The 142,518-nt window shown below is 51.3% G+C and overlaps 7 protein-coding genes across 8 annotated transcripts in view; 4 read left to right on the top strand and 3 right to left on the bottom strand.

The window, feature by feature from the left end:
- lkaaear1 (LKAAEAR motif containing 1) overlaps positions 1 to 11,167 on the top strand; it is a 19,749-nt gene extending 8,582 nt beyond the window's left edge. The window contains exons 2-4 of one of the 2 annotated variants that reach the window (XM_031894696.1): positions 6,797 to 7,157; positions 10,228 to 10,350; positions 10,503 to 11,167. In XM_031894696.1, the coding sequence (XP_031750556.1) occupies positions 6,837 to 7,157; positions 10,228 to 10,350; positions 10,503 to 10,565 (507 nt within the window). In that variant the 5' untranslated portion in view covers positions 6,797 to 6,836 and the 3' untranslated portion in view covers positions 10,566 to 11,167. Of the gene's footprint in view, positions 1 to 6,757; positions 7,158 to 10,227; positions 10,351 to 10,502 lie in introns of both variants that reach the window. The other variant, XM_031894697.1, reaches the window with a different exon arrangement.
- A 21,164-nt stretch (positions 11,168 to 32,331) lies between these two features.
- On the top strand, positions 32,332 to 36,781 carry rgs19 (regulator of G-protein signaling 19; the record flags this gene model as incomplete). Its single annotated transcript, NM_001126653.1, is given in 5 exon segments — positions 32,332 to 32,450; positions 33,006 to 33,080; positions 33,630 to 33,864; positions 35,159 to 36,317; positions 36,631 to 36,781. Coding segments are annotated over 4 exon segments (618 nt in total), but the record flags the coding sequence as incomplete, so codon positions are not given.
- Positions 36,782 to 43,686: 6,905 nt separating this feature from the next.
- Positions 43,687 to 58,833, bottom strand: LOC100496194 (E3 ubiquitin/ISG15 ligase TRIM25). Its single transcript, XM_012952931.3, has 3 exons — positions 58,618 to 58,833; positions 50,078 to 50,640; positions 43,687 to 45,575 (listed from the first exon to the last, which is right to left on the bottom strand). Exons 2-3 carry the CDS (start codon positions 50,636 to 50,638, stop codon positions 43,815 to 43,817), a joined length of 2,322 nt encoding a protein of 773 aa, XP_012808385.2. The 5' UTR covers positions 50,639 to 50,640; positions 58,618 to 58,833; the 3' UTR covers positions 43,687 to 43,814.
- Positions 58,834 to 66,776: 7,943 nt separating this feature from the next.
- Positions 66,777 to 91,576, bottom strand: LOC105945218 (E3 ubiquitin-protein ligase TRIM39). The gene is made up of 4 exons (XM_031894577.1): positions 90,623 to 91,576; positions 89,507 to 89,954; positions 80,079 to 80,637; positions 66,777 to 66,897 (listed from the first exon to the last, which is right to left on the bottom strand). The coding sequence occupies exons 1-4, from the start codon at positions 91,556 to 91,558 to the stop codon at positions 66,777 to 66,779; spliced, it is 2,064 nt and encodes a 687-aa protein (XP_031750437.1). The 5' UTR covers positions 91,559 to 91,576.
- Positions 82,005 to 85,490, top strand: LOC100495885 (E3 ubiquitin/ISG15 ligase TRIM25-like). The gene is made up of 2 exons (XM_031894693.1): positions 82,005 to 82,037; positions 83,102 to 85,490. The coding sequence occupies exon 2, from the start codon at positions 83,560 to 83,562 to the stop codon at positions 85,360 to 85,362; it is 1,803 nt and encodes a 600-aa protein (XP_031750553.1). The 5' UTR covers positions 82,005 to 82,037; positions 83,102 to 83,559; the 3' UTR covers positions 85,363 to 85,490.
- Positions 91,577 to 97,229: 5,653 nt separating the features above from the next.
- tcea3 (transcription elongation factor A (SII), 3) lies at positions 97,230 to 110,030 on the bottom strand. The gene is given in 10 exon segments (NM_001016290.2): positions 97,230 to 97,417; positions 99,583 to 99,654; positions 99,828 to 99,974; positions 101,470 to 101,624; positions 101,736 to 101,792; positions 101,899 to 102,032; positions 105,984 to 106,047; positions 106,152 to 106,257; positions 106,958 to 107,020; positions 109,844 to 110,030. Coding segments are annotated over 10 exon segments (879 nt in total). The 5' UTR covers positions 109,916 to 110,030; the 3' UTR covers positions 97,230 to 97,408.
- Positions 110,031 to 136,499: 26,469 nt separating this feature from the next.
- sox18 (SRY-box 18) overlaps positions 136,500 to 142,518 on the top strand; it is a gene marked incomplete at its 3' end in the record, with an annotated part of 354,190 nt that continues 348,171 nt past the window's right edge. Inside the window, 2 exon segments of the mRNA NM_001129937.1 lie at positions 136,500 to 136,917; positions 140,717 to 142,518. The exon segment at positions 140,717 to 142,518 is cut by the window's right edge and continues 108 nt beyond it. Coding sequence (NP_001123409.1) covers positions 136,611 to 136,917; positions 140,717 to 141,498 — 1,089 coding nt within the window. The 5' untranslated portion in view covers positions 136,500 to 136,610.

The raw sequence follows: 142,518 nt of genomic DNA, 5'->3' as shown, positions 1-142,518 counted from the left end.
GGGATCCCCCCCCCTGAATCAGTGGTACTGGCAGATACATTAGATAGGTACAAGGAAGGGGAGTTACAGGGGGGCTGGGAAGTTGTGGGACCCCCCCCTGAATCAGTGGTACTGGCAGATACATTAGATAGGTACAAGGAAGGGGAGTTACAGGGGGGGCTGGGAAGTTGTGGGATCCCCCCCCCTGAATCAGTGGTACTGGCAGATACATTAGATAGGTACAAGGAAGGGGAGTTACCTTCGTCTTCTGACTCTTTGCAGCTTTCAAATGGGGGTCACTGACCCCGGCAGCCAAACCCTATTGCTCTGTGAGGCTCCAGTTTTATTGTTATTGTTTTGTTTTCTAACTTTCTGTTGTATTTAGTCCCTCTCCTATTCACATACGTGTCTCATCCAACCTCTCTGGTTGCTAAGGTAACTTTGACCCCAGCAACCAAATAGCTGATGAAGCTGGAGAGTTGCTGAACTGAAAATCAGTAACCACTTCCTCCCCAGGGTGTAACACATGGGGGTGCATCGCACTTACCGGCTCTCGCTCACCACTTCCCTGTGTGCCCCCCGCCCCCCCGCGCCAGTTGTATGTGGGTAAATCTGTGCGGTGACTTAGTGCTCCCACAATACACACCCATTAACCTCTTCCTGTGTGTGGGGGGGTCCCATTGCAGCAGGGCCTCCTCCCAGGGTAATACAGAGGGGGCAATAAAACCCAGTGTTAGATAATAATAAGCTCTGAGGTTTTAACTCTTTTACTGCCAAGCACGTATGGCATACGTGCTGGCAGTAAAAGGGCTTAAACGCCAACGACGTGTCTCATACGTCGTTGGCGTTTAAGCGCTGCGTCGTTGGCGTTTAAGGGCTTCTAACAATGACAGCCCCCCTGGGCAATGTGCCAGGGGGGCTGTCATCAGGGTCCTGCGAGCCGATCGCTCGCAGGACCCTCCAGGAAGCAGCAGACGCGATCGCATCGCATCTGCTGCTTCCTGCTTCCTCCCTCTCCCCCAGCGCCGGCCCAACTGAGCCAGGAGCGATCGGGTCTTCAGGAACAGGTAAGGAGTTTTTTTTTTATTGCTTTTACACACTTTTACACACTTATACACACATTTACATACATTTATACACACTTACATACATTTACACACACTTACAGCACACATTTTAGCATTTTTTTATTTATTTATTTATTTTTTTTTTCATTTTTCACACTTTTATACACTTATTTACACTCATATACACACTTACACACTATCACACAACTTTTACAAATGTACACACATGTATACACAAACACTTTTTTTTTTTTTTTTTTCATTTTACCACTTTGTTTTTATTTTCTTTTACCTAAAAACTGTTTATTTTGACAGCGTGACTATTGGATCAGATATTCTGGCCACTAATTACACTGTCATGTGACTTATTTTGTTGTTTCACTGATTTGCACAATTTTTGTGGTTTTATCACATTTTATCCCTATATAAGTATTCCTGATCTGTTTTTAGCGTAGCTTTGCCAGGTGTAACTTTGGTGTACAAAAATAACTTTACCTATTTTGAATTCATCAGAATGTGTACTTTCCAAAAATATATGGTTTTGTGGGGGATCTGTATAGTTAGGGGAAGTTTTGGCACATAATACACTGACAGGGGGATCTGTATAGTTAGGGGGGGTTACGGCACATAATACACTGACAGGGGGCTCTGTATAGTTAGGGGGGTTACGGCACATAATACACTGACAGGGGGCTCTGTATAGTTAGGGGGGGTTACGGCACATAATACACTGACAGGGGGCTCTGTATAGTTAGGGGGGTTACGGCACATAATACAGTGACAGGGGGCTCTGTATAGTTAGGGGGGGTTACGGCACATAATACACTGACAGGGGGCTCTGTATAGTTAGGGGGGTTACGGCACATAATACACTGACAGGGGGCTCTGTATAGTTAGGGGGGTTACGGCACATAATACGCTGACAGGGGGCTCTGTATAGTTAGGGGGGGTTACGGCACATAATACACTGACAGGGGGATCTGTATAGTTAGGGGGGGTTACGGCACATAATACACTGACAGGGGGCTCTGTGTGCAAAAGCTGAGCTGGCAGGCGAGAAATCCTTATGCGCTATTTTCATTTAGGGTTCAGTACATACTGCAGACTTTGGTATATCTATGCATATTGGGCATCAAACTGTTCAGTAGACCTCTGGTGTTCCTATTTGGGGTGACTTGCCTTTGTACGCAAGAAATTGTGTGAGATAAATGCGACAAATTGCAACATTTTTAGGCGATTTTCTGAAATGTCATAAAAACCAATAACTTTAGGAAAGCTCTGCAGATTGGTACTTTGGTGTAGAAAGGACTCTTTACCCTTGTTGGATTTGTCAGAATGTGTACTTTCCAAAAATATATGGTTTTGTGGGGGTCACTGTATGGTTAGGGGAAGTTTTGGCACATAATATGCTGACAGGGGGCTCTGTGTGCAAAAGCTGAGTTGGCAGGCGAGAAATCCTTATGCGCTATTTTCATTTTGGGGTCAGTACATACCGCAGACTTTGGTATATCTATGCATATTGGGCATCATACTGTTCAGTAGGCCTCTGGTGTTCCTATTTGGGGTGAGTTGTCTTTATCTGATCTTTATCAAGAAATTGTGAGAGATAAATGCGGCAAATTGCAACATTTTTATGCGATTTTCGAAATGTCATATAAATCTGCAAACTTAGGAAAGCTTTACAGCTTGGTACTTTGTAGCAATAAGAAATATTTACCCATTATAGATTCGGGGGGATGTGTATTTTCCAAAAATATATGGCTTTCTGGGGTGAATGTACTTTTTTTGTAGCATTATCCCACATAAAGGATGTAAATGTGTTGATTTTGCAGGAGCTGAAATGATAGATCATATGGGGGTATGTTCCCATTGGGGCCCCTACATGCCACATACTTAGCTAAACCTATACATATTGGGCATCAAACTGTTCAGTGGACCCCTGGCATTCATATTTAGGGGGTTTTATCTTGGTACCTAACACTATGTGGGAGATAAGATGCTGCAAAGTGGAAGCTTTGAGGGGATTTTTGGAAATGTCATCAAAATTGCTAACTTTAGAAAAGCTGTGCGGCTTGGTACTTTGGAGTAGAAAGACATGGGTACCCATTTTAGATTCGGGGGAATGTGTACTTTCCAAAAATATATGACTTTCTGGGGTGAGCATACTTTTTACTAGCTTTATCCCACATATAATGATGTAAATGTGTTGATTTTGCAGAAGCTGAAATGACAGAAATGACAGTTCATATGGGGTATGTTCACATTGGGGCCCCTACATGCCACATACTTAGCTAAACCTATACATATTGGGCATCAAACTGTTCAGGGGACCCCAGGCATTCATATTTAGGGTGTTTTATTTGGTTACTTTATGACCTGTAGGAGATAAGATACTATAGACTAGAAGCTTTGAAGCGATTTTTAAAAAAAATCACAAATTTTGATAAAAACCAATAACTTTAGGAAAGCATTGCGACTTGATAGTTTGGAGCAGACAGACAGTTGTGCCTATTCTGTATTCCCCAGAATCTGTTCTTTCCAAAAATGTACAATTTTCTGGGATAAACTCTCTGTTAGTGGAATTTTGGCCTTGAAATCCAAAGTATGCAGTTTTTTTGGAGCAGTGCTTTGGGAATTTGGTAGAGTACTGCTGGGAGTTTTTGACCTATACAAGTGAGAAATCTCCATAAAACTATATATATTTGGTATTGGCACGTTCAGGAGACATGGGACTTTCCAAATCAGTTGTATATTCGGGCATAAAATAATTTTTGTTTCTAGTATGTGTGTTTATATTATGGAAAATTTGATTTTTTTTGCATTTTTAGACATTTAGAAGCCTATATCTTGTTACAGAATTGGAATTACACAAAAATTCTACCATATTTTGAAAGCTTAGGTTGTTCTGAAAAAAACGATATATTGTTTTCCTTGGTAAACTAAAAGTCCCCCCGAGGAAAGGCCCCTAAAGTGAAACAGTGCAAAATGTTCAAAAACTGTCTGGCAGTACAAGTTCCGCTTTGACCAAAATGGCTGGCAGTAAAAGGGTTAAAGCTTAATTTCTCCTTTAATTATTCTCCTTATTTATTTCCTTGGAGTTTCTCCCTCTGTAACATTCTCCGTGGCTGCTAAGATGATTGGCCCTGGCAACCAGCAGACTGATTGTTACAGGATGGAATAAGTGCCGAATGGCCCCCATGTTGGATGGGAAGGCAGAATGACATGGAGTGGGCCACTCGGGGCCCATTAGTGGGAGTGGGGGGGAGGGGCAGGGCCGGGGGTTATTGATGAGTACCCGTTGCTATGCAGCCCATCACTAATTGATGTGGAGTTGAAGTTCTGTACAAACATTTAATTGGCCTCGGATTCTTTGCCCGTCACTGAGCTGCTAATTAGGCGCCTGTAGCTTCCGGGCCGCGTCTCCCAGCTTTAGCGCCTAATTAGGCAACAAATCAGCGCCCTTATCACTGGCCAATCGTCTCGCTGGGTGGGAAATTCCTTTTCTGCCTCCATGTGAGAGAACTATGGGGCTTATTCATAAGGGGGGGGTTTACACCCACACAGCACTACTTTGTGCCACCAGGATGTAACAGCGCCACCTGGGATTGAACCTCTTCCGGCACCTTCCCCCTGTGCCTCGGCCTCTACCAGCATCTTCCCCCTGTGCCTCGGCCTCCGCCTTCCCCCTGTGCCTCGGCCTCTACCAGCATCTTCCCCCTGTGCCTCGGCCTCCGCCTTCCCCCTGTGCCTCGGCCTCTACCAGCATCTTCCCCCTGTGCCTCGGCCTCTACCAGCATCTTCCCCCTGTGCCTCGGCCTCCGCCTTCCCCCTGTGCCTCGGCCTCTACCAGCACCTTCCCCCTGTGCCTCGGCCTCCACCAGCACCTTCCCCCTGTGCCTCGGCTTCCCCCCGCACCTTCCCCCTGTGCCTCGGCCTCCACCAGCACCTACCCCCTGTGCCTCGGATTCCCCGGCGCCTTCCCCCTGTGCCTCGGCCTCCCCCAGCGCCTTCCCCCGGCGCCTTCCCCCTGTGCCTCGGATTCCCCGGCGCCTTCCCCCTGTGCCTCAGCCTCCGCCGGCGCCTTCCCCCTGTGCCTCAGCCTCCGCCGGCGCCTTCCCCCTGTGCCTCGGATTCCCTGGCACCTCCCCCGGCGCCTTCCCCCTGTGCCTCGGCCTCCGCCGGCGCCTTCCCCCTGTGCCTCGGATTCCCTGGCGCCTTCCCCCTGTGCCTCGGATTCCCTGGCGCCTTCCCCCTGTGCCTCGGCCTCCGCCGGCGCCTTCCCCCTGTGCCTCAGGCTCCCCTGGCGCCTTCCCCCTGAGACCAATGGGGATGGAAGCCCAAAATGTCTGGAAACCATTGGCCGAGGATATCAGTGCAAAGTTTCTGACAGCGAATCACTTGCTGTGTCTTACCTGCTGGGGCAACTGGGGTGACTAACTGCCCCCCAATGGCCCCATCTGATGAGAAACAATGTCAGTAGTGGGGTCGTTTATCCAGATGTCACTGTAGCTCCAGCCTTTCCCACTAATATCTTCCTATAAACAAGTGTTTCCCTGTGCATGCTGGGAGTTGTAGTTCAGCAGAGCATTCAGTCACAGGGTCGTTAGTCGGACTAATTAGCCGAGCGACTGACATTAAAGGGAAATGAAACCCGTAGATATCGGCAGCCTCCCCCCCCCCCCCCGGGTTTCTCCATAGAGACAAATGAGGGGCAGAAGGGATGTTCCCTGGGGGCAGTTGATACGGAGCAGCCGGAGACCCCGAGGGACAGAGACAGTTGCTCTGATTCCTAACGATAACGATGAAACGAGACGGCGGAAATTAACTCTCGCTGCATCAGCCATTAATAACCACCCCCTCCCCCCCCCCCCCCCCCCCGAGTTACGAGAGCCACGGGGGCCACAGTCAATATACAGTTGGGGGGGTCACTGGGAATGAATCCGGGGGGGGCAAGTATTAGTAATGTGGGGGGGCAGATCTTACAGGCCCCTCCCTTATTCTAATCTCCGTCCTGTTCTGTTAGAGCCCTGGGGGGGGGGGATACAGGATTCTTTAACTCCCCCAATTCCTCCTGTCTCTTCCCACAGTGACTCCTCACGATGGGTTTCTCCTGTCTCTTCCCACAGTGACTCCTCACGATGGGTTTCTCCTGTCTCTTCCCACAGTGACTCCTCACGATGGGTTTCTCCTGTCTCTTCCCACAGTGACTCCTCACGATGGGTTTCTCCTGTCTCTTCCCACAGTGACTCCTCACGATGGGTTTCTCCTGTCTCTTCCCACAGTGACTCCTCACGATGGGTTTCTCCTGTCTCTTCCCACAGTGACTCCTCACGATGGGTTTCTCCTGTCTCTTCCCACAGTGACTCCTCACGATGGGTTTCTCCTGTCTCTTCCCACAGTGACTCCTCACGATGGGTTTCTCCTGTCTCTTCCCACAGTGACTCCTCACGATGGGTTTCTCCTGTCTCTTCCCACAGTGACTCCTCACGATGGGTTTCTCCTGTCTCTTCCCACAGTGACTCCTCACGATGGGTTTCTCCTGTCTCTTCCCACAGTGACTCCTCACGATGGGTTTCTCCTGTCTCTTCCCACAGTGACTCCTCACGATGGGTTTCTCCTGTCTCTTCCCACAGTGACTCCTCACGATGGGTTTCTCCTCTCTCTTCCCACAGTGACTCCTCACGATGGGTTTCTCCTGTCTCTTCCCACAGTGACTCCTCACGATGGGTTTCTCCTGTCTCTTCCAACAGTGACTCTACATGATGTTGTTCTGGTGCTGAGGATTTGAATATGGCGACAGGGGAAAAGCCTCGCAGAGAGAAGCAGGTTCCTAAGAACCCAAAGACCGTTACTCGGACGGAGCTGAAGAAGATGCCCCCCGTGCAGAGGGCCAGGCTATTGGCCTATGAGCAGCCCAGTAAAGACATGGCCGCCTCCCTGCAAATAACTCAGAGTCGGTTGAAGGAATTTGCTCAGAAATCTGTCGGAGATGTTCCCCAGATGGTGCCGGACCCAGAGGAAGAGAGGAAGATGAAGGTGATAGGGCAGCTGAAGGCTGCGGAGGCTCGGAGCCGTATCCGCCTCACCAGATTACGCTTTCAGTGTATGCGGGTAGGTCTCGCTTAGTAACCCCCCCAGCTCAGGACCTACCAGATAATGGCTGCTTGCACAACCAGTTTCTAAATACATAACAGTAGGGCAAGATGGAGACGGTAGGGCAAGATGGAGACGGTAGGGCAAGATGGAGACAGTAGGACAAGATGGAGACAGTAGGACAAGATGGAGACAGTAGGGCAAGATGGAGACAGTAGGGCAAGATGGAGACAGTAGGGCAAGATGGAGACAGTAGGGCAAGATGGAGACAGTAGGACAAGATGGAGACAGTAGGACAAGATGGAGACAGTAGGACAAGATGGTGACAGTAGGGCAAGATGGAGACAGTAGGGCAAGATGGAGACAGTAGGGCAAGATGGAGACAGTAGGGCAAGATGGAGACAGTAGGGCAAGATGGAGACAGTAGGGCAAGATGGAGACAGTAGGACAAGATGGAGACAGTAGGACAAGATGGAGACAGTAGGACAAGATGGTGACAGTAGGGCAAGATGGAGACAGTAGGGCAAGATAGAGAGAGTAGGGCAAGATGGAGACAGTAGGACAAGATGGAGACAGTAGGACAAGATGGTGACAGTAGGGCAAGATGGAGACAGTAGGGCAAGATGGAGACAGTAGGGCAAGATGGAGACAGTAGGGCAAGATGGAGACAGTAGGGCAAGATGGAGACAGTAGGGCAAGATGGAGACAGTAGGGCAAGATGGGGACAGTAGGGAAGATGGAGACAGTAGGGCAAGATGGGGACAGTAGGGCAAGATGGGGACAGTAGGGCAAGATGGAGACAGTAGAACAAGATGGGGACAGTAGGGCAAGATGGGGACAGTAGAACAAGATGGGGACAGTAGGGCAAGATGGAGACAGTAGGGCAAGATGGAGACAGTAGGGCAAGATGGGGACAGTAGGACAAGATGGAGACAGTAGGACAAGATGGAGACAGTAGGGCAAGATGGAGACAGTAGGGCAAGATGGAGAGAGTAGGGCAAGATGGGGACAGTAGGGCAAGATGGGGACAGTAGGACAAGATGGGGACAGTAGGGACAAGATGGGGACAGTAGGGCAAGATGGAGACAGTAGGACAAGATGGAGACAGTAGGACAAGATGGGGACAGTAGGGCAAGATGGAGACAGTAGGGCAAGATGGAGACAGTAGGGCAAGATGGAGACAGTAGGGCAAGATGGAGACACAGGGGACACAGTCCCAGTTCAGGCCCGTACAGCTCACAATCTCCCTTACGGACCCCCCTGTTTCTACATGTCGTGCTGGGGCCTGGGGGCAGTAAAGGGACACTTTGTATTAATGATTTCCAACCTGCCACAAAAAACATTGCTGGGATTAGCAGTTTCACAACTTCAGGATCAGAAACCAAAACCAATGAAAATGTTGACATAAAAGTCTCAGTTTGGAAGGAAGGAAGGAGCTGTTACGGCTCCGGCGCGGGACTGAGCTAAAGAGCCGCATTGTGCCGGGAGTCGGAGCTGCCAGTCAGCGCTCGGCGGAGCAGAATTATCTCTCTGTGACTGACATCTTCTTTCCTAGAGCTCCGCAATCAGCCGCTGGGTCTGCCCCGGCCGCCACCGCCACCTCTGTAACAGACACACAACCTTTTACTGTGTGTATCTTAGCTTGGATCAAACCAGCGCCGGGTAATTGATTGGTTACTGTGGGGATGGGGGGGCAAGAAGTGACTGCTGGGGGGGACATGGTCCCTGTCTGTGCATTCCTTCCATAGAATATTCAGTTCTCCCAGTACCCTCCGCTGATTCATTGCATTCCCAGAATTCCTATCTTTCTATTAGGTTTTTAAATCTGATGGCTGAATCCTGCTCTATATTGTATGGAAAGTGTATGGGCATCCATAGTTAGCATGCTGTGGGTATCTATGGTTAGAATGCTGTGGGTATCTATGGTTAGAATGCTGTGGGTATCTATGGTTAGCATGCTGTGGGTATCTATGGTTAGCATGCTGTGGGTATCTATGGTTAGCATGCTGTGGGTATCTATGGTTAGCATGCTGTGGGTATCTATGGTTAGCATGCTGTGGGTATCTGTGGTTAGCATGCTGTGGGAATCTATGGTTAGCATGCTGTGGGTATCTGTGGTTAGCATGCTGTGGGTATCTATGGTTAGCATGCTGTGGGTATCTATGGTTAGCATGCTGTGGGTATCTATGGTTAGCATGCTGTGGGTATCTATGGTTAGCATGCTGTGGGAATCTATGGTTAGCATGCTGTGGGTATCTGTGGTTAGCATGCTGTGGTATCTATGGTTAGCATGCTGTGGGTATCTATGGTTTAGCATGCTGTGGGAATCTATGGTTAGCATGCTGTGGGTATCTGTGGTTAGCATGCTGTGGGTATCTATGGTTAGCATGCTGTGGGTATCTATGGTTAGCATGCTGTGGGTATCTATGGTTAGCATGCTGTGGGAATCTATGGTTAGCATGCTGTGGGTATCTGTGGTTAGCATGCTGTGGGTATCTATGGTTAGCATGCTGTGGGAATCTATGGTTAGCATGCTGTGGGTATCTATGGTTAGCATGCTGTGGGTATCTATGGTTAGCATGCTGTGGGAATCTATGGTTAGCATGCTGTGGGTATCTATGGTTAGCATGCTGTGGGTATCTATGGTTAGCATGCTGTGGGTATCTATGGTTAGAATGCTGTGGGTATCTATGGTTAGCATGCTGTGGGTATCTATGGTTAGAATGCTGTGGGTATCTATGGTTAGCATGCTGTGGGTATCTATGGTTAGAATGCTGTGGGTATCTATGGTTAGCATGCTGTGGGTATCTATGGTTAGAATGCTGCCACCTCACCCCAAAGCCTCAGGGGCCCCCCATGTGTAACCCAAGGGGCTTATTCTCCCAATGCTTTATAACTTTTGGAAGTTTAAATAAATATTAAGTTTTGTAACAATATGATATTGATTGTGTCGGGGGGGGGGGGGGTACAGTCAGACTGATGCCCCCGGCAGTGAGTGGGAGCACATACGTGTGTATGTACCGGGCGTTACACGGCAGCGCCAGTATAGTGAGTGGGCGGGGCACTAATCTCCGCGCTTTGCCCACAGGCTCAGGAGTTGAACCACCTGATCGCTTGCCAACCGACTGCCCGCGATGCCATCCGGCTAGAGGTCTTCCTCCCCACTCGGCCTGCGACAGAACTTTCCCCTGACCCACTGGATCGGATCCAGGTAGGTTTGGATTAACCAGTGATTACCCCTGGGGCAGAAGGAATAGTCTCAGCTGTGGCTGTTAGGGTGGGGGTAGGGGGGTCCCCCCTATATCCATGGGGAAAGAGTCGGGGTGCAGGTGAGATAATAAACCTTGTTCCTTTGCGTTACAGAGAGCGCAGGTTGAGAGACTGCTGGAAGATGACGTTGGATATCTCACCAATCGCATTGCCTGACTCAGTTCTGTGACCAATCACATCGCCTCATTCTCATATCCCACCCCCATTGGACAGAAAGTGGCCCCTAGCAGCCTTGGCAGTCATGTTTCCCAGGCAGTTGCCCCTCTCGGTAAGAGTCACGTTGGCAGCCGGGCGCCACTCTCGCCAATGTGCCAATCAGCCTGCCCCGCCATTACTCACCCACCGTGCCCATCTGTTACACTAACATGTTGCTGCCAAGGCAGGATTGGTGCCCAGCTGGCATTAGCTCTCTGGCAACAGTTGTGCCATGTTAAACGTGACTGCACCTCTTACACTACAGGGTTAAACTTCCCACCACCTACCCCATGTGTCATAGCGACTGTAAGCGCCATTGTACTCGCTGGCACCGACCCACCGAGCCCCCCCCGACTGTACAGTCTTGGCTCATCCTGTACCAACTGTGCCCACTGCAGTCTTATAGTCTCCATAGGAATAGCCCCAACCTAACTCTGGGCTTGGGTGACACCTACTGGTCACTTATTTAATAGCAGCAAACCTGTTCCATTAACCTCTTCATTCCCACACGGATGAACAATGGGCACACCAGCCCCCCGATAATAAAATAGTAATGAAAGATATTGGTGTTGTGTATAGAATCCGACACACAATCCCCACACAAACTGCTGTGTCTGCGGGGTGGCACTTCCAGGGGTACCCAGGGCACAAATAAGCACTCACCCCAAATCCCCCCCCTAACTGGCCTTCAGGCTGGGCCCCCTTAGCCCATAACAAGGTTACAGATATATAGAAACATTGGGGTAACAGTCACCCCGCTATAGTTCCAGGGGTACCCAGGGCGACAGAATTAAGCAGCTCAGGCCAAATCCCCCTTCCCTAACGCTGGCCTCAGGCTGGGCCCCTTGTAGCCCAATAACAGGTGTTTAGCAGATTATAGAAACATTGTGGGTAACAGTCACCGCCGGCATGAGGTTTCCAGGGTACGCGGGCAAGGAACCAAATTATGAGGTCATTAGCAAGATGGTAGGATTTTGGCAGCCCAAATCCTCTCTAACTGGCTTACAGGCTGGTGCACCCATTAGGCACATATACAGGTTACAGGATATAATAGAACATGGGTAACAGTCACCCCGGCTATAGGTTCCCAATGGTGGTAACCCAGGGCACAAAATTAAGCACTCACGCGCCAAATACCGTAAGCCCTACCTGGGCCTTTCAGGCGGGTAACGCCTTTAGCCCATAACCAGAGGTACAGATATAGATAGAAAACATTGGGGGTAAAGTCACCAGCCGCTGATATAGTATTCCAGGGTAGGTCCTCAGGGTCACAAATAGAGCACGTCACCAAAGTCCCCCTAACTTGCCTTTCAGGCTGGCCCCCTTAGCCCATAACCAAGGTTAGGCGATAATAGAAAAGCATTGGGGTAACATGCACACTCTCTTATTAGTGTCCAGGGTTACCTCAGGCACAACTAAAGCACTCAAGCCTCCAAGACTCCCTCCTAACTGCTTGCAGGCTGGGCGCCCCTTAGCCATAACAAAGTTACCAGGATATAAGGGTAATGGAGAGAAACATTGGGGTAACAGTCAGCCGCCGCTATAACTGTCGTGCAGGGGTATCCAGTGGGCGAGCAAAAATAAGCACCCCGAAGTCCCCGCCTAGACTGGCCTTCAGGCTGGGGCCCGCCTTGTAAAGCCCATAACATGTTACAGATATAGTAGAAACATTGGGGTGAATGAGTCACCGCTCCGTCTAGTATTCCAGGGTAACCTAGGGCACCAATGTAAGCACTCACACTCCAAATCACCCCCCCTACTGGCCTTGTCAGGCTGGGCCCTCGCTAGCCCATAACAAAGGTTCGTATATAAGAATACATATGGGGTAATACTCACCTCCGCTATACGGTTCGCAGGGGTATAACCCAGGGCATCAAGTAGAGTCATCACCCAGAAGTCCCCCCCTATGACAGTGGCCTTCAGGCTGGGCCCCCCTAAGCTCCATTAAAAGGTTACAGATATATAGAAACCATGGGGGTATTACGGAAAAGTCGCACCCCGCTATTCTGTTCCAGGGGTACCGCCAGGGCACAAATAGCATCTCAGCCCAAATCCGCCTAGACCTGGCCTTCAGTGCTGGGCCCCCTTAGCTCGTATAAACAATGGTTATCTAGAATATATAGAAACATGCTGGGTAACAGTCACCCTGCTATAATGTTCCAGGGTGCCCCGGGGCCACAGAATAAGGTCAGCCCCAAATCCGCCCGCTTACAAGCTGGCCCTTCAGGCTTGGGCGCCCCTTAGCCATAACAGGTTAGCAGATAAGTCAGACAACCATTGGGGTATAGAGTCACTAGCCTGCGCTTATAGGTTCCAGGGTAGAACTCGGTACAGGAAAATAAGGCACGGTCAACGCCGAGAGATCCCTCCCTAACGTGGCCCCTTCGGCTGGCGCCGCTTAAGCCCATAACAGAGGTTACACGATATATAGAAGACATTGGTGCGTAACATGTGCACGCTCATAGTTACTACAGGGGTACCTGTGCAGGGCAAGAGCAAATAGCACTCACTCCAAAGTCCCGCCTTTACTGCCTTCAGGCTTGGGCCCCTTATCCATAACAAGGTTACACGATATATAGGAATAGCATTTGGGGTAGACTAGTGCACCGCTAATATGTTGCCAGGGGTACCGCAGCTGGCAAATTATAGGCACTCACTCTCCAAATCTCGCTACAGACGATCAAGAGCTTGGCAGCTTTCGGGAGCTAGTAATAACCGGGCCCGGAATGGCTGCGCAGTCGGAAGTAGCAAACAAGGGAGCAATGGGCAGTCGAGCGCAGTAATGAAACCGGCTGGGCTGGGCAGGGTCGGAGCACGGCTACAGGACTGGGCAGTACGGAGGCAGTAATGTAAGCGGTCCAGGCTGGCGGATTCGTGCAGCGTACAGATTCTGGCAAGTCGGAGCAGTAATGGAGAGCGTTCCGGTGCTGGGCAGTCGGAGCAGGCTGCACATGGAGCTGGCAGTCGAGCCAGTAATGAAAGGGCGGCGCTGGCAGTGTCGCGCATAATTAGGGTGTAACTCTTGAGCCGCTTATCAGGGCCCCTCACTACTATGTTTGCCGTGCTGAAGAAGAAGCTCTGGGAGGTCAGCAAAGTCACATTGGTTGGCCTGTGTCCCCTGTCAACTCAGGTCAAACGGTGATCGAACTGCGCACAAGTCCCCCCTGGTATGAAACGTGCCCCAAATACCCCCCGGATTAACGCTGTCCGCAATGCGCCCAGGGCCTTGGCTGCCCAATGGGATTCCTTTCCCAACATTGATTTTGTTTGGATTGTTATCTCGACCGACATTCAAATGAAGTTTCGATGATCCCGTGTCCCTCCCAGGTAACAGCCACAAAAACTAAACTTCACCCCCTTGAGACTCTGGGTGCGCTGGGTGGGCGCTCTAGGTGAAATCGTGGGGCAATATCTAAAACGAATCCACGCATGGGATGTTGAAAAGGGTAATCAGGAACGGAGTATAAATTTCTGTAAGCCTTACCGCGGTCCAAAAAGCGTTAGTTTCATTTCGATTTATTGGTGGGTGTATGTGGCTTTATCAGTCAGGCTTAGGGGGGCAGCACAAGCGTTTAATCGAGTCAGGCTTAGGGGGGCAGCAATCAGGTTTATCACAGTCAGTGTCTTAGGGTGGGCAGCAGAGTTTTATACAAGTTGGGGAAGTCAGGCTTAGGGGGGTCATGGCAGGACAGGTTTATCAGTCAGTTGGCTTAGGGTGGGCAGCAGCAGGTTTACAGTCGAGGCTTATGGGGGGAAGCACGAGGTTTATTGCCCGGGTCAGGCTAGGGGCAGCACAGGTTTATCAGTCAGGCTTAGGGGGGCAGCACAGGTTTATCAGTGGGAGTCAGGCTATTTATGGGGGGCAGACACAGGTTTATCAGTGCAGGTTGGGGGGCAAGCACAGGTTTATTCAGTCAGGCTTAGGTGGGGCAAGCACAGGGTTTTAATTCAGTGGGGAGGTCAGGCTAGGGGGGCTAGCACAGGTGTTAATCATCAGGCTTAGGGGGGCAGCAACGGGTTTGAGTCAGTCAGCTTTAAGGGGGTCTAGCAGCAGGTTTAACAGTGCAGGCTTTTAGGGGGCCAGGCAGCGGTTTAATCATGTGGGTAGTCAGGCTTAGGGGGGCACACAGTTTTCAGATCAGGCTTAGGGGGGCAAGCCACATGGGTTATCAGCAGGGCTTAGGGGGCAGTCACAGGTTTATTGCAGTGGAGATCAGGCTAGGGGGGGCAGCACATGGTTCTATAGTAGTTGCTTAGGGGGGCGGAGTCACAGGTTTTATCAGATCAAGAGCTTAGGGGGCAGCAACAGGTTTATCAGTCAGGGCTGTAGGGAATAGCACACGTTCTTACAGTCAGGCTGTAGGGGGGCAGCACGGTGTTATCAGGTGGGCAGTCAGGCTGTAGGGGGGCAGCTACAGGGTTTAATCAGTCGGTTGATAGGGGGCAAAGCACAGGTTTTTATCAGTCAGCGCTTAGGGGTGCAGCTACAGGTTGTATCAGTGGGAGTACAGGGCTTAGGGGGCATTGCACAGGTGTTTAGAAATCAGTACAGGCTTAGGCGGGGCAAGCAGGTTTATCAGTCAGGCTTAGGGGGGCAGCACAGGTTTATCAGTCAGGCTTAGGGGGGGCAGCAACAGTTTATCAGTGGGAGTCAGGCTTAGGGGGCGCAGCACAGGTTTATCAGTCAGCAGCTTAGGGGGCAGCACAGGTTTATCAGTCAGGCTTAGGGGGCAGCACAGGTTTATCAGGGTGGGGAGTCAGGCTTAGGGGGGCAGCACAGGTTTATCAGTCAGCTTAGGGGGCAGCACAGGTTTTAATCAGTCAGGCTTAGGGGCAGCACAGGTTTATCAGTTCAGGCTTAGGGGGGCAGCACAGGTTTATCAGTCAGGCTTAGGGGGCAGCACAGGTTTATCAGTCAGGCTTAGGGGGAGCACAGGTTTAGTCAGTCAGTGCTTAGGTGGGTGTGGGCAGGCATCAAGGTTTTATCATGTGGGATTCAGGCTTAGGGGCAGCACTGGTTTATTCAGTGGGAAGTCAGCTTAGGGGGGCATGCTATGGGTTGTATTCGAAGTCGGTCTTAGGGGCAAGCACTGGTGTTATCCAGTGGTAGTCAGTGCCTTAGGGCGGCAGCCACTGTTTAGTCAGTGCATGGTGCTTAGGGAGGCGAGCACAGAGGTTTTATGCATGTCGGCTTAGGGGGCAGCACAGTGTTTTCAAGTGGAGTCGCAGGCTTAGGGGGCCGCACTGGTTTATCAGTGGGAGTCAGGCTTAGGTGGGGCAGCGACCTGGTTTATCAGATGGGAGTCAGGCTAGGGCAAGCACTGGTGTTTGTGCAGTGGGAGTCTAGTGCTTAGGGGGTGCAGCATGTTGTTTAATCAGTGGGAGTTCGAGGCTTGGGGGCGAACATTGGTGTTGATCAGTGAGGAAGTCAGTGCTTGGGGGTGCATCAACTTGGTTCATTGAAGAAGATCTTTCCCTGAAGCAGGAATCCACAGGTAACGAGAGACTGTCAGCAAGTGGTAACGACAGCTGCGAGAAGCACAAAGAGGAACGTTTGTGAGATGTAACTGGAGTGCGAAGCCAACAGGACGGAAGTGAGAAAACCCGAAGGAGGAAACTAAAAGAGGGCACTTCAGCCCCCTGCCCCCCTCCCCCGTCCGGCTCTGCTGCTTAACTCTCTAACTCTCCTGGCGTCTGCCTCCATATCGCCAGCTATTCTGTGTCAGGGAAGAGTTACTAAATTACCCGCTTTTCTCCGTGCCCAATGCATGAGCATCATGCAAATCCCTCAGTACTGGGAGAATTAAATCTACAGAGTGGCAGCCTCTCCCCTTATGATGGGAAAGAGAAGTTGAGCGTTACGGAGGGAGGAGAGATTACTACGAGTTAATGGTAGGGTAGCCAGGAGAGAGATTAGGAGTTAAAAGGGGGGTAAATGGAATGAGGTACGTTGAGTTTAGGGATGGTAATACGGGGTAGAGTATTATGGAGTTAGTGGAGGGTTACAGAGAAGAGTATCTAGTGAGTTAGATGCGGAGGGTAACAGGGAGAGTGATAGGGAGTTTAAGGGGAAGGGTACAGGGAAGAGTCTAGGAGTTTAGGGTAGGGTACAGGGGGAGAGTACTTGAGTTAAGGGAGGTACAGCAGGGAGAGTTATAGAGGATGTTAAGGATGGGTAATCAGGTGAGAGTACTTATGGAACGTTAAGGGGGGGGGTACCTGGGGAGAGTACTAGGAGTTAAGGGAGGGTACAGGGGAGAGTACTAGGAGTTAGGAGAGGGTACAGGACAGAGTAACTAGGAATTAGGGGAGAGTACAAGAGAAGAAGAGGGTACAGGGGATAGTACTTGGAGTTAGGGGAAAAAGTACAGGGGGGAGTACTAGGAGTTAGGGGAGAGTTTGGGGAGTTAGGTGTGAAAGAAGTACTGGGAGGAGTATAAATGAGTGTAGGGGAGAGTACTTGGAGTTTAGAGGAAAGAGTACGAGGGGTGGAGTACTGATGGAGTTACGGGAGGGTAATGGGGAGAGTACTGAAAGGAGTTAGGAGAGAGTACTTAGGAATTGTAGGCGAGAGTACATGAAGGGAATGAAGAGGAGTTTACAGGGGATAGTTACTGAGGAGTTATGGGAGGTACATGGGGGAGTACTTTGGAGTTAGGGGAAGAGTACAAGGGGGGAGTTTTATCTAGGAGTTTGGAGAGAGTTACTAGGATTTGGGGATGAGTACAAGAGGGGAAGTAGAGGTGTATCAGAGGGGAGTAATGAGGAGTTGGTGGAAAGTTAGTACAGGGAAGTAGTTACTCAGGAGTTTTAGGGGAGGTACAGGGGAGTACTATGAGTTTAAGGGAGGGTATCTAGACACAGAGTCTAGGAGTTGGAGAGAGTAATCTGAAATTAGGGAGAAGTAACAAGGGAAGAAGAGGGTACAGGGGATAGTACTAGGAGTTATGGGAGAGTACGGGGGGAGTAACTAGGTAGTCAGGGGAGAAGTACAAGGGGGATACTTGGAGTTAGGGGAAAGGTACAGGGGGAGTACTTAAGGAGTTAGGTGAGAGTACAAGGGGGGATGTTGATGCTTGGAGTTAGGGGAGAGTCAAGGGTGGTAGTTACATAGGAGTAAGGGAGAGGATGACAGAGGGGGAGAGTATCTTGGAGTTAGGGGATAAAGAGTAAGGGGTTGAGTATAATGAGATTAGGAGAGTACAGGGGAGTACTAGGAGTAAGGGGAGGAGTACATGGGGAGGAGTACTTGGAGTTTTTAAGGGGAAAGATGTACAGGGGGAGTATAGGAGTTAGGTGAGAGTAACAGGGAGTACTAACGGAAGTAAGGGGAGGAGTTAACAGGGGAGAGTATTGGAGTAGGGGACAAGAGTACAAGACAGATGGGGGAGTTACTAGGAGTTAGAGAGGAGTAGTACAGGGTGGAGTACTGAAAGGAGTAAGGGGGAAGTAGTACAGGGGGAGTACGTGAGTACAGGGGGCAAAGAGTAACATGGAGGGGGAGTACTGAGGAGTTTTAGAAGGAGAGACTAGGAGTTTAGGAGAGAAGTACGAGGGGAAGAAATAGGAGTAAACAGGCATAGTACATGAGGTAGTTAGGGAGAGGATGACAGGGAGAGTCCTAGAAATTGATGAGGGGAGATACAGGGGATGAAAGGTACAGGGATAAGTAACTAAGAGATTATGAGAGAGCTTACCAGGGGGAGTACTAGGAGTTAGGGAGTGAGAGTATTAGGAGTTACGGGGAGTAGAGTACGAGTCGTAGAGGTACTTAGAGTTACTAGGGGGGAGAGTCCTATAAGGGGTCGGTAAGTACTCACGGAGTTAGTGGAAGAGTTACAGGGGCAGTACATTAGAGTTAGGTAGGAGAGTGCTAGGTAGTTAGGGGGGAGTAACTAGGAGTTTAGGGGATGGAAGTACAGGAAGAAGTACTGAAGGAGTTAGGGGAGAGTACAGGGGGAGTACTAGGAGTATAGGTGAGAGAGTACAGGGAAGGAGAGTGATACTTAAGAGTGTTAGGGGGTAGAAGTACAATGGGCGGGAGTACTAGAAGTAGGGGGACAGTACTAGGAAGTAGGGGAGGAGTACATATGAAGAAACATGGGGAAGTAACCCATAGAAGTAATATGATATAAAAAGACGAGTACGTAGGAGTTTTGATAGAGGAGAGATACAGGGGGAGTACTAGAGTTAGGGAGAGTACAGAATTGTGGGGAAGTAGACTTGAGAGTTACGGGGAGGAAATACTAGGAGTTAGAGGAGAGAAGTAAAGGGGAGAAGTACTAAAGTTAGAGGAGCGGTACAGGGGGGAGTATAGGAGTATGGGAAGAGTAACAGAGGGAGGTGCATAGGAGATTTTATGGAGGAAGAGTAACAAGAGGAGAGAAGTGAGGCTAGGAGTTTAGGGAGAAGTACAGGAGGGAGTACTAGGAGTAGGGGAGAAGTGGAATAGGAGTATATGGGAGAGTAGCATGGAGATGAGTAACTATAGGAAGTTAAGGAGGAGAGTACATAGGGGAGAGTACTAGGAGTTAGGGGAGAGTATCAGGGGAAGAGATACTATAAGAGAAGTTAGGGGGAGGGTACAGAGGGGTGAAGTACTTAGGCAGTTAGGAAGAGAGTCACGTAAGAGAATTAAGGGAGAGTACAGGGGGAAAGGAAGAGGATAGAAGGATAGAATGGAGTATATGGGAGAGTACTTCAGGAGATTAGGGGTGAGAAGGAGTACAGGGGTGGAGTTCACTTGAGAGAGATTAGGAAGAGAGTATAGGGAGAGAGTAATCGGGAGTTAGGGGAGAGTGAGAGAGATGAGTACTTCAGGAAGTGTAGGGGAGAGAGACAGTGAGGAGAGTGCAGATTAGGGGAGAACTACTATAGACAGGTTTAGGGGAGCAGTACTAGGGGATGATATGGGAGAGTACGAGGGTAAAGTTGCTAACGAGTTAAGGAGGGAAGAGTACAGGGGAGAGGTAACTATGAGTTGGGGAGAGTACTTAGGAGTTAAGTGGGAGAATTACAGGGGAAAGTGCTAGGATTTTGGAGGAGGAGGAGCTAACAATGGGAGGGAGGTAGTTAATAGGAAGTTAGGTGGAGAGTAAGCATGATGGAAGTTAGGGGAGGAGAGTACAGGGGAGGAGGTAGTAGAGTTAGATGGGTGAGGTATTACCAGGAGGGGGAAGTAGTAACAGGAGTTTAGAGGGAGAAGTACAAGGGAGAGCTATAGGGAAGTCTATACGGGAGGAGAGTAAAGGGGGAGGTACATGGAAGAGTTAGGAGGAGAGTTCAGGAGAGATACTAGGAGTTAGGGGAGACAGTACAGGAGGGAGAGGATGCTGAGGATTTAGGAGGAGAGTACTACGAGTTAATAGAGGAGAGTACTAGGAGATTATAAGAGGGAGAGTACAGGGAGAGTACAGAGTAAGTAGGGTGAGAGGATATCATGGGAGGGAGTAGCATTAAAGAGTTTAGGGGAGAGTACGGGGGAGGTAGTGAGGAGTTAGGGGTGGGAGGATGCGAGGGTAGAGTACTGAGGAATTTAGGGGGCAGATACAGGAGGAGAGTACATAAGAGTAAGTGATAGGAAGGAGAGTACTGATAAAGGAGTTAGGGAGGGAGGATTACAGGGGAAGAGTACTAGGGATATTAGGGGGGAGAGTAAGGGGGAGATAGTAGGGAGTTTTAAGGGGCGGAGGATACAAAGGCGGAAGGACGCTATAATGGATCTTAGGAGGGATAGATAGCAGGGGGAGGAGTACTAGGAGTTAGGAGAGAGTACAGGGAGAGTCTAAGGAGTTAGGTGGGGAGATGGGGAGAGTTAGTTAGGATTAGGGGGAGAGTACAGGGGGGGCTAGTAGCGAAGTGATAGGGGGAAGGATAAGCTGGGGGAAGTAGTAGGAGTTATGGGGAGAGTACAGGAGTATGTAGGGGAGAGGTACAAGAGGGGGGAAGTAGTAAGGAGTTTAAAGGAGGGGAGGATACAGGGAGAGTACTTAGTAGTATGGAGAGAGATACAGGGGAAGGAGTGTTAGGATTGTACGTAGGGGGGAGAGACATAAGGTGGATAGTAGGAGAGAGTTAGGGGGGCAGAGATACCAGGGGGGAGTAGATTAGGGAGTTAGGGGAGATTATCAAGGGAGAGATACTGAGGACGCTAGGGGGGAGGATAACAGGGGAGCAGTACTAGGATAAGTTTCTTAAAGGTAAGGGGGGAGGATAGCAGGAGGGGACGATAGTAGGAGTAGGGAGAGTACAGGGGGGAGTACTAGAGTAGTTATAAAGGGGAGATAGAAGATACAGGGGGTTAGAAGTAAGTTAGGAGTAGGGGGCAGAGTACAACAGGGTGAGATTACTAGAGTTTGAGGGGGAGAGTACAATTGGTGGTAGTAAGTAGGAGTTAGGGGAGATTACAGGGGAGAGTAATCTAAGGATTTAGGTGGGAAGGAATAACAGGGGAGAGTACTAAAGATTATTAAGGGGAGAGATACAAGGAGGGGAGTAAGTAAGGAGTTAAGGGGGAGGAATATAATGCAGGGGGGGAGTAGTAGGAAGTATTAGGAGGAGAGTACATGTGGTGGATACATAGAGTTAGGGGAGAGAGACTAGAGTTAAAACATAAAGAAAAGGGGGAGAAAGAGGTACAAACGGGAGAGTACTAGGAGTTAAAGGAGGGAAGAGTACAGGGATGAGTAATAAAAGGAAATTAGGGGGAGAGTAACAGGGGAGGAGTACTCGGAGTTGAAGGAGGAGGAGAGTACAGGGGAGTAGTAGGAGTTACGGGGGGAGAGTAGGGGAGGAGTACTAATAGATTGTGATCTAGGGGTAAGAGTTACAGGGCGGGGGAATACAGAGAAGGAGTATAAGTGGAGTGATGTACAGGAATCACAGAGTACTAAAAGTTGGAGATGAGTAATTAGGAAATAGGGGAAGGTCAGGGAAGAAGAGGGTTACAGGGGGTAGTACTCATGAGTTATATTGGAGAGTACTATGGACAAGTTTCGGAGGAGAGTACAGGGGGTATAGAGTATCGAGGAATGTAGGGGAGAGGATACAGGGAAGTACTAAATCCGAAGCGAGTTAGGAAGAGAGTACTTAGGATTAGGTAGAAGAGTACAGGGGGGAGTAACTTAGGAAGTATAGGGAGAAAGATCGGGAAGAAAGTACAGAGTAGTATAGGGGAGAAGTACAGAGAGGAGTGTGCTAAGGAGTTAGAGGGAAGAGTAAAAGGGGGAGTACAGAGGAGTTAAGGGGGAGAGTACAGGAAATGGGGGAGAGTACTAAGAGTGGGGGAGAGGTACATAGGGGAGTAACTAGGGTTAAGGGGGGAGAGATAAGGGGGAGTACTAAGGAGTATTAGGGGGAAAGAGTAACAGGAGGGAGTACTATAGTCGCATAGGTGGAGAAGATTAGCGGTGAGAGTACTAGAGAGAGTTAGGGGGGTAGAGAACAGGGTGAAGAGTAGTTAGGAGGTTAGGGGGATAGTAATCAGAGAAGGGAGTACGTAGGTAGTTTTTTTAAGGGGGGAGAGTACAGGGGGGAGTTTACTTAGGAGTTGCGGGGGAAGAGTTAAGGGGTGTGAGGTTACTAAGGTAGTTAAGGGCGAGATACTAGGAGTTAGGAGGGAGAGATTACAGGGGGGGGAAGTTACTAAGGAGTATAGGAGAGGAGAGTAACAGGGGGAGTAAACTGGAGTTAGGAGAAGTACAAGGGGGGAGTACTAAAAGTAGTTAAAGTGAAGGATGAGTACAGGTGAGAGTATTATAAGGAGTGTAGGGAGAGGGAGAAGTAATGGATGAGAGTACTAGGAGTTAGGGGGGAGAAAGTTCAGGCGGGAGTACGAGAACGTTAGGGGGGGAAGGCTATTAACAAGGGGGAGTACTAAAGGAGTATAGGGGGGAAGTACCGGGGAGTACTAGGCAGTTAGGGGGGAAGAGTACAGGAATGAGAGTACTAAAGAGTTAGGGGAGAGATATGGGGGGAGTTCTAGGAGTTAGTAGGGGAGAGTAACAGGGGGGAGTACTAAGGAGATTAGGTGGGGTAGTACAAGGAGGGGATAACATAGGATATAGGGGGAGAGTAAACGATACCAGGGGGAGTACTATGAGTTAGGCGGGGAGAGTACAAGGGGGAGTACTAGGAGTAGGGGGAGAGTTAACAGGGGGGGAGGTTATAAAGGAGTTAGGGAGAAGTACAGGGGGGAGTACTAGGAGTTAGGGGGGAGAGTTATATGGGGGGAGTACTAACAGGCATTAGGGGGGAGAGTACAGGGGGGTGAGTACTAGGGATTATTAGGGGGAGAGAGTAACCAGATGAGAGTACTAGAAGGAGTTAGGGGGGAGACGTAACGAAGGGGAGTACTGGAAGTTAGGGGAGAAGTACTAGGTGAGAGTAGCTGAGGAGTTAGGGGGGAGAGTAAAGAGGGGGAGTATCTTAGAAGTTAGGGGGGGAGAGTACAGGGGCAGTACTAGGAGTTAAGGACGGAGAAGGTACAGGTGATTAAAGGGGAGTTCCTTAGGGAGTTAGAGAGGGAAAGTTACAGGGGGGTGAGTGACTAGGAAGTTAGGGGGAGAGTAAGGTGAGTACTAGGAGTTTAGGAGGGGGAAGAGACTCTAGGTGAGGTACTTGAGGAGTATAAGGGGAGAGAGTAAGCGGGGGAGTACTTAGGAGATTAGGGGGAAGAGATCGCAAGGGAAGTACTAGGAGAGTTTAGAGGGGTGGCGAGAGTACAGGGGGGAGTAACTAGGAGTTAGGGGGGAGAGTACAGGGGGGAGACATTAGGATTAGGGGGAGAGTACATACGGGGGGAAAGTACTGGATTAGGGGGAAGAGTAATGGTTTGAAGAGAGCTAGGAGTTAGGTAGGGGAGAGTACAAAGGTGGGGAGTACATAGGAGGTTAAGGGGGAGACGTATCAGGGGGGGAGTACCTAGGAGAGTTAGGAGGGGAAGTACAGGGGGAGTGACTAGAAGGAGTTGGGGGGAGAGTTGAACTAGGGGAGTACTTAGGAAGAATTAGAGGGGAGTAACAAGGGGGGATACTGAGGAGTTAGGGGAAGGTAGGTGAGAGTACTACAGAAGTTAAGGACGAGGGAGATACAGAGTACATAAGCACAGACTAATATCTCAATATTCCCAGGCAAGGGCGCCTGGAACACACCGGGCTGAGCCTGACGTGGAGGCGCTGCAGGCAGGGAAGGGGCTGGGGGCGGGGAGCATGCGCAGTGGGGGCGGTGGCGGCTCAGTTACCCGGACGGTCCTCCAGATCATCCCCGGTGAGTCTACGGTTCGGACCTAACAGACCAGGGATGTGCAATTCAGGAGCGCCCGGGATCCGTACGTGGCTGCCGATGCCCGAGATCGTGAGTGAGCAAGCCCGGGGGGTACAGGAGAGGATGGGAAGCTTGGGGCACGGGGGGGAGGGAGAGACGCGGAAATTTGTGGATGATGATACCAATGTTAATCTTGTGTCTCGTGCTCATAATTGTATTCGCCGTGATACGTTGTGCGGCGGGGGTGAGGGACTGCACATGGAAGTGTACACTCGGGACTAATAAGGGATCTTTGTGTCGAGGGGAATTGGTGTGTAGAAGCAGCCGGGGGTAAAGATGGGGCATTCGCTGGCTGGGTGACTTTACTTACCCTTTAAAGTCAAACAAGTCTGCTCCCTAGGTAAATGACCATTGCACCGGTCGGGGTTGTTTAAACATTCAGTTGTTGCCCCACCCCCCAAGTAATGCTCTAGACTGCCTCAATAGTAATACCTACCCCAGGATACCAACCCTAAGTTATTAGCCCCAGGTTTTAGGATAAGTTATCCGGAGCGACGGCCTCTTGTAATATTCAATACTACTATTATTATATCAGCACCCCAGGGGCCCTACTATTAAGGTCGCCATCTGTCCACCCAACTTTATAAGAGGGCGCTCATCTTCCCTACGTATATGGCCCATCTCGCCCTATATAATGGCGCATCTTCCCACTAAACTGAATTAGGCTAGCCATCGTCCTCTCCTATATGGCGCGCATCTCTCAAGCCCCCTACTACTAGGAAGATCATCTCCCCTAAACATATAGGCTCACATCTCGCCCCTAACTTGAATAGGCGCCATCTCCCCCTATCTATAGGCGCCATCTCCCCCTACTGTAGGCGCCATCTCCCGCTACTATAAGGCGCGAAATTCCCACTCCCCTACTATAATTGGCGCCTAATCTCCCCTATCCTAATTAGACGACCATCTCTCCCGTACTATAAGGCAACCTATCTCCCCTACTATTAGCCTGCTATCCACAGCCCCAGATCCTTCCCGCAGGCTATTATCATCCCGAACTCGTTACTATAGGTCAAGACGATATCTCGCCTACTATACCTGCTAAATCAACCACAGCCCAGTCCCTTCCAGAGGCTATATAACTCCCGCACTGCTTAACTATCGGGCCATCTTCTCCTCACTATAACCTGCTAATCCAAAAACGCCAACGAGCCCCGCGTTCTCACTATCCGCAGGAGACTATTATCCCCGCCATACTGCTACTATAGGCAGAATATCTCCTACTATACCTGCTATCCACAGCCAGTCCTTCCCAGAGCATATTATTACCACCACTGCGACTATAGGGCACCATCTCTTCTCCTACTAACTGCTATCCTCACAGCCCAGTCATTCCCAAGAGGCTATTACGAGAGCGACTCCCCACTGTTTACTAGTAGCGCAGCATACTCTCCCTACGTATACCTGACTATCAACCACATGCCCAGTCCCTAGTACCGGGAGGCCCTATTATTCCCCAGGCTAACTTATACTAGGCACCATGCTCCCCTACATATACCTGCATCCCACCAGGCCCCAGTCCCTTCCCAGAGGCTATTATCCACTGCTACTATAGGCAACCATCTCTCCCTACAATATACCTGCTATCCCACAGCCCCCAGTCCCTTCCCAGAGGCTATTATCCCACTGCTACTATAGGCACCATCTCTCCCTACTATACCTGCTATCCCACAGCCCCAGTCCTGCTCTTTGTTGGGTTTAGTGGGAAAAACTTAGGGTTGCCCTGCTTTTATATTTGGGCAACTAAGGTTTCCTCCTGGAACCCCTTCTATGTTGACCCCCCCCCCACCACCTCTTTCTAATGGGGCACCAATGCCCCTCTGCCTCTGGGTCTTGTGCTTAAATTCTGGGGTTTTTAGAAACTTAGTTCTGCTCTTGGGCTGAACTTGCCAGGTCCCTGGGCACGTTGGCAGTGAGAGTTTCTCCATCTGTAGAGGATCTTCCAGACAGTGGATTGGTTGACATCCAGTTGTTTGGGGATCTGTTTAAATCCCTTTCTATTCTCCTACCCATTTGTATCCTTCTTCTCAAAGCCCCAGAGATCTCCTTCAGGCTCAGCACAATAATATCACTAATCAAGAACAACCAAACTCCAGTTCTGATGTTTAAACCAAGGTTCCTTCAAGATCTTCTCTAACGATCCAATCTCTGGCTCCTGATCTGCTGCACCTCATTCTAGTTGTAGAATTAGGAGCTACTCATCAATCTAGGGGGGCACGGAGCTTTCACATGGCTACTAAAGTAATAACCGCCATAGTGGCAGCCAAGTCTAGAGATCTAGAAAAGCCAAGTAAGGAAAGAGATTTGCTGTCGGTTGTTGTTATTAAGGTCCATTGTGATGGGGAAGTCGTCTTGTTGACTCCAGAGCTGGAGACACGGAGTGAGAAGGCTTTCTGGAAGGGCACAATGAGCGGTGGTGCCGGGTTTGTTGGTATGGGGTGGGGAAACACAAGGATTGAAGGCTTGTTGGCAGTAGAGGATGAGAGGCTGAAGGATGGGCCTATCGGAGGTTGAGAGATGGTTACATAGGACTCGCTCAGTGCAGTTTGAGAGATAGGGCAGAGGGTTTAGTGGTGGTGGATCTTGAGAGGTGTCTTGTTGTCTAGGGATGTTGAGATATGGGGAGAGAAGACCTTGGAAGTAGAGGGAGAAAGTTTGTTGGCAGTAGATGTTGTCTAAAAGGGACAGGGGGTTTGTTGGATTTGGATATAGAGATATGAGGATGAAAGGCTGAGAGCAGTGAGGGATGAGAAGCTGGGAAAGAAGCTGAAACAGAAGGTGGGATGAGAAGCTGGGAGAGAAGGTGGGATGAGAAGCTGGGAGAGAAGGTGGGATGAGAAGCTGGGAGAGAAGCTGGGATGAGAAGGTGGGATGAGAAGGTGGGATGAGAAGCTGGGAGAGAAGGTCGGATGAGAAGCTGGGATGAGAAGGTGGGAGAGAAGTTGGGATGAGAAGGTGGGATGAGAAGGTGGGATGAGAAGTTGGGATGAGAAGGTGGGAGAGAAGTTGGGATGAGAAGGTGGGAGAGAAGTTGGGATGAGAAGGTGGGATGAGAAGTTGGGATGAGAAGTTGGGATGAGAAGGTGGGAGAGAAGTTGGGATGAGAAGCTGGGAGAGAAGTTGGGATGAGAAGCTGGGAGAGAAGTTGGGATGAGAAGCTGGGAGAGAAGGTGGGATGAGAAGCTGGGAGAGAAGGTGGGATGAGAAGCTGGGAGAGAAGGTGGGATGAGAAGCTGGGAGAGAAGCTGGGATGAGAAGGTGGGATGAGAAGCTGGGAGAGAAGGTCGGATGAGAAGCTGGGATGAGAAGGTGGGAGAGAAGTTGGGATGAGAAGGTGGGAGAGAATATGGGAGAGAAGCATTATTGAAAAAGGAGACTGAGGTATGAGGTGCCAAGAGCCGGTAGCTACAGGGGTTCGGGGATGGTGACCTAGGACTTCTTAATATAAGAGTTCTGTAGGGTGTGAGGGGGCAGTTGGGTGGTAAGGCTGCCCGCGGTGGGGAAGGTTGGGTCAGTGGGACTGGGTGGAAAGGGGAGGTAGGGCAACTAGGTAATTAGACTTTAGCTCAGCACTTACATTGCTCATATAAAGTAGGCTGGGCTACAGAGCCACGTGGGGTGCACAGGAGGGGTGCTGAAGGGCAGGACTGGGGCAGGAGGTTGGGTGGGGTGCGCAGGAGGGGTGCTGAAGGGCAGCACTGGGGCAGGAGGTTGGGTGGGGTGCGCAGGAGGGGTGCTGAAGGGCAGGAGGTTGGGTGGGGTGCGCAGGAGGGGTGCTGGGGCAGGAGGTTGGGTGGGGTGCGCAGGAGGGGTGCTGAAGGGCAGGAGGTTGGGTGGGGTGCGCAGGAGGGGTGCTGGGGCAGGAGGTTGGGTGGGGTGCACAGGAGGGGTGCTGAAGGGCAGGACTGGGGCAGGAGGTTGGGTGGGATGCGCAGGAGGGGTGTTGGGGGGCTGGACTGGGGCAGGAGGTTGGGTGGGGGGCTGGACTGGGGCAGGAGGTTGGGTGGGGGGCTGGACTGGGGCAGGAGGTTGGGTGGGGGGCTGGACTGGGGCAGGAGGTTGGGTGGGGTGTGCAGGAGGGGTGCTGGGGGGCTGGACTGGGGCAGGAGGTTGGGTGGGGGGCTGGACTGGGGCAGGAGGTTGGGTGGGGTGTGCAGGAGGGGTGCTGGGGGGCAGGACTGGGCAGGAGGGGTGCTGGGGGGCTGGACTGGGGCAGGAGGTTGGGTGGGGGGCTGGACTGGGGCAGGAGGTTGGGTGGGGTGTGCAGGAGGGGTGCTGGGGGGCAGGACTGGGCAGGAGGGGTGCTGGGGGGCAGCAGGGGTGCTGGGGGGCTGGACTGGGGCAGGAGATTGGGTGGGGTGCGCAGGAGGGGTTTGGGGCTTATTTGCAGTTGTGTTGGGGAAGGAGACCAAGAGGTTGGGGGCGGAAACTCAGGGTTAGTGAGTATGGGGGGGGGGGGGGGGGGGGGGGGGGGTATGTAAGTTGAGTGAATTTGGCTTAGGAGATTGCACTTTTCCCAGATTGATCCCCCACCCCGGCCCCATGGCCTGATAGAGATGCTATGGGGGGGGGGGGTGCCAGGGTGCCACACACAGTGGGTGCTGGGGGGGGGCAGGGTGCCACACACAGTGGGTGCTGGGGGGGCAGGGTGCCAGGGTGGGTGCTGGGGGGGGGCAGGGTGCCAGGGTGGGTGCTGGGGGGGGCAGGGTGCCAGGGTGGGTGCTGGGGGGGGGGCAGGGTGCCAGGGTGGGTGCTGGGGGGGGTAGGGTGCCAGGGTGGGTGCTGGGGGGGGCAGGGTGCCACACACAGTGGGTGCTGGAGGGGGCAGGGTGCCAGGGTGGGTGCTGGGGGGCGCAGGGTGCCAGGGTGGGTGCTGGGGGGCGCAGGGTGCCAGGGTGGGTGCTGGGGGGGGGCAGGGTGCCAGGGTGGGTGCTGGGACTGAGCTTTGTGGTTTCGTGTCTCTTCCTGTTTTTTATTCATTGCACTTTTCTTCCTCTCCCCAAAGTGCAACATTAACCCCTGCAGTTCCGTTTTCTTTATTTCTTCCCATTAGACGTGATGGTGAGTGTGAGTGTGGGTGTGAGTGTGAGTGCGAGTGTACCTGTTGGGTGTGCTGTGGGGGATGGGTGAGTGTATTGGGGTATAACTGGCTGTTTGCCACACACCCAATGAGTCTGTAGGGGCAGGAACTGACAGTCGGGAGTTGCCCCCCCCCCACAGGACGTGACTGTGGCTGCGGAACTTGCTCAAGAGCTTGCACTTCATAACTGTAATCATTAACTCTTTGTGGGCATTTGGGGGGGGGGGGGGCTTTTTATACTTTAAGGGAGGGGCCAGACTCCCAGTGACCCCCGGCTGTGACTGGCCCCCCGCACTGATGGCTCTGGGTTTGGGGTACGGGCCCCTGGACTAGTGAGCGGACGCTTTGCAGCCGGAGTCAGGAAGTTACATTCTCACCGCAGGATGTCATAATCCCCCCCCCCTGCCCCCTCCTACCCCCCCCCCAGCCACTCCCATCCGTCAGCCAGAGGTGGCAGTGAGTGTGATCTCAAACTTCCATCCCTCACCTCCATGGGACTCCGAGACAGGGAGAAGCCGGGGGGCTTAGCGGCGAGACCCCTTGTAGGATGCACAGAAGGTGGGAATCTCTCCCCCGGAGCTCACACTCTAAACAACTCTCGGGTAGGTCTGGGGGTTCCACCCGCCCTCTGCCGCTGTCACTTGTACCTACAGGTCTCAGGCCGGTCGTCTGCGGTCTAAAGTGTGAGTGTAACTGTCTGTGAGACTGTCAGGTAATGTGTGCCCAGAGCATTCCTTCTCTGTATATTTGTATTTATACATATGGGTAGGGGGTGCCATAGTGTTTCCCTTAGACAGTACAGTATGGGGGTACAGCTTATTGTGTGCCCAGAACATTCCTTCTCTGTATATTTGTATTTATACATATGGGTAGGGGGTGCCATAGTGTTTCCCTTAGACAGTACAGTATGGGGGTACAGCTTATTGTGTGCCCAGAACATTCCCTCTCTGTATATTTGTATTTATACATATGGGTAGGGGTGCCATAGTGTTTCCCTTAGACAGTACAGTATGGGGGTACAGCTTATTGTGTGCCCAGAACATTCCTTCTCTGTATATTTGTATTTATACATATGGGTAGGGGGTGCCGTAGTGTTTCCCTTAGACAGTACAGTATGGGGGTACAGCTTATTGTGTGCCCAGAACATTCCTTCTCTGTATATTTGTATTTATACATATGGGTAGGGGGTGCCATAGTGTTTCCCTTAGACAGTACAGTATGGGGGGTACAGCTTATTGTGTGCCCAGAACATTCCTTCTCTGTATATTTGTATTTATACATATGGGTAGGGGGTGCCATAGTGTTTCCCTTAGACAGTACAGTATGGGGGTGGGGCTTATTGTGTGCCCAGAACATTCCTTCTCTGTATATTTGTATTTATACATATGGGTAGGGGGTGCCATAGTGTTTCCCTTAGACAGTACAGTATGGGGGTACAGCTTATTGTGTGCCCAGAACATTCCTTCTCTGAATATTTGTATTTATACATATGGGTAGGGGGTGCCATAGTGTTTCCCTTAGACAGTACAGTATGGGGGTACAGGTTTTTGTGCCGGAGGGACCCCTCGGAGTCAGTTTGGTCCCCAGTCGACACTTGGGCAGTTTTATCAGTTTATGGGACCCCCCCCCCCCCCCACACAGAGTTGCTCTCAGACTATTGTGTAACCCCCTCAGACAAAACAATAGCCCCCCCCCCCCCCCATCCTGTTAGTAAATGACTTGGAGTTTCCCAGTTTGTCACAAAGGCCGAGAGACATCCCTTCCGGCTCCCAGAAATACAATGAGGTTTGAGCCGAGAGCCTACACCTTTCTGGCCCCGCCCCCAGGGTCACATGCCCTTTGTGGGTGGAGCTGGATTTCCCTTATATGGTGTGAGGGGTCGGGGCTTTAATTGGGGGTTTATCTGGATTCTAGTCAGGGAGGCAACGAGCCGCCCCAACACCCCTGGGTTTCCCCTAGGGAACTGGTTGCCCTGCAGCTTAAGGGGGAAGCCACACGGAGCTACTTAGTAGCAGCTACAGAAACAGACAATGCTGATCATTTACTGATATTTGCCCCTATGTGGGTTTAGCAGAGGGAACTCTCAGTACTGTCTATGGCAGGGGCAATTCTCAGTACTGTCTATGGCAGGGGCAATTCCCAGTACTGTCTATGGCAGGGGCAATTCTCAGTACTGTCTATGGCAGGGGCAATTCCCAGTACTGTCTATGGCAGAGGCAATTCCCATTACTGTCTATGGCAGAGGCAATTCCCAGTACTGTCTATGGCAGGGGCAATTCCCAGTACTGTCTATGGCAGGGGCAATTCCCAGTACTGTCTATGGCAGAGGCAATTCTCAGTACTGTCTATGGCAGGGGCAATTCCCAGTACTGTCTATGGCAGGGGCAATTCCCAGTACTGTCTATGGCAGGGGCAATTCCCAGTACTGTCTATGGCAGAGGCAATTCCCATTACTGTCTATGGCAGGGGCAATTCCCAGTACTGTCTATGGCAGGGGCAATTCTCAGTACTGTCTATGGCAGGGGCAATTCTCAGTACTGTCTATGGCAGGGGCAATTCTCAGTACTTTCTATGGCAGGGGCAATTCTCAGTACTGTCTATGGCAGGGGCTATTCTCAGTACTGTCTATGGCAGGGGCAATTCTCAGTACTGTCTATGGCAGGGGCAATTCTCAGTACTTTCTATGGCAGGGGCAATTCTCAGTACTGTCTATGGCAGGGGCTATTCTCAGTACTGTCTATGGCAGGGGCAATTCTCAGTACTGTCTATGGCAGGGGCAATTCTCAGTACTGTCTATGGCAGGGGCAATTCTCAGTACTTTCTATGGCAGGGGCAATTCTCAGTACTTTCTATGGCAGGGGCAATTCTCAGTACTGTCTATGGCAGGGGCAATTCTCAGTACTGTCTATGGCAGGGGGTTTTCTCTCTCTCCTCTCTCCTCTCTCTCTCTGTCTCACAGCTCAGTAACCCCGGGGGCAGTCTCTTATTGCCTCTCCCGGCTGTTCCTGCCCCAGGGAGGGTATTACTAAAGGGGACAGTCTCTTATTGCCTCTCCCGGCTGTTCCTGCCCCAGGGAGGGTATTACTACAGGGGACAGAGCTCAGTAACCACATGTTTATTTTTTCTCTCTTGGAGGCAGGAAGGTGCCGCCCCCTGGTGGCAATTTTTATTAAAAACAAAATTCAGTTTTTTCTTGATGGGGAGAAATAGAGATTTCCTGTGCACCCCCAGCTAAACCATTGCCCCCCAATACCCCCGAGCCAACAGCCCCCCCCTAATGGTGCAAGTTCCCCCTCCTGTTCTAACCGTAGAACTGTCTCTCAGTACACAGGGCCCGATCTCAGCGAGTCTCCCATGTCACGATATGACAGGAACCAGCCCACCCGGAACCACCGGTCCAATCCCTGCTGTTTCTGCTGGTGCTGCTGCTGTAGCTGCTCATGGTGAGAGGGTTTTGGGGGGCTGCATGGGGTGGGGGGGCTGCATGGAGTAGGGGGGGCTGCATGGGGTGGGGGGGCTGCATGGGGTGGGGGGGCTGCATGGAGTAGGGGGGGCTGCATGGGGTGGGGGGGCATGTGGGACATAGAGCTTAAAGGTAAAGTTGCTCTTCTGAGCACTTTTGCAATTTTTTTTTTAATTTCTCGATATTTGCAGTTCAGACACTTCTAGTGTAACCGGCGCCCCCTGCTGGCTGCTGATTGGGCAGCAGAAAGGCAAAAGCTTATTGTACCGCACCCCAAGGTGTCTCTTGGCGCTTCCCTGCTCAGCTCCTACTGAATGGGCCGGGACAGAACCAGGATGGGATAGGACCGGCCCGGGAACCCACTTCTCTTGTGCCAAACAGCAGGGGGCGCCCCAGTTACACATTCAGGAAATTAATGTCCCTTTTAAATGGAAATACATTGGGGGGTTCCTCCCACTGTCGGTCACTTCCCTGGGGACCCCCCAATTTCTCTCCTCTTGTTGTTCTTGACTCTCCCCTTATTGTCGCCCCCCAGGAATGAAGACCGAAACAGACGCAGGAGACTTTCCCGGGACACCAAGTTGGAGATCGTCCCTCACTGTGAAGTTTGGTGAGTCCATAAAGGGGCCCCAATACCCCCCGATGGTCTAGGGGGGGGTCCCAGCAGGGAACGGGCATATGCTGTGGGGCCCTTGGGCCCCGTGAGAGAATTGACTATGTCATTATTAGTCTTTGGGGCCATTTAGTGACAGAGGCCACTGGGGGGTGAAGGAGGGGGTGCAACTTTCCCTTTACTTGTGCCTTCCCCCCCCCCATGTAGTTCCAAACCGAGCTCGGAGGGGGTGCAACTTTCCCTTTACTTGTGCCTTCCCCCCCCCCCCCCATGTAGTTCCAAACCGAGCTCGGAGGAGGTGCAACTTTCCCTTTACTTGTGCCTTCCCCCCCCCCCCCCATGTAGTTCCAAACCGAGCTCGGAGGAGGTGCAACTTTCCCTTTACTTGTGCCTTCCCCCCCCCCCATGTAGTTCCAAACCGAGCTCGGAGGAGGTGCAACTTTCCCTTTACTTGTGCCTTCCCCCCCCCCCCATGTAGTTCCAAACCGAGCTCGGAGGGGGTGCAACTTTACCTTTACTTGTGCCTTCCCCCCCCCCCCCATGTAGTTCCAAACCGAGCTCGGAGGAGATTCGCAGTTGGGCCGGTTCCTTTGAGAAGCTGATGAAGAGCCCGGCGGGTCGGAACGTGTTCCGCGAGTTCCTGCGCACGGAATACAGCGAGGAGAACATGCTGTTCTGGTTGGCCTGCGAGGAGCTGAAGAAGGAATACTGTCGGCCCAGCGTGGAGGAAAAGGCCCGGGGAATATACGAGGATTATATCTCCATTCTGTCCCCCAAAGAGGTAAATCTGCCCCCTGGGGGAGGGGCCGGTGTGCCCCCCGCTGGGCATTGAGAATAAACGTTGCCCCACGGCCCGGGCTCTGCCATCTGGTGTCAGTGGGTCCGAGTGGGACATTTGGGAAATTTAGTTCTGCCCCCGGGGGAGGCAATAGGATAATCAGGGTTATATTGGGAGGGGGAAGAGGAAGTGTCGGCCGGGGGGGGGGGGGGGCAACACCCTGAAGTTGCAGGAAGGGGAAGTGAGAACGTCCAGCAGTGATGGGTGCAACCCAATTGGGTGAAACTGTGGGAATAGAAACTGGGGGGGGGAACACGGAGCTGCCAGTTGATTATCTTGGTTGGTTATTGGCTTCTCAGTCTCCTCAATTCCTAAGGCTGCACTGCCATCTAGTGGCCAACCTGCCAACTGCCATTACCTTCTGCCTGAGTAGAACAGAAATGAGATCACGGCGCCCCCTGGTGTGGGGAAATGAGAGAGGGTTTGTGTTCCCTTTATTAAGGGGGGGTGGTGCCACCTAGTGGTGAGTCGGAGCAATTGCAGCTGTGATTCTATCCTGCACTTTCCCTTGGGGGGGGCACCTTCATATTTAACATTTAGTATATTATAGAATTTCTAGCAACTTTGCAAATGGTCTTCATTGTTTTATTTTATTTTTTTTTTTATAGTTTTTTTTTTTCCAGCTTTCAAATGGGGGTCACTGACCCCGGCAGCCAAAAAAAAACCGTAATCTCATTGAGGCTACAATTTTATATTTATTTTACTTTTTATCCCTTTTTTTCCCCCTTTCCTATTCATATTCCTGTCTCTCATTCACCCTGCTGCCTGGTTGCTAAGGTAAACAAGACCCTAGCAACCAGAGGGCCGCTGACATTCCAGAGCTGCTAAACTAAAATCAAATAACTGAAAATCTACAAAAAATAAAAGACCAATTGCAAATTGTCCCAGAATATCGCTGTCTCCAAGTTAATGTAGAATATAGTGACACACACAGGGAGTTCTTGTCCCAAGAGCTTATAATCCGCATATTGGTGCTAGATAGAAACTCCAAGCAGTTGAGCTACAGGTGTGAGGGTGACCCGACGGCATATAATAAGGATACGCAGGGCCCTGTCTCTTGCTGTAAGGGGGCCCCAAGTCTCTGGGGGGCGGGTCCAGTTGGAAGGCGGAGTAGTGGGGGTCATTCTGTAACCCATAAATGATTATTATTTATTTATAAAGCGCCAACCTATTCCGCCGCCCTGTACAATAAGAAGGGAATATTCCTTTGACCCTGTCCCTGTTGCGCCCCCTGCAGGTCAGTCTGGACTCGCGGGTCCGGGAGATGATTAACCGGCGGATGCAAGACCCCTCCCCCCACACGTTTGACGACGCCCAGTTGCAGATCTACACCCTGATGCACAGAGACTCCTTCCCGCGCTTCCTAAACTCAGGGATCTACAAGTCGCTGCTGCAGAACATCTCGCGCTCCAGCTCCGAGTCGTAGGGCCCCCGGCAGCGCGGGGGGGGGCCACAGCCCAAACGCACATTTTGATTCGCTGAGGGATCCCGAGGGGAGGAGCCTGTGTCTCTCTCTCCCACCTCATTCCTGAACCTGCCTGAGAGAGAGAAGCCGCACAGAGACTTGGGGGGCAGTTTGTGGGGCCCCCACTAAGCCACGCCCCTACAGTCACTCCCAACATAATCCTGCGCCGCCCCCTACAGACATTGGGGTGCAGGAACACTTTACCTCAGGCTAAATATACTACTGGATACTTCAGGATGTGCTACAGGCAAATGGGTTGGACTCCAGTGGTTCTGTGCCAGGGAGACCCGGGTTGGACTGGATCCGGTGGTTCTGTGCCAGGGAGACCCGGGTTGGACTGGATCCAGTGGTTCTGTCTCGGGGAGACCCGGCTTAGACTCGATCCAGTGGTTCTGTGCCAGGGAGACCCGGGTTGGACTCGATCCAGTGGTTCTGTCTCGGGGAGACCCGGCTTGGACTGGATCCAGGGGTTCTGTGCCAGGGAGACCCGGGTTGGACTGGATCCGGTGGTTCTGTGCCGGGGAGACCAGGGTTGGACTGGATCCGGTGGTTCTGTGCCGGGGAGACCAGGGTTGGACTGGATCCGGTGGTTCTGTGCCAGGGAGACCCGGGTTGGACTGGATCCGGTGGTTCTGTGCCGGGGAGACCCGGGTTGGACTGGATCCGGTGGTTCTGTGCCGGGGAGACCCGGGTTGGACTGGATCCGGTGGTTCTGTGCCGGGGAGACCCGGGTTGGACTGGATCCGGTGGTTCTGTGCCGGGGAGACCCGGGTTGGACCTACTGCAGTTGGACCGGATGTCTCCTTCTCTAGTGCCATTCTGAGCATCACTGACTGTATCTGAACCAGCACCGGCTGGGGGGCCTGGACCTTCTCCCATGGGGCATTTGTACGGGGCAATTACCTGCCCCATGGGGGGGTAATGAGTTTAGTGCCCTTGCCTACGGAGGGTGGGGTGAGTAGGTGCATGTGTAGGATTGGGACAGGGGGGTTCGGGGGTCCTTATAGAGTACAACAAGCCAGAGGCAGCTCCTTGGGGGGGGGTCACTTTTTACCTTTTGCCAAATTACACAAGCTCCGCCTTCTCGGTGCAACACTCACCTGGGCTGGGGGGGTCTGTTTACAGTGGAGATTTCTAAACCCCCCCTGGTTCTAATAATAATAGACTGCCCCGTACTGGGGTTTCATTGTTGGGGGGAGGGAATTGCAATACTCCATGGGGGGGGGGGACATTTTGCCAGTCGCTGCCCGACCTCCACTCGCCAAATACCCACCGACTCCAACAGCCAATGGCACCGCCAAACAGTGTTAATTCATCACCTCCAAGAGATTTTAAAGAACTTTTTTAAGAAAAAAAAACATATATATATGTACAAATATATATATATCTCTCACATTCTCCTGTATTGTGTCATTGGGAAACCGCTGTCTGTCTGCCGAATGTGCACCGGGGGTTCTGACTGCACACAAACAGGGAACGGAGCTCCCCCTGCTGGGAGTGAAGGGAATTTGTAGCCATCGCAATATGATTGGCAGTAATTATTATCTGTGGGGTTAGATGGTAGGATGCTGCCACCTACTGGTCAGAATAGAAATTGCTTCTGTGGCTCTGAAACTCTGTTTCTATATATCTGTAACCTTGTTATGGGCTAAGGGGGCCCAGCCTGAAGGCCAGTTAGGGGGGGATTTGGGGTGAGTGCTTATTTGTGCCCTGGGTACCCCTGGAACTATAGCGGGGTGACTGTTACCCCAATGTTTCTATATATCTGTAACCTTGTTATGGGCTAAGGGGGCCCAGCCTGAAGGCCAGTTAGGGGGGGATTTGGGGTGAGTGCTTATTTGTGCCCTGGGTACCCCTGGAACTATAGCGGGGTGACTGTTACCCCAATGTTTCTATATATCTGTAACCTTGTTATGGGCTAAGGGGGCCCAGCCTGAAGGCCAGTTAGGGGGGGATTTGGGGTGAGTGCTTATTTGTGCCCTGGGTACCCCTGGAACTATAGCGGGGTGACTGTTACCCCAATGTTTCTATATATCTGTAACCTTGTTATGGGCTAAGGGGGCCCAGCCTGAAGGCCAGTTAGGGGGGGATTTGGGGTGAGTGCTTATTTGTGCCCTGGGTACCCCTGGAACTATAGCGGGGGTGACTGTTACCCCAATGTTTCTATATATCTGTAACCTTGTTATGGGCTAAGGGGGCCCAGCCTGAAGGCCAGTTAGGGGGGGATTTGGGGTGAGTGCTTATTTGTGCCCTGGGTACCCCTGGAACTATAGCGGGGTGACTGTTACCCCAATGTTTCTATATATCTGTAACCTTGTTATGGGCTAAGGGGGCCCAGCCTGAAGGCCAGTTAGGGGGGATTTGGGGTGAGTGCTTATTTGTGCCCTGGGTACCCCTGGAACTATAGCGGGGTGACTGTTACCCCAATGTTTCTATATATCTGTAACCTTGTTATGGGCTAAGGGGGCCCAGCCTGAAGGCCAGTTAGGGGGGGATTTGGGGTGAGTGCTTATTTGTGCCCTGGGTACCCCTGGAACTATAGCGGGGTGACTGTTACCCCAATGTTTCTATATATCTGTAACCTTGTTATGGGCTAAGGGGGCCCAGCCTGAAGACCAGTCAGGGGCCCTGGCCTGGGGTACCTGCCTTTATATGGGGGGCACAGACCCCCTCAGTGACTGCTAATATCCTTATCATTTACAGTAGGGGGTACATTATCCCTTATAATACATGAGTGATACTCAGAGTTCCCTGTATAACTCAGCCTGCAGCCTTGTGCCTTTATATGGGGGGCACAGAACCCCTCAGTGACTGCTAATATCCTTATCATTTACAGTAGGGGGTACATTATCCCTTATAATACATGAGTGATACTCAGAGTTCCCTGTATAACTCAGCCTGCAGCCTTGTGCCTTTATATGGGGGGCACAGAACCCCTCAGTGACTGCTAATATCCTTATCATTTACAGTAGGGGGTACATTATCCCTTATAATACATGAGTGATACTCAGAGTTCCCTGTATAACTGGGAATATGGGTCTGATGACAAGGAGCTTGGGATCGGGGGTTTGGATTGGATGAAGCCTTTACTGGCCACCTTCTGCTATTCGACAGGGACATAAGACTCGCAGGTCAGATTCAAAAGCAAAACTGCCAGTTATGTCCCACGTGCCCCCCCTACAGTCACTGACTGACTAACGGAGTGGGAAGTAGTGTTCTGGCCATTATGTTAGACATCTGCCCCTCCAGCCTTTATAGATGACATTTGTGCCCAACTCACTGTATTACAAACATTTTGTATTTTGCACTTGTCTGTTGCACTTTACTGTTCTTTTGGGGGTGCCATTGCAGGGGGTCCCCCAGGGAGCTTGCTGGGCAGTCTGTAAGTACCCACTAACCCGCCCGGCCCCTATGGTACAGACAGCCGAGAGATCGGCCCGCTCCTCAGCAAGGAATGGGAAGGGGTGCGCCCCCCCCAAATGTTATGTTTGCAAGTGGGGGGGGAACCCCTGCGTCATTAATTCAGTGCCGGTTCTTTCCTTAGAACTGACAGCAGCTCAGCCAGAGGGGGGGGGGGGGAGCAGTGACCTGATTTTATTAGAGGCTTTACTAACTTTATGATTCTTTTCAGTTTCATGAAAGTTCTCTACCCGCCCCCCAGCCCTCTCTGCCCCCCCCCAGGCAAGTATATCTACCCCAGCCCTCTCTGCCCCCCCAGGCAAGTATATCTACCCCAGCCCTCTCTGCCCCCCCCCAGGCAAGTATATCTACCCCAGCCCTCTCTGCCCCCCCCAGGCAAGTATATCTACCCCGGCCCTCTCTGCCCCCCCCAGGCAAGTATATCTACCCCGGCCCTCTCTGCCCCTCACTGCGCCCCCCCCCCCGGGCAGGTATATCTACCCAGCCTTCTCTGACCCTCACTGTCCCCCCCCCGGGCAGGTATACCTACCCAGCCCTCACTGCCCCCCCAAGCAGGTATATCTACCCAACCCCCCGGCCCTCTCTGCCCCTCACTGGCCCCCCAGGCAGGTATATCTACCCAGCCCTCTCTGCCCCCCCAGGCAGGTATACCTACCCAGCCCTCACTGCCCCCCCAAGCAGGTATATCTACCCAACCCCCCGGCCCTCTCTGCCCTCACTGCGCGCCCCCCCCCCCAGGGCAGGTATATCTACCCAGCCTTCTCTGACCCTCACTGTCCCCCCCCGGGCAGGTATACCTACCCAGCCCTCACTGCCCCCCCAAGCAGGTATATCTACCCAACCCCCCGGCCCTCTCTGCCCCTCACTGCGTGCCCCCCCCCAGGGCAGGTATATCTACCCAGCCTTCTCTGACCCTCACTGTCCCCCCCCCGGGCAGGTATACCTACCCAGCCCTCACTGCCCCCCCAAGCAGGTATATCTACCCAACCCCCCGGCCCTCTCTGCCCCTCACTGGCCCCCCAGGCAGGTATATCTACCCAGCCCTCCCAGGCAGGTATATCTACCCAGCCCTCTCTGCCCCCCCAGGCAGGTATATCTACCCAGCCCTCTCTGCCCCCCCAGGCAGGTATACCTACCCAGCCCTCACTGCCTCCGGCCCGGGCAGGTATATCTACCCAGCCCCCATTGGCCCCCCCGCAGGTATATATAACCAGCCCCCCAGCCCTCTCTGGCTCAGTATATGCAGCTCTTTTGCCATTGGACTTTGCATTACAAGTAGAATAAGTGAGGGGCTATAGGTGCCTGCAGAGTGGCCCTTCATTCCCTTCTAACACCCCACTTTCTCCTTGAGTAGAATGCCAGGTCCAGGCTGTATTTTCCTGCCCTTGGGGTGTTACCTCTCAGTGATTGGCTCTGTCCAACGTGGTTTGTAATTAGTGATGAGAGATTTGCAGCAAAATTCCGCATTTCCCCATTGGCAGAAAAAAATCACAGAATGCGGAAAAAGTTGCGGTCGTGTCAAAAAAAAAAAAAAAAAAAGGTTGCGATCCCATTAAATACATTGCAGTTGCAGCAAAAAAAAGTTGCGAATGTCAAAAAAGTTGCACGGTAGCCGCATTCCTCATTGGAGAAGCCAAATGGGACAGATTTGCTCGTCGCAGATACTGGGGCCGCACTGAGACGACTGAGACATGGAAGGGGTTAACAAGAAGGTTGCCGTGGTTACAGACACACACAGGGGCTGGTAAGGTCCATGCAGAAGGCAGATGAATATAAATTTGTCATGCTGGGACAGTGTTGCCCTGGGACGGGGCCTGTCCTGTCTCTCTATTGGCCAGTCTCTCTCCTACCCCCCCCCCCCCATCCCTCTAAACTCCTGAATCGTCAAATTCAAAATGTAAATCCTTTATGAAAAAGCAAGATGGTTCCTGGAGATTATCAGTCGGCCCTTCACCTCCGACTGTAGCGGATATTCCTGACACCAAGGTTGGGGGCTCAATGTTTCTTTTCAGTGACAGACATAACAAATCGGCACTTGGCATCTGCCTGACAGTCGCGCCAGTACAAATTGGCTTTTACATTTCCAAATCAATGTACTTTATGCGCATTACCCCACTAACAATGGGCCTGCCCGGCCGATATCTGGCCTGAATTTGGCCAGATATTGATCAGACAGGTTAAAAAATCTAGTCGGATTGGGGACCCAGAGCCAAACGATCGAATTACCCTGGATTCTCCCAATATCGCCCACCCATAGGTGGGGATATCCAGTGAAGATCCGCTCACTTGGTGACATCGCCAAGTCCATGGGCAGCACTAGTTATAAGAAAGACGGAGGGGTAAGACTTTGTGTGAACTTAATGATATCACTGTCAAAGCTGCTTATCCACTATCACAAATCCATGATACCCTTGATCTTTTGTCAAATGCCAGTTGGTTTTCTACCCTAGATCTTACAAGTGGATACTGGCAAGTGGAGGGGCACCATGCTGACAGACACAAAACGGCATTTGTTACCAGTCATGGACTGTTTGGATTAATGTTATGCCATTTGGGCTCTGCGATGCCCCAACTACCTTTCAGAGATTGATGGACACTGTACTGGCTGATTTGAAAGGGACCGCTTGCCTTGTTTTCCTGGATGACATTATTGTGATTGGCAGAACATTGGATGAACACCTACAGAGAAGCCATCCAAGTGGGGATTTGCACATATTGCTGACCCCCTGCACAAATTAGCTGAGAAAGGTGCAAAGTTCATATGGAGCTTATTGTCTGCTCCAATTATGGCCTACCCAGACCCACAGTTGCCTTTTATATTGGACACTGATGCTAGTGAAACAGGAATTGGTGCTGTGTTGCCTCAAATACAAGATGGTCGGGAAAGAATAATCTCAAGCAGAGCGCTGACCGAACCTGAACAGAAGTATGCAACAACTCGTAAAGAATTGCTAGCTGTTGTTATATTTACCCGCTACTATAGACATTACCTACTAGGAAGACATTTCACTGTCAGGACTGATCATAAATCTCTGAAATGGCTACACACCTTTCATAAGGTCAATTGGCTCGTTGGTTGGAACAACTTTCCATGTTTGATTATGTAGTTGAGCATCGAGCAGGCCGCCATCACCAGAATGCAGATGCGCCATCCCACAAACCAGAGCAGCACCTCAGAGCCCCCTTCTTGTTCTATAGCAGAGAACTCAATAACACAACCAGTTCATGTTACCCCTGTGGATCCAAAATCAGCTCAAGACCTAGACAATGACATCTGCCAACTTATAGAATGGATTATGGCAGGAGAAACTTCTCTCCCAACTGAGGCTCATAGCTCCCAACATCAAGAAGTTTTTCAGAAACACTGGTCTGATTTGGGGGTATTTGTGGATAACAAGCTGTGTAACTCTAGGCAGTGTCACTAAATACATTATACAGAGAGAGACAGAGGGTAGTGCCCCCCAAATACATTAGAGTGAGAGGCAGAGGGGATACAGATTGATGCAGCGGGAAAGGATAACACAAATCACACTGTGCCGCTGTGTTGTTGTTAATGTCACTGTTCATCTGCTTTGGGCACTCGGGGAAGGGTTTCTGTTACACACGATGCACAATTGGGCATTACCCGCCCCAGGATACACTAACGGGCTTAACGGGCTACAGTAATACCCACATTTCAGTCTTGGGCAGGGAAACCTCCCCCCTCACACACCAAAACAAACATCAGGGAATCTTCCCATTGTCGGTCACTGAGAGGGGATCAAACCTACTGGGACTGGTTTCAGGCACTGGGATTTACAGTTCTTGGCCAGACAAATGGGGAAATAGGAAAAGTAGACACTGTCTGGGAGGGAAAATATCCTACTGGACTGGATTCTCACAATCCAGTGTTGAACACCCCGGTATCTCCAGTGATACAGTCTCTGAGCAGGACTCTCTAGCAACCCCCTCTAGCAACCCCCTCTAGCAACCCCCTCTAGCAACCTCTAGCAACCCCTCTAGCAACCTCTAGCAACCCCCTCTAGCAACCCATGCTGCATTAGACAGAACTCAATAAGTTATTTTTAGGAGAATATTATACAACCAACTGACTCTTCCCATGGGTTTCCAACACAGTCATCACAAAAACTCAGTTATGTGTAGCCCTACGTTAGGCACAAGGAGCAATAATAGTAGAAATAAAAAAAAATAGGAAAAAAAGCTCCAGCAGCGCTATTGGTAACACTCCCCACAATAAATGTTTTGCAGCAAAACCTGCTGGAGCTTTTTTTCCTATTTTTTTGGATTTTACAATTGTATTTGGTTGCAGCTCAGAGCAACAACTGAAGCTTTTTTCGCAGGTATTTCATACAAAGTTCACCAACAATTTTTTATTTTTTGTACAAGAAGCAATAATACCCTACTGTTACCCTCTGCCCACTACAGAAGGGTCAATTTCCCAATGCTATGGGTCAAAAATGTTCACAAGGCTGGACCTCCATAAAGGCCCCCATTTGGCAGCCCAGAAACCTGGCACTCAATAGTAAGAAATCCAAGTCCGGCTTGGGACTCCCCCAGTTACATGGGAGTAGGAGAAACAATAGGTTAGCTGAAAGCAGTTCTAATGTGTAGCGCCGGCTGAAAGCTCAGACTCAGGCACACTTTACTGCTGCGCTGCAAGTTGGAGTGATATTCCCCCCCCCTCACCCCCAGCAGCCGATCAGCAGAACAATGGGAAGGGAGCAAGATAGCAGCTCCCAGTAGGTATCAGAATAGCACTCAATAGTAAGAAATCCAAGTCCGGCTTGGGACTCCTCCAGTTACATGGGAGTAGGAGAAACAATAGGTTAGCTGAAAGCAGTTCTAATGTGTAGCGCTGGCTCCAATGAACACAACTCCTGTGAAAGTTACATCCTGATTTATTATAAAAAAAACAATCCGTACAGTAAAATAGAGAGGCTCCTGGCTTTGTTGGCAGCAGAGCTGACAGAGTTGAGAATACGTCCCCTTTAGTGTAGGGGGCAGGGCCCTAACTAATGATCCTCACCCAGGCGTTATCCCCCCAGACACAGAATGCAGCATGAAGGGGCTCAGTGAAGGTGACGGTGAAGGTGTGTAAGTGCCTGATTGGACGAATCAGCTCATAGAAGGACAGGCGTCCGGCCTCATAGTCAAAGAAGATCCTTATTTTTCTATGTTCAGGTTGACAGCGTAATTTGGTTTCTTCTTTATTATGTATCACAGTATAGTTATTATCCCACCTCCACAAGGCCCAGGACTTGTCATTATTTCCAGTGTAGGACTGTGCCCCGCCCCTCTCTATACTGGGATAGGCCACTCCTACCCTCCAGCCTCCGTTTTCCCCGCCCTCCATGTCCCAGTAATGTCGCCCCGAGGGGAAACTCCTGGTGCTTAAAGCCTGGAAATCCTGGAATCTCTGTGGGGTTTGGGGGCGACGGAGCCTGGTTGCCGAGTAGGTGACCAGTTTGCCCTCTTCCAATACAGAGACCTGATTACTAGCAGTGTTTATATCCACCGACATACCTACGGCCTCCTTCCCATAATAGGGGTCAATGTTTCTGCGCGGGAAACGTTGCATAAGTTTATGTTTTAGTTGCTGGTTTTGCTGAGCAGCAGGTTGTGAGTCTCTATTTGTCTCTGGGATTTGATAGACGGGACTGGGGGCCCCAGCGCTAAATTCTAATTCTGCCTCATTCCGAGCCATAATATCCCCCAACATGTCTGTAGCCTCCTCCCCATTTATGCCCCATCTCTTTGCCCCATTCACAAACCCATTCAAACCTGTTAGAAATATCTCAGAGATATAATCTATATCAAGAACATTTTCATAAATAAACTTATAATTTCCCCCCTCAACATCCTCCTCATCATCGTCCTCCTCACTATCTGATAGCTCCGCCCTATCGGATTCCCCCCGTACTATCATTAATGGATCATCTGTATGTAACAGCTTCTCGGTGTGATGGATCTCCCTTGACAGATGACTTTTCTTTTTTTCCAGCTGTTGGATGAATTCAGAAATTCTTAGTGAAAATTGTTCTTCGTGCCTGGAGATCTCGCTCAGGACTCGCTTCTTTAGGGCTTCTAGCCATTCCCTGATGTCCCCAAACAGGGCGGCCGCTTGGTCTGTGTGATTAGCTGCTCTTTTCTGCATATTCTCAATATCCGCTATTTCTGAAGTCCATTTCTTTACAAGATTTCTCAGTTTCTCTTTCTTCTTCTCAGAGGCCTCACTCAGCAGCTCCACCCTGTGGCCCCGGTGCCCCCCGGCCAGGCAGCAGGACACACAGATACAGGCCCCATCCTCACAGCAGTGATACTTTAGGGGCTCATTGTGGGCAGAACATTTTCTGTTCCCCAGGTTGGTGGTGGGCTCAGTGAGTACATGTTCTGCTGACTTGCTGTGGACCCTCACGTGGTCATTACATAGAGAAGCCTCACACAGGAGACAGGATTGAGCAGCGGGTACAGAAGAGTTAATACAATAAGTGCAGAAGATCCCCATCCCATCCTGCCCTTGGTTAGAAGGAAAGAACTGTTCTACGAGGGTACCAAGTGTTAGGTCTTTTTTCAGTTCTGGCCGCCTCCTGTATCTCTCTCTGCATTCAGGACATGATGGATCTTCCTCTATCCCCTCCTGCCAGTCCCATGTTCTCTCAATGCAGCCCCAGCAGAAGTTGTGCCCACAGGGCAGGGTTACGGGATCGGTATAAATGTCCTTACAAATGGAGCAGCTCAGCTCGTCTCTCAGATTGGCAGCCGCCATGGGAAAGGTGAACAGCAAATGAAAGTGAGTAAAATCCAGAGACACGAGACAGGGTGTGGGGGTTGGATTACTTGGACTTTGGCTTGTTTATTGTTTACCTTTCAAGATTTACCTTCTACACCCTTTCCTAAGCACTATCGCAACTTGTTCTTTAGGCAACGACACTGTGAAAGCTGCTTCCATCTCAAGGTGTCCGTTCCCTGAGTTGTTCCATGACGTACTGAGTAAGGTGACATGAATGTTGACATTGTTGGACCCTACTCAAGGGCAGAGCCTTGTATCTCTGTTGATGATCTTCTGTTTAGAAGAAGTTAACAAGAGTAAATGTTCGTAGTACATATATGAGTAGTTTTATTTTATTAGGAGCTTTTCTTCTTCTGCAAAAGGGATAAAAACCAAACCCTGTTGCCTCCATTCAACTGAAAGGAAAATTCCTAAAAGCTCTGTAACCCATAACTCTTCTTCATCTCATGGGAAAACCAACTCATGGACTTCTCTATTACAATGATATTGACTTCTGTGTTGATTCTCTCTCAGCCAAGGATAAGATCCTGCAAACACAGAGAAGATAATGATTAACCAATGGACATTCCTTGGCCCCGTGTTTTATTACAGTAGTATTGGCAGCACATAGAAGGGCTTTAATCCATAAATGGGAACCATAACATGTCCAAACCATTACATTTATGGGAAGATGATCTTCATATGGGGGTCCTTACTATTTCCCTGTGGTCATATGTTTCATAGATTGGCTTCTCACTGCCTAGTCTGGGACAATATTTCCCAAGGAAAAGAGATCAGAAAGGGAGGTGCCAATCCAACAAGGATATGACCACAGGTAAATAGTTACTAGAAACATATGACTTACCTCAACCATTGACAAGCTAGAGCTATATCAGAGAGATACAGAGGAATCTACTTAGCTGCAAGGTCTGAGCACCTCTGCAGTCACATTGGGGTTTAAAGAAGAACCAAACCTCAACAAAGAAGCAGGCTTGAAATGACCTGCTACCAGGGCTGAAGGTCCAAGAAGGAAGAGGTGCACAGCAGAACAGAGATTGTATTATTTGCTGTGTCCAAGGGGGTCAATCAGAATGGTCATGAACTGGAGAAATCAACAAGAGAACATACTTTAGAACACACCCAGAAAGACTTATAATGAGGCATTGAACAAAAACTTCCATTTGCAAAATCAAACTGCCCGACGTTGGAACGTTACATGTGACAATGCTCCGGTCTCCACTGAGGCCAAAATCTCCCCCCAGAATTCTGTCTCATGGGTTTCCCCCCAGTCGTCACTGACAGAGCAGATTTTAACAAAGTTAGAAATTCTTAACCCACCTACTGTTACTTATTGCTAACATTAAGCTAATCTCTAAACAAGGGAAGGATTCATCCTTGCCGTCATCTTATAGGCCCATACCTTTGATCAAGTAGATCTGATTTCCTTGCTTGGTTGTGCCACAGGATGGGGGGGAGTTAGAAATATCCCAACTATATTGATAAATGTGACTTACGCAGCTAAAACCACAGTAAACCTCGTTCTTGGAACAGTTTAGATGCTGGAAAACCATCTAAAAGATTGTAAGCTTTGGGCAGGGATCTCATTCCAAGTGTGTACTGAAATACCTAAGTACTTGAGCACAGATTGTTTTATTTTTACTGTTTAGTTTTATAATTACTGAACCCCTGTTTGTGTTTGTGCCTTGTAAAGCACTGTGTGCATTTGTGGTGCTATATAAATAAATACATAGAGTAGAACCCCCATACATGTGTTTCTTGGGATTATTATTGTTGTACTAAATTGGGCTTTTTTGTCACATTTTTAAGGCAGCTAATCCCCACCCGACAGGCCAGAGTAATTGCAGATGGAGAAAAATCTATTATTTCATCTCTATAAAGGTACCAGACAAGGTTGTCCATTATCTTCTATGCTCTTTAATACATCTATGGAACCACTTATTAGATATTTAAATACTAAACATCTATTCCAAGGAATGAATATAAATAAACAAACATTAATTCAGGAATATAGATTGTAAGCTCTACAGGGCAGGGACCTCCATCCTCTTGTCTCTTTGACTCTTAACTTATTGCAAATGTATCTTGTATTTATTTGTATTTATTGTTATACTTTGTATTTATATATTATTATCTTAATAACCCCCTGTTTATATTAATGTATTCTACTGTACAGCGCTGGGTACATAAATAAAGCTTTATAAATAAAGATATACATACATACATACATACATACAATAAAGGTACAAGACAAGGTTGTCCATTATCTTCTATGCTCTTTAATACATCTATGGAACCACTCATTAGATATTTAAATACTAAAGATCTATTCCAAGGAATGAATATAAATAAACAAAAATGAATTCAGGAAAAACACCTTTTAACAATGAATGTCTAAATCTATGTCAGTCTACTATTAATAATAAAATATGTATTTTTTAAATCCATCAGTTAATAGAGCTCCTCCAGCAGAATCCTGCATTGTTATCTGTTTTACAGGGTTTTTTTATACTTCATTTAGACATTTAACGTGGGACTAGCCATATTCTTAGTTTCTCAGGTGCCCTCAGTCATGTGACCTGTGCTGTGAGAAACGTCCATCTCTCTTTACTGCTGCGCTGCAAGTATTATATGTATATAATTTAAATATATTGTAATATTTACTTTACATTTCTTTTCTATACAATCATTGTATTTATTCTTATTCTGTCATTTTTAGGAAATGCTTTAATTTCAAGTGAAATCTCAGTGAATATTCAGTCGTATCGACTGCTCGTGTAACTTAAAAAAACCAATTTGGGATAAAAAGCTCATAACTTGCAAAGAAATATCACTTTCCCTAATGTTTCACCTTGTTGTCAGGAAGAAATACAGACATTTTATTTTGAGAGTAGTATTTATTTAATTTGATATTAATGATAATAAGACAAAATGTATGATGTCTCACAGTAAATGTTACAGGAATGAATGCATACCCAGAGCCATTATGTTCCCCCTGGCACCACAGAACTAATGAGAATATTGGCACCGGGTTCTGCTGCTCGTCAGTTACCTTAGCTAATGATTGTTACCCAAGTATCATACCAGACACAGAATGCAGCATGAAGGGGCTCAGTGAAGGAGGCAGTGAAGGTGTGTAAGTGCCTGATTGGCTCACTCAGCTCATAGAAGGACAGGCTTCCGGCCTCATAGTCCAGTAATATTCTGATCCATGGGACGGATGGAATGCGAAGTAGATTGTTTTCCTCTCCATCATGTCTAGTTGTATAGATATTGTTACCTCTGCACAAACACCAGGACTTGTCATTCCCCCCGATACAGGACTGTTTCCCTCTCCTCTCTATACTGGGATAGGCCACCCCTAACTTCCAGTTCCCAGACTCACTGACCTCCACATCCCAGTAATGGTGCCCTGAGGGGAAACTCCTGGTGCTTAAAGCCTGAGGAATCCATTGAAATCTCTGTGGGGTTTGGGGGCGACGCTGTGTTTTTGGGGCGTAGGATACAGTTCTACTGTCCTCTGATACATCTACAATATTACTCGCCGTGTCTGTATCCAGTACCAAGTCTGTAGCCTCCTGGGCACAGATCCACCATCCCTCTCTCCCAGTTACAATAAAAGTTAGTTCTTGGAGTAAGTCCCATGGGAGTTGATGACGTACATAAGAAATAAGTTTTTCTAATTTGTTAAGGAAAAAATTTAAATCTTTTTCACTGTAATCATATAAATTACCTCCCTCCCTATCTGCCCCCTCAGTACCCTCTCCCTCTATGTCCTCATTATCTTCCCCCTCAGTACTCTCTCCCTCTATGTCCTCATTATCTTCCCCCTCAGTACTCTCTCCCTCTATGTCCTCATTATCTTCCCCCTCAGTACTCTCTCCCTCTATGTCCTCATTATCTTCCCCCTCAGTACTCTCTCCCTCTATGTCCTCATTATCTTCCCCCTCAGTACTCTCTCCCTCTATGTCCTCATTATCTTCCCCCTCAGTACTCTCTCCCTCTATTTCCTCATTATCTTCCCCCTCAGTACTCTCTCCCTCTATGTCCTCATTATCTGCCCCCTCAGTACCCTCTCTCTCTCTGCCCTCAGTATCTGCCCACTCAGTACCCTCTCTCTCTCTGCCCTCAGTATCTGCCCCCTCAGCCCCACAAAAGGCAGCTCCATGGGATTCCCATTGTTCCTGTAGGACAGTGAGTGGATCTGCCATGTTGCACAGCTCCTCAATGTGCCGGATCTTCCTGGACAGCTCGCCCTTCTTTATTTCCAGCTCCCGGATTTGAGGGCAGAATTTGAGGTAATACTTCTTTTCCTTCTCCTGTAAATAGTCCTTTATATCTTTCAGAATTTCTCTGATCTCAGTAAAACAGGTAATAACAGCATCTTCTATTTCTTGCACTTCTGTCCTGAATTTCTGAACACTCTGTACTTGTCTCTCGGTCTCCTCTCTCTCTGGGCTCAGTTTCTCCAGAACTTTCCTCAGTTTCTCTTTCTTCTTCTCAGAGGCCTCACTCAGCAGCTCCACCCTGTGACCCCGGTGCCCCCCGGCCAGGCAGCAGGAGGCACAGACAGGGGCCCCATCCTCACAGCAGTGATACTTTAGGGGCTCATTGTGGGCAGAACATTTTCTGTTCCCCAGGTTGGCGGTGGGCTCAGTGAGTACATGTTCTGCTGACTTGCTGTGGACCCTCACGTGGCCATCACATAGAGAAGCCTCACACAGGAGACAGGATTTAGCAGCAAGTACAGGAAAGTGAATACAGTAAGTGCAGTAGATCCCCGTCCCATCATGCTCTGGGGGAGTAGAAAGGAATCGCTCCGCTATGTTACTCAGCCTCAGGTTCCTTTTCAGTTCAGGTTGTCTCCTGTATCTCTCTCTGCATTCAGGACATGATGGATCTTCCCCTATGCTCTTCTGCCAGTCCCATGTTCTCCCAATGCAGCCCCGGCAGAAGGTATGGCCACAGGGCAGGGTAACGGGATCGGTATAAATGTCTCGGCAGATGGAGCAGCTCAGCTTGTCTCTGATCCCAGCAGTCGCCATCACTGAAAGCAGGAAAAGGGTGTGAAAGTTTTACTTGACTCTAATGCAAGATATGTATCACTAGGAGTTCAGCTCACTGTTAACTCTCTACATTCCTAGCTCTCTAACTCCAGATGTGTAAACACGACCAACATAACAACCATGAGCTGCTTTAACCCTTTCACTGCCAGCCATCTTGGTCAAAGCGGAACGTGTATTGCCAGATAGTTTTTGAACATTTTGCACTGTTTCACTTTCCTTGGGGGGACTTTTAGTTTACCCAGGAAAACTATATATCATTTTTTTCAGAACAACCAAAGCTTTCAAAATATGGTAGAATTTTTGTGTAATTCCAATTCTGTAACAAGATATAGGCTTCTAAATGTCTAAAAATGAAAAAAAAATTCCATAATATAAACACACATGCCAGAAACAAAAATTATTTTATGCATGAAAATACAACTGAATTGGAAAGTCCCATGTCTCCTGAACGTGCCAATACCAAATATATATAGTTTTATGGAGATTTCTCACTTATATAGGTCAAAAACTCCCAGCAGGACACTACCAAATTCCCAAAACACTGCGCCAGAAAGCTGCATACTTTAGATTTCAAGGCCAAAAATTCCACTAACAGAAGGTTTACCCCAGAAAATTATACATTTTTGGAAAGAACAGATTCTGGGGAATCCAGAATAGGTAGAACTGTCTGTCTGCTCCAAACTACCAAGTCGCAATGCTTTCCTAAAGTTATTGGTTTTTATGAAAATTTGTGAAATTTTTAAAAAATCACTTCAAAGCTTCCAGTCTATAGAATCTGATCTCCTACAGGCCATAAAGTAACCAAATAAAACACCCTAAATATGAACACCAGGGGTCCACTGAACAGTTTGATGCCCAATATGTATAGGTTTACCTAAGTATGTGGCATGTAGGGGCCCCAATGGGAACATACCCCCATATGATCTTTCATTTCTGTCATTTCAGCTCCAGCAAAATCAACACATTTACATCATTATATGTGGGATAAAGCTACAAAAAAGTATGCTCACCCCAGAAAGCCATATATTTTTGGAAAGTACACATTCCCCCGAATCTATAATGGGTACCCATGTCTTTCTACTCCAAAGTACCAAGCTGTAAAGCTTTCCTAAGCTTGCAGATTTTTATGAAATTACAGAAAATCGCCTAAAAATGTTGCAATTTGCCGCATTTATCTCACACAATTTCTTGCGTACAAAGGCAAATCACCCCCAATAGGAACACCAGAGGTCTACTGAGCAGTTTGATGCCCAATATGCATAGATATAACAAAGTCTGCGGTATGTACTGACCCCAAAATGAAAATAGTGTATATGGATTTCTCGGCTGCCAACTCAGCTTTTGCATACAGAGCCCCCTGTCAGTGTATTATGTGCCGTAACCCCCCTAACTATACAGAGCCCCCTGTCAGTGTATTATGTGCCGTAACCCCCCTAACTATACAGAGCCCCCTGTCAGCGTATTATGTGCCGTAACCCCCCTAACTATACAGAGCCCCCTGTCAGTGTATTATGTGCCGTAACCCCCCTAACTATACAGAGCCCCCTGTCAGCGTATTATGTGCCGTAACCCCCCTAACTATACAGAGCCCCCTGTCAGTGTATTATGTGCCGTAACCTCCCCTAACTATACAGAGCCCCCTGTCAGCGTATTATGTGCAGTAACCCCCCTAACTATACAGAGCCCCCTGTCAGCGTATTATGTGCCGTAACCCCCCCTAACTATACAGAGCCCCCTGTCAGCGTATTATGTGCCGTAACCCCCCCTAACTATACAGAGCCCCCTGTCAGGGTATTATGTGCCGTAACCCCCCTAACTATACAGAGCCCCCTGTCAGCGTATTATGTACTGTAACCCCCATAACTATACAGAGACCCCCAGAAAACTACATATTTTTGGAAAGTACACATTCTGATGAATTCAAAATAGGTAAAGTTATTTTTGTGCACCAAAGTTTCACCTGGCAAAGCTACGCTAAAAACAGATCAGGAACACTTATACAGGGATAAAAATGCAATAAAACCACAAAAATTGTGCAAATCAGGGAAGCAACAAAATAAGTCACACGCTGTCAAAATAAACAGTTTTTAGGGAAAAGAAACTAAAAGGTAAAATGGAAAAAAAATTATAAAAAAAAAGTTTTTGTATACATGTGTATACATATGTAAAAGTTGTGTTACAGTGTGTAAGTGTGTATATAAGTGTATATGAGTGTATATGAGTGTGCAAAATGAAAAAAAACCTGCTAAATTGTGTGCTGTATGTGTGTATAAATGTATGTAAGTGTGTGTGTAAGCGTATAAATGCAAAAAATAAAAAACTTACCTGTCCTGAAGCAGGGATCACAGTCTTGGTCCACCTGCTGCAGTCCTAGAGTCAGTGGGCCGGCACTAGGGGGGAAGCAGGAAGCGGGGTCCGAGCAGCAGACGCGATGCGATCGCGTCTGCTGCTTGGAGGTCGGTCCTGCGATGATTGCATCACAGGACCGACATGACAGCCCCCTTGGCTCATTGCCCAGGGGGCTGTCATCGCTGTCATACCGCTTCTGCAGATAGAATCTTTAACTGTGAAACAATGTACAAGGCATGTTGTTGGCAGTTAAAGCCTTTTTCTGCAGTTAAAGTGTTAAATTACATCAAAGCCCAGCCACCTTTTCTGAAACTGTGTACTACCTGCACTGATCCCCCTTCAAACTGTATGAAGTGCACCCCCAGAGACTGAAACATTGGCCCCCAGTGGTTGCCAAGCAGGAGTATACACAGTAGAAGCTGATCTTTTCCCGGATACTCTAGAACTCTAGTTCAGCTATGGATTCTGTGGAACCTGCTCAATGGATGGGATGAAGCCAAACATCAATACACCATGCACTGCTCTGCAATTAAAGACTGAGGGAAGACTTCTTGTGGTTACAGAACAGGAAGAGAAACCTGTGTGGGTGAAGGCACTTCAAAAATAAAAATCGTATTAATCCTTGAGAGGCTTCCACTGGAGGGAACCACAAACAGGTATTTCAAAAATGGTGATCGTAGAAATCCCATCTCCTTAATTGTACCTGTGCCCCAAGGCATCAGAACTGGGGGGGCAGCAACCCTAAAATACCTTTGTCCATCACCATAAAAATGAATGGACTAGAGCTTGTCTGCCTGTTGCTATTTTTCATGATATAGGGATTTATACCAGAAACATTTTATTTTATGGACAAAAATTAAACTGATTAGGAAAGCCTCATGTCTCCCGAACGTGCCGATACCTGATATGTATAGTTTTATGGAGATTTCTGACTTCTATCGATCAAAAACTCCCAGCAGTAAATTACCAAATTTTCAAAGCATTATAGCAGAATACGGCATACTTTAGATTCCAAAGCCAAATATCCTGGAACATTATGTTCACCCCAGGAAACCATACATGTTTGAAAAGTACACATTCTGCCGAATCCAAAATGGGTAACCCTGTCTTTCTACTCCTAAGTACCAAACAGCAATGTTTCTATAAAAAATTTTGAAAATTCAAAAAAAGTGCCTCAAAGTTTTCACTTTCTTATTTCCCACATATCATTAGGTACCAAGAAAAAACATCCTAAACTTGGAAGCCAAGGGTCCACTGAACAGTTTGGTGCCCATTGTGCATAGATTTACCAAAGTATCTGGCAATTAGAGACCCTAAAAGGAAGTTAGTGCATACATATCTCATGGCATATAAATCAGACGATGTATTTTTTTGGTAGAAATGTATGTGGTAAAAAGACCCCCAAACAGTACGGAGACCCTAGAAAACCATATATTTTCTGAAAGAACACATTCTAATGAAACAAAAATGGGTAAAGACGTCTTTCTACTGCAAACTGCAAAACTACAAAGCTATGCTAAACATAGTGGTTTCTAAAAGGCATCACAAAGCTTACATTTTACCCCATTATACTGAATACCCTCATTTCATAACGTATCAACATAAAACATTCTAAATATGAATGCCAGGGGCCTACTGAACAGTTTGATGCCCTATATGCAAAGATTTACCAAACTATGTGGGGTACAGAGGCACCCAAATGAAAATAGTGCATAGGAATTTTCAGCCTGAAGACCTGGCTGCTGCAATATGAGCTCCCGGTATGTGTATTATGTGCCATAAGACCCCCTAACAGTAAGGAGACCCTAGGAAACCATATATTTTATAAAAGTACACATTCTGACAAAACAAAAATGGGTAAATAAATCCTTCTAATGTATCAACATTCCTCCATCTCCCCCCTGCATCTTCCTACTCCTCCCTGCATCTTCCCACTCCCCTCTGCATCCTCCCGTAGCCCCCTGCATCCTCCCACTCCTCCCTGCAACTTCCCACTCCCCTCTGTGTCCTCCCATAGCCCCCTGCATCCTCCCACTCCCCTCTGCATCCTCCCATACCCCCTGCATCCTCCCTCACCCCCTGCATCCTCCCTTACCCCTGCATCCTCCCACACCCCCTGCATCCTCCCACTCCCCCTGCATCCTCCCACTCCCCCTGCATCCTCCCGCACCCCCTGCTTCCTCCCGCACCCCCTGCATGCTCCCACTCCCCTCTGCATCCTCCCATACCCCCTGCATCCTCCCACACCCCCTGCATCCTCCCTCACCCTCTGCATCCTCCCTTACCCCCTGCATCCTCCCTTACCCCCTGCTTCCTCCCGCGCCCCCTGCATCCTCCCACTCCCCCTGCATCCTCCCTCACCCCCTGCTTCCTCCCGCACCCCCTCCATCCTCCAGCACCCCCTGCTTCCTCCCACTCCCCCTGCATCCTCCCACTCCCCCTGCATCCTCCGCACCCCCTGCATCCTCCCACACCCCCTGCTTCCTTCCGCACCCCCTGCTTCCTCCTGCACCCCCTGCATCCTCCCGCTCCCCCTGCATCCTCCCGCACCCCTGCTTGCTCCCGCACCCCTTGCATCCTCCCGCACCCCCTGCTTCCTCCCGCATCCCCTGCTTCCTCCCACTCCCCCTGCATCCTCCCGCACCCCCTGCTTCCCCCCGCACCCCCTGCATCCTCCCACTTCCCCTGCTACCTCCCGCACCCCCTGCTTCCTCCCGCACCCCCTGCATCCTCCCGCACCCCCTTCATCCTCCCGCACCCCCTGTATCCTCTCCGCTCCCCCTGCATCCTCCCGCACACCCTGCTTCCTCCTGCATCCCCTGCATCCTCCCGCTCCCCCTGCTTCCTCCCACACCCCCTGCTTCCTCCCGCACCCCCTGCATCCTCCCACTCCCCCTGCATCCTCCCGCACCCCCTGCTTCCTCCCGCACCCCCTCCATCCTCCAGCACCCCCTGCTTCCTCCCGCACCCCCTGCATCCTCCCGCACCCCCTGCTTCCTCCTGCACCCCCTGCATCCTCCCACTCCCCCTGCATCCTCCCGCACCCCCTGCTTCCTCCCACTCCCCCTGCATCCTCCCACACCCCCTGCATCCTCCCTCACCCCCTGCATCCTCCCTTACCCCCGGCATCCTCCCGCACCCCCTGCTTCCTCCTGCACCCCCTGCATCCTCCCGCCACCCCCTGCTTCCTCCCGCACCCCCTGCATCCTCCAGCACCCTCTGCTTCCTCCTGCACCCCCTGCTTCCTCCCATTTCCCCTGCATCCTCCCGCACCCCCTGCATCCTCCCGCACCCCCTGCTTCCTCCCACACCCCCTGCATCCTCCCGCTCCCCCTTCATCCTCCGGCACCCCCTGCTTCCTCCCGCACCCCTTGCATCCTCCCGCACCCCCTGCTTCCTCCCACTCCCCCTGCATCCTCCCGCACCCCCTGTTTCCTCCCACACCCCCTGCATCCTCCCACTTTCCCTGCTTCGTCCCGCACCCCCTGCTTCCTCCTCCACCCCCTGCATCCTCCCGCACTTCCTGCTTCCTCCTGCACCCCCTGTATCCTCCCGCACCCCCTGCATCCTCCCACTCCCCCTGCATCCTCCCGCACCCCCTGCTTCCTCCCACTCCCCTGCATCCTCCCACACCCCCTGCATCCTCCCGCACCCCCTGCTTCCTCCCGCACCCCCTGCATCCTCCCGCACCCCCTGCTTCCTCCTGCACCCCCTGTATCCTCCCGCACCCCCTGCTTCCTCCTGCACCCCCTGCATCCTCCCACTCCCCCTGCTTCCTCCCGCACCCCCTGCTTCCTCCCCCATCCCCTGAGTCCTCTCTCTCCCCCCCTGCATCCTCTCACAGTCCCTGCGGTTGTAACAAAGCAAGCAGTATTTGCAGACACTGGGCTAAAAAGAAGGCAAAAATGCTCTAGTCCATCTCAAGGTCAAAATCACAGCAAAGATCTCTGGAGGTAGGGGGTAGAATGGCACAAGGGGGGGGTAGGGGGCAGAATGGCACAAGGTTGGTAGGGGGCAGAATGGCACATGGTTGGTAGGGGCAGAATGGCACAAGGGGGGTAGGGGGCAGAATGGCACAAGGTTGGTAGGGGCAGAATGGCACAAGGGGGGTAGGGGGTAGAATGGCACAAGGTTGGTAGGGGTATAATGGCACAAGGGAGGTAGGGGGTAGAATGGCACAACGGGGGTAGGGGGCAGAATGGCACAAGGTTGGTAGGGGGTAGAATGGCACAAGTGGGTTAGGGGGCAGAATGGCACAAGTTTGGTAGGGGCAGAATGGCACAAGGGGGGTAGGGGCAGAAGAGGCACAAGGGGGGTAGGGGGCAAAATGGCACAAGGTTGGTAGGGGGTAGAATGGCACAAGGGGGGTAGGGGGTAGAATGACACAACGGGGGTAGGGGCAGAATGGCACAAGGTTGGTAGGGGGTAGAATGGCACAAGGGGGGTAGGGGGTAGAATGGCACAAGGTTGGTAGGGGGTAGAATGGCACAAGGGGGGTAGGGGGTAGAATGGCACAATGGGGGTAGGGGGCAAAATGGCACAAGGGGGTAGGGGGCAAAATGGCACAAGGGGGTAGGGGGCAGAATGGCACAAGGGGGGTAGGGGGCAAAATGGCACAAGGGGGTAGGGGGCAAAATGGCACAAGGGGGTAGGGGGCAGAATGGCACAAGGGGGGTAGGGGCAGACTGGCAAACGCAATGGTTTTGTAAGAAATTGTCACATTTGTACAGTGCAGGCAAGCGCCCCCATCCCCACACCGACACTCCCCAAAGCCTAGTTTCCCATTCCAGCGGCTTCATATAGAGGGACCGACTCTCCCCCAAGGTGGGACATACAGGAATGCATTGGTTGGTGGGGATTTGGTTTCTGGATGGGTGGGATGTGGCCAGTGGCTTCTGCCCACGATAAAAATACAGATTTAAAGCTATTACAAAAGGTGGTTTGTAGATACGGAGTCCCAGAACCTACAGAAAGTGATGGAGGTGCCCGTGTTATTGGGCAAATAATGAAAGATCCAGGGGATCCAGCTATCATTCCGCACTCCACAGAAAGGTATCATGGGATTATTAAAGGGGCGGTTCACCTTTAAGTTAACTGTTACTATGTTATAGAATGGCCAATTCCAAGCAACTTTTCAATTGGTCTTCATTATTTGATTGTTATAAATTTAGAATTATTTGCCTCCTTCTTCTAATGCTTTGCAGTATTTACATGGGGGGGGGTCACTGACCCCGGCAGCCAAACCCTATTGCTCTGTGAGGCGCCAGTTTTATTGTTACTTTTTATTTCTTATCTTTCTATTCAGCCCCTCCCCTATTCATATACCAGTCTCTCATCCAAGCCCCTCCCTGGTTGCTAAGGTAACTTGGACCCTAGTAACCAAATAGTTGCTATAGCCAAAGCGACGTCCTCATAACTTCTGTAAACAGGACGTGGCCACATCTATTACCAATAGTGTTAAATAGCATCCAAACTACCCCCAAAAGTGCCCAACCAAAACTTAGTCCGTATGAAACAGGAACAAAAACAGGACTGTATTTTCTATAGGAACCAGGCACAGTGCGTATAGGTGTTTGTCCCTATGTAATTACATTGCAAAAACAACTCACCGGAATGTGTTGGGCTCCAGGTCCAGACACGCGTGAAGGAAACTTATCCCCGGAGACTGGGTCGTAGCCAAGGAACCCCACACACTGGCCCCATGGCACCGAGCTCCATGCCGTGTTGGTGACACCCAGGGCTGTTAAGCTGGGAGGGAAGTCGGATTCACGTCACTGCAAGTTGCTGCCCCTCCCAATGGCCCAATGACAAAGCAGGTTCTTTCCTTACTGAGCATAAAGTGCTTCCACTCATACAGGGTTAATGGGGGAACTCACACTTCCACGTGGGGCTCAGCTTGGGCCAATGGGAGCCCCTGGTATTGTCGGATCTCACTGTACATGTTTAGTGATGGGCGAAATGTTTCGCCAGGCATGGATTCACCGCACGTCCACGTCGCAGCTGTCAAAAAAATAGCCGCGCAACGAAATAATAGCCGCGGGTGACAATTTTTTTTGTTGCACGACATTTTCGCCGTTTTGCGGATCTTTTGAAACATTGGTGAATTTTTCAGTGAAGTGAAACGGAACAGATTCGCTCATCACTATACACGTTCCGATGCCGCGATACGTCGGGCAGATGGGAATACCTGGCAATAGCGATGAGCGAATCTGTCCCGTTTCACTTCACCAAAAAATTCACCAATGTTTCAAAAGATCCGCAAAACGGCGAAAATGCCACGTGCAAAACTATTTATTTTGACGCGCGACTATTTATTTTGACGCGCGACTATTTATTTTGCCGCCACGACTATTTATTTTGACGCGCGACTATTTATTTTGCCGCCACGACTATTTATTTTGACGCGCGACTATTTATTTTGCCGCCACAACTATTTATTTTGACGCCACAACTATTTATTTTGACGCCACAACTATTTATTTTGACGCCACAACTATTTATTTTGACGCCACAACTATTTATTTTGCCGCCACAACTATTTATTTTGACGCCACAACTATTTATTTTGACGCCACAACTATTTATTTTGCCGCCGCGATTATTTATTTTGACGCCACAACTATTTATTTTGACGCCACAACTATTTATTTTGACGCGCGACTATTTATTTTGACGCCACAACTATTTATTTTGACGCCACAACTTATTATTTTGCCGCCACGACTATTTATTTTGACGCCACGACTATTTATTTTGACGCCACAACTATTTATTTTGACGCCACAACTATTTATTTTGCCGCCGCGATTATTTATTTTGACGCCACAACTATTTATTTTGACGCCACAACTTATTATTTTGACGCGCAACTATTTATTTTGACGCCACAACTAATTATTTTGACGCCACGACTATTTATTTTGACGCCACAACTTATTATTTTGACGCGCAACTATTTATTTTGACGCCACAACTATTTATTTTGCCGCCACGACTATTTATTTTGACGCGCGACTATTTATTTTCATGCCACAACTATTTATTTTGCCGCCGCGACTATTTATTTTGACGCCACAACTATTTATTTTGACGCCACAACTATTTATTTTGACGCCACAACTATTTATTTTGACACCACAACTATTTATTTTGACGCCACAACTATTTATTTTGACGCCACAACTATTTATTTTGACGCCACAACTATTTATTTTGACGCCACAACTATTTATTTTGACGCCACAACTATTTATTTTGCCGCCGCGACTATTTATTTTGACACCACAACTATTTATTTTGACGCCACAACTATTTATTTTGACGCCACAACTATTTATTTTGACGCCACAACTATTTATTTTGACGCCACAACTATTTATTTTGCCGCCGCGACTATTTATTTTGACGCCACAACTATTTATTTTGACGCCACAACTAATTATTTTGACGCCGCGACTATTTATTTTGACACCACAACTATTTATTTTGCCGCCACGACTATTTATTTTGACGCGCGACTATTTATTTTCATGCCACAACTATTTATTTTGACGCCACAACTAATTATTTTGACGCCACAACTATTTATTTTGCCGCCACGACTATTTATTTTGACGCGCGACTATTTATTTTCATGCCACAACTATTTATTTTGCCGCCGCGACTATTTATTTTGACGCCACAACTATTTATTTTGCCGCCGCGACTATTTATTTTGACGCCACAACTATTTATTTTGCCGCCGCGACTATTTATTTTGACGCCACAACTATTTATTTTGCCGCCGCGACTATTTATTTTGACGCCACAACTATTTATTTTGCCGCCGCGACTATTTATTTTGACGCCACAACTATTTATTTTGACGCGCGACTATTTATTTTGACACACGACTATTTATTTTGACGCCACAACTATTTATTTTGACGCGCGACTATTTATTTTGCCGCCGCGACTATTTATTTTGACGTGCGACTATTTATTTTGATGCCGGAACTATTTATTTTGACATGCAACAATTCTTCTGACGCCCGCAACAATTTTTGGACACGCGGCGAGTTTTTCTGTAGTGAATTTTTTCATCCGTTTCTCAAAACAATCCGCCAATGGCGAAACGTGGAAATTTGCCACGAATCCATGCCTGGGGGAACATTTCGCCCATCACTCCCTGGCAAAGTGCCCCATGTCCTGTATCTTGGGAAACAAACCCCAAGTAGCCGGGAAGGTTGGCTCGGGCAGTGTTAGCGCTTGTATCTTCTGCCCAATGAGATGGTCGGGTTAAAGCCGCATACAATGGTTTCAGCAACGGATTTGTATCCGGGATGTAATATGGAACGGTCCCTATGGGATTCCTTGAGGTTCTGTGATTGACAGGGTTGGCAAACGCTCAATCTTCACCTTCCTATCTGGATCCATGTGTTTGGTACCTGGCCCCGGGCAATAACCCAAAGAGATAACATGCGACTTTGCCCCGTTGTACCTTCTCCTTTAGAAACTCACTAATGACTGTGCAACATATTGTATGAGGCCGAGCCAATCTGAGTTTTATTGGATTCTGCACAAACCCGTAGCTCATCAACACATGCCCTTATTATTGTAGCCTTATACTTTGGTACCCACCCTTCTAATAGCCGGTTTTGGCCACTGATAGCCCCATTGGCACTGACATCCATATAACTTTTGCTCTGTCAGTATTTGACTCATCTCCCCTTACCCAGTGATACCCATTGGCTAAGCCAGACGGTACATACATAGTTGTAGTTGTAGGTTTATCATTTAGGGGGGTGTGTGGGTACAATAGACGCGTCTTCCTGTATCATTTTATTAATTGCCCCCAAATCATGCACCATTGTAAGCGTCGGAGCCTGGTTTGTGGGTGAAGGTTGTCCTGCAGGCCATGGTATTTCTGTAGCAATAACTCAAACCAACTTGCTGTGTTTTTCTTGAAGACGTTTCGAAATCTGAATCAAGAATGTTGAATGACTAGAAAAACATGTTCAAGGAAAACATTTGTCCTCATTTATCTTTCTTTTGTTCCTTGTTCTGACAGTTGACTAATGCTGTGTTGGTGTAATGGAGAAACTGTGGAATTGTGGGTAATACTGTGGAATTGTGGGTAACACCCTCCCTGGCTTATTAAGAGGAGGCTCCGACAAGCCCCCACCTTACTGGCCCATGATTTCTGCAGGTTTCTCATCTGCTCCCCCCTATTTATGTCACAGCCCCCCCACATGATCTAAGGGGGTCACTAACCTAAAATAAATTGCTTTGTAGTCACAATCACACCCTCAGGTGAGTACTGAAACCTGCAATTGTAGTAAAATATCTCCCCCTACAAGATCCCCGGGGGGGGTCGGCCGACACTGAGATATTTTGGATAATGGAGTTTCTGCCCATTTGTACAACAGTAGGGGGCGTATCTAGCAGGATTGTGCCCCCCGTGCCTGTAGCCTAATTCAGGATTTGGGAGAGAGAATTGTCCGTGTGACTCCATTGGCTGGGCCATATCCTTGCAGATTAGCCTCCTCCGGCCTCTCGGGGGCAACTGACATTCTCTGGCAAAGAGCCCAGGCCGAACACAACCAAAACACTTGTATCAGTTTCTGCTCTGTTTCTTGTCCATTATTTACAGACTTTTATCTCTTGTTCTATCCCTCTTGTTCTATCCGTCTTGTTCTATCCCTCTTGTTCTATCCCTCTTGTTCTATCCCTCTTGTTCTATCCCTCTTGTTCTATCCCTCTTGTTCTATCCCTCTTGTTCTATCCGTCTTGTTCTATCCCTCTTGTTCTATCCCTCTTGTTCTATCCGTCTTGTTCTATTCGTCTTGTTCTATCCCTCTTGTTCTATCCGTCTTGTTCTATCCCTCTTGTTCTATCCCTCTTGTTCTATCCCTCTTGTTCTATCCCTCTTGTTCTATCCGTCTTGTTCTATCCGTCTTGTTCTATCCCTCTTGTTCTATCCCTCTTGTTCTATCCCTCTTGTTCTATTCGTCTTGTTCTATCCCTCTTGTTCCATCCCTCTTGTTCCATCCCTCTTGTTCCATCCCTCTTGTTCTATCCCTCTTGTTCCATCCCTCTTGTTCCATCCTCTTGTTCCATCCCTCTTGTTCCATCCCTCTTGTTCCATCCCTCTTGTTCCATCCCTCTTGTTCCATCCCTCTTGTTCCATCCCTCTTGTTCCATCCCTCTTGTTCTATCCCTCTTGTTCCATCCCTCTTGTTCCATCCCTCTTGTTCCATCCCTCTTGTTCCATCCCTCTTGTTCCATCCCTCTTGTTCTATTCGTCTTGTTCTATCCCTCTTGTTCTATCCCTCTTGTTCTATCCGTCTTGTTCTATCCCTCTTGTTCTGTCCCTCTTGTTCTATCCCTCTTGTTCTATCCGTCTTGTTCTATCCGTCTTGTTCTATCCCTCTTGTTCCATCCCTCTTGTTCCATCACTCTTGTTCTATCCCTCTTGTTCTATCCCTCTTGTTCTATCCCTCTTGTTCTATTCGTCTTGTTCTATCCCTCTTGTTCTATCCCTCTTGTTCTATCCGTCTTGTTCTATCCCTCTTGTTCTGTCCCTCTTGTTCTATCCCTCTTGTTCTATCCGTCTTGTTCTATCCGTCTTGTTCTATCCCTCTTGTTCTATCCCTCTTGTTCTATCCGTCTTGTTCTATCCCTCTTGTTCTATCCCTCTTGTTCTATCCGTCTTGTTCTATCCCTCTTGTTCTGTCCCTCTTGTTCTATCCCTCTTGTTCTATCCGTCTTGTTCTATCCGTCTTGTTCTATCCCTCTTGTTCCATCCCTCTTGTTCCATCACTCTTGTTCTATCCCTCTTGTTCTATCCCTCTTGTTCCATCCCTCTTGTTCCATCCCTCTTGTTCTATCCGTCTTGTTCTATCCGTCTTGTTCTATCCCTCTTGTTCTATCCCTCTTGTTCTATCCCTCTTGTTCTATCCCTCTTGTTCTATCCGTCTTGTTCTATCCGTCTTGTTCTATCCCTCTTGTTCTATCCCTCTTGTTCTATCCCTCTTGTTCTATCCGTCTTGTTCTATCCCTCTTGTTCTATCCCTCTTGTTCTATCCCTCTTGTTCTATCCGTCTTGTTCTATCCCTCTTGTTCTATCCCTCTTGTTCTATCCGTCTTGTTCCATCCGTCTTGTTCTATCCCTCTTGTTCTATCCCTCTTGTTCTATCCCTCTTGTTCTATCCCTCTTGTTCTATCCGTCTTGTTCCATCCCTCTTGTTCTATCCCTCTTGTTCTATCCCTCTTGTTCTATCCCTCTTGTTCTATCCGTCTTGTTCTATCCCTCTTGTTCTATCCCTCTTGTTCTATCCGTCTTGTTCTATCCGTCTTGTTCTATCCCTCTTGTTCCATCCCTCTTGTTCCATCCCTCTTGTTCCATCCCTCTTGTTCTATCCCTCTTGTTCTATCCCTCTTGTTCTATCCCTCTTGTTCTATCCCTCTTGTTCTATCCCTCTTGTTCTATCCCTCTTGTTCTATCCCTCTTGTTCCATCCCTCTTGTTCTATCCCTCTTGTTCCATCCCTCTTGTTCTATCCCTCTTGTTCCATCCCTCTTGTTCTATCCCTCTTGTTCTATCCCTCTTGTTCTATCCCTCTTGTTCTATCCCTCTTGTTCCATCCCTCTTGTTCCATCCCTCTTGTTCTATCCCTCTTGTTCTATCCCTCTTGTTCTATCCGTCTTGTTCTATCCGTCTTGTTCTATCCCTCTTGTTCCATCCCTCTTGTTCCATCCCTCTTGTTCCATCCCTCTTGTTCTATCCCTCTTGTTCTATCCCTCTTGTTCCATCCCTCTTGTTCCATCCCTCTTGTTCCATCCCTCTTGTTCTATCCCTCTTGTTCTATCCCTCTTGTTCTATCCCTCTTGTTCTATCCGTCTTGTTCTATCCGTCTTGTTCTATCCCTCTTGTTCCATCCCTCTTGTTCCATCCCTCTTGTTCCATCCCTCTTGTTCTATCCCTCTTGTTCCATCCCTCTTGTTCCATCCCTCTTGTTCTATCCCTCTTGTTCTATCCCTCTTGTTCCATCCCTCTTGTTCTATCCCTCTTGTTCTATCCCTCTTGTTCCATCTCTCTTGTTCCATCCCTCTTGTTCTATCCCTCTTGTTCTATCCCTCTTGTTCTATCCCTCTTGTTCCATCCCTCTTGTTCCATCCCTCTTGTTCCATCCCTCTTGTTCCATCCCTCTTGTTCCATCCCTCTTGTTCCATCCCTCTTGTTCCATCCCTCTTGTTCCATCCCTCTTGTTCTATCCCTCTTGTTCTATCCCTCTTGTTCCATCCCTCTTGTTCTATCCCTCTTGTTCCATCCCTCTTGTTCCATCCCTCTTGTTCCATCCCTCTTGTTCCATCCCTCTTGTTCTATCCCTCTTGTTCTATCCCTCTTGTTCTATCCGTCTTGTTCTATCCCTCTTGTTCTATCCGTCTTGTTCTATCCCTCTTGTTCCATCCCTCTTGTTCCATCCCTCTTGTTCCATCCCTCTTGTTCTATCCCTCTTGTTCCATCCCTCTTGTTCCATCCCTCTTGTTCCATCCCTCTTGTTCCATCCCTCTTGTTCTATCCCTCTTGTTCTATCCCTCTTGTTCTATCCCTCTTGTTCTATCCCTCTTGTTCTATTCCTCTTGTTCTATCCCTCTTGTTCTATCCCTCTTGTTCTATCCCTCTATATCCCTCTATCCCTATTTATTTTGACGCCACAACTAATTATTTTGACGCCACAACTATTTATTTTGCCGCCACGACTATTTATTTTGCCGCCACAACTATTTATTTTGCCGCCACGACTATTTATTTTGCCGCCACGACTATTTATTTTGATGCGCGACTATTTATTTTGCCGCCGCGACTATTTATTTTGACGCCACAACTATTTATTTTGCCGCCACGACTATTTATTTTGACGTGCGACTATTTATTTTGATGCCGGAACTATTTATTTTGACATGCAACAATTCTTCTGACGCCCGCAACAATTTTTGGACACGCGGCGAGTTTTTCTGTAGTGAATTTTTTCATCCGTTTCTCAAAACAATCCGCCAATGGCGAAACGTGGAAATTTGCCACGAATCCATGCCTGGGGAAACATTTCGCCCATCACTCCCTGGCAAAGTGCCCCATGTCCTGTATCTTGGGAAACAAACCCCAAGTAGCCGGGAAGGTTGGCTCGGGCAGTGTTAGCGCTTGTATCTTCTGCCCAATGAGATGGTCGGGTTAAAGCCGCATACAATGGTTTCAGCAACGGATTTGTATCCGGGATGTAATATGGAACGGTCCCTATGGGATTCCTTGAGGTTCTGTGATTGACAGGGTTGGCAAACGCTCAATCTGCACCTTCCTATCTGGATCCATGTGTTTGGTACCTGGCCCCGGGGCAATAACCCAAAGAGATAACATGCGACTTTGCCCCGTTGTACCTTCTCCTTTAGAGACTCACTAATGACTGTGCAACATATTGTATGAGGCCGAGCCAATCTGAGTTTTATTGGATTCTGCACAAACCCGTAGCTCATCAACACATGCCCTTATTATTGTAGCCTTATACTTTGGTACCCACCCTTCTAATAGCCGGTTTTGGCCACTGATAGCCCCATTGGCACTGACATCCATATAACTTTCCCTCAAACTGGAACATCTCCCCTTACCCAGTGATACCCATTGGCTAAGCCAGACGGTACATACATAGTTGTAGTTGTAGGTTTATCATTTAGGGGGGTGTGTGGGTACAATAGACGCGTCTTCCTGTATCATTTTATTAATTGCCCCCAAATCATGCACCATTGTAAGCGTCGGAGCCTGGTTTGTGGGTGAAGGTTGTCCTGCAGGCCATGGTATTTCTGTAGCAATAACTCAAACCAACTTGCTGTGTTTTCTTGAAGACGTTTCGAAATCTGAATCAAGAATGTTGAATGACTAGAAAAACATGTTCAAGGAAAACATTTGTCCTCATTTATCTTTCTTTTGTTCCTTGTTCTGACAGTTGACTAATGCTGTGTTGGTGTAATGGAGAAACTGTGGAATTGTGGGTAATACTGTGGAATTGTGGGTAACACCCTCCCTGGCTTATTAAGAGGAGGCTCCGACAAGCCCCCACCTTACTGGCCCATGATTTCTGCAGGTTTCTCATCTGCTCCCCCCTATTTATGTCACAGCCCCCCCACATGATCTAAGGGGGTCACTAACCTAAAATAAATTGCTTTGTAGTCACAATCACACCCTCAGGTGAGTACTGAAACCTGCAATTGTAGTAAAATATCTCCCCCTACAAGATCCCCGGGGGGGGTCGGCCGACACTGAGATATTTTGGATAATGGAGTTGCTGCCCATTTGTACAACAGTAGGGGGCGTATCTAGCAGGATTGTGCCCCCCGTGCCTGTAGCCTAATTCAGGATTTGGGAGAGAGAATTGTCCGTGTGACTCCATTGGCTGGGCCATATCCTTGCAGATTAGCCTCCTCCGGCCTCTCAGGGGCAACTGACATTCTCTGGCAAAGAGCCCAGGCCGACCACAACCAAAACACTTGTATCAGTTTCTGCTCTGTTTCTTGTCCATTATTTACAGACTTTTATCTCTTGTTCTATCCCTCTTGTTCTATCCGTCTTGTTCTATCCCTCTTGTTCTATCCCTCTTGTTCTATCCCTCTTGTTCTATCCCTCTTGTTCTATCCCTCTTGTTCTATCCGTCTTGTTCTATCCGTCTTGTTCTATCCCTCTTGTTCTATCCCTCTTGTTCTATCCGTCTTGTTCTATTCGTCTTGTTCTATCCCTCTTGTTCTATCCGTCTTGTTCTATCCCTCTTGTTCTATCCCTCTTGTTCTATCCCTCTTGTTCTATCCCTCTTGTTCTATCCGTCTTGTTCTATCCGTCTTGTTCTATCCCTCTTGTTCTATCCCTCTTGTTCTATCCCTCTTGTTCTATTCGTCTTGTTCTATCCCTCTTGTTCTATCCCTCTTGTTCTATCCCTCTTGTTCTATCCCTCTTGTTCTATCCCTCTTGTTCTATCCCTCTTGTTCTATCCCTCTTGTTCTATCCCTCTTGTTCTATCCGTCTTGTTCCATCCCTCTTGTTCCATCCCTCTTGTTCCATCCCTCTTGTTCCATCCCTCTTGTTCCATCCCTCTTGTTCCATCCCTCTTGTTCCATCCCTCTTGTTCCATCCCTCTTGTTCCATCCCTCTTGTTCTATCCCTCTTGTTCCATCCCTCTTGTTCCATCCCTCTTGTTCTATCCCTCTTGTTCTATCCCTCTTGTTCTATCCCTCTTGTTCTATCCGTCTTGTTCTATCCCTCTTGTTCTATCCCTCTTGTTCTATCCCTCTTGTTCTATCCGTCTTGTTCTATCCCTCTTGTTCCATCCCTCTTGTTCCATCCCTCTTGTTCTATCCCTCTTGTTCCATCCCTCTTGTTCTATCCCTCTTGTTCCATCCCTCTTGTTCTATCCCTCTTGTTCCATCCCTCTTGTTCTATCCCTCTTGTTCCATCCCTCTTGTTCCATCCCTCTTGTTCTATCCCTCTTGTTCCATCCCTCTTGTTCTATCCCTCTTGTTCTATCCCTCTTGTTCCATCCCTCTTGTTCCATCCCTCTTGTTCTATCCCTCTTGTTCCATCCCTCTTGTTCTATCCCTCTTGTTCCATCCCTCTTGTTCTATCCCTCTTGTTCCATCCCTCTTGTTCTATCCCTCTTGTTCCATCCCTCTTGTTCTATCCCTCTTGTTCTATCCGTCTTGTTCTATCCCTCTTGTTCCATCCCTCTTGTTCTATCCCTCTTGTTCCATCCCTCTTGTTCCATCCCTCTTGTTCTATCCCTCTTGTTCTATCCCTCTTTTTCTATTCCTCTTGTTCTATCCCTCTTGTTCTATCCCTCTATATCCCTCTATCCCTATTTATTTTGACGCCACAACTAATTATTTTGACGCCACAACTATTTATTTTGCCGCCACGACTATTTATTTTGCCGCCACGACTATTTATTTTGCCGCCACGACTATTTATTTTGATGCGCGACTATTTATTTTGCCGCCGCGACTATTTATTTTGACGCCACAACTATTTATTTTGCCGCCGCGACTATTTATTTTGACGCCACAACTATTTATTTTGCCGCCACGACTATTTATTTTGACGCCACAACTATTTATTTTGCCGCCGCGACTATTTATTTTGCCGCCGCGACTATTTATTTTGACGCCACAACTATTTATTTTGACGTGCGACTATTTATTTTGATGCCGGAACTATTTATTTTGACATGCAACAATTCTTCTGACGCCCGCAACAATTTTTGGACACGCGGCGAGTTTTTCTGTAGTGAATTTTTTCATCCGTTTCTCAAAACAATCCGCCAATGGCGAAACGTGGAAATTTGCCACGAATCCATGCCTGGGGGAACATTTCGCCCATCACTCCCTGGCAAAGTGCCCCATGTCCTGTATCTTGGGAAACAAACCCCAAGTAGCCGGGAAGGTTGGCTCGGGCAGTGTTAGCGCTTGTATCTTCTGCCCAATGAGATGGTCGGGTTAAAGCCGCATACAATGGTTTCAGCAACGGATTTGTATCCGGGATGTAATATGGAACGGTCCCTATGGGATTCCTTGAGGTTCTGTGATTGACAGGGTTGGCAAACGCTCAATCTGCACCTTCCTATCTGGATCCATGTGTTTGGTACCTGGCCCCGGGGCAATAACCCAAAGAGATAACATGCGACTTTGCCCCGTTGTACCTTCTCCTTTAGAGACTCACTAATGACTGTGCAACATATTGTATGAGGCCGAGCCAATCTGAGTTTTATTGGATTCTGCACAAACCCGTAGCTCATCAACACATGCCCTTATTACTGTAGCCTTATACTTTGGTACCCACCCTTCTAATAGCCGGTTTTGGCCACTGATAGCCCCATTGGCACTGACATCCATATAACTTTCCCTCAAACTGGAACATCTCCCCTTACCCAGTGATACCCATTGGCTAAGCCAGACGGTACATACATAGTTGTAGTTGTAGGTTTATCATTTAGGGGGGTGTGTGGGTACAATAGACGCGTCTTCCTGTATCATTTTATTAATTGCCCCCAAATCATGCACCATTGTAAGCGTCGGAGCCTGGTTTGTGGGTGAAGGTTGTCCTGCAGGCCATGGTATTTCTGTAGCAATAACTCAAACCAACTTGCTGTGTTTTTCTTGAAGACGTTTCGAAATCTGAATCAAGAATGTTGAATGACTAGAAAAACATGTTCAAGGAAAACATTTGTCCTCATTTATCTTTCTTTTGTTCCTTGTTCTGACAGTTGACTAATGCTGTGTTGGTGTAATGGAGAAACTGTGGAATTGTGGGTAATACTGTGGAATTGTGGGTAACACCCTCCCTGGCTTATTAAGAGGAGGCTCCGACAAGCCCCCACCTTACTGGCCCATGATTTCTGCAGGTTTCTCATCTGCTCCCCCCTATTTATGTCACAGCCCCCCCACATGATCTAAGGGGGTCACTAACCTAAAATAAATTGCTTTGTAGTCACAATCACACCCTCAGGTGAGTACTGAAACCTGCAATTGTAGTAAAATATCTCCCCCTACAAGATCCCCGGGGGGGGTCGGCCGACACTGAGATATTTTGGATAATGGAGTTTCTGCCCATTTGTACAACAGTAGGGGGCGTATCTAGCAGGATTGTGCCCCCCGTGCCTGTAGCCTAATTCAGGATTTGGGAGAGAGAATTGTCCGTGTGACTCCATTGGCTGGGCCATATCCTTGCAGATTAGCCTCCTCCGGCCTCTCGGGGGCAACTGACATTCTCTGGCAAAGAGCCCAGGCCGAACACAACCAAAACACTTGTATCAGTTTCTGCTCTGTTTCTTGTCCATTATTTACAGACTTTTATCTCTTGTTCTATCCCTCTTGTTCTATCCGTCTTGTTCTATCCCTCTTGTTCTATCCCTCTTGTTCTATCCCTCTTGTTCTATCCCTCTTGTTCTATCCCTCTTGTTCTATCCGTCTTGTTCTATCCGTCTTGTTCTATCCCTCTTGTTCTATCCCTCTTGTTCTATCCGTCTTGTTCTATTCGTCTTGTTCTATCCCTCTTGTTCTATCCGTCTTGTTCTATCCCTCTTGTTCTATCCCTCTTGTTCTATCCCTCTTGTTCTATCCCTCTTGTTCTATCCGTCTTGTTCTATCCGTCTTGTTCTATCCCTCTTGTTCTATCCCTCTTGTTCTATCCCTCTTGTTCTATTCGTCTTGTTCTATCCCTCTTGTTCTATCCCTCTTGTTCTATCCCTCTTGTTCTATCCCTCTTGTTCTATCCCTCTTGTTCTATCCCTCTTGTTCTATCCCTCTTGTTCTATCCGTCTTGTTCTATCCCTCTTGTTCCATCCCTCTTGTTCCATCCCTCTTGTTCCATCCCTCTTGTTCCATCCCTCTTGTTCCATCCCTCTTGTTCCATCCCTCTTGTTCCATCCCTCTTGTTCCATCCCTCTTGTTCCATCCCTCTTGTTCTATCCCTCTTGTTCCATCCCTCTTGTTCCATCCCTCTTGTTCTATCCCTCTTGTTCTATCCCTCTTGTTCTATCCCTCTTGTTCTATCCGTCTTGTTCTATCCCTCTTGTTCTATCCCTCTTGTTCTATCCGTCTTGTTCTATCCGTCTTGTTCTATCCCTCTTGTTCCATCCCTCTTGTTCCATCCCTCTTGTTCTATCCCTCTTGTTCCATCCCTCTTGTTCCATCCCTCTTGTTCTATCCCTCTTGTTCTATCCCTCTTGTTCTATCCCTCTTGTTCTATCCCTCTTGTTCCATCCCTCTTGTTCCATCCCTCTTGTTCCATCCCTCTTGTTCCATCTCTCTTGTTCCATCCCTCTTGTTCTATCCCTCTTGTTCCATCTCTCTTGTTCCATCCCTCTTGTTCCATCCCTCTTGTTCTATCCCTCTTGTTCTATCCGTCTTGTTCTATCCCTCTTGTTCTATCCCTCTTGTTCTATCCGTCTTGTTCTATCCGTCTTGTTCTATCCCTCTTGTTCCATCCCTCTTGTTCCATCCCTCTTGTTCTATCCCTCTTGTTCCATCCCTCTTGTTCCATCCCTCTTGTTCTATCCCTCTTGTTCTATCCCTCTTGTTCTATCCCTCTTGTTCTATCCCTCTTGTTCCATCCCTCTTGTTCCATCCCTCTTGTTCCATCCCTCTTGTTCCATCTCTCTTGTTCCATCCCTCTTGTTCTATCCCTCTTGTTCCATCTCTCTTGTTCCATCCCTCTTGTTCTATCCCTCTTGTTCTATCCCTCTTGTTCTATCCCTCTTGTTCTATCCCTCTTGTTCCATCCCTCTTGTTCCATCCCTCTTGTTCTATCCCTCTTGTTCCATCCCTCTTGTTCCATCCCTCTTGTTCCATCCCTCTTGTTCTATCCCTCTTGTTCTATCCCTCTTGTTCTATCCCTCTTGTTCTATCCCTCTTGTTCTATCCCTCTTGTTCTATCCCTCTTGTTCCATCCCTCTTGTTCCATCTCTCTTGTTCCATCCCTCTTGTTCTATCCCTCTTGTTCTATCCCTCTTGTTCTATCCCTCTTGTTCCATCCCTCTTGTTCCATCCCTCTTGTTCCATCTCTCTTGTTCCATCCCTCTTGTTCTATCCCTCTTGTTCTATCCCTCTTGTTCTATCCCTCTTGTTCCATCCCTCTTGTTCCATCCCTCTTGTTCTATCCCTCTTGTTCTATCCCTCTTGTTCTATCCCTCTTGTTCTATCCCTCTTGTTCTATCCCTCTTGTTCTATCCCTCTTGTTCCATCCCTCTTGTTCCATCTCTCTTGTTCCATCCCTCTTGTTCTATCCCTCTTGTTCTATCCCTCTTGTTCTATCCCTCTTGTTCTATCCCTCTTGTTCCATCCCTCTTGTTCCATCTCTCTTGTTCCATCCCTCTTGTTCTATCCCTCTTGTTCTATCCCTCTTGTTCTATCCCTCTTGTTCCATCCCTCTTGTTCCATCCCTCTTGTTCCATCCCTCTTGTTCCATCCCTCTTGTTCCATCCCTCTTGTTCCATCCCTCTTGTTCTATCCCTCTTGTTCTATCCCTCTTGTTCTATCCCTCTTGTTCTATCCCTCTTGTTCTATCCCTCTTGTTCTATCCCTCTTGTTCTATCCCTCTTGTTCCATCCCTCTTGTTCTATCCCTCTTGTTCCATCCCTCTTGTTCCATCCCTCTTGTTCCATCCCTCTTGTTCCATCCCTCTTGTTCTATCCCTCTTGTTCTATCCCTCTTGTTCTATCCGTCTTGTTCCATCCCTCTTGTTCCATCCCTCTTGTTCCATCCCTCTTGTTCCATCCCTCTTGTTCTATCCCTCTTGTTCTATCCCTCTTGTTCTATCCGTCTTGTTCTATCCCTCTTGTTCCATCCCTCTTGTTCCATCCCTCTTGTTCCATCCCTCTTGTTCCATCCCTCTTGTTCTATCCCTCTTGTTCTATCCCTCTTGTTCTATCCCTCTTGTTCTATCCCTCTTGTTCTATTCCTCTTGTTCTATCCCTCTTGTTCTATCCCTCTTGTTCTATCCCTCTATATCCCTCTATCCCTATTTATTTTGCCGCCACGACTATTTATTTTGCCGCCACGACTATTTATTTTGATGCGCGACTATTTATTTTGCCGCCGCGACTATTTATTTTGACGCCACAACTATTTATTTTGCCGCCGCGACTATTTATTTTGACGCCACAACTATTTATTTTGCCGCCACAACTATTTATTTTGCCGCCGCGACTATTTATTTTGACGCCACAACTATTTATTTTGACGCCACAACTATTTATTTTGCCGCCGCGATTATTTATTTTGACGCGCGACTATTTATTTTGCTGCCGCGACTATTTATTTTGACGCCACAACTATTTATTTTGACGCCACAACTATTTATTTTGCCGCCGCGACTATTTATTTTGCCGCGCGACTATTTATTTTGACGCCACAACTATTTATTTTGCCGCTACGACTATTTATTTTGACGCGCGACTATTTATTTTGCCGCCGCGACTATTTATTTTGCCGCCGCGACTATTTATTTTGACGCCACAACTATTTATTTTGCCGCCGCGACTATTTATTTTGACGCCACAACTAATTATTTTGCAGCCGCGACTATTTATTTTGACGCCACAACTAATTATTTTGACGCCACAACTAATTATTTTGACGCCACAACTATTTATTTTGACGCCACAACTATTTATTTTGACGCCACAACTATTTATTTTGACGCCACAACTATTTATTTTGCCGCCGCGACTATTTATTTTGACGTGCGACTATTTATTTTGATGCCGGAACTATTTATTTTGACATGCAACAATTCTTCTGACGCCCGCAACAATTTTTGGACACGCGGCGAGTTTTTCTGTAGTGAATTTTTTCATCCGTTTCTCAAAACAATCCGCCAATGGCGAAACGTGGAAATTTGCCACGAATCCATGCCTGGGGGAACATTTCGCCCATCACTCCCTGGCAAAGTGCCCCATGTCCTGTATCTTGGGAAACAAACCCCAAGTAGCCGGGAAGGTTGGCTCGGGCAGTGTTAGCGCTTGTATCTTCTGCCCAATGAGATGGTCGGGTTAAAGCCGCATACAATGGTTTCAGCAACGGATTTGTATCCGGGATGTAATATGGAACGGTCCCTATGGGATTCCTTGAGGTTCTGTGATTGACAGGGTTGGCAAACGCTCAATCTTCACCTTCCTATCTGGATCCATGTGTTTGGTACCTGGCCCCGGGCAATAACCCAAAGAGATAACATGCGACTTTGCCCCGTTGTACCTTCTCCTTTAGAGACTCACTAATGACTGTGCAACATATTGTATGAGGCCGAGCCAATCTGAGTTTTATTGGATTCTGCACAAACCCGTAGCTCATCAACACATGCCCTTATTACTGTAGCCTTATACTTTGGTACCCACCCTTCTAATAGCCGGTTTTGGCCACTGATAGCCCCATTGGCACTGACATCCATATAACTTTCCCTCAAACTGGAACATCTCCCCTTACCCAGTGATACCCATTGGCTAAGCCAGACGGTACATACATAGTTGTAGTTGTAGGTTTATCATTTAGGGGGGTGTGTGGGTACAATAGACGCGTCTTCCTGTATCATTTTATTAATTGCCCCCAAATCATGCACCATTGTAAGCGTCGGAGCCTGGTTTGTGGGTGAAGGTTGTCCTGCAGGCCATGGTATTTCTGTAGCAATAACTCAAACCAACTTGCTGTGTTTTTCTTGAAGACGTTTCGAAATCTGAATCAAGAATGTTGAATGACTAGAAAAACATGTTCAAGGAAAACATTTGTCCTCATTTATCTTTCTTTTGTTCCTTGTTCTGACAGTTGACTAATGCTGTGTTGGTGTAATGGAGAAACTGTGGAATTGTGGGTAATACTGTGGAATTGTGGGTAACACCCTCCCTGGCTTATTAAGAGGAGGCTCCGACAAGCCCCCACCTTACTGGCCCATGATTTCTGCAGGTTTCTCATCTGCTCCCCCCTATTTATGTCACAGCCCCCCACATGATCTAAGGGGGTCACTAACCTAAAATAAATTGCTTTGTAGTCACAATCACACCCTCAGGTGAGTACTGAAACCTGCAATTGTAGTAAAATATCTCCCCCTACAAGATCCCCGGGGGGGGTCGGCCGACACTGAGATATTTTGGATAATGGAGTTTCTGCCCATTTGTACAACAGTAGGGGGCGTATCTAGCAGGATTGTGCCCCCGTGCCTGTAGCCTAATTCAGGATTTGGGAGAGAGAATTGTCCGTGTGACTCCATTGGCTGGGCCATATCCTTGCAGATTAGCCTCCTCCGGCCTCTCGGGGGCAACTGACATTCTCTGGCAAAGAGCCCAGGCCGAACACAACCAAAACACTTGTATCAGTTTCTGCTCTGTTTCTTGTCCATTATTTACAGACTTTTATCTCTTGTTCTATCCCTCTTGTTCTATCCGTCTTGTTCTATCCCTCTTGTTCTATCCCTCTTGTTCTATCCCTCTTGTTCTATCCCTCTTGTTTCTATCCCTCTTGTTCTATCCCTCTTGTTCTATCCGTCTTGTTCTATCCCTCTTGTTCTATCCCTCTTGTTCTATCCGTCTTGTTCTATTCGTCTTGTTCTATCCCTCTTGTTCTATCCGTCTTGTTCTATCCCTCTTGTTCTATCCCTCTTGTTCTATCCCTCTTGTTCTATCCCTCTTGTTCTATCCGTCTTGTTCTATCCGTCTTGTTCTATCCCTCTTGTTCTATCCCTCTTGTTCTATCCCTCTTGTTCTATTCGTCTTGTTCTATCCCTCTTGTTCCATCCCTCTTGTTCCATCCCTCTTGTTCCATCCCTCTGTTCTAATCCCTCTTGTTCCATCCCTCTTGTTCCATCCCTTGTTCCATCCCTCTTGTTCCATCCCTCTTGTTCCATCCCTCTTGTTCCATCCCTCTTGTTCCATCCCTCTTGTTCCATCCCTCTTGTTCCATCCCTCTTGTTCCATCCCTCTTGTTCCATCCCTCTTGTTCCATCCCTCTTGTTCCATCCCTCTTGTTCCATCCCTCTTGTTCCATCCCTCTTGTTCCATCCCTCTTGTTCTATCCCTCTTGTTCCATCCCTCTTGTTCCATCCCTCTTGTTCTATCCCTCTTGTTCTATCCCTCTTGTTCTATCCCTCTTGTTCTATCCCTCTTGTTCTATCCCTCTTGTTCTATCCCTCTTGTTCTATCCCTCTTGTTCTATCCCTCTTGTTCTATCCCTCTTGTTCTATCCCTCTTGTTCTATCCCTCTTGTTCTATCCCTCTTGTTCTATCCGTCTTGTTTCTATCCCTCTTGTTCTATCCTCTTGTTCTATCCCTCTTGTTCTATCCCTCTTGTTCTATCCCTCTTGTTCATCCCTTGTTCCCCTCTTGTTCTATCCCTCTTGTTCCATCCCTCTTGTTCCATCCCTCTTGTTCCATCCCTCTTGTTCCATCCCTCTTGTTCCATCCCTCTTGTTCCATCCCTCTTGTTCCATCCCTCTTGTTCCATCCCTCTTGTTCCATCCCTCTTGTTCCATCCCTCTTGTTCTATCCCTCTTGTTCCATCCCTCTTGTTCCATCCCTCTTGTTCCATCCCTCTTGTTCCATCCCTCTTGTTCCATCCCTCTTGTTCTATCCCTCTTGTTCTATCCCTCTTGTTCCATCCCTCTTGTTCCATCCCTCTTGTTCCATCCCTCTTGTTCCATCCCTCTTGTTCCATCCCTCTTGTTCCTATCCCTCTTGTTCCATCCCTCTTGTTCCATCCCTCTTGTTCCATCCCTCTTGTTCTATCCCTCTTGTTCTATCCCTCTTGTTCCATCCCTCTTGTTCCATCCCTCTTGTTCCATCCCTCTTGTTCTATCCCTCTTGTTCTATCCCTCTTGTTCTATCCCTCTTGTTCTATCCCTCTTGTTCTATCCCTCTTGTTCCATCCCTCTTGTTCCATCCCTCTTGTTCCATCCCTCTTGTTCCATCCCTCTTGTTCTATGCTGGCACACAGATCACACACTAATGCCCCGCAAGCCTCCCCAGGGCTATAACTTCCTGACCACTTGATCCGAGTACTGGGCTCAATATGGCAGCTCCATCTGCCCAAGCGACATTCTGTGAATTCTTAATAAGGAACCCGCGTGTGAGGAGCCCCCTGTTTTCTCCCCTACGTTCCCCCTGCCTTCGCGCTGCTTTGCGGTTCTGTTGGGCCGGTTGTTGGTACAGGGAACCCATATGTAGGGGCTGCACTGCCCTGTGTGTCTGTTCATGATGCAGTAAAGCTATTTGTATTGAATCAGGATCTGCCTCCTGGGTGCCAGGGTGTAACTACTCGACAAACTACTTGATAATTAATTACGTAAGGTGGCCCTACACGGGCAGATGGCAGATGCCAATTTGGGCCCTTCAGACCGATTCTGCATGTACCTGTGTGTGGGCACCCTAACCCACTGATAGCTGGCCTAAAATTGGGCAGATCTTGATCGGGCAGGTTTGATTTTCCCTAGAGCCAAACGATAAAATTAGCCTGATTTCACCCACATTGGTGGGCATATTGGGTGAATATTTGGTTATTTGCCAACCTCTCCAAACAAGGAGATTGTAAAGTAAAAGGAAAGGTACAAACTCAGTAGCTTTATCAGAAAGGTCTCTGGAAATACAGCCATAAGCACTCACAGCCGCACTGAGTCCTCTATTTGTTTGTCTTCTTTTGTGTATAAATGTTCTTCTGTGTCAGACTTCCTGCTCTTTTAAAAAATCTCAAGGGCACGGCACGAGCATGCTCAGTTTGCGCCTCTCCCCCTCCCTTTTCCTGCTCCCCCTCCCATCAGAATTCACTCCCCCTCCCATATGGATTCGCTCCCCCTCCCAACTCTGTGTAATCTGAGCTCCCAGCAGCTAGAGCTGCAGCAGGAAGCTACTGAGACCGAGCTAAAATGGCAGCTGCTATCTTAAACAAACAGAGGGAGCTTCTAGGGTTCTAGGTGGCACTAACATGGCAAATCTATTGGCAGTAAAATGCCAAAATGTCTTTCCTTCTCCTTTAACGAGTATGGCCAACTTTAGCCAAATAGGGAGCTGGTAGGTAAGAAACTTGAGATTAATAGGGGGAGTATGAGTGCTGAATGTTTTAGTGTCACTCTATTAGCCGCACACTTGCCCATTCTAATAATTCTGTGGTACTTAAACACCACGTAGATCAGTTGAGGAATGAGAACCCAGCGCGGCTGAACTGTAACTCACCTCCTGGTGTCACGGGGTCCAGCATGAAATAAATACACACTGATAGCAAACTGAGAACATGTTTATAATGACATTTAATTAGATTTAATTAGATAGAAACACAGATGTGGCTAATGAGCACACGCAGGGCCCTAACTAATTGTTACCCAGGAATCTTCCCACCATAACAAAAACGCAGCATGAAGGGGCTCAGTGAAGGAGACGGAGAAGGTGTGTAAGTGCCTGATTGGCTCACTCAGCTCATAGAAGGACAGGCGTCCGGCCTCATAGTCCAATGAGATCCTGATTCTCCTGCAGGAAGGGGTATAATGTAAATAAGTAGTTGTGCCTCCGTGCATCACAAAGTACTTTTTCCTCCAACTGCACAAACACCAGGACTTGTCATTGACCCCAAAGGAAGACAATGGCTGTCCCCTCTCTATACTGGGATAGGCCACCCCTGCCCCCCACCACCCAGATTCGCTGCCCTCCACTTCCCAGTAATGTTGCCCTGAGGGGAAACTCCTGGTGCTTAAAACCTGAGGAACCACAAATCTCTCTGGGGATTGTGGGTAACAGTGGCTTGATGGTGAGTGGGAAGCTGTTTTCCCGTCCCCTGATACAGATACATGGTCCCCGGCCGTGTTTGTATCCAGTACCAGCTCTGTAGCCTCCTGCCTACATATCCACCACCCCTTTAGCCCAGTGACAATCCCAGCTAAGCCTGTGAGTAATGTCTCTAAGATCCGACCCACATCCAGATCCCCTACAGCTGGGTCCTTTATACCCTCTCTCTTTCTGCCCCCATTATCTGCCCCCTCAGTACCCTCTCTGCCCTCAGTATCTGCCCCCTCAGTACCCTCTCTCTCTCTGCCCTCAGTATCTGCCCCCTCAGTACCCTCTCTCTCTCTGCCCTCAGTATCTGCCCCCTCAGTACCCTCTCTCTCTCTGCCCTCAGTATCTGCCCCCTCAGTACCCTCTCTGCCCCCATTATCTGCCCCCTCAGCCCCACAAAAGGCAGCTCCATGGGATTCCCATTGTTCCTGTAGGACAGTGAGTGGATCTGCCATGTTGCACAGCTCCTCAATGTGCCGGATCTTCCTGGACAGCTCGTCCTTCTTTATTTCCAGCTGTTGGATCAGCTCAGTGAGTGTGAGTGTGAGCTCCTCTTTCTGCCTGGAGATGTCACTCAGCACTTGCTGTTCTGTGATTTTCAGCTTTTCATTCTCGTCTCTAATATTATTACTGAATCGCTCTATCTGAGCGGCTATTTTGTCTCGGGCTTCTCTCCTGCGCTCCTGCAGCCTCTCCATTTGCCTCTCAGTCTCCTCTCTCTCTGGGCTCAGTTTCTCCAGAACTTTCCTCAGTTTCTCTTTCTTCTTCTCAGAGGCCTCACTCAGCAGCTCCACCCTGTGGCCCCGGTGCCCCCCGGCCAGGCAGCAGGAGGCACAGATACAGGCCCCATCCTCACAGCAGAGATACTTTAGGGGCTCATTGTGTTCAGAGCACTTTCTGTTCCCCAGGTTGGTGGTGGGTTCAGTTAAGACATGTTCTGCTGACTTGCTGTGGACCCTCACGTGGCCATCACATAGAGAAGCCTCACACAGGAGACAGGATTGAGCAGCAGGTACTGGATAGTGTATACAGTAAGTGCAGTAGATCCCCGTCCCATCATGCTCTGAGTGAGTAGAAAGGAATCGCTCCGCTATGTTACTCAGCTTCCTGATGTTCTGCAGGGCTGGGCGCTCCCGATACTCGGCTCTGCATTCAGGGCAGGAATAAGCCCCAGACCCCCCCTGGGTGTCCCATGCTGCCCCAATGCAGCCCCGGCAGAAGTAGTGGCCACAGGGCAGGGACACAGGGTCAGTATAAATGCTCAGGCAGATGGAGCAGCTCAGCTCGTCTCTCAGATCAGCAGCCGCCATCGCTCAGAGCAGGAACAGGGAAACAAAAGTGAAAGTTCTCTCTCATTGAGACTATTGGGTAATGTTGTATATTGACTTACACACAGGCTGCAACCAGCTCGGTATGTGGACTTTGATTGCTTAAGCTTTAACCCTTTTACTGCCAGCCGTTTTGGTCAAAGCGGAATGTGTATTGCCAGACAGTTTTTGAACATTTTGCACTGTTTCACTTTAGGGGCCTTTCCTCGGGGGGGGACTTTTAGTTTACCCAGGAAAACAATATATCATTTTTTTTTTCAGGACAACCTAACCTTTCAAAATATGGTAGAATTTTTGTGTAATTACAATTCTGTAACAAGATATAGGCTTCTAAATGTCTAAAAAATGAAAAAAAAATTATATTTTCCATAATATAAACACACATACCAGAAACAAAAATTATTTTATGCACAAAAATACAACTGATTTGGAAAGTCCCATGTCTCCTGAACGTGCCAATACCAAATATATATAGTTTTATGGGGAATTCCCACGTGTATAGGCCACAAACTCCCGGCCAGAAAGCTGCATACTTTAGATTTCAAGGCCAAAACTCCCACTAACAGAAAGTTTATCCCAGAAAATGATACATTTTTGGAAAGAGCAGATTGTGGGGAATCCAGAATAGGTAGAACTGTCTGTCTGCTCCAAACTACCAAGTCGCAATGCTTTCCTAAACTTATTGGTTTTTATCAAAATATGTGAATTTTTTGAAAAATCGCTTCAAAGCTTCCAGTCTATAGAATCTGATCTCCTATTATTATTATGTGCCGTAACCCCCCCTAACTATACAGAGCCCCCTGTCAGCGTATTATGTGCCGTAACCCCCCCTAACTATACAGAGACCCCCAGAAACCCATATATTTTTGGAAAGTACACATTCTGATGAATTGAAATTGGTAAACTTACAGGAACACTAATACAGGGATAAAAATGCAATAAACCCACAAAAATTGTGCAAATCAGTGAAACAACAAAATTAGTGGTCAGAATATCTGATCCAATAGTCACGCTGTCAGAATAAATCATTTTAGGGAAAAAAAACTAAAAGTAAAGTGGTAAAAGGAAAAAAAAGTGTGTATACATGTGTGTACAAATGTAAAAGTTGTGTGACAGTGTGTAAGTGTGTATATGAGTGTATATAAGTATATAAATTGTAATAAAATGGCTGGGTTAGTTGTAGATGGACGATATGTTTCTCCCAGGGTTTTGCATAGTTGGTACCCTGGAACATGGAATAATTAATCACAAACCCAGCCCTTTAATACAGACCTTAGCAGCAAGGTGATTGCTGCAGCTGAGAGCCTTTTAAAAGACTCCAGTGGGGGGAGGGAGAGTCTCTTCCCCACTACACAGGTAGCAGGAGCTGCGCTGCATGGGAAAGGTACTTATGATTTCTGATTTTGTTTGCTTCTATTAAGTTGGAGTTGGAAAAGCCACCCGACTGTAGTTAGGCTGCCAATTGTGTTTAGCCAGCGCTCTGGTGCAAGGGTTTATTTTCCTGTTTCTTATTTTGTGTTTGTTACTGAAGTTTTGTAACAAAATAAACTGCTGGCACTTGCCTTTAAGAGAGCAACCTCTGTGACTGCTATGTTTACCCTAAAAGACTGTGGGAAGCGGCCCTAAGGCACTGAACCAGATCCCCCTGTAGGTTCAAGTGTCACAAAATGCAAAATGAAAAGAAAAAAAAAAACTGCTAAATTGTGTGCTGTATGTGTATGTACGTGTGTGAAGTGTGTGTAAATGCAAAAAAATCACCCTTACCTGTCCTGAAGCTTGCCTGGTACTCCATGCTGCAGGAAGTAAGTGGGCCGGCACTGGGGGGAAGGAGGAAGAGGGACCAAGCAGCAGACACGATCACATCGCGTCTGCTGCTTGGAGGTCAGTCCTGCAACAATTTCGTTGCAGGACCGACATGACAGCTCCCCTGGTTTGTTGCCCAGGGGGCTGTCAATGCTAAAAACTGTCTGCAGAAGCGGCAGAGAATCTTTATCTGCCAAACAACGTACTGCACACATCGTTGGCAGTAAAAAGGTTAAACCCCAATGTGAGTGCAGAGGTGCTCCGACCTTGCACCTAAGTAGATTCCTCTGTATCTCTCTGATATAACTCTAGCTTGTCAATGGTTGAGGTAAGTCATATGTTTCTAGTAAGTATTTACCTGTGGTCATATCCTTGTTGGATTGGCACCTCCCTTTCTGATCTCTTTACCTTGGGAAATATTGTCCCAGACTAGGCAGCGAGAAGCCAATCTATGAAACATATGACCACAGGGAAATAGTAAGGACCCCCATATGAAGATCATCTTCCCATAAATGTAACGGTTTGGACATGTTATGGTTCCCATTTATGGATTAAAACCCTTCTATGTGCTGCCAATACTACTGCAATACAACATGGGGCCAAGGAACGTCCATTGGTTAATCATTATCTTCTCTGTGTTTGCAGGATCTTATCCTTGGCTGAGAGAGAATCAACACAGAAGTCAATATCATTGTAATAGAGAAGTCCATGAGTTGGTTTCCCCATGAGATGAAGAACAGTTAAGGGCTACAGAGCTTTTAGGAATTTTCCTTTCAGTTGAATGGAGGCAACAGGGTTTGTTTTTTATCTTTCAGAAGAAGAAAAGCTCCTAATAAAACTACTCATATATGTACTACGAACAGTTACTCTTGTTAACTTCTTATAAACAGAAGATCATCAACAGAGATACAAGGCTTTGGCCTCCAGTAGGGGAGGTAGGACCCAACTTATGTCCACATCCATGTCCCTTACACAGTACGTCATGGAACAACTCAGGGAACTGGCACCTTGAGATGGAAGCAGCTTTCACAGTGTTGTTGCCCTTGAAAGGTAAACAATAAACAAGCCAAAGTCCAAGTAATACAACCCCCACACCCTGTCTCATGTCTCTGGATTTTACTCACTTCCATTTGCTGTTCACCTTTCCCATGGCGGCTGCCAATCTGAGAGACGAGCTGACCTGCTCCATTTGTAAGGACATTTATACCGATCCCGTTACCCTGCCCTGTGGGCACAACTTCTGCCGGGGCTGCATTGGGGCAACATGGGACTGGCAGGAGGGGATAGAGGAAGATCCATCATGTCCTGAATGCAGAGAGAGATACAGGAGGCGGCCAGAACTGAAAAAAGACCTAACACTTGGTACCCTCGTAGAACAGTTCTTTCCTTCTAACCAAGGGCAGGATGGGACTGGGATCTTCTGCACTTACTGTATTAACTCTTCTGTACCCGCTGCTCAATCCTGTCTCCTGTGTGAGGCTTCTCTATGTGATGCCCATGTGAGGGTCCACAGCAAGTCAGCAGAACATGTCTTAATTGAACCCACCACCAACGTGGGGAACAGAAAATGCTCCGCCCACAATGAGCCCCTAAAGTATCACTGCTGTGAGGATGGGGCCTGTATCTGTGTGTCCTGCTGCCTGGCCGGGGGGCACCAGGGCCACAGGGTGGAGCTGCTGAGTGAGGCCTCTGAGAAGAAGAAAGAGAAACTGAGAAATCTTGTAAAGAAATGGACTTCAGAAATAGCGGATATTGAGAATATGCAGAAAAGAGCAGCTAATGACACAGACCAAGCGGCCGCCCTGTTTGGGGACATCAGGGAATGGCTAGAAGCCCTAAAGAAGCGAGTCCTGAGCGAGATCTCCAGGCACGAAGAACAATTTTCACTAAGAATTTCGGAATTCATCCAACAGCTGGAAAAAAAGAAAAGTCATCTGTCAAGGGAGATCCATCACACCGAGAAGCTGTTACATACAGATGATCCATTAATGATAGTACGGGGGGAATCCAAAAAGGCTGAACTATCAGATAGTGAGGAGGACGATGATGAGGAGGATGTTGAGGGGGGAAATTATAAGTTTATTTATGAAAATGATCTAAATATAGATCACATCTCTGAGATATTACTAACAGGTTTGAATGGGTTTGTGAATGGGGCAAAGAGATGGGGCATAAATGGGGAGGAGGCTACAGACATGTTGGGGGATATTATGGCTCGGAATGAGGCAGAATTAGGATTTAGCGCTGGGGCCCCCAGTCCCGTCTATCAAATCCCAGAGACAAATAGAGACTCACAACCTGCTGCTCAGCAAAACCAGCAACTAAAACATAAACTTATGAAACTTTTCCCGAGCAGAAACATTGACCCCTATTATGGGAAGGAGGCCGTAGGTATGTCGGTGGATATAAACACTGCTAGTAATCAGGTCTCTGTATTGGAAGAGGGCAAACTGGTCACCTACTCGGCAACCAGGCTCCGTCGCCCCCAAACCCCACAGAGATTCCAGGATTTCCAGGCTTTAAGCACCAGGAGTTTCCCCTCGGGGCGACATTACTGGGACATGGAGGGCGGGAAAAACGGAGGCTGGAGGGTAGGAGTGGCCTATCCCAGTATAGAGAGGGGCGGGGCACAGTCCTACACTGGAAATAATGACAAGTCCTGGGCCTTGTGGAGGTGGGATAATAACTATACTGTGATACATAATACAGAAGAAACCAAATTACGCTGTAAACCTGAACATAGAAAAATAAGGATCTTCTTTGACTATGAGGCCGGACGCCTGTCCTTCTATGAGCTGATTCGTCCAATCAGGCACTTACACACCTTCACCGTCACCTTCACTGAGCCCCTTCATGCTGCATTCTGTGTATGGGGGGATAACGCCTGGGTGAGGATCATTAGTTAGGGCCCTGCCCCCTACGCTAAAGGGGACGTATTCTCAGCTCTGTCAGCTCTGCTGCCAACAAAGCCAGGAGCCTCTCTATTTTACTGTACGGATTGTTTTTTTTATAATAAATCAGGATGTAACTTTCACAGGAGTTGTGTTTATTGGAGCCAGCGCTACACATTAGAACTGCTTTCAGCTAACCTATTGTTTCTCCTACTCCCATGTAACTGGAGGAGTCCCAAGCCGGACTTGGATTTCTTACTATTGAGTGCTATTCTGATACCTACTGGGAGCTGCTATCTTGCTCCCTTCCCATTGTTCTGCTGATTGGCTGCTGGGGGTGAGGGGGGGGGATATCACTCCAACTTGCAGCGCAGCAGTAAAGTGTGCCTGAGTCTGAGCTTTCAGCCAGCGCTACACATTAGAACTGCTTTCAGCTAACCTATTGTTTCTCCTACTCCCATGTAACTGGAGGAGTCCCAAGCCGGACTTGGATTTCTTACTATTGAGTGCTATTCTGATACCTACTGGGAGCTGCTATCTTGCTCCCTTCCCATTGTTCTGCTGATTGGCTGCTGGGGGTGAGGGGGGGGGATATCACTCCAACTTGCAGCGCAGCAGTAAAGTGTGCCTGAGTCTGAGCTTTCAGCCAGCGCTACACATTAGAACTGCTTTCAGCTAACCTATTGTTTCTCCTACTCCCATGTAACTGGAGGAGTCCCAAGCCGGACTTGGATTTCTTACTATTGAGTGCTATTCTGATACCTACTGGGAGCTGCTATCTTGCTCCCTTCCCATTGTTCTGTTGATCGGCTGCTGGGGGTGAGGGGGGGGGGATATTACTCCAACTTGCAGCGCAGCAGTAAAGTGTGCCTGAGTCTGAGCTTTCAGCCAGCGCTACCCATTAGAACTGCTTTCAGCTAACCTATTGTTTCTCCTACTCCCATGTAACTGGAGGAGTCCCAAGCCGGACTTGGATTTCTTACTATTGAGTGCTATTCTGATACCTACTGGGAGCTGCTATCTTGCTCCCTTCCCATTGTTCTGCTGATCGGCTGCTGGGGGTGAGGGGGGGGGGGATATCACTCCAACTTGCAGCGCAGCAGTAAAGTGTTCCTGAGTCTGAGCTTTCAGCCAGCGCTACACATTAGAACTGCTTTCAGCTAACCTATTGTTTCTCCTACTCCCATGTAACTGGAGGAGTCCCAAGCCGGACTTGGATTTCTTACTATTGAGTGCCAGGTTTCTGGGCTGCCAAATGGGGGCATTTGTAAACAGCCTTTACGGAGGTCCAGCCTTGAGAACATTTGGGATGGCATTGGGAAATTAACTCTTCTGTAGTGGGCAGAGGGTAACAGTAGGGTATTATTGCTCCTTGTGCCTAACGTAGGGCTCCACATAACTGAGTTTTTGTGATGACTGTGTTGGAAACCCATGGGAAGAGTCAGTTGGTTGTATAATATTCTCCTAAAAATAACTTATTGAGTTCTGTCTAATGCAGCATGGGTTGCTAGAGGGGGATGTTAGATGGGGTTGCTAGATGGGGTTGTTAGATGGGGTTGCTAGATGGGGTTGTTAGATGGGGTTGCTAGATGGGGTTGTTAGAGGAGGTTTCTAGAGGGGGTTGTTAGATGGGGTTGTTAGATGGGGTTGCTAGAGGGGGTTGTTAGAGGGGGTTGCTAGAGGGGGTTGTTAGAGGGGGTTGCTAGAGGAGGTTTCTAGAGGGGGTTGCTAGAGGAGGTTGTTAGATGGGGTTGCTAGAGGGGGTTGTTAGAGGGGGTTGCTAGAGGGGGTTGCTAGATAGGTTTGGTTGCTAGAGGGGTTGTTAGAGGGGGTTGCTAGAGGGGGTTGCTAGAGGGGGTTGTTAGATGGGGTTGCTAGAGGGGGTTGTTAGATGGGGTTGCTAGAGGGGGTTGTTAGAGGAGGTTTCTAGATGGGGTTGTTAGATGGGGTTGCTAGAGGGGGTTGCTAGAGGGGGTTGCTAGAGGGGGTTGCTAGAGGGGGTTGTTAGATGGGGTTGCTAGAGGGGGTTGTTAGAGGAGGTTTCTAGAGGGGGTTGTTAGATGGGGTTGCTAGAGGGGGTTGTTAGAGGAGGTTTCTAGATGGGGTTGTTAGATGGGGTTGTTAGAGGGGGTTGCTAGAGGGGGTTGCTAGAGGGGGTTGTTAGATGGGGTTGCTAGAGGGGGTTGTTAGATGGGGTTGCTAGAGGGGGTTGTTAGAGGAGGTTTCTAGATGGGGTTGTTAGATGGGGTTGCTAGAGGGGGTTGCTAGAGGGGGTTGCTAGAGGGGGTTGCTAGAGGGGGTTGTTAGATGGGGTTGCTAGAGGGGGTTGTTAGAGGAGGTTTCTAGAGGGGGTTGTTAGATGGGGTTGCTAGAGGGGGTTGTTAGAGGAGGTTTCTAGATGGGGTTGTTAGATGGGGTTGTTAGAGGGGGTTGCTAGAGGGGGTTGCTAGAGGGGGTTGCTAGAGGGGGTTGTTAGATGGGGTTGCTAGAGGGGGTTGTTAGAGGAGGTTTCTAGAGGGGGTTGTTAGATGGGGTTGCTAGAGGGGGTTGTTAGAGGGGGTTGCTAGAGGAGGTTTCTAGAGGGGGTTGCTAGAGGAGGTTGTTAGATGGGGTTGCTAGAGGGGGTTGCTAGATAGGTTTGGTTGCTAGAGGGGGTTGTTAGAGGGGGTTGCTAGAGGGGGTTGCTAGAGGGGGTTGTTAGAGGGGGTTGTTAGAGGGGGTTGCTAGAGGGGGTTGCTAGATAGGTTTGGTTGCTAGAGGGGGTTGCTAGAGGGGGTTGCTAGAGGGGGTTGCTAGATAGGTTTGGTTGCTAGAGGGGTTGCTAGAGGGGGTTGCTAGATAGGTTTGGTTGCTAGAGGGGGTTGCTAGAGGGTCCTGCTCAGAGACTGCATCACTGGAGATACCGGGGTGCTCAACACTAGATTGTGAGAATCCATTCCAGTAGGATATTTTCCCTCCCAGACAGTGTCTACTGTGTGTATTTCCCCATTTGTCTGGCCAAGAACTGTAAATCCCAGTGCCTGAAACCAGTCCCAGTAGGTTTGATCCCCTCTCAGTGACCGACAATGGGAAGATTCCCTGATGCTTGTTTGGGTGTGTGAGGGGGGAGGTTTCCCTGCCCAAGACTGAAATGTGGGTATTACTGTAGCCCGTTAAGCCCGTTAGTGTATCCTGGGGCGGGTAATGCCCAATTGTGCATGGTGTGTAGCAGAAACCCTTCCCCCAGTGCCCAAAGCAGAGCAACAGTGACATTAACAACAACACAGCGGCACAGTGTGATTTGTGTTATCCTTTCCCTCGGCATCAATCTGTATCCCCTCTGCCTCTCACTCTAATGTATTTGGGGGGCACTACCCTCTGTCTCTCTCTGTATAATGTATGTAGTGACACTGCCTAGAGTTACACAGCTTGTTATCCACAAATACCCCCAAGTCCTTCTCAATTACACATCCCCCCCAACTCACTCCCATTTACTGTATAACTCACATTTATATTATTCCTACCAAAGGGCAGAACTTTGCACTTATCAACATTGAACCTCATTTTCCATTTTGCTGCCCAGTTTCCCAATTTAGTCCAATCTCTCAGCAAAGCGGCACATCCTGTCAGTAACTGTCAGTAATAAACAAGTTAAAAAGGACCAAGGACTGACACGGTGCGGGTTCTTTTTAAAAAAGAAGAAGAAAAGCACTCTGAAAAATTAACACTATAATACTGTATGTGGCATATGGAGAGCACCCCCTAGTGATCACTAAGGGACATAGCAACTAAAAAAAAGTCTCAAAAAGCCACTGAAAATTTATTTTTATTTCAGTCCATTAAACACATACTTAACCCCTTACAGACACAGCCCAACGCGTTTCATGCTTCCCCAGCACCCAATCACAGGCCCAGTAGGTTCAGTAAATGATATTAATGTTAGAGATGTTCATTGGATTTTTTATTATTATTATTATTTACTGAAAGTGAAGATTTGTTTTCAAGCAAAGTAGTGAAATATTCACAATCTCGGAATTGGGGGGGGGTTGCACCTTTTGTTATTAAATAGTAAAACTAACGATTGTCACCGAGGCTTTTCCCCAGCGACCTACCCAGAATGCAGCATGAAGGGGCTCAGTGAATTTGGCAGTGAAGGTGTGTAAGTGCCTGATTGGCTCACTCAGCTCATAGAAGGACAGGCGTCTGCCCTCATAGTCCAATGAGATCCTGATACTCCGGCAAGAGGCGTGGCTTAATGTGGTTTTTTTCCCATCATGCCTCACTAGGTAATTATTATTCTCTTTGCACAAACACCAGGATTTCCTATTATCCCCAATGTGAAAGGTTGCCCCGCCCCTCTCTATACTGGGATAGGCCGCCCCCACCCTCCAGTCTCCAGTTTTACTGCCCACCACGTCCCAGTAATGTCGCCCACAATGAAAACTTTGTCTGCTTAAGACTTGATAGTATTGAAACCTTTCTGGTGTTGGGGGGTAACACTGGTCTGTATGTGAGTAGGAGGCGGTTTTCCCATCCCCCGATACAGACACATTATTAGCAGCCCTGTTTGTATCCAGAACCAGCTCTGTAGCCTCCGGCCCAAACAGGAAGGAAGGAGTAACTGTAACCTGCTCACAAGGGATGGGAACTTTACCCTCTCTAGCAGGGGTTTGTTTTAATGTGGTCATGATGGGATCAGGACCTTCCGCCTTAGTTCTGCCCCCAAACCCTCCTCTTCCTGACCCGGAATTAGTTTTAGTGTTAATTGGTAAATATGAATCGTTGCCAGTCGTGTTTATATCCCGTAACGTAAGTGTAACGACCTGAGGAACATTCTCATTGGCTCGGCTCCAGCTGGAAAGCTGATTTATTAAACTCCCAGTCTCTGTAGCGTGAAGCCTAATAGTCTCCAAGTCCCTCAGCTCTAAGCTTTCAGCCATATTGTCCTGGGCTGGTACTGACCCAACATGTGCTAAACACGTATCACTACTGTATGGGGTTCTATCCTTTATCATTCCAGTAACATTGCGCCCCAAAATCCTTCCCTTCACCCCAATCACAATCCCCTCTAAGCCTGTGAGTAATGTCTCTGAGATCCAACCCACATCCAGATCCCCTACAGCCTTCATACCCCCTCTCTCTCTCTGCCCTCAGTATCTGCCCCCTCAGTACCCCCTCCCTCTCTGCCCTCAGTATCTGCCCCCTCAGTACCCTCTCTGCCCTCAGTATCTGCCCCCTCAGTACCCTCTCTGCCCTCAGTATCTGCCCCCTCAGTACCCTCTCTGCCCTCAGTATCTGCCCCCTCAGCCCCACAAAAGGCAGCTCCATGGGATTCCCATTGTTCCTGTAGGACAGTGAGTGGATCTGCCATGTTGCACAGCTCCTCAATGTGCCGGATCTCCCTGGACAGCTCGTCCTTCTTTATTTCCAGCTGTTGGATCAGCTCAGTGAGTGTGAGTGTGAGCTCCTCTTTCTGCCTGGAGATGTCACTCAGGAGTCGCTTCTCTAGGGCTTCCAGCTCTTCCCTGATGCCCCTAAACAGGGCAGTGACTCTCTCTGTCTCAATGGCGGCTTTTTCCTCTAATTTTCTCCTGCGCTCCTGCAGCCTCTGGGCTCCTCTCTCAGTCTCCTCTCTCTCTGGGCTCAGTTTCTCCAGAACTTTCCTCAGTTTCTCTTTCTTCTTCTCAGAGGCCTCACTCAGCAGCTCCACCCTGTGGCCCCGGTGCCCCCCGGCCAGGCAGCAGGAGGCACAGACAGGGGCCCCATCCTCACAGCAGTGATACTTTAGGGGCTCATTGTGGGCGGAGCATTTTCTGTCGCAGAAGGAAGCGGTGGGCTCGGTTAGGACGTGCGTCACTGATTGGTTGTGAGCAGCGAGATGCACGTCACACAGGGAGGTCTCACACTGCAGACAGGATTTAGCGGCAGGGACAGGGGAATGGACACAGTAAGTGCAGTAGATCCCCGTCCCATCATGCTCTGGGGCAGTAGAGAGTAGTCGCTCGGCTCTGATACTCAGCCTCTTGTTCCGGCTCAGCTCCGGGCGCCTCCTGTATCTCTGCCTGCAAACGGGACACGACGGATCCTCCTCTATCCCCTCCTGCCAGTCCCACGTTCTCCCAATGCAGCCCCGGCAGAAGTTGTGCCCGCAGGGCAGGGACACGGGGTCGGTATAAATGCCCCAACAAGCCGGGCAGTTCAGCTCGTTGTCTCTCGGATCCGCAGCCGCCATCGCCGAAAGCAGAAAATGAAACTTGAAGTAAAAAGGAAATAAATAAATAAAAGTTCTGCTTTTTGGCACAAACGGGCAGGATTGTAGCGACCGCGTTCTTAACCCTTTCCTGACTACAATACAAGCACGGGATCCGTTATCCAGAATGCTCAGATAAGAGATCTTTCTGTAATTTGGATCTCCATACCATAAGTCTACCGAAAAATCACTTAAACATTAATTAAACCCAATAGGATTGTTTTGCCCCAATAAATATTAATTATATTAAATACAAGGTACTGTTTTATTATTACAGAGAAATAGGAGATAATTGAATAATTCACTTGTACTGCAATCTAGTGAACTTTCTGGATAATAGGTTTCCAGATAAAGGATCCCATATCTATATAAATATATAAGGGGGGGCAGTAATGAAATAGAGAAAGTACAGGGAAGAGCGACTAAGCTGATAAAGGGAATGGGCTCAGTTATGGGGAAAGGCTGGCCCAGTTGGGATTGGTTACACTGGGGGGGGGGGGGGCAGTTAAGGGGGGGTCACTATATATAAATATATAAGGGGGGGCAGTAATGAAATAGAGAAAGTACAGGGAAGAGCGACTAAGCTGATAAAGGGAATGGGCTCAGTTATGGGGAAAGGCTGGCCCAGTTGGGATTGGTTACACTGGGGGGGGGGGGGGCAGTTAAGCGGGGGGTCACTATATATAAATATATAAGGGGGGGGCAGTAATGAAATAGAGAAAGTACAGGGAAGAGCGACTAAGCTGATAAAGGGAATGGGCTCAGTTATGGGGAAAGGCTGGCCCAGTTGGGATTGGTTACACTGGGGGGGGGGGGGGGGCAGTTAAGGGGGGGTCACTATATATAAATATATAAGGGGGGGGGCAGTAATGAAATAGAGAAAGTACAGGGAAGAGCGACTAAGCTGATAAAGGGAATGGGCTCAGTTATGGGGAAAGGCTGGCCCAGTTGGGATTGGTTACACTGGGGAAGGGGCAGTTAAGGGGGGGGGGGTCACTATATATAAATATATAAGGGGGGGCAGTAATGAAATAGAGAAAGTACAGGGAAGAGCGACTAAGCTGATAAAGGGAATGGGCTCAGTTATGGGGAAAGGCTGGCCCAGTTGGGATTGGTTACACTGGGGGGGGGGGGGGGGCAGTTAAGGGGGGGTCACTATATAAATATATAAGGGGGGGCAGTAATGAAATAGAGAAAGTACAGGGAAGAGCGACTAAGCTGATAAAGGGAATGGGCTCAGTTATGGGGAAAGGCTGGCCCAGTTGGGATTGGTTACACTGGGGGGGGGGGGCAGTTAAGGGGGGGTCACTATATATAAATATATAAGGGGGGGGGGCAGTAATGAAATAGAGAAAGTACAGGGAAGAGCGACTAAGCTGATAAAGGGAATGGGCTCAGTTATGGGGAAAGGCTGGCCCAGTTGGGATTGGTTACACTGGGGAAGGGGCAGTTGAGGGGGGGGGTCACTATATATAAATATATAAGGGGGGGGCAGTAATGAAATAGAGAAAGTACAGGGAAGAGCGACTAAGCTGATAAAGGGAATGGGCTCAGTTATGGGGAAAGGCTGGCCCAGTTGGGATTGGTTACACTGGGGAAGGGGCAGTTGAGGGGGGGGGTCACTATATATAAATATATAAGGGGGGTAACAAAGCACATTGTATGTAAAGCTCTTACCCACTAGATGTGGCCAAGTCAGATCAGACACATTTACCCCCGTGGGGCTTTTAGGGAAATGCCTGACCCCACAGCCCACGGTTTAGCCAACCCCGCCACATACAGGAGGTTTCACACGTTATTGTGCAAGTCGTGTTACTCACATGTTCCTGAGTCAGATGCTGAGTTTGCGCTTTATGTTCCCCATAGAGAATTCCCAGCCCCCAACTGGTCTGTACGGCGTGACTGCCCCAAGGCCACAGGGTCCCAGTCCCCAACTGGTCTGTACGGCGTGACTGCCCCAAGGCCACAGGGTCCCAGTCCCCAACTGGTCTGTACGGCGTGACTGCCCCAAGGCCACAGGGTCCCAGCCCCCAACTGGTCTGTACGGCGTGACTGCCCCAAGGCCACAGGGTCCCAGTCCCCAACTGGTCTGTACGGCGTGACTGCCCCAAGGCCACAGGGTCCCAGCCCCCAACTGGTCTGTACGGCGTGACTGCCCCAAGGCCACAGGGTCCCAGTCCCCAACTGGTCTGTACGGCGTGACTGCCCCAAGGCCACAGGGTCCCAGCCCCCAACTGGTCTGTACGGCGTGACTGCCCCAAGGCCACAGGGTCCCAGTCCCCAACTGGTCTGTACGGCGTGACTGCCCCAAGGCCACAGGGTCCCAGCCCCCAACTGGTCTGTACGGCGTGACTGCCCCAAGGCCACAGGGTCCCAGTCCCCAACTGGTCTGTATGGTGTGACTGCCCCAAGGCCACAGGGTCCCAGCCCCCAACTGGTCTGTACGGTGTGACTGCCCCAAGGCCACAGGGTCCCAGCCCCCAACTGGTCTGTATGGCGTGACTGCCCCAAGGCCACAGGGTCCCAGCCCCCAACTGGTCTGTACAGTGTGACTGCCCCAAGGCCACAGGGTCCCAGCCCCCAACTGGTCTGTATGGCGTGACTGCCCCAAGGCCACAGGGTCCCAGCCCCCAACTGGTCTGTACGGCGTGACTGCCCCAAGGCCACAGGGTCCCAGCCCCCAACTGGTCTGTATGGTGTGACTGCCCCAAGGCCACAGGGTCCCAGCCCCCAACTGGTCTGTACGGTGTGACTGCCCCAAGGCCATAGGGTCCCAGCCCCCAACTGGTCTGTACGGTGTGACTGCCCCAAGGCCACAGGGTCAGATATTCCTGAGGATTTATTATCATTCCTGCCCAAATTGCCTTATTATTTGGTAAATCCAGCTGCCTTCCTCATACCAAGTCCTAGACGGGGGCCCATACCCAGATTAGAGATTTGCACCCAAACATGGGGGGGGGCAACCTGCTTTGAAAGTAAAACAAAGAAACATCAGAGGTAAATGTAGGGAGGGGCTTCATTTAAGGGCCACAGGAACATAGGGGGTATTTTACATTTTATTGGAGAGGAAATTGGGAGTCAGTGAAGGCAGCGGCTGAGGGAGGGAGTGAGTGAGGGAGTGAGTGAGGGAGTGAGTGAGGGAGTGAGTGAGTGAGAGATGGATGAGTCCAGTGGCAGGTAACTGGGAAAGTGGAAAGTTGCATCACTCAAAGTGGGAAATAATAAGAGGGTTTATAGGACCATGTTGCACGGATGAAACTGGTTGGATTTGGTCAGGGTTTGGACCCGAAGTGTAATGGCAAATAGAAGTCAAGACTAATTCCTAGGTAGCGCGCCTGTGTGCCTGAATGGGAAGCAAAGATAGTGACTGTGAGTGGAACCTGAAGGGCAGGGGAAGATGATGGTGGGACCTGAGGGACAGGGGAAGATGATGGTGGGACCTGAGGGACAGGGGAAGATGATGGTGGAACCTGAGGGACAGGGGAAGATTATGGTGGAACCTGATGAACAGGAAGAAGACCATTTGAAACCTGAGGGACAGGGGTAGATCATCTGAAACCTGAGGGACAGGGAAAGATGATGGTGGAACCTGAGGGACAGGGGTAGATCATCTGAAACCTGAGGGACAGGGAAAGATGATTGTGGGACCTGAGGGACAGGGGAAGATCATTTGAAACCTGAGGAACAGGGAAAGATGATGGTGGAACCTGGTGAACAGGGAGAAGAACATTTGAAACCTGAGGGACAGAAGACGATGATGGTGGAGCCTGAGGGACATGGGAAGATCATCTGAAACCTGAGGTACAGAGAGAGATGATGGTGAAACCTTAGGGAGAGGGGGAGATCATTTGAACACTGAGGTAGAAAAGAAGATTATGGTGGAACCAGATAAACAGGGAGAAGAACATTTGAAACCTGAGGGACAAAGGAAGATGATGGTGGAGTCTGAGGGACAGGGTATGGTGATGGTGGAACCTGAGGGATAGAGAAAGATGATGGTGGAACCTGAGGGACAGGGGAAGATGATGGTGGAGTCTGAGGGACAGGGTAAGGTGATGGTGGAACCTGAGGGATAGAGGAAGATGATGGTGGAACCTGAGGGACAGGGGAAGATGATGGTGGAGCCTTAGGGACAGGGGATGATGATTATGGAACCTGAGAGTCAGAAGAAGATGATGGTGGAACCTGAGGGGGGGAAGATGATGGTGGAGCCTTAGGGACAGGGGAAGATGAGGGTGGGACCTGAGGGACAGGGGAAGATGATGGTGGAACCTGAGGGACAGGGGAAGATGATGGTGGAACCTGAGGGACAGGGGAAGATGAGGGTGGGACCTGAGGGACAGGGGAAGATGAGGGTGGGACCTGAGGGACAGGGGAAGATGAGGGTGGAACCTGAGGGGGGGAAGATGATGGTGGAGCCTTAGGGACAGGGGAAGATGAGGGTGGGACCTGAGGGACAGGGGAAGATGATGGTGGGACCTGAGGGACAGGGGAAGATGATGGTGGAACCTGAGGGACAGGGGAAGATGATGGTGGAGCCTGAGGGACAGGGGATGATGATTATGGAACCTGAGAGTCAGAAGAAGATGATGGTGGAACCTGAGGGGGGGAAGATGATGGTGGAGCCTTAGGGACAGGGGAAGATGAGGGTGGGACCTGAGGGACAGGGGAAGATGATGGTGGAACCTGAGGGACAGGGGAAGATGATGGTGGAACCTGAGGGACAGGGGAAGATGAGGGTGGGACCTGAGGGACAGGGGAAGATGAGGGTGGGACCTGAGGGACAGGGGAAGATGAGGGTGGAACCTGAGGGGGGGAAGATGATGGTGGGGCCTTAGGGACAGGGGAGATGAGGGTGGGACCTGAGGGACAGGGGAAGATGATGGTGGGACCTGAGGGACAGGGGAAGATGATGGTGGAACCTGAGGGACAGGGGAAGATGATGGTGGATATCACACCATGTTTTCCCATAACAGGTTTGGGGGCTATTCCTGCCCTGAATGCGGAGATTAGTTTAAGGAACGACCTCTACTGCCCAGAGCATGATGGGACAGGGATCTACTGCACTTCCTGTGTCCATTCCCCTGTACCTGCTGCTAAATCCTGTCTGCAGTGCGAGACCTCCATGTGTGATGCCCACGTGAGTGCACAGAAGGTTCATCCATCTCTAGGGATGTTGGTGTAAAACGTGCAGAATGGGGGTTGGCATTGTCTTGCTGAAATAAGCCCCGCCTTCCCTGAATCAGACTGGGTCAGACTGGGCACCATACGTAGCCCATAACCTGTACAGCATCACGGATGTGTAGGCTCCCCAAGTCACGTGCCCTAATGGGTCCCTTCCACCGTCGCAGTATTTGCCCCACGCAGTGTATCAGAGTGGGGTCCCTTCCACCGTCGCAGTATTTGCCCCATGCAGTGTATCAGAGTGGGGTACCTACCCGCCTTTTTACCATGCCACGACTTCTCCACTCTTTGTTGCCCCAACTTTTTGGAAACGCGTCGCTGGCATCAAATTCAAAAAGAGCAGCGATTTCTCAGAAAACGATAGAATGTCTCCGTTTCAGCAGCGGATCCGTTGGATTCTGGACTATTCGCCGGTAAATGTCGGGGTCCCCCCCCCCCGTGCCGAAAGCATCACCGACACAAACCCACGTGGCAAAAAGAAATGTTTATTTAACAGATTTATATTTATTTAACAGAAATATTTTACATATTTTCGAACAAACGTTGAAGCAAAGTCTTTGCTGCAAGATGGCGGCTGTAGGGGGGCGGGGTTATGTACCTCCCTGTGCGTTTAGGGAGGAGGATTCTCATTGGCCAGCCTGGAAGCGGTTAACAGAACTGCAGGGGGGAGAGAGAAGGACACGGGCTCGGATAGGAGCAGATTTTAGCAACTGTCAGATCAGACACATAAAGCGCCGCCCTAAGCCCCACCCCCATCATATACAGCCAATTATATACATTCCTATACGATAATACCCCCCCCCCCCATGATTTACCCTCTGACTATTGTACAAAGTCTCAGACTCACATGTGTGTGTACCCCTAAACTAGTCCAGTCGGGATGTTTCTTTATTAAACTGGGGCAGTTATGGGGCAGCTGTCTATTTGCCCCTCCTTGGGCTGGGAAGGCCACAGGGGCTGGACGTTGCTATGTCTAGTCACACGGCAGCCACGGGGAGGGGCAGTTCCATTATGGGGATAATTTTACCCTAGAAAACCCAACCCAAATGGCAGTTGCATGATGCACGACTTGGGGGGGTTAATTCAGGGTAGGCGGGGTCTGATCTATATATATTTATATTCTGTGTATCTGTATCCCCCCCCCCCCAGGAGCCTATGATTAATTGCTGGGTAAGCATGAAATGCGTTAGGCTATTTATATGGGGGTTGGTAATGATTTTAATGGACTGAAACAAACAAATAATGTTTAACTGAGTAATAAGGGAGTTTATCATCTGTACGTGCATTACCCCTTTTGATCACTAGGGGGCCCTTCTGAAAACCACTCAGTTATTGTATATACAGGGCAAGCTCTTGTGTTCCTGGGTCTCTTGTCTTAGCTTTTCTGACAGGCCATGATATTGGGGGGGTCAGGTCATGATATTGGGGGGGGTCAGGCCATGAGATTGGGGGGGGAGGCCATGAAATTAGGGGGGATCAAGCCATGAGATTAGGGGGTCAGGCCATGAGATTGGGGGGATCAGGCCATGAGATTGGGGGGATCAGGCCATGAGATTGGGGGGGATCAGGCCATGAGATTGGGGGGATCAGGCCATGAGATTGGGGGGGATCAGGCCATGAGATTGGGGGGGGATCAGGCCATGAGATTGGGGGGGATCAGGCCATGAGATTGGGGGGGGATCAGGCCATGAGATTGGGGGGGGATCAGGCCATGAGATTGGGGGGGATCAGGCCATGAGATTGGGGGGGGGATCAGGCCATGAGATTGGGGGGGGGATCAGGCCATGAGATTGGGGGGGGATCAGGCCATGAGATTGGGGGGGGATCAGGCCATGAGATTGGGGGGGGTCAGGCCATGAGATTGAGGGGTCAGGCCATGAGATTAGGGGGGTTAAGCAGTTAAGGGCAATGTTGTTGGGGTGTAGAGTAACAATAAGGACCTGCACCCCATCTAATACAGCAGGAACAGGAGCAATAAATGCAGCCGGACACCGTTATGTCAGGCAGAAGTGAGACTGCAAGTCTGGTCACATGGTGCAACCTAAAGGGGCGGTTCTGAATTTTAATATATTATAGAACGGCCTATTCTAAGCAACTTTTCAATTGGTCTTCATTATTTATTTGTTATAGTTTTTGAATTATTTGCCTTCTTCTTTTAACTCAGCCGGCAGCAAAAAACCCTATTGCTCTGTGAGGCTCCAGTTTTATTGTTACTTTTTGTAACTTTCTTTTCTATCCAGCCCCTCCCCATTCATATTCCAGCCCCTCCCCTATTCATATTCCAGCCCCTCCCCTATTCATATTCCAGCCCTCCCCTATTCATATTCCAGCCCCTCCCCATTCATATTCCAGCCCCTCCCCATTCATATTCCAGCCCCTCCCCTATTCATATTCCAGCCCCTCCCCTATTCATATTCCAGCCCCTCCCCTATTCATATTCCAGCCCCTCCCCATTCATATTCCAGCCCCTCCCCTTTTCATATTCCAGCCCCTCCCCTATTCATATTCCAGCCCCTCCCCTATTCATATTCCAGCCCCTCCCCTATTCATATTCCAGCCTCTCATCCAAACCACTCCCTGGTTGCTAAGGTAACTTGGACCCTAGCAACCAAATAACTGCTGAAACTCCAAACTGGAGAGCTAAATAGCAAGCAATAAGAAATGACGACCAATTGCAAACTGTCTCAGAATATCCTTTACCCCAATCATATGAGCCCATATAAACCCAAGAGAGCAAATGAAACTTTCCCAGCATGCCCTTCTGCGTAAGGGTAAGAAGTGTTTTTTACAGCTGAGCGACACCTTCCCCAGGTAAATCTCACCTTCCAGCGGTTCCCACACTCGTTACACGCGACAAACGTGGTCATTGGTTCATCTGCGCTGCGGATCTGTACCTGGGGGCGGGACAAGGAACAGGAAGGGTCACGCCCAGTACATATTCCTGCCTGTAGGGTGCGCTGCGCTCCTGAGCTGCCAATCACATTCTCTGTAACATGCACTGGCCTGACCAAAGGAAAGCACTGGCTACATTACATGCGGGGCAGCAGGGTAGATGAGTGCCGAGTACCTGGGTGTAAGTGCAATTCTTTTTCTTGCATTTCCCGCAGGTGAACAGGTCGGTTTGGGTCCCTCCGGTCTTTGCCATCTGATGCTCCTGAATGGCGGCTTTGGTCATCGCTTTCCTCATCTCCTTCAGCTCATTACTGGCCATTTCCTACAAGAGGGTGTGGCTCTAAGTAATGATCAGCCTATCATATAACAAATTGATTAAGGTGTGCTACACAATGGACAAACCGGCTAGTTGTAGCCCCAGGGGCAAGCTGAACCCTCAGCCAGGGTAAAACAATATCCAGGATAAAATGAAAAAACAGCAGCACCCCGGGAATGTTGGAGAGAAAAGTGACTTTACTCAAGTGCCCACGGCAACGTTTGGGTTAAACCAGCCCTTTATCAAGCCTATCATATAACGTTATCTTCAGGGTCACACCCCCTTCCCACTCCCACAGTGGCCAATGTCTCTATATACCCCTCCCATAAAAGAACTATTGCCTTCCCTCCCCTCCCACTAGGCGCCAACGCCTTCCCTCCCCTCCCACTAGGCGCCAACGTCTTCCCTCCCCTCCCACTAAGCGCCAACGCCTTCCCTCCCCTCCCACTAGGCGCCAACGTCTTCCCTCCCCTCCCACTAAGCGCCAACGCCTTCCCTCCCCTCCCACTAAGCGTCAACGCCTTCCCTCCCCTCCCACTAAGCGCCAACTCCTTCCCTCCCCTCCCACTAGGCGCCAACGCCTTCCCTTCCCTCCACTCCCACTGGGCGCCAACGCCTTCCCTCCACTCCCACTGGGCGTCGACGCCTTCCCTCCCCTCCCACTAGGCGCCAACGCCTTCCCTCCCCTCCCACTAGGGGCCAACGCCTTCCCTCCCCTCCCACTGGGCGCCAACGCCTTCCCTCCCCTCCCACTAGGCGCCGACGCCTTCCCTCCCCTCCCACTAGGGGCCAACGCCTTCCCTCCCCTCCCACTAGGGGCCAACGCCTTCCCTCCCCTCCCACTGGGCGCCAACGCCTTCCCTCCCCTCCCACTAGGTGCCCGACGCCTTCCCTCCCCTCCCACTAGGGGCCAACGCCTTCCCTCCCCTCCCACTAGGGGCCAAACGCCTTTCCTCCCCTCCCACTGGGCGCCAACGCCTTCCCTCCCCTCCCACTGGGCACCAACACCTTCCCTCCCCTCCCACTAGGCGCCAATCCCTCCCCTCCCACTAGGGGCCAACGCCTTCCCTCCCCTCCCACTAAGCGCCACGCCTTCCCTCCCCTCCCACTAGGCGCCAACGCCTTCCCTCCCCTCCCACTAGGCGGCCAATCCCTCCCCTCCCACTAGGGGCCAACGCCTTCCCTCCCCTCCCACTAAGCGCCAACGCATTCCCTCCCCTCCCACTAGGCGCCAACGCCTTCCCTCCCCTCCCACTAGGCGCCAATCCCTCCCCTCCCACTAGGGGCCAACGCCTTCCCTCCCCTCCCACTAGGCGCCAACGCCTTCCCTCCCCTCCCACTAAGCGCCAACGCCTTCCCTCCCCTCCCACTAGGCGCCAATCCCTTCCCTCCCACTAGGCACGTGGTTGCTGTACAATGATGGGGCTGAGGGCACCATCCCACTTAGTGGCCCTTAGTCCCAGGGGACCCCCTTTCCCCGGGGCCCACACCCCCCTCTCACCTCACAGGACATGACAGCGATTTGCTCGGGGCCAATGACCCCGCAGAGAACGTTTTTCCGCAGATCCGGGTTCTTGGAATCCTTAAGGTTGGAAATGCGACTCCGGATCCTGTTCTTGTATTTCATATCCGTGTTCTGCATCTCCCCAAACACCAGTGGGAGGGGTCAAGGTTGTAACACATCCGGGTGAGTTTGGGGGTGTCCCCGGCTGGACACAAGAGCTGACAATATGCACCCCCAACCCCCTGCCCTTATCAGAAGGATATCCTCCTCTATCTGAGCTGCCAGGAACTCGCAATCTGCCCCAATAGCCACGTGATCTCCTGCCAACAGAACCAAAGGGTTAACATTAACCATACGAAGGCGGGATATCTGGGGGTCTCGGGGCAATAGCCCCCCATCAAACCCCAACATGGCGAGAGAACCCACCGTCTGTCTGTAGCGCTGCCCTCAGCATCTCCCGGCACTTGGTGCGCACAGAGTCCGACGTGACTGGCAGGGGGGGAAAGCGGGTCATTTTTGGGGTGATGGGGGTCTTGGGCACCTCGATTTTCTTAGAAGAACTGAAACAAAAAGATTTGAAGAAGAACCATTGGAGCACCCAGGCATTCCCAGTACAAAGAGGCACAAACATCCCCCCCCCCAGCCCAATAAATAGTGACTGTCTGTGGCACCTTACAGCCCCCCTGGCATTCCCAGTACCCAGAGGCCCAAACAGCCCCCCCCCCCCCAGCCCAATAAATAGTGACTGTCTGTGGCACCTTACAGCCCCCCTGGCATTCCCAGTACCCAGAGGCCCAAACAGCCCCCCCCCCCCCCAGCCCAATAAATAGTGACTGTCTGTGGCACCTTACAGCCCCCCCGGCATTCCCAGTACCCAGAGGCACAAACAGCCCCCCAGCCCAATAAATAGTGACTGTCTGTGGCACCTTACAGCCCCCCTGGCATTCCCAGTACCCAGAGGCACAAACAGCCCCCCCAGCCCAATAAATAGTGACTATCTGTGGCACCTTACAGCCCCCCTGGCATTCCCAGTACCCAGAGGCACAAACAGCCCCCCCAGCCCAATAAATAGTGACTGTCTGTGGCACCTTACAGCCCCCCCGGCATTCCCAGTACCCAGAGGCACAAACAGCCCCCCCAGCCCAATAAATAGTGACTGTCTGTGGCACCTTACAGCCCCCCTGGCATTCCCAGTACCCAGAGGCACAAACAGCCCCCCCCCAAGCCCAATAAATAGTGAGTGTCTGTTGCACCTTACAGCCCCCCTGGCATTCCCAGTACCCAGAGGCACAAACAGCCCCCCCAGCCCAATAAATAGTGACTGTCTGTGGCACCTTACAGCCCCCCTGGCATTCCCAGTACCCAGAGGCACAAACAGCCCCCCCAGCCCAATAAATAGTGACTGTCTGTGGCACCTTACAGCCCCCCTGGCATTCCCAGTACCCAGAGGCACAAACAGCCCCCCAGCCCAATAAATAGTGACTGTCTGTGGCACCTTACAGCCCCCCTGGCATTCCCAGTACCCAGAGGCACAAACAGCCCCCCCAGCCCAATAAATAGTGACTGTCTGTGGCACCTTACAGCCCCCCTGGCATTCCCAGTACCCAGAGGCACAAACAGCCCCCCCAGCCCAATAAATAGTGACTGTCTGTGGCACCTTACAGCCCCCCTGGCATTCCCAGTACCCAGAGGCACAAACATCCCCCCCCCCAGCCCAATAAATAGTGACTGTCTGTGGCACCTTACAGCCCCCCCCGGCATTCCCAGTACCCCAGAGGCACAAACAGCCCCCCCAGCCCAATAAATAGTGACTGTCTGTGGCACCTTACAGCCCCCCTGGCATTCCCAGTACCCAGAGGCACAAACAGCCCCCCCCCCAGCCCAATAAATAGTGACTGTCTGTGGCACCTTACAGCCCCCCTGGCATTCCCAGTACCCAGAGGCACAAACAGCCCCCCCAGCCCAATAAATAGTGACTGTCTGTGGCACCTTACAGCCCCCCCGGCATTCCCAGTACCCAGAGGCACAAACAGCCCCCCCCCAGCCCAATAAATAGTGACTGTCTGTGGCACCTTACAGCCCCCCTGGCATTCCCAGTACCCAGAGGCACAAACAGCCCCCCCAGCCCAATAAATAGTGACTGTCTGTGGCACCTTACAGCCCCCCCGGCATTCCCAGTACCCAGAGGACAAACAGCCCCCCAGCCCAATAAATAGTGACTGTCTGTGGCACCTTACAGCCCCCCTGGCATTCCCAGTACCCAGGGGCACAAACAGCCCCCCCCAGCCCAATAAATAGTGACTGTCTGTGGCACCTTACAGCCCCCCTGGCATTCCCAGTACCCAGAGGCACAAACAGCCCCCCCCCAGCCCAATAAATAGTGACTGTCTGTGGCACCTTACAGCCCCCTGGCATTCCCAGTACCCAGAGGCACAAACAGCCCCCCCCCCCCAGCCCAATAAATAGTGACTGTCTGTGGCACCTTACAGCACCCCCCTGGCATTCCCAGTACCCAGAGGCACAAACACCCCCCCCCCCAGCCCAATAAATAGTGACTGTCTGTGGCACCTTACAGCACCCCCGGCATTCCCAGTACCCAGAGGCACAAACAGCCCCCCCCCCAGCCCAATAAATAGTGACTGTCTGTGGCACCTTACAGCCCCCCCGGCATTCCCAGTACCCAGAGGCACAAACAGCCCCCCCCAGCCCAATAAATAGTGACTGTCTGTGGCACCTTAACAGCCCCCCCGGCATTCCCAGTACCCAGAGGCACAAACAGCCCCCCCAGCCCCAATAAATAGTGACTGTCTGTGGCACCTTACAGCCCCCCCCGGCATTCCCAGTACCCAGAGGCACAAACAGCCCCCCCAGCCCAATAAATAGTGACTGTCTGTGGCACCTTACAGCCCCCCCCGGCATTCCCAGTACCCAGAGGCACAAACAGCCCCCCCAGCCCAATAATAGTGACTGTCTGTGGCACCCTTACAGCCCCCCTGGCATTCCCAGTACCCAGAGGCACAAACAGCCCCCCCAGCCCAATAAATAGTGACTGTCTGTGGCACCTTACAGCCCCCCTGGCATTCCCAGTACCCAGAGGCACAAACAGCCCCCCCAGCCCAATAAATAGTGACTGTCTGTGGCACCTTACAGCCCCCCCTGGCATTCCCAGTACCCAGAGGCACAAACAGCCCCTCCCCCCAGCCCAATAAATAGTGACTGTCTGTGGCACCTTACAGCCCCCCCCGGCATTCCCAGTACCCAGAGGCACAAACAGCCCCCCCAGCCCAATAAATAGTGACTGTCTGTGGCACCTTACAGCCCCCCCGGCATTCCCAGTACCCAGAGGCACAAACAGCCCCCCCAGCCCAATAAATAGTGACTGTCTGTGGCACCTTACAGCCCCCCCCGGCATTCCCAGTACCCAGAGGCACAAACAGCCCCCCCAGCCCAATAAATAGTGACTGTCTGTGGCACCTTACAGCCCCCCTGGCATTCCCAGTACCCAGAGGCACAAACAGCCCCCCCAGCCCAATAAATAGTGACTGTCTGTGGCACCTTACAGCCCCCCTGGCATTCCCAGTACCCAGAGGCACAAACAGCCCCCCCAGCCCAATAAATAGTGACTGTCTGTGGCACCTTACAGCCCCCCCCTGGCATTCCCAGTACCCAGAGGCACAAACAGCCCCTCCCCCCAGCCCAATAAATAGTGACTGTCTGTGGCACCTTACAGCCCCCCCCGGCATTCCCAGTACCCAGAGGCACAAACAGCCCCCCCAGCCCAATAAATAGTGACTGTCTGTGGCACCTTACAGCCCCCCTGGCATTCCCAGTACCCAGAGGCACAAACAGCCCCCCCAGCCCAATAAATAGTGACTGTCTGTGGCACCTTACAGCCCCCCTGGCATTCCCAGTACCCAGAGGCACAAACAGCCCCCCCAGCCCAATAAATAGTGACTGTCTGTGGCACCTTACAGCCCCCCCCTGGCATTCCCAGTACCCAGAGGCACAAACAGCCCCTCCCCCCAGCCCAATAAATAGTGACTGTCTGTGGCACCTTACAGCCCCCCCGGCATTCCCAGTACCCAGAGGCACAAGCAGCCCCCCCAGCCCAATAAATAGTGACTGTCTGTGGCACCTTACAGCCCCCCTGGCATTCCCAGTACCCAGAGGCACAAACAGCCCCCCCAGCCCAATAAATAGTGACTGTCTGTGGCACCTTACAGCCCCCCTGGCATTCCCAGTACCCAGAGGCACAAACAGCCCCCCCAGCCCAATAAATAGTGACTGTCTGTGGCACCTTACAGCCCCCCCAGCATTCCCAGTACCCAGAGGCACAAACACCCCCCCCCCAGCCCAATAAATAGTGACTGTCTGTGGCACCTTACAGCCCCCCTGGCATTCCCAGTACCCAGAGGCACAAAAAGCCCCCCCAGCCCAAGCCTGCTGCCCCCCAACAGTTAGACTGACACCTCCCTTTGCCCCAGAATACCCCCCCAGTGAGGCGCACTTACCCCAGCTCCTTGGAACAGGTGGGTATCGTCTGGGGCTTCTCTTTTCCCGGCTGTTCTGAGCCGTCTGCCAAGGGGCAATAAGAAAGGGAATCAATGCGGTGGGGCATTTACTTATAGTAACCCCACCTATGGAGCCCCCCCAGAAGGTAAGTCAGTGGGAGCACTTACCCAGCAACTTTTTCCACGATTTGATAAGAGATTTCGATATTGTGATGATCTCGTTGTCGTTACTCTGCTTCCTCAGCGCATTCACCGACATCCCCACGCGGGTCGACTGAGAGACGGGCAAGAAAGGGTTAATGGGCAGCTACAGAAAGGGTTAAGGTGTTTATCTCTCACACTATTGGCTGATGCTGGCACTGCCCGCGACACAAACCAAGAGCTACCAGATAAACCAACGGTGCCAACAACCTACATGTGCCCAATCACTGCGCCCACTCACTGCTCCCACCCACTGTGCCAACTCACTGCACCCACCCACTGTGCCAACTCACTGCACCCACCCACTGTGCCAACTCACTGCACCCACCCACTGCGCCCATTCACTGCTCCCACTTACTGTGCCAACTCACTGTGCCCACTCACTGCTCCCACCCACTGTGCCAACTCACTGCTCCCACTTACTGCTCCCACCCACTGCGCCCATTCACTGCTCCCACTTACTGTGCCAACTCACTGTGCCCACTTACTGTGCCCACTCACTGCTCCCACCCACTGCTCCCACTCACTGCTCCCACCCACGGTGCCCACCCACTGCTCCCACTTACTGTGCCCACCCACTGCACCCACTCACCGCTCCCACCCACTGTGCCCACTCGCTGCATCCAAGACTGAACCTCCCCAGACTGACTGGGTCTCAGAACCAGAGGAAGAATCGTATAAACTGAAACATTACCCGCGGGCTGAAGTAGGCGTCGCCCTGAATGAAACCACACCCCTCACAGGGTCGTTATCGTTTAACGGTTACTTATTACCTGCAGGAGCTCCAGGGTTATCGCCATGTTCTTCAGCTCCCGGAGCAGATCCAGAGCGCCGCCCTGTGGGGGAGGAAGAGGGTAAGATGCCCGGTGCCACAACCCGACGGGGCAAGTACTGGATCTCTGGGGTCTGTGCCCAAAGTAACGATGTTCTGCCCCAAGCTGATCTACTGTTACCCCATTATCACCCCCAGGCACCCCCCTCTGTGCCACCCGTGCCAGGAGTATGTTTGGGGTGAAGAGTCCCCTGAGCCATCACCCTAATTGCACCCCCTTATCCGAGGGGCAGCCCAGAACCTCCGATACGGTATGGGAGCCGGGGCCCCCCTGCAATGTGCATTTATATATATATATACAGTATGGGAGCCGGGGCCCCCCTGCAATGTGCATATATATATACGGTATGGGAGCCGGGGCCCCCCTGCAATGTGCATATATATATACAGTATGGGAGCCGGGGCCCCCCTGCAATGTGCATATATATACAGTATGGGAGCCGGGGCCCCCCTGCAATGTGCATATATTTATACAGTATGGGAGCCGGGGCCCCCCTGCAATGTGCATATATATACAGTATGGGAGCCGGGGCCCCCCTGCAATGTGCATATATATATATATATACAGTATGGGAGCCGGGCCCCCCTGCAATGTGCATATATATACAGTATGGGAGCCGGGGCCCCCTGCAATGTGCATATATATACGGTATGGGAGCCGGGCCCCCCTGCAATGTGCATATATATACAGTATGGGAGCCGGGGCCCCCCTGCAATGTGCATATATATACAGTATGGGAGCCGGGGCCCCCCTGCAATGTGCATATATATACGGTATGGGAGCCGGGCCCCCCTGCAATGTGCATATATATACAGTATGGGAGCCGGGGCCCCCCTGCAATGTGCATATATATACAGTATGGGAGCCGGGCCCCCCTGCAATGTGTATATATATATACAGTATGGGAGCCGGGCCCCCCTGCAATGTGCATATATATTTATACAGTATGGGAGCCGGGGCCCCCCTGCAATGTGCATATATATACAGTATGGGAGCCGGGGCCCCCCTGCAATGTGCATATATATATATATATACAGTATGGGAGCCGGGCCCCCCTGCAATGTGCATATATATATACGGTATGGGAGCCGGGGCCCCCCTGCAATGTGCATATATATATATATATACAGTATGGGAGCCGGGGCCCCCCTGCAATGTGCATATATATATACGGTATGGGAGCCGGGGCCCCCCTGCAATGTGCATATATATTTATACAGTATGGGAGCCGGGGCCCCCCTGCAATGTGCATATATATACAGTATGGGAGCCGGGGCCCCCCTGCAATGTGCATATATATATATATATATACAGTATGGGAGCCGGGCCCCCCTGCAATGTGCATATATATACAGTATGGGAGCCGGGGCCCCCTGCAATGTGCATATATATACGGTATGGGAGCCGGGCCCCCCTGCAATGTGCATATATATACAGTATGGGAGCCGGGGCCCCCTGCAATGTGCATATATATACAGTATGGGAGCCGGGCCCCCCTGCAATGTGCATATATATACAGTATGGGAGCCGGGGCCCCCCTGCAATGTGCATATATATACAGTATGGGAGCCGGGGCCCCCCTGCAATGTGCATATATATATATATATACAGTATGGGAGCCGGGGCCCCCCTGCAATGTGCATATATATATATATATATATATATATATATATATATATATATATACAGTATGGGAGCCGGGGCCCCCCTGCAATGTGCATATATATACAGTATGGGAGCCGGGGCCCCCCTGCAATGTGCATATATATATACAGTATGGGAGCCGGGGCCCCCTTGCAATGTGCATATATATATATATACAGTATGGGAGCCGGGGCCCCCCTGCAATGTGCATATATATATACAGTATGGGAGCCGGGGCCCCCCTGCAATGTGCATATATATATATATATATATATACAGTATGGGAGCCGGGGCCCCCCTGCAATGTGCATATATATATACAGTATGGGAGCCGGGGCCCCCCTGCAATGTGCATATATATACAGTATGGGAGCCGGGCCCCCCTGCAATGTGCATATATATACAGTATGGGAGCCGGGGCCCCCCTGCAATGTGTATATATATACAGTATGGGAGCCGGGCCCCCCTGCAATGTGTATATATATACAGTATGGGAGCCGGGGCCCCCCTGCAATGTGTATATATATATACAGTATGGGAGCTGGGGGAAGGCGGGGGCAAGAAGCTGCTCTCTGATACGTCTATGCAGTTGGCCAATAAAGGCAGCACAGAGGGAAGAATTTACTATTGGGGGATATTTCTGAGTAAGCGAAGGATAATTCTAGGGAAAGGTCCCCCAAAGCCGACACCCCTTGGCTTTACAGGGGATCCCCTAGATTAGCTCAATATCTGGGGTCCTAATGGTGGGCACTGCCAACGCCCGGGGTGCCAATCATATACAGATTGGTTTTATTCATCAGCCCCAAATCTCTGGTTTTTATTGAGGCTCTTTGGGGGGGTGGAAGACTGACACCAATGTGGGGGTGCCCAGGTTATTAAGGGGGGGTCAGGGCTATGCAGACAGTGGGTCTCCCAGCATTGGGGTCCTGTAGCTCCCCAGTAACCAGTGACCCCATTAGACCCACACACTAAGCAGCTAATCAGTGATTGGCGGAGGCTGCATGGCGGCACAGATATCAGTACAGGCTGCAGCACCGAGAAGCAATCAGAAGCCATTACAGGCTGCAGCACTAATAGGAACCTGTTGCTCATTGGCTCTGGGGCTAGCGGAGGATTAATAAGAGCCGGTTGGTTGCGGTGCTGCCCCGACCCAATTGGGCCCCTGCAGTTTATTGGACTCGCCGTGCTTTTCTTGGCCACCATTTTATCCAGCTTTTTGACGATCCTCGCCACCTCCTCCCCCTTGGCCGCCATCGTGCCCTGCACCCCGGGACTCGGTCCGCTCCGAATCCCTCTGCACTGAGCCCGAACCGATACCGCACTTCAAACAGTCCGGGAGGTCCGCGGTGCCGCTGCTCTCTGGGACTCGTAGTCCGCCGCTGCCTCCCTCCCTCCCGCTCTTATGTACGTGTGCGCTTAGAGAACTACACTTCCCAGCTGCCCCGGCCCCAGCGCCTGCTTTCCCTCGGCGCGTTGCACTATGGGAGATGAAGTCTTTGTCAGATGCATCTCCGAAAGGGTAATGATCATTTGAACTACATTTACCAAAATCCTTTGCGCCAGGTCCAGGGAAGGTCAGATGCTGATGCTGGCAGGTCTCGTTAAATTGACTCGATACTTCAGCCAAGTGTAGCATCACCTACCTACCTACCCACAGCCTGGCACCTACCCACCCACAGCCTGGCACCTACCCACCCACAGACTGGCACCTACCTACCCACAGCCTGGCACCTACCTACCCACAGCCTGGCACCTACCTACCCACAGCCTGGCACCTACCTACCCACAGCCTGGCACCTACCCACCCATAGCCTGGCACCTACCTACCCACAGCCTGGCACCTACCTACCCACAGCCTGGCACCTACCTACCCACAGCCTGGCACCTACCCACCCACAGCCTGGCACCTACCTACCCACAGCCTGGCACCTACCTACCTACCCACAGCCTGGCACCTACCTACCCAGAGCCTGGCACCTACCTACCTACCCACAGCCTGGCACCTACCTACCCACAGCCTGGCACCTACCCACCCAGAGCCTGGCACCTACCTACCCACAGCCTGGCACCTACCCAACTACCCACCCAGAGCCTGGCACCCTCCTACCCACAGCCTGGCACCCTCCTACCCACAGCCTGGCACCTACCTACCCACAGCCTGGCACCTACCCACCCAGAGCCTGGCACCCTCCTACCCACAGCCTGGCACCCTCCTACCCACAGCCTGGCACCCTCCTACCCACAGCCTGGCACCTACCCACCCACAGCCTGGCACCTACCCACCCACAGCCTGGTACCTACCCACAGACTGGCACCTATATGTGTATACCTACAGACTGGCACTTACCCACCCACAGCCTGTTACCTACCTACCCACAGACTGGCACCTATACGTGTATACCTACAGCCTGGCACCTACCCACCCACAGCCTGGCACCTACCCACCCACAGACTGGCACCTACCCACCCACAGACTGGCACCTACCTACCCACAGACTGGCACCTACCTACCCACAGACTGGCACCTACCCACCCACAGACTGGCACTTACCCACACACTGGCACGGGCATACAGACCCAGGGAGAGGGGGTACAGTTGTGCCAGGCCCCGGGAAATCTTATTCCAAATGGGCTCCAACAGCAGTCACGAAAGTTACACAAATTTAGTGAGTTGGGTTGAAAGTTATGCAATTTACTTAGATTCCCTTAAAGGAACATTAACACCAAAAAATGAAAGTGTATAAAAGTAAATAAAATGTAATGTGCTGCTGCCTGCACTGGTAGAAGTTGTGTGTTTGCTACAGAAACCCTACTATAGTTTATATAAATACCCCGCTGTGTAGCCCCGGGGGCAGCCATTCCTGCACCGGTACAGCTGGGGTGTTTGCTACAGAAACCCTACTATAGTTTATATAAATACCCCGCTGTGTAGCCCCGGGGGCAGCCATTCCTGCACTGGTACAGCTGGGGTGTTTGCTACAGAAACCCTACTATAGTTTATATAAATACCCCGCTGTGTAGCCCCGGGGGCAGCCGTTCAAGCTGGAAAAAAGGAGAAAAGGCACAGGCACATAGCAGTTAACAGATAAAACACTATTGTATTCTACAGAGCTTATCTGTTATCTGCTATGTAACCTGTGTCTTTTCTCCTTTTTTCCAGCTTGAATGGCTGCCCCCGGGGCTACACAGCGGGGTATTTATATAAACTATAGTAGGGTTTCTGTAGCAAACACCCCAGCTGTACCAGTGCAGGAATGGCTGCCCCCGGGGCTACACAGCGGGGTATTTATATAAACTATAGTAGGGTTTCTGTAGCAAACACCCCAGCTGTACCGGTGCAGGAATGGCTGCCCCCGGGGCTACACAGCGGGGTATTTATATAAACTATAGTAGGGTTTCTGTAGCAAACACCCCAGCTGTACCAGTGCAGGAATGGCTGCCCCCGGGGCTACACAGCGGGGTATTTATATAAACTATAGTAGGGTTTCTGTAGCAAACATCCCAGCTGTACCAGTGCAGGAATGGCTGCCCCGGGGCTACACAGCGGGGTATTTATATAAACTATAGTAGGGTTTCTGTAGCAAACACCCCAGCTGTACCGGTGCAGGAATGGCTGCCCCCGGGGCTACACAGCGGGGTATTTATATAAACTATAGTAGGGTTTCTGTAGCAAACACCCCAGCTGTACCGGTGCAGGAATGGCTGCCCCCGGGGCTACACAGCGGGGTATTTATATAAACTATAGTAGTGTTACTGTAGCAAACACCCCAGCTGTACCAGTGCAGGGCAACAGTGCATTATTATTTTTATTACTTTAAAGCTCTTTCATTTTTTGGAGTTACTGTTCCTTTAACTGTCTGGAAACTTCCATAAGTTTTGTACCAAACAAACGCAATGCAACTCCACTGCCCCCCCAACTCCACTGTCCCCCCAACTCCACTGCCCCCCCAACTCCACTGTCCCCCCAACTCCACTGCCCCCCAACTCCACTGCCCCCCCAACTCCACTGTCCCCCCAACTCCACTGCCCCCCAACTCCACTGCCCCCCCAACTCCACTGCCCCCCAACTCCACTGCCCCCCCAACTCCACTGTCCCCCCAACTCCACTGCCCCCCAACTCCACTGCCCCCCAACTCCACTGTCCCCCCAACTCCACTGCCCCCCCAACTCCACTGCCCCCCCAACTCCACTGCCCCCCAACTCCACTGCCCCCCCAACTCCACTGTCCCCCCAACTCCACTGCCCCCCAACTCCACTGCCCCCCCAACTCCACTGTCCCCCAACTCCACTGCCCCCCAACTCCACTGCCCCCCAACTCCACTGTCCCCCAACTCCACTGTCCCCCCAACTCCACTGCCCCCCCCAACTCCACTGCCCCCCCAACTCCACTGTCCCCCCAACTCCACTGTCCCCCCAACTCCACTGCCCCCCAACTCCACTGCCCCCCAACTCCACTGCCCCCCCAACTCCACTGCCCCCCCAACTCCACTGCCCCCCAACTCCACTGCCCCCCCAACTCCACTGACTTATTAGCTCATTAATTATTAATTTTAACTCATTAATATGAAATGCTTATTATAGAGTCACATCATCAAGTTTGTGCCTCCTGTGCCCGGGGCTGTGCGGTTACACGGAGCAGTACAGTCTGCAGCAGTCTGAGAAATCGACTGGAATAGGCACGTAATACTCCCTAAGCTCCACTAGGGGGAAGCAAAGTGACTATTTCTAATGCTGTAACTCTTCCTGTGCCAGTTTCTTACAATCTAAGGTCCCTATCCCATTCCCATCAGCCCCTGCCCCAGTGAGCTTACAATCTAAGGTCCCTATCCCATTCCCATCAGTCCCTGCCCCAGTGAGCTTACAATCTAAGGTCCCTATCCCATTCCCATCAGCCCCTGCCCCAGTGAGCTTACAATCTAATGTCCCTATCCCATTCCCATCAGCCCCTGCCCCAGTGAGCTTACACTCTAAGGTCCCTATCCCATTCCCATCAGCCCCTGCCCCAGTGAGCTTACAATCTAAGGTCCCTATCCCATTCCCATCAGCCCCTGCCCCAGTGAGCTTACAATCTAATGTCCCTATCCCATTCCCATCAGTCCCTGCCCCAGTGAGCTTACAATCTAAGGTCCCTATCCCATTCCCATCAGCCCCTGCCCCAGTGAGCTTACAATCTAAGGTCCCTATCCCATTCCCATCAGCCCCTGCCCCAGTGAGCTTACACTCTAAGGCCCCTATCCCATTCCCATCAGTCCCTGCCCCAGTGAGCTTACAATCTAAGGTCCCTATCCCATTCCCATCAGTCCCTGCCCCAGTGAGCTTACAATCTAAGGTCCCTATCCCATTCCCATCAGCCCCTGCCCCAGTGAGCTTACAATCTAAGGTCCCTATCCCATTCCCATCAGCCCCTGCCCCAGTGAGCTTACACTCTAAGGCCCCTATCCCATTCCCATCAGTCCCTGCCCCAGTGAGCTTACAATCTAAGGTCCCTATCACATTCCCATCAATCCCTGCCCCAGTGAGCTAACAATCTAAGGTCCCTATCCCATTCCCATCAGCCCCTGCCCCAGTGAGCTTACAATCTAAGGTCCCTATCCCATTCCCATCAGCCCCTGCCCCAGTGAGCTTACAATCTAAGGTCCCTATCACATTCCCATCAATCCCTGCCCCAGTGAGCTAACAATCTAAGGTCCCTATCCCATTCCCATCAGCCCCTGCCCCAGTGAGCTTACAATCTAAGGTCCCTATCCCATTCCCATCAGCCCCTGCCCCAGTGAGCTTACAATCTAAGGTCCCTATCACATTCCCATCAATCCCTGCCCCAGTGAGCTAACAATCTAAGGTCCCTATCCCATTCCCATCAGCCCCTGCCCCAGTGAGCTTACAATCTAAGGTCCCTATTCCATTCCCATCAGTCCCTGCCCCAGTGAGCTTACAATCTAAGGTCCCTATCCCATTCCCATCAGTCCCTGCCCCAGTGAGCTTACAATCTAAGGTCCCTATCCCATTCCCATCAGTCCCTGCCCCAGTGAGCTTACAATCTAAGGTCCCTATCCCATTCCCATCAGTCCCTGCCCCAGTGAGCTTACAATCTAAGGTCCCTATCACATTCCCATCAGTCCCTGCCCCAGTGAGCTTACAATCTAAGGTCCCTATCCCATTCCCATCAGTCCCTGCCCCAGTGAGCTTACAATCTAAGGTCCCTATCACATTCCCATCAGTCCCTGCCCCAGTGAGCTTACAATCTAAGGTCCCTATCACATTCCCATCAGTCCCTGCCCCAGTGAGCTTACAATCTAAGGTCCCTATCACATTCCCATCAATCCCTGCCCCAGTGAGCTAACAATCTAAGGTCCCTATCCCATTCCCATCAGCCCCTGCCCCAGTGAGCTTACAATCTAAGGTCCCTATTCCATTCCCATCAGTCCCTGCCCCAGTGAGCTTACAATCTAAGGTCCCTATCCCATTCCCATCAGTCCCTGCCCCAGTGAGCTTACAATCTAAGGTCCCTATCCCATTCCCATCAGTCCCTGCCCCAGTGAGCTTACAATCTAAGGTCCCTATCCCATTCCCATCAGTCCCTGCCCCAGTGAGCTTACAATCTAAGGTCCCTATCACATTCCCATCAGTCCCTGCCCCAGTGAGCTTACAATCTAAGGTCCCTATCCCATTCCCATCAGTCCCTGCCCCAGTGAGCTTACAATCTAAGGTCCCTATCACATTCCCATCAGTCCCTGCCCCAGTGAGCTTACAATCTAAGGTCCCTATCACATTCCCATCAGTCCCTGCCCCAGTGAGCTTACAATCTAAGGTCCCTATCACATCACAAGTTCCCTATTACTTTCCCAGTTTACAGGAGACAAAGGGAAGGAGAGAATGAGGAGGAGGGAGAGGAATTAGGAGCAAATCCATCTATAAAGGAGAATGCTCTGGGCTGTGGGAGGGGCATCTGTGCCTGGTTAGTAGAACAGGGAAGAGAAAGAGTTAAATAATTGGAGGACTGGCCGGGGGCTGCCACATTCCCCCCCACTCTGTGCTGCTTTGGGTGGGGTCCCTAATGAGGAAACCGCACCTCCAGCGGAGTCAGGCGGCTCCCAGACTGGATCCCACAGAGACCCAGTTACAGCCTGTCTCCCCCTCCCCTGTCAGACAGTTTGGGGGGGTCGGCAGGGACCCTAATGTGCAACATTCTCCCCCTCCCCTGTCTGACAGTTTGGGGGGTCGGCAGGGACCCTAATGTGCAACATTCTCCCCCTCCCCTGTCAGACAGTTTGGGGGGGTCGGCAGGGACCCTAATGTGCAACATTCTCCCCTCCCCTGTCAGACAGTTTGGGGGGGTCGGCAGGGACCCTAATGTGCAACATTCTCCCCCTCCCCTGTCAGACAGTTTGGGGGGGTCGGCAGGGACCCTAATGTGCAACATTCTCCCCTCCCCTGTCAGACAGTTTGGGGGTGTCGGCAGGGACCCTAATGTGCAACATTCTCCCCCTCCCCTGTCAGACAGTTTGGGGGGTCGGCAGGGACCCTAATGTGCAACATTCTCCCCCTCCCCTGTCAGACAGTTTGGGGGGGTCGGCAGGGACCCTAATGTGCAACATTCTCCCCCTCCCCTGTCAGACAGTTTGGGGGGGTCGGCAGGGACCCTAATGTGCAACATTCTCCCCCTCCCCTGTCTGACAGTTTGGGGGGTCGGCAGGGACCCTAATGTGCAACATTCTCCCCCTCCCCTGTCAGACAGTTTGGGGGGGTCGGCAGGGACCCTAATGTGCAACATTCTCCCCCTCCCCTGTCTGACAGTTTGGGGGGGTCGGCAGGGACCCTAATGTGCAACATTCTCCCCCTCCCCTGTCAGACAGTTTGGGGGGGTCGGCAGGGACCCTAATGTGCAACATTCTCCCCTCCCCTGTCAGACAGTTTGGGGGGGTCGGCAGGGACCCTAATGTGCAACATTCTCCCCCTCCCCTGTCAGACAGTTTGGGGGGGTCGGCAGGGACCCTAATGTGCAACATTCTCCCCTCCCCTGTCAGACAGTTTGGGGGTGTCGGCAGGGACCCTAATGTGCAACATTCTCCCCCTCCCCTGTCAGACAGTTTGGGGGGTCGGCAGGGACCCTAATGTGCAACATTCTCCCCCTCCCCTGTCAGACAGTTTGGGGGGGTCGGCAGGGACCCTAATGTGCAACATTCTCCCCCTCCCCTGTCAGACAGTTTGGGGGGGTCGGCAGGGACCCTAATGTGCAACATTCTCCCCTCCCCTGTCAGACAGTTTGGGGGGTCGGCAGGGACCCTAATGTGCAACATTCTCCCCCTCCCCTGTCAGACAGTTTGGGGGGGTCGGCAGGGACCCTAATGTGCAACATTCTCCCCCTCCCCTGTCAGACAGTTTGGGGGGGTCGGCAGGGACCCTAATGTGCAACATTCTCCCCCTCCCCTGTCAGACAGTTTTGGGGGGGTCGGCAGGGACCCTAATGTGCAACATTCTCCCCCTCCCCTGTCAGACAGTTTGGGGGGTCGGCAGGGACCCTAATGTGCAACATTCTCCCCCTCCCCTGTCAGACAGTTTGGGGGGGTCGGCAGGGACCCTAATGTGCAACATTCTCCCCCTCCCCTGTCAGACAGTTTGGGGGGGTCGGCAGGGACCCTAATGTGCAACATTCTCCCCCTCCCCTGTCTGACAGTTTGGGGGGTCGGCAGGGACCCTAATGTGCAATATTCTCCCCCTCCCCTGTCAGACAGTTTGGGGGGGTCGGCAGGGACCCTAATGTGCAACATTCTCCCCCTCCCCTGTCAGACAGTTTGGGGGGTCGGCAGGGACCCTAATGTGCAACATTCTCCCCTCCCCTGTCAGACAGTTTGGGGGGTCGGCAGGGACCCTAATGTGCAACATTCTCCCCCTCCCCTGTCAGACAGTTTGGGGGGGTCGGCAGGGACCCTAATGTGCAACATTCTCCCCTCCCCTGTCAGACAGTTTGGGGGTGTCGGCAGGGACCCTAATGTGCAACATTCTCCCCCTCCCCTGTCAGACAGTTTGGGGGGGTCGGCAGGGACCCTAATGTGCAACATTCTCCCCCCTCCCCTGTCAGACAGTTTGGGGGGGGTCGGCAGGGACCCTAATGTGCAACATTCTCCCCCTCCCCTGTCAGACAGTTTGGGGGGGTCGGCAGGGACCCTAATGTGCAACATTCTCCCCTCCCCTGTCAGACAGTTTGGGGGGGTCGGCAGGGACCCTAATGTGCAACATTCTCCCCCTCCCCTGTCAGACAGTTTGGGGGGTCGGCAGGGACCCTAATGTGCAACATTCTCCCCTCCCCTGTCAGACAGTTTGGGGGGGTCGGCAGGGACCCTAATGTGCAACATTCTCCCCCTCCCCTGTCAGACAGTTTGGGGGGTCGGCAGGGACCCTAATGTGCAACATTCTCCCCCTCCCCTGTCAGACAGTTTGGGGGGGTCGGCAGGGACCCTAATGTGCAACATTCTCCCCCTCCCCTGTCAGACAGTTTGGGGGGGTCGGCAGGGACCCTAATGTGCAACATTCTCCCCCTCCCCTGTCAGACAGTTTGGGGGGGTCGGCAGGGACCCTAATGTGCAACATTCTCCCCCTCCCCTGTCAGACAGTTTGGGGGGTCGGCAGGGACCCTAATGTGCAACATTCTCCCCCTCCCCTGTCAGACAGTTTGGGGGGGTCGGCAGGGACCCTAATGTGCAACATTCTCCCCTCCCCTGTCAGACAGTTTGGGGGGGGTCGGCAGGGACCTATGTGCACATTCTCCCTCCCCTGTCAGACAGTTTGGGGGTGTCGGCAGGGACCCTAATGTGCAACATTCTCCCCCTCCCCTGTCAGACAGTTTGGGGGGGTCGGCAGGGACCCTAATGTGCAACATTCTCCCCCTCCCCTGTCAGACAGTTTGGGGGGGTCGGCAGGGACCCTAATGTGCAACATTCTCCCCTCCCCTGTCAGACAGTTTGGGGGGGTCGGCAGGGACCCTAATGTGCAACATTCTCCCCCTCCCCTGTCAGACAGTTTGGGGGGGTCGGCAGGGACCCTAATGTGCAACATTCTCCCCCTCCCCTGTCAGACAGTTTGGGGGGGTCGGCAGGGACCCTAATGTGCAACATTCTCCCCTCCCCTGTCAGACAGTTTGGGGGTGTCGGCAGGGACCCTAATGTGCAACATTCTCCCCCTCCCCTGTCAGACAGTTTGGGGGGGTCGGCAGGGACCCTAATGTGCAACATTCTCCCCTCCCCTGTCAGACAGTTGGGGGGTCGGCAGGGACCCTAATGTGCAACATTCTCCCCCTCCCCTGTCAGACAGTTTGGGGGGGGTCGGCAGGGACCCTAATGTGCAACATTCTCCCCTCCCCTGTCAGACAGTTTGGGGGGGTCGGCAGGGACCCTAATGTGCAACATTCTCCCCTCCCCTGTCAGACAGTTTGGGGGGTCGGCAGGGACCCTAATGTGCAACATTCTCCCCCTCCCCTGTCAGACAGTTTGGGGGGTCGGCAGGGACCCTAATGTGCAACATTCTCCCCCTCCCCTGTCAGACAGTTTGGGGGGGTCGGCAGGGACCCTAATGTGCAACATTCTCCCCTCCCCTGTCAGACAGTTTGGGGGGGTCGGCAGGGACCCTAATGTGCAACATTCTCCCCCTCCCCTGTCAGACAGTTTGGGGGGTCGGCAGGGACCCTAATGTGCAACATTCTCCCCTCCCCTGTCAGACAGTTTGGGGGGGTCGGCAGGGACCCTAATGTGCAACATTCTCCCCCTCCCCTGTCAGACAGTTTGGGGGGTCGGCAGGGACCCTAATGTGCAACATTCTCCCCTCCCCTGTCAGACAGTTTGGGGGGGTCGGCAGGGACCCTAATGTGCAACATTCTCCCCCTCCCCTGTCAGACAGTTTGGGGGGGTCGGCAGGGACCCTAATGTGCAACATTCTCCCCCTCCCCTGTCAGACAGTTTGGGGGGTCGGCAGGGACCCTAATGTGCAACATTCTCCCCCTCCCCTGTCAGACAGTTTGGGGGGTCGGCAGGGACCCTAATGTGCAACATTCTCCCCTCCCCTGTCAGACAGTTTGGGGGGGTCGGCAGGGACCCTAATGTGCAACATTCTCCCCCTCCCCTGTCAGACAGTTTGGGGGGGTCGGCAGGGACCCTAATGTGCAACATTCTCCCCCTCCCCTGTCAGACAGTTTGGGGGGGTCGGCAGGGACCCTAATGTGCAACATTCTCCCCTCCCCTGTCAGACAGTTTGGGGGGTCGGCAGGGACCCTAATGTGCAACATTCTCCCCCTCCCCTGTCAGACAGTTTGGGGGGGTCGGCAGGGACCCTAATGTGCAACATTCTCCCCCTCCCCTGTCAGACAGTTTGGGGGGGTCGGCAGGGACCCTAATGTGCAACATTCTCCCCCTCCCCTGTCAGACAGTTTGGGGGGGTCGGCAGGGACCCTAATGTGCAACATTCTCCCCCTCCCCTGTCAGACAGTTTGGGGGGGTCGGCAGGGACCCTAATGTGCAACATTCTCCCCCTCCCCTGTCAGACAGTTTGGGGGGTCGGCAGGGACCCTAATGTGCAACATTCTCCCCCTCCCCTGTCAGACAGTTTGGGGGGGTCGGCAGGGACCCTAATGTGCAACATTCTCCCCCTCCCCTGTCAGACAGTTTGGGGGGGTCGGCAGGGACCCTAATGTGCAACATTCTCCCCCTCCCCTGTCAGACAGTTTGGGGGGTCGGCAGGGACCCTAATGTGCAACATTCTCCCCCTCCCCTGTCAGACAGTTTGGGGGGGTCGGCAGGGACCCTAATGTGCAACATTCTCCCCCTCCCCTGTCAGACAGTTTGGGGGGGTCGGCAGGGACCCTAATGTGCAACATTCTCCCCCTCCCCTGTCAGACAGTTTGGGGGGTCGGCAGGGACCCTAATGTGCAACATTCTCCCCCTCCCCTGTCAGACAGTTTGGGGGGGTCGGCAGGGACCCTAATGTGCAACATTCTCCCCCTCCCCTGTCAGACAGTTTGGGGGGGTCGGCAGGGACCCTAATGTGCAACATTCTCCCCCTCCCCTGTCAGACAGTTTGGGGGGTCGGCAGGGACCCTAATGTGCAACATTCTCCCCCTCCCCTGTCAGACAGTTTGGGGGGGTCGGCAGGGACCCTAATGTGCAACATTCTCCCCCTCCCCTGTCAGACAGTTTGGGGGGGTCGGCAGGGACCCTAATGTGCAACATTCTCCCCCTCCCCTGTCAGACAGTTTGGGGGGTCGGCAGGGACCCTAATGTGCAACATTCTCCCCCTCCCCTGTCAGACAGTTTGGGGGGGTCGGCAGGGACCCTAATGTGCAACATTCTCCCCCTCCCCTGTCAGACAGTTTGGGGGGGTCGGCAGGGACCCTAATGTGCAACATTCTCCCCCTCCCCTGTCAGACAGTTTGGGGGGGGTCGGCAGGGACCCTAATGTGCAACATTCTCCCCCTCCCCTGTCAGACAGTTTGGGGGGGTCGGCAGGGACCCTAATGTGCAACATTCTCCCCCTCCCCTGTCAGACAGTTTGGGGGGTCGGCAGGGACCCTAATGTGCAACATTCTCCCCCTCCCCTGTCAGACAGTTTGGGGGGGTCGGCAGGGACCCTAATGTGCAACATTCTCCCCCTCCCCTGTCAGACAGTTTGGGGGGGTCGGCAGGGACCCTAATGTGCAACATTCTCCCCCTCCCCTGTCAGACAGTTTGGGGGGTCGGCAGGGACCCTAATGTGCAACATTCTCCCCCTCCCCTGTCAGACAGTTTGGGGGGGTCGGCAGGGACCCTAATGTGCAACATTCTCCCCCTCCCCTGTCAGACAGTTTGGGGGGGTCGGCAGGGACCCTAATGTGCAACATTCTCCCCCTCCCCTGTCAGACAGTTTGGGGGGGTCGGCAGGGACCCTAATGTGCAACATTCTCCCCCTCCCCTGTCAGACAGTTTGGGGGGTCGGCAGGGACCCTAATGTGCAACATTCTCCCCCTCCCCTGTCAGACAGTTTGGGGGGGTCGGCAGGGACCCTAATGTGCAACATTCTCCCCTCCCCTGTCAGACAGTTTGGGGGGGTCGGCAGGGACCCTAATGTGCAACATTCTCCCCTCCCCTGTCAGACAGTTTGGGGGGGTCGGCAGGGACCCTAATGTGCAACATTCTCCCCCTCCCCTGTCAGACAGTTTGGGGGGGTCGGCAGGGACCCTAATGTGCAACATTCTCCCCCTCCCCTGTCAGACAGTTTGGGGGGTCGGCAGGGACCCTAATGTGCAACATTCTCCCCCTCCCCTGTCAGACAGTTTGGGGGGTCGGCAGGGACCCTAATGTGCAACATTCTCCCCCTCCCCTGTCAGACAGTTTGGGGGGGTCGGCAGGGACCCTAATGTGCAACATTCTCCCCCTCCCCTGTCAGACAGTTTGGGGGGGTCGGCAGGGACCCTAATGTGCAACATTCTCCCCCTCCCCTGTCAGACAGTTTGGGGGGGTCGGCAGGGACCCTAATGTGCAACATTCTCCCCTCCCTGTCAGACAGTTTGGGGGTGTCGGCAGGGACCCTAATGTGCAACATTCTCCCCCTCCCCTGTCTGACAGTTTGGGGGGGTCGGCAGGGACCCTAATGTGCAACATTCTCCCCCTCCCCTGTCAGACAGTTTGGGGGGGTCGGCAGGGACCCTAATGTGCAACATTCTCCCCTCCCCTGTCAGACAGTTTGGGGGGGTCGGCAGGGACCCTAATGTGCAACATTCTCCCCCTCCCCTGTCAGACAGTTTGGGGGGTCGGCAGGGACCCTAATGTGCAACATTCTCCCCCTCCCCTGTCAGACAGTTTGGGGGGTCGGCAGGGACCCTAATGTGCAACATTCTCCCCCTCCCCTGTCAGACAGTTTGGGGGGGTCGGCAGGGACCCTAATGTGCAACATTCTCCCCCTCCCCTGTCAGACAGTTTGGGGGGGTCGGCAGGGACCCTAATGTGCAACATTCTCCCCCTCCCCTGTCAGACAGTTTGGGGGGTCGGCAGGGACCCTAATGTGCAACATTCTCCCCCTCCCCTGTCAGACAGTTTGGGGGGTCGGCAGGGACCCTAATGTGCAACATTCTCCCCTCCCTGTCAGACAGTTTGGGGGGGGTCGGCAGGGACCCTAATGTGCAACATTCTCCCCCTCCCCTGTCAGACAGTTTGGGGGGTCGGCAGGGACCCTAATGTGGCAACATTCTCCCCCTCCCCTGTCAGACAGTTTGGGGGGGTCGGCAGGGACCCTAATGTGCAACATTCTCCCCTCCCCTGTCAGACAGTTTGGGGGGGTCGGCAGGGACCCTAATGTGCAACATTCTCCCCCTCCCCTGTCAGACAGTTTGGGGGGGTCGGCAGGGACCCTAATGTGCAACATTCTCCCCCTCCCCTGTCAGACAGTTTGGGGGTCGGAGGACCTAATGGAACATTCTCCCTCCCCTGTCAGCAGTTTGGGGGGTCGCAGGGACCCTAATGTGCAACATTCTCCCCCTCCCCTGTCAGACAGTTTGGGGGGGTCGGCAGGGACCCTAATGTGCAACATTCTCCCCTCCCCTGTCAGACAGTTTGGGGGGGTCGGCAGGGACCCTAATGTGCAACATTCTCCCCCTCCCCTGTCAGACAGTTTGGGGGGGTCGGCAGGGACCCTAATGTGCAACATTCTCCCCCTCCCCTGTCAGACAGTTTGGGGGGGTCGGCAGGGACCCTAATGTGCAACATTCTCCCCTCCCCTGTCAGACAGTTTGGGGGGGTCGGCAGGGACCCTAATGTGCAACATTCTCCCCTCCCCTGTCAGACAGTTTGGGGGGGTCGGCAGGGACCCTAATGTGCAACATTCTCCCCCTCCCCTGTCAGACAGTTTGGGGGGGTCGGCAGGGACCCTAATGTGCAACATTCTCCCCCTCCCCTGTCAGACAGTTTGGGGGGGTCGGCAGGGACCCTAATGTGCAACATTCTCCCCCTCCCCTGTCAGACAGTTTGGGGGGGTCGGCAGGGACCCTAATGTGCAACATTCTCCCCCTCCCCTGTCAGACAGTTTGGGGGGGTCGGCAGGGACCCTAATGTGCAACATTCTCCCCCTCCCCTGTCAGACAGTTTGGGGGGGTCGGCAGGGACCCTAATGTGCAACATTCTCCCCCTCCCTGTCAGACAGTTTGGGGGGGTCGGCAGGGACCCTAATGTGCAACATTCTCCCCCTCCCCTGTCAGACAGTTTGGGGGGGTCGGCAGGGACCCTAATGTGCAACATTCTCCCCCTCCCCTGTCAGACAGTTTGGGGGGGGTCGGCAGGGACCCTAATGTGCAACATTCTCCCCCTCCCCTGTCAGACAGTTTGGGGGGGTCGGCAGGGACCCTAATGTGCAACATTCTCCCCTCCCCTGTCAGACAGTTTGGGGGGGTCGGCAGGGACCCTAATGTGCAACATTCTCCCCCTCCCCTGTCAGACAGTTTGGGGGGGGTCGGCAGGGACCCTAATGTGCAACATTCTCCCCCTCCCCTGTCAGACAGTTTGGGGGGTCGGCAGGGACCCTAATGTGCAACATTCTCCCCCTCCCCTGTCAGACAGTTTGGGGGGGTCGGCAGGGACCCTAATGTGCAACATTCTCCCCCTCCCCTGTCAGACAGTTTGGGGGGGTCGGCAGGGACCCTAATGTGCAACATTCTCCCCCTCCCCTGTCAGACAGTTTGGGGGGGTCGGCAGGGACCCTAATGTGCAACATTCTCCCCCTCCCCTGTCAGACAGTTTGGGGGGGTCGGCAGGGACCCTAATGTGCAACATTCTCCCCCCTCCCCTGTCAGACAGTTTGGGGGGGGTCGGCAGGGACCCTAATGTGCAACATTCTCCCCTCCCCTGTCAGACAGTTTGGGGGGGTCGGCAGGGACCCTAATGTGCAAACATTCTCCCCCTCCCCTGTCAGACAGTTTGGGGGGTCGGCAGGGACCCTAATGTGCAACATTCTCCCCTCCCCTGTCAGACAGTTTGGGGGGTCGGCAGGGACCCTAATGTGCAACATTCTCCCTCCCCTGTCGACAGTTTGGGGGGGTCGGCAGGGACCCTAATGTGCAACATTCTCCCCCTCCCCTGTCAGACAGTTTGGGGGGTCAGGCAGGGACCCTAATGTGCAACATTCTCACCCTCCCCTGTCAGAACAGTTTGGGGGGGTTGGCAGGGACCCTAATGTGCAACATTCTCCCCCTCCCCTGTCTGACAGTTTGGGGGGGTCGGCAGGGACCCTAATGTGCAACATTCTCCCCCTCCCCTGTCAGACTTTGGGGGGGTCGGCAGGGACCCTAATGTGCAACATTCTCCCCCTCCCCTGTCAGACTTTGGGGGCAGCAAGGGACCCCCCTAAGTGCACCTTCTCCCTCCCCAGTCAGAATCTGTGACGAGCAGAGACCCCCGGAGATCCTTGTATGTTTAGAGTGTAAGCTCTGCAGAGCAGGATCTGGCCAATAAATAACCCCCTCCCCTGTCAGAGTGTTGGGGGGCCTTTAGGGACACCCCATTAGCCCATGGTGGGGTAGGTGCAGTTCTTTCCCCTTTTCCCCTATCAGATAGTGGGGGGCTATGTGCAGACTGTGTTGTTGCCCCCCCCCATTTTGCCTCTCTCCTCCGTGCAGCCCCCCCTTCTCCCTCCTTGCTGGGCTCCCATTGGCTCAGCATTTCTGCTTCCTCTATGTGGGTCTGTGTTCTGCCTGGAGGGGTCTGTGGGAAGTTGGGGGCCCCCCCAGATCTAACACTTCCTGCCCTGTCTCCATCACATGACGCTACAGGAGTCTCCCTGGCAGTCAGCAGGGACACCAAGTGCCCCCTGGGGGCTGGGGCAGGAGACGCCACCATGGGGGGGGGATACATTATTGTGGCCCCCACCCATCTCCGGCACACGTCCCGCACATTCCCAGAACTCTCACTTCATTTCATGGGAAGTCCACTCGAGTGTATTTATAGTCCGTGAAACAAAGGGTTCCCCGCACCCTCGCTCGGAATCCCTGCGGAACATTCTATTGGGGTTTCCCTTCCCAGCAGTGTTGGGGTAACGGGGTGCAGACTCGGGGTCCCCTTCTCATTATATACCCCTTAACCCCATTCAGCCTGGTCATACATGGTAACCCCAACCCTAATACCCGGTGAGATTTGGCCCAATTGGCCACCAACACAGTGGGTCAGTCAGGATGATCCAATCATTCGGCTCCAGGGCCAATAATCAGATTATAATTGGGCCTACAGAGACCTGGGGCGGAACCCTCCAACCCACAGGGGGGGCTCTGTGCTACTGAGTCAGGAGCTTTAGGGCACACAGAGCTACTTAGTAGCAGCTACTAAACCCCCTGCCATGGACAATACTGACAATTGCCAGTCTTTGGGCAGCATGAAAGGGGAGGGGCTTGTCACACATGGGCGGGATTTGAACTTGGGGTCAGAGGCATGGGCAGGTGGGTTGAGGGGTGCCCATCGTTTCTCTGCAACTATAGGCTGGGCCTGGGGCTCATTGTCTCTCTACTCTTTTCTGATTGGCTGTGGCTAGAGACACAGACAGGCACATACGGGCACACTCACCTGCCCCCCCACAGACTGGCACATACGGGCACACTCACCTGCCCCCCCACAGACTGGCACATACGGGCACACTCACCTGCCCCCCCACAGACTGGCACATACGGGCACACTCACCTGCCCCCCCACAGACTGGCACATACGGGCACACTCACCTGCCCCACACACAGACTGGCACATACAGGCACACTCACCTGCCCCCCCACACAGACTGGCACATACGGGCACACTCACCTGCCCCCCCACACACAGACTGGCACATACAAGCACACTCACCTGCCCCCCCACACGCACAGACTGGCACATACAGGCACACTCACCTGCCCCCCCACACGCACAGACTGGCACATACAGGCACACTCACCTGCCCCCCCACACGCACAGACTGGCACATACAGGCACACTCCACCTGCCCCCCCACACGCACAGACTGGCACATACAGGCACACTCACCTGCCCCCCACACGCACAGACTGGCACATACAGGCACACTCACTCTGCCCCCCCACACGCACAGACTGGCACATACAAGCACACTCACCTGCCCCCCCACACGCACAGACTGGCACATACAGGCACACTCACCTGCCCCCCCACACGCACAGACTGGCACATACAAGCACACTCACCTGCCCCCACACGCACAGACTGGCACATACAAGCACACTCACCTGCCCCCCACACGCACAGACTGGCACATACAAGCACACTCACCTGCCCCCCACACGCACAGACTGGCACATACAGGCACACTCACCTGCCCCCCCCACACACAGACTGGCACATACAGGCACACTCACCTGCCCCCCACACGCACAGACTGGCACATACAGGCACACTCACCTGCCCCCCCACACGCACAGACTGGCACATACAAGCACACTCACCTGCCCCCCCACACGCACAGACTGGCACATACAGGCACACTCACCTGCCCCCCCACACGCACAGACTGGCACATACAAGCACACTCACCTGCCCCCCACACGCACAGACTGGCACATACAGGCACACTCACCTGCCCCCCCACACGCACAGACTGGCACATACAAGCACACTCACCTGCCCCCCACACGCACAGACTGGCACATACAGGCACACTCACCTGCCCCCCCCACACACAGACTGGCACATACAGGCACACTCACCTGCCCCCCACACGCACAGACTGGCACATACAGGCACACTCACCTGCCCCCCCACAGACTGGCACATACAGGCACACTCACCTGCCCCCCACAGACTGGCACATACGGGCACACTCACCTGCCCCCCCCACAGACTGGCACATACGGGAACACTCACCTGCCCCCCCACAGACTGGCACATACGGGCACACTCACCTGCCCCCCCACAGACTGGCACATACGGGCACACTCACCTGCCCCCCCACAGACTGGCACAAACGGGCACACTCATCTGCCCCCCCACACAGACTGGCACATACGGGCACACTAACCTGCCCCCCCCACAGACTGGCACATACGGGCACACTCACCTGCCCCCCCACAGACTGGCACATACGGGCACACTCACCTGCCCCACACACAGACTGGCACATACGGGCACACTCACCTGCCCCACACAGACTGGCACATACAGGCACACTCACCTGCCCCCTCACAGACTGGCACATACGGGCACACTCACCTGCCCCACACACAGACTGGCACATACAGGCACACTCACCTGCCCCCTCACAGACTGGCACATACGGGCACACTCACCTGCCCCACACAGACTGGCACATACGGGCACACTCACCTGCCCCCCCCCACAGACACTCACCCCCCCCCCCCCCCACCACAGACTGGCACATACGGACACACTCACCTGCCCCTCCACAGGCTGGCACACTCACCTGCCCACCTCACACACAAACTGCCTGTATGTGCCAGTCTGTGGGGGGGGGGGGCAGGTGAGTGTGCCCGTATGTGCCAGTCTGTGTGGGGGGGCAGGTGAGTGTGCCCATATGTGCCAGTCTGTGGGGGGAGGCAGGTGAGTGTACCCGTATGTGCCAGTCTGTGTGGGGGGGGGGCAGGTGAGTTTGCCCGTATGTGCCAGTCTGTGAGGGGGGCAGGTGAGTGTGCCCGTTTGCGCCAGTCTGTGGGGGGGCAGGTGAGTTTGCCCGTATGTGCCAGTCTCTGTGGGGGGAGCAGGTGAGTTTGCCCGTATGTGCCAGTCTGTGAGGGGGGCAGGTGAGTGTGCCCGTTTGTGCCAGTCTGTGGGGGGGCAGGTGAGTGTGCCCGTATGTGCCAGTCTGTGGGGGGGCAGGTGAGTGTTCCCGTATGTGCCAGTCTGTGTGGGGGGGGCAGGTGAGTGTGCCCGTATGTGCCAGTCTGTGTGGGGGGGGCAGGTGAGTGTGCCCGTATGTGCCAGCCTGTGGGGGGGCAGGTAAGTGTGCCTGTATGTGCCAGTCTGTGTGTGGGGGGGTGGGCAGGTAAGTGTGCCCGTATGTGCCAGTCTGTGTGTGGGGGGGGGGCAGGTAAGTGTGCCCGTATGTGCCAGTCTGTGTGTGGGGGGGTGGGCAGGTAAGTGTGCCCGTATGTACCAGTCTGTGTGTGGGGGGGTGGGCAGGTAAGTGTGCCCGTATGTGCCAGTCTGTGTGTGGGGGGGGCAGGTAAGTGTGCCCGTATGTGCCAGTCTGTGTGTGGGGGGGTGGGCAGGTAAGTGTGCCCCTATGTGCCAGTCTGTGTGGGGGGGGGGGGCAGGTAAGTGTGCCCGTATGTGCCAGTCTGTGTGTGGGGGGGGGGCAGGTGAGTTTGCCCGTATGTGCCAGTCTGTGTGTGGGGGGGTGGGCAGGTAAGTGTGCCCATATGTGCCAGTCTGTGTGGGGGGGCAGGTGATTGTGCCCCGTATGTGCCAGTCTGTGTGGGGGGGGTGGGCAGGTAAGTGTGCCCGTATGTGCCAGTCTGTGTGTGGGGGGGTGGGGCAGGTAAGTGTGCCCGTATGTGCCAGTCTGTTTGGGGCAGGTAAGTGTGCCTGTATGTGCCAGTCTGTGGGGGGCAGGTAAGTGTGCCTGTATGTGCCAGTCTGGGGGGGGCAGGTAAGTGTGCCTGTATGTGCCAGTCTGTGGGGGGCAGGTAAGTGTTCCCCCCATGGGTACAAATGTGTGTTGGGGTCTTTGTGCCGAGAATGAGGATTCTGCTAATTAATAAATGTTTCTCTGTTGAAGTTAATTCTCCCAAATTCATTCCAGACCAGGGAGACCCACATTGGGGCCCGGCCCCCCGACAGTCTGACTCACCCCTCTCCCCCCAAGCCTAGAATCCAAGGGAATGTGGCCCCCTCCTGCCAAGTGGGGACTGGGCTCCTGGGGGGCAACTCTGTGTGACACTTTTAACTATTTCCTCCTCGCATTGCTGCACTGCTGTACTGCCCCCTCTGTACTGTACTGCCCCCTCTGTACTGTACTGCCCCCTCTGTACTGTACTGCCCCCTCTGTACTGTACTGCCCCCTCTGTACTGTACTGCCCCCTCTTATGTACTGCCCCTGTACTGTACTGCCCCTCTGTTGTACTGCCCCCTGTACTGTACTGCCCCCTCCTGTAACTGTACTGCCCCCTCTGTACTGTACTGCCCCCTCCTGTACTGTACTGCCCCTCTGTACTGTACTGTACTGCCCCCCTGTACTAGTACTGCCCCCTCTGTACTGTACTGCCCCCTCTGTACTGTACTGTACTGCCCCCTCTGTACTGTACTGCCCCCTCTGTACTGTACTGTACTGCCCCTCTGTACTGTACTGCCCCCCTCTGTACTGTACTGAGCTGCCCCTCTGTACTGTACTGCCCCCTCTGTACTGTACTGCCCCCTCTGTACTGTACTGCCCCCTCTGTACTTACTGCCCCCTCTGTACTGTACTGCCCCCTCTGATACTGTACTGCCTTTACTGTATGTACTGCCCCTCCTGTACTGTACTGCCCCCTCTGTACTGTACTGTACTGCCCCCTCTGTACTGTACTGCCCCCTCTGTACTGTACTGCCCCCTCTGTACTGTAACTGCCCCCTCTGTACTGTACTGCCCCCTCTGTACTGTAACCTGTAACTGCCCCCTCTGTACTGTACTGCCTACTGCCCCCTCTGTACTGTACTGCCCCCTCTGTACTGTACTGTACTGCCCCCTCTGTACTGTACTGGCCCCCTCTGTACTGTACTGCCCCCTCTGTACTGTACTGCCCCCTCTGTACTGTACTGCCCCCTCTGTACTGTACTGCCCCCTCTGTACTGTACTGCCCCCTTGTACTGTACTGCCCCTCTGTACTGTACTGTAACTGCCCCTCTGTACTGTACTGTACTGCCCCTCTGTACTGTACTGCCCCCTCTGTACTGTACTGCCCCCCTCTGTACTGTACTGTACTGCCCCCTCTGTACTGTACTGCCCCTCTGTACTGTACTGCCCCCTCTGTACTGTACTGCCCCCTCTGTACTGTACTGTACTGCCCCTCTGTACTGTACTGCCCCCTCTGTACTGTACTGCCCCCTCTGTACTGTACTGCCCCCTCTGTACTGTACTGCCCCTCTGTACTGTACTGCCCCCCTCTGTACTGTACTGCCCCCTCTGTACTGTACTGCCCCTCTGTACTGTACTGTACTGCCCCCCTCTGTACTTGTACTGCCTGCCCCCTCTGTACTGTACTGCCCCTCTGTACTGTTACTGCCCCTCTGTACTGTACTGTACTGCCCCCCCCTGTACTGTACTGCCCCCTCTGTACTGTACTGCCCCCTCTGTACTGTACTGCCCCCTCTGTACTGTACTGCCCCCTCTGTACTGTACTGCCCCCTCTGTATGTACTGTACTGCCCCCTCTGTACTGTACTGCCCCCTCTGTACTGTACTGTACTGTCCCCCTCTGTACTGTACTGCCCCCTCTGTACTGTACTGTACTGTCCCCTTCTTGTACTGTAACTGCCCCTCTGTACTGTACTGTCCCCCTCTGTACTGTAGCTGCCCCTCTGTACTGTACTGCCCCCTCTGTAGCTGTACTGCCCCCTCTGTACTGTACTGCCCCCTTACTTGTACTGTAACTGCCCCCTCTGTATCTGTACCTGGCCCCCTCTGTCTGTACTGTACTGCCCCCTCTGTACTGTACTGTACTGCCCCCTCTGTACTGTACTGCCCCCTCTGTACTGTACTGTACTGCCCCCTCTGTACTGTACTGCCCCCTCTGTACTGTACTGCCCCCTCTGTACTGTAACTGCCCCCTCTGTACTGTACTGGCCCCCTCTGTACTGTACTGCCCCCTCTGTACTGTACTGCCCCCTGTACTGTACTGCCCCCTCTGTACTGTACTGCCCCCCTCTGTACTGTACTGTACTGCCCCCTCTGTACTGTACTGCCCCCTCTGTACTGTACTGCTGCCCCCTCTGTACTGGTACTGCCCCCTCTGTACTGTACTGCCCCCTCTGTAACTGTAACTGTACTGCCCCCTCTGTACTGTACTGCCCCCTCTGTACTGTACTGTACTGCCCCCTCTGTACTGTACTGCCCCCTCTGTACTGTACTGCCCCCTCTGTACTGTACTGTACTGCCCCTCTGTACTGTACTGCCCCCCTCTGTAACCTGTACTGTACTGCCCCCTCTGTACTGTACTGCCCCCCTCTGTACTGTACTGCCCCCTCTGTACTGTACTGCCCCCTCTGTACTGTACTTGCGCCCTCTGTACTGTACTGTACTGCCCCCTCTGTACTGTACTGCCCCCTCTGTACTGTACTTGCCCCCTCTGTACTGTACTGCCCCCTGTACTGTACTGTACTGCCCCCTCTGTACTGTACTGCCCCTCTGTACTGTACTGTACTGCCCCTCTGTACTGTACTGCCCCCTCTGTACTGTACTGCCCCTCTGTACTGTACTGTACTGCCCCCTCTGTACTGTACTGCCCCTCTGTACTGTACTGCCCCTCTGTACTGTACTGTACTGTACTGCCCCCTCTGTACTGTACTGCCCCTCTGTACTGTACTGCCCCCTCTCTACTGTACTGTACTGCCCCTCTGTACTGTACTGCCCCCTCTGTACTGTACTGCCCCTCTGTACTGTACTGCCCCCTCTGTACTGTACTGCCCCTCTGTACTGTACTGCCCCCTCTGTACTGTACTGTACTGCCCCCTCTGTACTGTACTGTACTGCCCCCTCTGTACTGTACTGCCCCCTCTGTACTGTACTGCCCCCTCTGTACTGTACTGTACTGTACTGCCCCCTCTGTACTGTACTGCCCCCTCTGTACTGTACTGCCCCCTCTGTACTGTACTGTACTGCCCCTCTGTACTGTACTGCCCCCTCTGTACTGTACTGCCCCCTCTGTACTGTACTGTACTGCCCCTCTGTACTGTACTGCCCCCTCTGTACTGTACTGTAACTGCCCCCTCTGTACTGTACTGTACTGCCACCTCTGTACTGTACTGCCCCCTCTGTACTATACTGCCCCCTCTGTACTGTACTGTACTGCCCCTCTGTACTGTACTGCCCCTCTGTACTGTACTGCCCCCTCTGTACTGTACTGCCCCCTCTGTACTGTACTGCCCCCTCTGTACTATACTGCCCCCTCTGTACTGTACTGTACTGCCCCCTCTGTACTGTACTGCCCCCTCTGTACTGTACTGTACTGCCCCCTCTGTACTGTACTGCCCCTCTGTACTGTACTGCCCCCCTCTGTACTGTACTGTACTGCCCCTCTGTACTGTACTGCCCCCTCTGTACTGTACTGTACTGCCCCCTCTGTACTGTACTGCCCCTCTGTACTGTACTGCCCCCTCTGTACTGTACTGCCCCTCTGTACTGTTACTGCCCCCTCTGTACTGTACTGTACTGCCCCCTCTGTACTGTACTGTACTGCCCCTCTGTACTGTACTGCCCCCTCTGTACTGTACTGCCCCTCTGTACTGTACTGCCCCCTCTGTACTGTACTGTACTGCCCCCTCTGTACTGTACTGCCCCCTCTGTACTGTACTGTACTGCCCCCTCTGTACTGTACTGCCCCCTCTGTACTGTACTGCCCCTTCTGTACTGTACTGCCCCTCTGTACTGTACTGTACTGCCCCCTCTGTACTGTACTGCCCCCTCTGTACTGTACTGCCCCTCTGTACTGTACTGCCCCCTCTGTACTGTACTGCCCCCTCTGTACTGTACTGCCCCTCTGTACTGTACTGCCCCCTCTGTACTGTACTGCCCCCTCTGTACTGTACTGCCCCCTCTGTACTGTACTGCCCCCTCTGTACTGTACTGCCCCCTCTGTACTGTATTGTACTGCCCCCTCTGTACTGTACTGTACTGCCCCTCTGTACTGTACTGCCCCCTCTGTAACGTACTGCCCCCTCTGTAACTGTAACTGCCCCCTCTGTACTGTACTGTACTGCCCCTCTGTACTGTACTGCCCCCTCTGTACTGTACTGTAACTGCCCCCTCTGTACTGTACTGCCCCCATCTGTACTGTACTGCCCCTCTGTACTGTACTGCCCCCTCTGTACTGTACTGTAACTGCCCCCCCTGTACTGTACTGCCCCCTCTGTACTGTACTGTACTGCCCCTCTGTACTGTACTGCCCCCTCTGTAACTGTACTGCCCCCTCTGTACTGTACTGTACTGCCCCCCTCTGTACTGTACTGCCCCCTCTGTACTGTACTGTACTGCCCCCTCTGTACTGTACTGCCCCCTCTGTACTGTACTGCCCCCTCTGTACTGTACTGTACTGCCCCCTCTGTACTGTACTGCCCCCTCTGTACTGTACTGTACTGCCCCCTCTGTACGTACTGCCTACTGCCCTCTGTACTGTACTGCCCCCTCTGTACTGTACTGCCCCCTCTGTACTGTACTGTACTGCCCCCCTCTGTCTGTACTGTACTGCCCCCTCTGTACTGTACTGCCCCCTCTGTACTGTACTGCCCCCTCTGTACTGTACTGTACTGCCCCCCTCTTTACTGTACTGTACTGCCCCCTCTGTACTGTACTGCCCCCTCTTTACTGTACTGTACTGCCCCCTCTGTACTGTACTGCCCCCTCTTTACTGTACTGTACTGCCCCCTCTGTACTGTACTGCCCCTCTTTACTGTACTGTACCTGCCCCCTCTGTACTGTACTGCCCCCTCTGTACTGTACTGCCCCCTCTGTACTGTACTGTACTGTACTGCCCCCTCTGTACTGTACTGCCCCCTCTTTACTGTACTGTACTGTACTGCCCCTCTGTACTGTACTGCCCCCTCTTTACTGTACTGTACTGTAATGCCCCCTCTGTACTGTACTGCCCACCTCTGTACTGTACTGTACTGTAATGCCCCCTCTGTACTGTACCTGCCCCCTCTGTACTGTACTGCCCCCTCTGTACTGTACTGTACTGTAATGCCCCCTCTGTACTGTACTGTACTGCCCCCTCTGTACTGTACTGCCCCCTCTGTACTGTACTGTACTGTAATGCCCCCTCTGTACTGTACTGCCCCCTCTGTACTGTACTGTACTGCCCCCTCTGTACTGTAAACTGCCCCCTCTGTACTGTACTGTACTGCCCCCTCTGTACTGTACTGCCCCCTCTGTACTGTACTGCCCCCTCTGTACTGTACTGCCCCCTCTGTACTGTACTGTACTGCCCCCTCTGTACTGTACTGCCCCCTCTGTACTGTACTGCCCCCTCTGTACTGTACTGGGAATTACTGGGCTCCGGGGCACGAGGCTGGTACCGCTCACTGTTACCCCGTCTCTCACTGCCACACCGACACTCACTGCCACCCCGACACTAATTGATACCCCAGCACTCACTGTTACCCCAACACTCACTCTTACCCCAACACTCACTGTTACCCCAACACTCACTGCTACCCCGACACTCACTGCCACCCCGACACTCACTGCCACCCCGACACTCACTGCCACCCCGACACTCACTGCCACCCCGACACTAATTGATACCCCAGCACTCACTGTTACCCCAACACTCACTGTTACCCTGACACTCACTGCCACCCCGACACTCATTGGTACCCCAATACTCACTGTTACCCCAATACTCACTGTTACCCCAACACTCACTGTTTCCCCAACACTCACTGCTACCCCGACACTCACTGCCACCCCGACACTCACTGTTACCCCGACACTCGCTGTTACCCCAACACTCACTGTTTCCCCAACACTCACTGCCACCCCGACACTAATTGATACCCCGACACTCACTGTTACCCCGACACTCGCTGTTACCCCAACACTCACTGTTTCCCCAACACTCACTGCTACCCCGACACTCACTGCCACCCCAACACTCACTGCCACCCCGACACTCACTGCCACCCCGACACTCACTGTTACCCCGACACTCGCTGTTACCCCAACACTCACTGTTTCCCCAACACTCACTGCTACCCCGACACTCACTGCCACCCCAACACTCACTGCCACCCCGACACTCACTGCCACCCCGACACTCACTGTTACCCCGACACTCGCTGTTACCCCAACACTCACTGTTTCCCCAACACTCACTGCTACCCCGACACTCACTGCCACCCCAACACTCACTGCCACCCCGACACTCACTGTTACCCCGACACTCGCTGTTACCCCAACACTCACTGTTTCCCCGACACTCACTGCCTACCCCGCACCACTCACTGCCACCCCAACACTCACTGCCACCCCGACACTCACTGCCACCCCGACACTCACTGCCACCCCGACACTCACTGTTACCCCGACACTCGCTGTTACCCCAACACTCACTGTTCCCCGACACTCACTGCCACCCCGACACTCACTGCCACCCCGACACTCACTGCCACCCCGACACTCACTGTTACCCCGACACTCGCTGTTACCCCAACACTCGCTGTTTCCCCAACACTCGCTGCTACCCCGACACTCACTGCCACCCCAACACTCACTGCCACCCCGACACTCACTGCCACCCCGACACTCACTGTTACCCCGACACTCGCTGTTACCCCAGGGCACTACGTACAGATATTCTAATACAAAAGATTCCAGGGATAAAAGACAAAGTCCAAAAGGAAACTGTGCCCCCCAATAGTGCAGTTGCCCCTCAGGAAATCTCTGTGGGTGCTGGGGGGTGCAGCACTAGGGTAGAATTACACTTATTCACACAGTCGTTCAGCTGTAGTTGCAAAGGGTTAATCCAGGATTCACTAAGGATAAACCCCAGTGGAGCATCCCCCCCCAGGCTCCTCCCCCTGGCAGCTGATTGGTGACAGATTTCTATATTTGGCCCCGGCTGCTGAAACTTGCACCAAACAGCTGGATGCTGAGTGACAGTCTAGGGCCAGGGGGCACAAAGGGTGGCATAGGGCACACAAGGACACATTTCCCAGAGCCCAACAGGAGCCAGCGGTGCCACCCAGAGTTCTGTGGAATATTCCGGAGTGCCAACTTCTGCCCAATAGAGCTGCCCAGCTGGAATGCATAGACCTGAGCCCAGTTACTGCAGAGAGGAGCCTACTCCGTGCCAGGGGGTGAACAGTACATGGGTCCCTCCTGCAGATACTGTGCCTGAAACCAGCCCGACCCCCAGCAGCCCTCCAGCTCCAGACAGTCCCACCCCCAGCCCCCAGCCTGGCTATGGCTACAGCCCCTGCGAGGAGAAGCCGGGGGACCCGCGCATCAGGCGGCCAATGAATGCTTTCATGGTCTGGGCCAAGGACGAGAGGAAGAGACTGGCACAGCAGAACCCGGACCTGCACAATGCTGTACTGAGCAAGATGCTGGGTAAGGTGCCCATGGGTAATGGGTTGGAGACCTGCCTGGCATGAGCATTAAGCTGATGTGGTGGGCAAGGAATAGAAACTGGCATGGTGTGTGGTATAGTGGCCAGTGGGTGGGCAAGGAATAGAAACTGGCATGGTGTGTGGTATAGTGGCCAGTGGGTGGGCAAGGAATAGAAACTGGCATGGTGTGTGGGAATAACAGACTGGTATAGTGGCCAGTAGGTGGGCAAGGAATAGAAACTGGCATGGTGTTTGGGAATAACAGACTGGTATAGTGGCCAGTAGGTGGGCAAGGAATAGAAACTGGCATGATGTGCGGTATAGTGGCCAGTAGGTGGGCAAGGAATAGAAACTGGCATGGTGTTTGGGAATAACAGACTGGTATAGTGGCCAGTAGGTGGGCAAGGAATAGAAACTGGCATGGTGTTTGGGAATAACAGACTGGTATAGTGGCCAGTAGGTGGGCAAGGAATAGAAACTGGCATGATGTGCGTTATAGTGGCCAGTAGGTGGGCAAGGAAAAGAAACTGGCATGGTGTTTGGGAATAACAGACTGGTATAGTGGCCAGTAGGTGGGCAAGGAATAGAAACTGGCATGATGTGCGGTATAGTGGCCAGTAGGTGGGCAAGGAATAGAAACTGGCATGGTGTTTGGGAATAACAGACTGGTATAGTGGCCAGTAGGTGGGCAAGGAATAGAAACTGGCATGGTGTTTGGGAATAACAGACTGGTATAGTGGCCAGTAGGTGGGCAAGGAATAGAAACTGGCATGATGTGCGGTATAGTGGCCAGTAGGTGGGCAAGGAATAGAAACTGGCATGGTGTTTGGGAATAACAGACTGGTATAGTGGCCAGTAGGTGGGCAAGGAATAGAAACTGGCATGGTGTTTGGGAATAACAGACTGGTATAGTGGCCAGTAGGTGGGCAAGGAATAGAAACTGGCATGATGTGCGTTATAGTGGCCAGTAGGTGGGCAAGGAAAAGAAACTGGCATGGTGTTTGGGAATAACAGACTGGTATAGTGGCCAGTAGGTGGGCAAGGAATAGAAACTGGCATGATGTGCGGTATAGTGGCCAGTAGGTGGGCAAGGAATAGAAACTGGCATGATGTGCGTTATAGTGGCCAGTAGGTGGGCAAGGAATAGAAACTGGCATGGTGTTTGGGAATAACAGACTGGTATAGTGGCCAGTAGGTGGGCAAGGAATAGAAACTGGCATGATGTGCGTTATAGTGGCCAGTAGGTGGGCAAGGAATAGAAACTGGCATGGTGTTTGGGAATAACAGACTGGTATAGTGGCCAGTAGGTGGGCAAGGAATAGAAACTGGCATGATGTGCGGTATAGTGGCCAGTGGGTGGGCAAGGAATAGAAACTGGCATGATGTGCGTTATAGTGGCCAGTAGGTGGGCAAGGAATAGAAACTGGCATGATGTGCGGTATAGTGGCCAGTGGGTGGGCAAGGAATAGAAACTGGCATGATGTGTGGTATAGTGGCCAGTAGGTGGGCAAGGAATAGAAACTGGCATGATGTGTGGGAATAACAAACTGGTATAGTGGCCAGTAGGTGGGTAAAGAGAATAGAAACTGGCATTGGGTTGGAGGTATCATAGACTGGAACAGCGGGGAAAGGAGTAAAAACTGGCACAGTGGGCAGAGGAAAAGACTTGCATTGGGTGTTGGTTTACTGAGGGAAGAGGAATAGAGAAAGGCATGAAGTGGGGGTATCAGACTGGCACAGTTGGAAGAGGAATAGAGAAAGGCATGAAGTGGGGGTATCAGACTGGCACAATTGGAAGAGGAATAGAGAAAGGCATGAAGTGGGGGTATATCAGACTGGCACAGTTTGAAGAGGAATAGAGAAAGGCATGAAGTGGGGGTATCAGAGACTGGCACAGTTGGAAGAGGAATAGAGAAAGGCATGAAGTGGGGGTATCAGACTGGCACAGTTGGAAGAGGAATAGAGAAAGGCATGAAGTGGGGGTATCAGACTGGCACAGTTGGAAGAGGAATAGAGAAAGGCATGAAGTGGGGGTATCAGACTGGCACAGTTGGAAGAGGAATAGAGAAAGGCATGAAGTGGGGGTATCAGAGACTGGCACAGTTGGAAGAGGAATAGAGAAAGGCATGAAGTGGGGGTATCAGAGACTGGCACAGTTGGAAGAGGAATAGAGAAAGGCATGAAGTGGGGGTATCAGACTGGCACAGTTGGAAGAGGAATAGAGAAAGGCATGAAGTGGGGGTATCAGACTGGCACAGTTGGAAGAGGAATAGAGAAAGGCATGAAAGTGGGGTATCAGACTGGCACAGTTGGAAGAGGAATAGAGAAAGGCATGAAGTGGGGGTATCAGACTGGCACAGTTGGAAGAGGAATAGAGAAAGGCATGAAGTGGGGGTATCAGAGACTGGCACAGTTGGAAGAGGAATAGAGAAAGGCATGAAGTGGGGGTATCAGAGACTGGCACAGTTGGAAGAGGAATAGAGAAAGGCATGAAGTGGGGGTATCAGAGACTGGCACAGTTGGAAGAGGAATAGAGAAAGGCATGAAGTGGGGGTATCAGACTGGCACAGTTGGAAGAGGAATAGAGAAAGGCATGAAGTGGGGGTATCAGACTGGCACAGTTGGAAGAGGAATAGAGAAAGGCATGAAGTGGGGGTATCAGACTGGCACAGTTGGAAGAGGAATAGAGAAAGGCATGAAGTGGGGGTATCAGAGACTGGCACAGTTGGAAGAGGAATAGAGAAAGGCATGAAGTGGGGTATCAGAAGACTGGCACAGTTGGAAGAGGAATAGAGAAAGGCATGAAGTGGGGGTATCAGACTGGCACAGTTGGAAGAGGAATAGAGAAAGGCATGAAGTGGGGGTATCAGACTGGCACAGTTGGAAGAGGAATAGAGAAAGGCATGAAGTGGGGGTATCAGAGACTGGCACAGTTGGAAGAGGAATAGAGAAAGGCATGAAGTGGGGGTATCAGAGACTGGCACAGTTGGAAGAGGAATAGAGAAAGGCATGAAGTGGGGGTATCAGACTGGCACAGTTGGAAGAGGAATAGAGAAAGGCATGAAGTGGGGGTATCAGACTGGCACAGTTGGAAGAGGAATAGAGAAAGGCATGAAGTGGGGGTATCAGAGACTGGCACAGTTGGAAGAGGAATAGAGAAAGGCATGAAGTGGGGGTATCAGAGACTGGCACAGTTGGAAGAGGAATAGAGAAAGGCATGAAGTGGGGGTATCAGACTGGCACAGTTGGAAGAGGAATAGAGAAAGGCATGAAGTGGGGGGTTACAGAATAATATGGTGGACAGAGGTATAGAGATTGGCATGGGGTGCAGTATCAAAGATTGGCACAGTGGGTAAGAAAATAGAGATGACAGAGTGCGGGTATCACAGACTGGCAAGTAGTGTTGGAACAAGTTACAGCAGACTGGCACGGGTGAAATGCCAGCTGTTGAATGGGGGTACGTATAAACAAAGACACATTGGGGGTACATATAAACCCGTATGACCTGGGCATAATCTGTAAGTACATGTGAGGGGCTCATTCTCATGTGGTGGGGTGCAGGGCTGGTACCCCAGTTACTGTGCCAGTATAAAGACTTGGGTTAAATGGTAGCTACTGGAAGGGGAATGCCCTCAGTTCTCTTGGCAACCCCCCAAACCATCCAGTAGCCCCAGTCTGTTCCCAGAATAACCCTGGAACTGGCCCAGTTGTACCCACCAGCTGGTAATGCCCCATTGCTCCCATGTAGGAAATACTTGGCTTTGTTCCCTCAGTGACCTGTCCCATTGCACCCCCTGTAGGCCAGTCGTGGAAGAACCTGAGCAGCGCAGAAAAGCGCCCCTTTGTGGAGGAGGCTGAGCGGCTAAGGGTCCAGCACCTTCAGGACCACCCCAACTACAAGTACCGCCCCCGACGGAAGAAGCAGGCCAAGAAGCTGAAGCGCGTGGACCCCTCTCCTCTGCTGAGAAATGAAGGGTACAGAGGTCAAGCCATGGCCAACCTATCCCACTTCCGGGACTTGCACCCCCTGGGGGGCTCGGGGGACCTAGAGAGCTATGGGTTGCCCACCCCTGAGATGTCACCTCTAGATGTGGTGGAACCCAGCGAGCCAGCTTTTTTCCCACCCCACATGCGGGAGGAGGCCGACCCCGGACCCTTCAGAACTTACCAGCATGGGGTGGATTTTGGGCAGGAGAAGACCCTGAGGGAGATCTCCCTGCCCTACTCCTCCTCACCGTCACACATGGGGGGCTTCCTCAGGACTCCCACAGCCTCAGCCTTTTACTACAACCCTCACGGAGGGTCCCCAGCCTGCACCCCACTGGGCCAGCTCTCCCCTCCGCCCGAGGCCCCAGCCCTGGAGGCCATGGATCACCTGGGTCCGGCCGAGCTGTGGGGCGACTTTGACCGGAACGAGTTTGACCAGTACCTGAATATGAGCAGAACTCAGGGGCCGGGATACCCCTTCCCCATGTCCAAACTGGGGGCCCCCAGGACTATACCCTGTGAGGAGAGCAGCCTGATTTCTGCCCTCTCTGATGCCAGCACTGCCATGTACTATACCCCCTGTATTACTGGCTAGGGTGGCACTCTGGTACCGGGGGGGTACCTGGGGCAACAGTGGGGCAGCTACGGACCTGGGCACAGCAATGTATCCACTTTGTAATGGGGAACGAGGGGGGCACCCCAGAAATTCCAGTCCCACACAGCAACTCACATTAATGGTAGCATTTCCCTTTATCAAGATGCGTAACTATAACAATCACCCAAAGTGTTAAATAAATCTCTGGCCCTGAGATGTTTTATTGTTCCTTTAATTCATCTTCTCCCACATCCTCAGTTTCTGTCAGCTGCAAACATCTAAATATGGGTAGGAGGTGCCATAGTGTTTCCCTTAGACAGTACAGTATGGGGGTACAGCTTATTGTGTGCCCAGAACATTCCCTCTCTGTATATTTGTATTTATACATATGGGTAGGAGGTGCCATAGTGTTTCCCTTAGACAGTACAGTATGGGGGTACAGCTTATTGTGTGCCCAGAACATTCCCTCTCTGTATATATGTATTTATACATATGGGTAGGAGGTGCCATAGTGTTTCCCTTAGACAGTACAGTATGGGGGTACAGCTTATTGTGTGCCCAGAACATTCCTTCTCTGTATATTTGTATTTATACATATGGGTAGGGGGTGCCATAGTGTTTCCCTTAGACAGTACAGTATGGGGGTACAGCTTATTGTGTGCCCAGAACATTCCCTCTCTGTATATTTGTATTTATACATATGGGTAGGGGGTGCCATAGTGTTTCCCTTAGACAGTACAGTATGGGGGTACAGCTTATTGTGTGCCCAGAACATTCCTTCTCTGTATATTTGTATTTATACATATGGGTAGGGGGTGCCATAGTGTTTCCCTTAGACAGTACAGTATGGGGGGTACAGCTTATTGTGTGCCCAGAACATTCCCTCTCTGTATATTTGTATTTATACATATGGGTAGGGGGTGCCATAGTGTTTCCCTTAGACAGTACAGTATGGGGGTACAGCTTATTGTGTGCCCAGAACATTCCCTCTCTGTATATTTGTATTTATACATATGGGTA

The sequence above is a fragment of the Xenopus tropicalis genome, chromosome 10 (genome assembly GCF_000004195.4).
Source record: "Xenopus tropicalis strain Nigerian chromosome 10, UCB_Xtro_10.0, whole genome shotgun sequence".
NCBI lineage: Eukaryota > Metazoa > Chordata > Amphibia > Anura > Pipidae > Xenopus > Xenopus tropicalis.
This window is presented reverse-complemented; position numbering and strand designations above follow the sequence as displayed.

Bases quoted from the DNA above. Each gene is read 5' to 3' on its own strand.
- LOC100495885 (XM_031894693.1), top strand. From the start codon at position 83,560: ATGTCTCTGGATTTTACTCACTTCCATTTGCTGTTCACCTTTCCCATG.
- LOC100496194 (XM_012952931.3), bottom strand. From the start codon at position 50,638: ATGGCGACTGCTGGGATCAGAGACAAGCTGAGCTGCTCCATCTGCCGA. The intron at 45,576-50,077 runs CTGAGGAAAGTT...CTGTTCACCTTT, and splicing joins CTGAGAAGAAGAAAGAGAAA to CCCATGGCGGCTGCCAATCT.
- LOC105945218 (XM_031894577.1), bottom strand. From the start codon at position 91,558: ATGGCGGCTGCGGATCCGAGAGACAACGAGCTGAACTGCCCGGCTTGT. The intron at 89,955-90,622 runs GATACTGAGGGC...CCTTGTGAGCAG, and splicing joins TTTGTGGGGCTGAGGGGGCA to GTTACAGTTACTCCTTCCTT. The intron at 66,898-80,078 runs ACTGAGGAAAGT...TTCTTGATTCAG, and splicing joins TCTGAGAAGAAGAAAGAGAA to ATTTCGAAACGTCTTCAAGA.